The sequence below is a fragment of the Labeo rohita genome, chromosome 8 (genome assembly GCF_022985175.1).
Source record: "Labeo rohita strain BAU-BD-2019 chromosome 8, IGBB_LRoh.1.0, whole genome shotgun sequence".
In the NCBI taxonomy this organism is placed as follows: domain Eukaryota; kingdom Metazoa; phylum Chordata; class Actinopteri; order Cypriniformes; family Cyprinidae; genus Labeo; species Labeo rohita.
The window spans coordinates 30,237,649-30,381,827 of record NC_066876.1 but is presented as its reverse complement, the minus strand read 5'-3'; the positions used below and the strand labels follow the sequence as shown (position 1 = coordinate 30,381,827).

At 33.8% G+C, this 144,179-nt stretch overlaps 4 protein-coding genes and 1 long non-coding RNA gene across 6 annotated transcripts in view; 3 read left to right on the top strand and 2 right to left on the bottom strand.

The window, feature by feature from the left end:
- slc35a2 (solute carrier family 35 member 2) overlaps window positions 1–1,687 on the top strand; it is a 15,778-nt gene extending 14,091 nt beyond the window's left edge. Inside the window, exon 5 of the mRNA XM_051116288.1 lies at window positions 24–1,687. Within this exon, the coding sequence (XP_050972245.1) occupies window positions 24–57 (34 nt within the window). The 3' untranslated portion in view covers window positions 58–1,687. The remainder of the gene's footprint in view (window positions 1–23) is intronic.
- A 354-nt stretch (window positions 1,688–2,041) lies between these two features.
- On the top strand, window positions 2,042–31,890 carry bcap31 (B cell receptor associated protein 31). The gene is made up of 8 exons (XM_051116299.1): window positions 2,042–2,176; window positions 3,051–3,159; window positions 4,096–4,196; window positions 4,741–4,885; window positions 15,156–15,291; window positions 23,856–23,985; window positions 25,599–25,699; window positions 29,660–31,890. The coding sequence occupies exons 2-8, from the start codon at window positions 3,068–3,070 to the stop codon at window positions 29,696–29,698; spliced, it is 744 nt and encodes a 247-aa protein (XP_050972256.1). The 5' UTR covers window positions 2,042–2,176; window positions 3,051–3,067; the 3' UTR covers window positions 29,699–31,890.
- An 8,903-nt stretch (window positions 31,891–40,793) lies between these two features.
- slc6a8 (solute carrier family 6 member 8) lies at window positions 40,794–83,855 on the bottom strand. 2 transcript variants are annotated; one of them, XM_051116278.1, is made up of 13 exons: window positions 82,920–83,855; window positions 67,565–67,696; window positions 65,707–65,971; window positions 65,441–65,573; window positions 58,666–58,800; window positions 58,272–58,375; window positions 56,312–56,436; window positions 48,195–48,307; window positions 46,525–46,662; window positions 45,504–45,606; window positions 45,209–45,309; window positions 43,598–43,768; window positions 40,794–41,544 (listed from the first exon to the last, which is right to left on the bottom strand). In XM_051116278.1, exons 1-13 carry the CDS (start codon window positions 83,209–83,211, stop codon window positions 41,404–41,406), a joined length of 1,953 nt encoding a protein of 650 aa, XP_050972235.1. In that variant the 5' UTR covers window positions 83,212–83,855; the 3' UTR covers window positions 40,794–41,403. The 2 variants fall into 2 exon arrangements, with proteins under 2 accessions (XP_050972235.1, XP_050972236.1); XM_051116279.1 differs by lacking the exon at window positions 40,794–41,544 and adding an exon at window positions 42,673–43,322.
- A 14,045-nt stretch (window positions 83,856–97,900) lies between these two features.
- Window positions 97,901–111,960, top strand: pnck (pregnancy up-regulated nonubiquitous CaM kinase). Its single transcript, XM_051116298.1, has 12 exons — window positions 97,901–98,314; window positions 98,782–98,877; window positions 99,136–99,267; window positions 99,395–99,469; window positions 101,137–101,275; window positions 101,464–101,587; window positions 103,033–103,108; window positions 103,195–103,307; window positions 104,640–104,718; window positions 107,263–107,350; window positions 107,903–107,993; window positions 108,664–111,960. The coding sequence occupies exons 2-12, from the start codon at window positions 98,804–98,806 to the stop codon at window positions 108,672–108,674; spliced, it is 1,002 nt and encodes a 333-aa protein (XP_050972255.1). The 5' UTR covers window positions 97,901–98,314; window positions 98,782–98,803; the 3' UTR covers window positions 108,675–111,960.
- LOC127169141 (uncharacterized) lies at window positions 98,819–107,455 on the bottom strand. Its single transcript, XR_007828206.1, has 4 exons — window positions 107,372–107,455; window positions 104,900–104,916; window positions 104,664–104,792; window positions 98,819–98,857 (listed from the first exon to the last, which is right to left on the bottom strand). It is a non-coding gene; the product is annotated as an uncharacterized LOC127169141 (long non-coding RNA).
- Window positions 111,961–144,179: the final 32,219 nt, after the last annotated feature.

Sequence of the window (144,179 nt, the reverse complement as noted above, 5' to 3'; positions counted from 1 at the left end):
TCCATCTCTTCTGTTACTTTTAGTCCCAAGGCTCCAGGAAAGAAGAAAGGAAATTGAAGAAACATGATAAATATGAAAAGATGATGAGAACACATTGTGCCTACAGGTCCTACACTCCTGCCCTGTTTCCAAAGGAAAAGATGAGGGTTGTATTTCAAGTGCCTTATTATGCTCACAATATTGAACTCAGTTATGAAAGATGGTACGTCTAAACTAAACTGTGCTGACTTGCTTTATGGAACCTCATATTTATGCTGATACCTCACTGTTGTTATGCATCTGATATTGCGATCAACTGAATTTATAATACTAATGTAGACTGATTGTGTTTGTTTTGTATGTTGGAACTGGAAAAGCCTCATCACACTTGGAATTCAACAGGTCCTGCTTTATAAGGAAATAATTTCTAGGTTTCTTAGTATAGTATTGCTTTTTTACTAAATAAGTGTTTTGACATACAGTGTGTTAATTAATGCTTTTTGTAATAGTGCCTTATACATTTCAACTGTTTTATGTGTGAAAGAGTATCACATACACTACCAGTCAAGTTTTTGAACAGTAAGATTTTTAATGTTTTTAAAGAAGTCTCTTCTGCTCAACAAGCCTGCATTTATTTGATCCACAGTAAAAACAGTAGTATTGTGAAATATTTGTACTATTTAAAATAATTGTTTTCTATTTGAATATTTATTAAAATGTAATTTATTCCTGTGATCAAAACCAAAATTTTTAGCATTATTACTCCAGTCTTGTGTCACATGATCCTTCAAAAATATGCTGACTTGCTGTTCAAGAAACATTATTATTTATTTATTATTATTATTATTTTATTATCAATATTTCAAACAGTTGTATAATTATAGAAATTAATACTTTTACTTCACAAGGATGCTTTAGATTAATCATGATAATAAAGTCATTTACAATGTTACTAAAGATTTCTATTTTACATAAATACTGTTCTTCTGAACTTTCTATTCATCAAAGAAACCTAAAAATAATAAAAATCTACTTAGCTGTTTTAACATAATAATAATTATAATAAATGTTTTTTTTTTTTTTTTTTGAGCAGCAATCAGAATATTAGAATGATTTCTGAAGGATTCTGTGACTGGAGTAATGATACTAAAATTCAGCTTTGAAATCACAGAAATAAATTACGTTTTAAAATATATTCAAATAGAAAACAGTTATTTTAAATAGTACAAAATATTTCAATATCATAAATAGTGAATTTTTTTCAAAATTTTACTGGTTTTGCTGTACTTTGTATCAAATAAATGCAGGCTTGTGTGAGCAAAAAACATTAAAAAAAACCTTACTGTTCAACAACTGGTAGTGTATAGATATAAAAATCAAGCAAATTTTAATTTCTCCAAAGTGAACTTTCAGACTTAAACTCTATTTTTATGCTATATATATATATATATATATATATATATATATATATATCAATAAACCTTAGCCCACCTCAATTTCTGACCTAAACGCATTGTATATGCAGTCACTGTGTTCTTTTTATACAAGTTTTGTTAATATATCAATATTTTTACTGGCTGAGCAATAATGAAATGTGAAAAGCGGTGGGCTCTTGAACATATAATTGCCTTGTCATTTCACTATTTAAGTGAGCTGATCTAAAACAAAACTAAATGTTTGATCTTTTCAGAAGATTAATAATTATAATGGTTGTGTTTGGAATAAACATTGTTTTGAATGTGATTTGCCTAGTTGATGTTATTACAAAATTATGTCATCATAATGATTTATGAGATTAACCGTAAAATTGTTATACATATTTATTTTTATTCATATTTCACATGATATGGTCTTTGCATCTGACATGAATTTCTCAATAGAAAAATTAATGGAAAACGAAAGGAATTATTGACAAAAAAAATCGAACCGCCCCGTCTTTCTTTCTTTTTAACTTTGTTATTTATTTTACTTTAATTGTTAATGGCTATTTAATTCAATTTTATTTTATTTTATTTTATTAAACAGGGACTTTTACGCTAGCATTTCCCGGTTTCGACGCGGGAAGTTGTCATGTGTAGAATGAGTTGGCACACATACCGGAAGTAGATTAATGTGGAGTGTGTTCAGGGTGCAGCAGAAGTTTTGACACATTCCTGCAGGCTTTTCTGTGAATACTTCTGCTTTTACTTCAAATTGTGTAAGTTCTAATACAGCTACTTATTTACCTACAATTCAGTCATAAGCAGATCTTTTATGAATGCGGTTATTATATGCGTACCTCAGATAACAAAGCGAATGTACACATATGTTGTGCTGGTCTGACAGAGACATGTTTATGTATGTGGGTTTGTTTACATATGTATTCTCATTATTTATACGTATATTTACAGATATATATTTCTATTATCATCTAGTAATTTAGAATCTTATGTTGCTCTTATTTGCAGCCAGTCTAAGCAGATGTATTTGCTGGAATACATTTATAAATAATTCATTCGTATGTTATATTTGATGAGGTCTATCAACAAATGCTTATTCATTTCCTGATTATCAAACATTAAGATGTGAAATAATCACTTTCTGCCTTTCATTTCTCATCTAGTATGAATTATTTGATGAATACATCTGCTCTTGTCAAATTTCGTCTCTTTAATGAGCAAACTTGCTCTCTGTGAGTTGGTTTTGACAATTAGTGTGATTTACTACGAAACCAAGTGGTTTATCTTTGTATTTGATATGAATTGGTTATTGAACGTGTTTTATCATTTCTAAAGGCCTCAGAGATGATTTCATCTTGTGACTGGGGCTTTTCTGTAGTAGACATAAGATGGTGCTGTTGCATCAGGTTTGATTTTAATCAGCATCACCAGAGGACTTGAGTGTCTGCATTTCTTACATTGCCGTAAATGAAAGAAACGAGTGTGGTTTGCCCCAGGGCTTTTGTTCAGACTTTTTTTGTTCAGTATATATTTTTTCTCAAACCTTCTGCATGTCATATATTAAATGCTATTTAATGTTTACAGGGTGTGGTTAGTGATGTGCATGTAATCACTGCTTATATGTTCTTATAGACTTACAGGTAGCCGCCATGAGTCTTCAATGGACGGCCGTGGCTACGTTTCTGTATGCCGAGGTGTTTGCGGTACTACTGTTATGTGTCCCCTTCATCTCTCCAAAACGGTGAGTTTCAGATGCTGTTGAAGCATGTTAAATTAATAATTAATGCAAAGAGAAAGAAAATTTGCTGAAAATAACCCTCAGGCCATCCAAGATGCTGATAAATTTGTTTCTTCACCAGAACAGTTTTTGAGAAATTTAGCATTGCATTTAGCATTACATACACACTAATAGATCCTCTGCAGTAAATGGGTGTCGTCAGAACGAGAGTCTAAACAGCTGATAAAAACATCACAATTATCCACAAGTAATCCACACCACTCCAGTCCATCAATAAATGTCTTAATTTGATAGTTTGATCATTTTCTTCGAATCTGTTCTAATGAAGGAACAAACTCATCTACATTTTGGCTGGCCTGAGAGTCTGAAGTCCACGCTATCTCTGATAGTCATTAGGTTGTGAAATTTCACTTCTGATCCATTTCATTCACTCTCACCAGTTTTCTCTTTCCAGGAAAGATTCCAAAGTGTTGCCAGTACTGAAATCTGTCCGTTTGTGGCGAAATATTGTTGATGTGTTAAAGTCCTAAATCATGACTCACTTTGAATATTTAGTTAAGTTAAGCTGAGTTGGATGTTTTGATTCCGGTTTTTATTCTGTAAAAAAGATTTGTGAATACAAGTCTTGTGAGGGAGCTATTTCTTAATTTGAGAGCATTCACATGACCTTCCAGCCAATGTAAAAGGTTGCAAGGTTGGGACACTTGGACTTGGTAAACAATATTTTCTTAGAATCACACAGAAACACTGAGAATTGGTGTGTTTGCACAGACCCTCAGAAAATGCTTCTCAAAGACATCTGTATGTGCTCCTTTTTCAGTAGGAGAATTGCAAACCTTAATGATAAGGTTGTTGTATTTGTTGAGAAGGATTAATGTTATCTTATGTGCTCTTTGCCCACTGTTTATAAAGGTATTATCTCTGTTGTTGCCTTTGTAGATGGAGCAAAATTTTCAAGTCTAGACTGGTCGCTTTGATCACAACGTATGGAAACACTGCCTTCATCGTCATCATTTGTATTCTTGTCTTTCTGCTCGTAGGTGAGCTTGAAAACACCTCACTGCATTGTTCTCATCAGTCTAGTTCGCTGCATAAATCTACATATACCAACACATGACAATTAAGTCAGTATGATGTTAAAGAGGATGTCATTATAAGCATTCAGCTGTAAAAAAAAAAAAGGTAAAATAGTAAAAATAGAAAACAGTTTTAAATAGTAAAAATATTTCAAAATGTTACTGTTTTTGCTCTAACTTTTAATCAGGTAAATGCAGCTTTGGTGAGCATAAGAGGCTAATTAACTAAAATAAAATAAAATGCTCCAAAGGTGTAGAATATGACCTCTTTAAGGTCAAAAGAAAGATAAATTAAACAAAATATATTACGTGCTATGTATGTTTTGGTATTTGTATGACTGCCTATATGCAATAATTAAAGTAAAAACATATTTAACTGTTAATACATTCTTTTAAACATCCCTACAAACATTTAAACGAAGTAGTTTCTCTTTAAGAGTTTTACGTTGATTAAACTAGATTTATGAATGAAAATGAGAAACTAACATTTTTATTTCTGCCTCTACAGATGCATTTAGAGAAGTGAGAAAATACAGTGTGACAGAGAAAGTGGATCTGAGCAACAATCCCGTGGCCATTGAGCACATCCACATGAAGCTCTTCAGAGCCCAGAGAAATGAATACATCGCCGGCTTCGCTCTGCTCCTGTGTTTGTGAGTGTGTTTTTTTTTTTTTTTTACCTCTATGTCTCTCTTATTTTCTATGCCACTCGCTCCCACAGGTCTCTCTCATTTCTGCATTTTGCCCACCTTTTGGTTTTCAGAACGCGATCAGTTACACGACTCGGGCTGACTACATTTTAGTTGATGGGTCCCAGCAGATTTTCTGGACCATGCTTGTAAACAGAACTTCACCCGGACTCTTATAACAGGGTTGTTGGGTTCTGCATGCTCTGTTTCTGAGGAGTGTGTTTATAAGAAGATGCACAAGTTGTTTCATGTAACCGTGTGTTATATCCAAGTACCCACTAAAATTACCAGCCAACTGGCAAATAACTTATTTACTCACTAAGACTTGTTGTACTCTCATTAAGTGCTTGCCGAGTGTACACTGAATACACATTGGTGTACAACTACAAATTGTTTCTACTAATTGTTATCTTTCCATAACACTCAACTGTCACTGAAGCCTATTACAGCCCAGTGCTACAGACCTCATCTGTCAATCAAATCAGACCGCCCGCCCACTCAAGGGTAGTCAGGACAGATAGGCTATTTGTTTCATAACTAAAAATGTCCCACTAAAATTTTTATCAGTGATGTTTAATTCAGATATTATCATAGTTATTGATATATGATATTACAGAGTGTAGTGTTATGTTATGATAAGATCTCAGAAACATTTGATTCCATCACAAAGTCAGTGATTTTTGATGATTTTTTTTTATTCTTAACACAAGATCAATAAATTTTCACATTTTATGCTATGACATAAAATATCAGCAATGCCCCATCAGCAATAAAAAATCAGCAATACCACGTGATTTTAAGGCGATTGCTAACAAACAGGACTACAGAGGTTGTCAGGGACATTAAATGCCATCACAGCCAGCTGGTTTCACAGCCTGTATTTATACTTCAGTCTTGCAAACTATTTGTACTTTACTACTTGTAGATTTTTAATAAAGACTGAAGAGCATGAAAAATCCGTTTGGGACCCTGCACCACAAAACTAGTCATAAGTAGCACAGGTATATTTGTAGCAAGAGCCAACAACACATTGTATGGGTCAAAATTATGGATTTTTCTTTTATGCCAAAAATCATTAGGATATTAAGTAAATCATGTTCCATGAAGATATTTTGTACATTTCCTACCATAAATACATCAACTTAATTTTTGATTAGTAATATGCGTTGCTAAGAACTTCATTTTGACAATGATTTTATTTTATTTTATGTTTGCACCATCAGATTCCAGATTTTCAAATAGTTGTATTTCGGCAAGAAATTGTCCCATCATAACATGCATCAATGGAAAGCTTATTTATTTTAGTTTTCAGATTATGTATGACTGGTTTTGTGGTCCAGGATCACAATTGGATTTTTGTCGAGGGAATCAGGGTAATGCAGTAGTTAGTTTCTTTTATTTTGTTAGCATGCTTAATCTTTTTTTTTTTTTCTTTTTTTTTTTATAAGATGAAATGCCCATAAAATGCCACTGAATAGGATTGCAAGTTATATCTAAAATTAGTTGCTATTGCGAGAGCCAAGGTGATATAAAGTCATAAAAATGAAATATAAACATTCTCGAATATTATTTTCTATGTTTTCTGAAATTGTGGTAGTTCAAAAGTCAAAATGGTTAAATGCACCAAAAATCATTTAAGGGTGTAGTTTCCTCTCCTTAAAGAGAGAGTTCACCCAAAAATGAAAGTTCTGTAATTAATTTCTCACCCTCATATCGTTCCAATCCTGTAGCCTTTGTGCATCTTCAGAACACATATTAAGATGTTTTTGATTAAAGTGATTGTCAAATGTAACTGAATGAATTCAAGGTGCACTTTTTCCATTATACAAAATGTAGGTTATAAGCATCTTGGGTTTCTTCTCACAATACTCTTAGCTACCTTTAGTATTACCTTTGAACAAAATAACAAATATACAGACATGCTAGAAAACCATTAAACTTAGCACACAGAACAAAGCACACTGAGCCACCTATTGTGCCATCACTCCAATGTGTGGTTTCTTGGCCTCTACAAAGTATGCATTAAGGAGAGCTAAGTTTAAATACTTTTTTTACAGTACCAGTCTATTTTATAAACCGTTGAAATTTGGCAAATTTTATGCCATCAGTTCATTTGGTGTCATGGTCTCTATGCCGCCATGTGTCATATTGGACATTAGGCCTTGATATTAGAGGTGCTACCATAAAAAAAGCCAAATTTTGAGCAAGTAGATCGCTGTTAGTTCATGTGCATCCATGCTTTTATTTTATTCATAGTAAGATGGCAGTGATGCACAAAGGAAATTATGCAAATCTAGAAATTGTAATCGGTAAGCATGCAAAAATTTCCGATGTGCATGTGAGCTTCTCGAGGGCACAAAAACATTTATTTATTTATTTATTTTTTTAATTATTATTATTTTTCATTTTAGGGGCTTTGTATGTTGTCACTTCGAGAAAATCAGTGGAAAAATATGTACAGCGGTTAAAAATAACTGCAAATGTGTGCAAATATGTACATATGACTGTACTTTATACCAAATGTAAAGCTGAAAATAATTCTCTATGAACTATTTATGTTAAATTTGGTCTTTTGGAAAAGTATGGAGTTTTGAAATGGAAAATGTGTAGGAACCCTGAAATTAGTGCGTGTGACATCAGAGGTTCAACAGTAATTTTATGAAACTACGAGAATACTTTTAATGTGCAAAGAAAACAAGAGCAACGACTTCTCTTCCCTTTCAGTCCAGACTATTTTAACTGTGTCCTTACCTTTCTGGGCCTTAAACGTTTCAGTTGCATTGCTGTCTATGAAGGGTCAGAAAGCTTTTGGATTTCAAAAATATCTTAATTTGTGATCTGAAGATGAGCGAAGATCGACATGAGGGTGAGTAATTAATAACAGATTTTTCATTTTTGGGTGAATTATCCCTTTAATGTTCTGTTTGTATAAATTACTTGCCTGTCATGCCAGTTAGTTCCCTAATTTGTCTCGCACAGATTTATCTCACATCCCCAGCTTATTGGAGACCGTGTCTTTATTTATAGTCATGGAAGGTGAATGAGTTGTGTACGTGTGGGGCAGACAGAGAGCAGAATATGTCGTTATATTACAGTAGACATGGAAAGAATCTAATGTTGAGCCGGTTGGGGGTCCCCCACAATGTTTCCATTCACAAACCTCATCCCTGGGTACTTAACGTCTCGCATCGCCATTGGCCGGTATGCTGTTGTGCTCTATACGTAACATCTGAGAGTCTCCCAGCTCTGCATAGTTTTTCCTTACAGGGGTTTCACCATATTTTCTCTGAATGGCAGGTTATTTATATCCTGCCGGATGACTACTACATCCATTAGCGATAGTACTTCCCTTGACTGCCGGGCTTGAGTGTCGTTTTCGTAATCACGCGGACAGCTGCAGGACATGTGATCAAGCAACTGGTGAAGGGTATTATATTTAGCATGTGTTCATGGCATTCTCACTGAACGAAAGGCCATGACTCTTGTTACAAAATGGACCTGTTCCGCCTTGCCAGCAAACGCACAGATGCCACAAAGGTGACTGAAGCAGCACATGACGGTTTGACATGTGCTACAGGCGTGTTAGCATGCAGTAGCTGTGTGGGCATTTCCAATGTATAGTTCAGTGATTAATGCAAGACAATGGCAAACATTGCAAAAAATAACTTGTTTTTAGAGAATATATATTGAATCAAGTCTGTTTGTCTTTGTCTACTGGCACCTGACAATATTTAGTTAGATTTAAAAAAAAAAAAAAAAAAAAAAAAAAAAACATTTATTTCAAGATATATTGTCTGATGTCTTCTAAAGTTTTTTTTTTTTTTTTCTCTCTCTCTCTCTCTCTCTCTCTCTCTCTCTCTCTCTCTCTTTCCAACATTTTATACACACGCATCTGATATTATAATTATTTTGGTTTATTTTCTTTCCTTTTTCTTCTCTGGGTTTATTGATTCTAATATTATCTACGTTGACATCATTGGAAAAACTGTAATAATCAGCACTTGAATATCAACACAAATTCATGAAACACGTTTTTTATTGCAAAATAATCTAATTTTTTTTTTTAATTTCATACATTATATTAAGAAAAGTCATATTTCACCACCAAAAAATTATTAGAGTTTGCCTGCTGAAAGTGAAGCCTATTTTTAGGACCATGAATTTTGTAGCATTGTTTTCATGGCAATAAAAATGTTTTTTTTTTTTTTTTTTTTTTTTTTTTGTGAAGTATTCATTCACAATTAATATATGCAGTATTTGTTGTATTGCATTTAATTTTTGAATGGATTTTTTTTTTTTTTATTGCAGTGAAAAATACCATTTTTTAAATTATTATTGTTTTGTTTTTATTTGAGTTAACATGTCTGTACTATATAAGGACTTGCACCAAGAAAAAACAACTTAAATCTCATATTTGGCAGGTTTAAAGTTCAGGATAGGTTAAAGTGAATCTGCTGTAGGTCACCTCAGATCACCTTGTCCCATACAGATCATTTGACCAAAGTGTGGGCTTCTCTTGCATTTATGCAAGTTGTGGCTGCCCATTGTTAAAACCATCTGCATTCCGTCTTTGGTCACAACAGCCTTTATGAAATTTTGAACCCTTTGACCCATGTGGACACTGACATGAAGGTGATGCCTTTCCGGTGATGCAAACCGCCAGTGAGCATTCAAGCTCACTGTTCAGATATCCTCGGCCTGCTTCTTTCAGCTCTTCTGGCTCTATGAAATTGTAGAAGACAGGCTGTGTAAAATGAGAAGAGTAGCTTAAAGCTGTACTCTGACTTTAGGCTGACAAAAACCATGTGATATTTGCTTATGGTTGAGCGGTAGTTACTCATTTGTTTATGCAGATTTTTGTTGTGCTGTCTTCTGATGGTGATTAATGCACACAGCGTTTCCTAGAAGTGTTACGCATGCTTCTTAAGTGATGTTAAGTAACCCAATCTCAGATCATTTAGAGAGATGATATTCCTGCAGTCCAATTTATAAATATCATAAAGGCGTGTATGCTCAGATTTGACTCCTCCCTTTCGGATTTGCATGTGAAAATATATGTGGCAATGTGCTCATATTCTGAACTTCATGATTATATCAGGGATGTGATTTTTCCGGATTAATCCGGAATTCCGGATTTTTCGACCTGAAAATGTGACCTATGTGAATCATGCAGATCTGTTAAAAAAAAAAAAAAAAAAAAAAAAAAAAAAAAAAGGGGGGGGGATCTCACAGCCGTCACCATGGTAACCCGGGACGGAACCACAATCGCCGTCCCCGAGCAATAGGGCCACACCGGGCGACACGTCAGATGGCAAAGAGATGCATTTTTCCTTCCTTTCCAAGTATCAACAAGGACGTATTTGCGACCGTTCGCAAATGGCGGATGGCGAAGTATGATTGGTCAGATCACCTGTCAATCAAGCTCCCTGCTGCGCAGTGTAAGTTACCTCAGTCGCTCATTTCGGTTAATTTTCCCAGCCGACAACCGCAAATCATTGTCCGATTATTAACCGTTAACTGATAAGATGGTAAGTTAACACTTTTCAATAAGGTTCATTCAGCGCTGCCGCTCCCACCACGCGCATCACGCACTGTGCGTAGGGTACCGAGTGCTGAGGGGGCACCAAAAAATAGTCTAATGAAAAATCAATAATTATATTTTAATTATTATATTAAATATATAGCTCACTGAATCTGATGGCCGCAAATAGTTTCTCCCGGAATCTAGAGCGAGGGAGTGAGTGCGCCCGCGAGACAGAGACTGTGCTCCAAACCGCGTAGCGCGTGCATGACGAGAGAGAGCAAGAGACCGCGCGTGTGTGCCTCATGAAGCACATGTAAGACAAACTCTACATTATCCCGCTTATTACATGGCTACCTACAAAATAAATCAATAATTTGACACAAAATATTGATTCTAAAAGGAGTTTATTGATTTAAAAACGATTTATATTGCTTCCGCTAAAGAAAATAGTCCGTCTCACTTCTCGTTCTCAAGTAGAAGTACAGATACTTGTGTTAAAAAATACTCTGGTAAAAGTAGAAGTACTGATTTAACTTCTTTACTCAAGTAAAAGTAGCCATGCGAATGATAACCATTTTTTTTTATGCAAAGCTAACGTTTCCTGGACCACACAAATGCTAGAGTGCAAGCTGAGAAACCTAAGTGGATATGGAAAAAAGTTTCTTTATAAGCCATTGCCTACATTTTAAATGGATGTCTGCAAAATAGGCCTAAAACATCACATAGCCTATATGATTATTGTGACAGAGACTGGGACTCCAGGTTAATGAGATTCTGACTGAGTAGCAAGATATGAATTCAATCGTGAATTCAACTGTGATTCTGTGAGAATTGAATTCACAGACCCAGTTTCTCTTTTTTAATCTTCCCCTTAACATTTAAAGGAATCTACATGTAGACTATGTAGGCCTAATGATTTTTCCGCGAATGAATGCTGCCGAATCTGTCGAGTCGTCTTGTAGTGATAGGTCAAGTGCAACGTATATTCCCATTCAATATTTTATTATATTATGCGTCGCTTGTCGGACATAGCAACAGTAACTAAAGGGAACGAAAGGGAATGGTTTTCTATAGCCGCTAAAGAAAATACTGTTGTACCAGTACTGTAGTTACTACCCACAGAGTGTACAAAAATAAGTTAAAATATGTGTACAAAAATAAGTTAAAATTTATTTGTTGTTATAGAGAGAGGTGGTGATGGAGGGGGTGGGGGGGGGGTTGGTTGTCTTAGTATATTTTCCTGCTTTTTTGTCCTTAGCCAATCACATGCCTGATATATTTAAACACACTGCCGTTAAGAAGTTCAGGATTAGTAAGCTTTTTAATGTTTTTTTTTTTTTTTTTTTTAAGAAGTTTCTTGTGCTCATTAAGGCTGTGATCAAAATTTGTTAAAGAATACAGAAAAAAACGGTAATATTGTGAAATACTATTACAATTTAAAACTAGATTAAAAAGTTTGTCAAGACAAACTTTAAGTTGGCTTGAAAAAGCTGGACCAGAAAGTTTTAAAAAGTTTGAAAAGTTTAAAACGTTTAAGAAGTTTTAAAAAGTTTTAAGTTTAATGGTTTTCAGTCAGAAGTAGTTTGAAGTTTAAAGTTTTAATAGGTTAGAGTTTGAATGTTTTGAAGGCAATACAGTTCAATTCAGTTTAAATTTATTTGTATAGGGCTTTTTACAATACATATCGTTGCAAAGCAACTTTACACCAAATTAACGTTTTTACAATATATGTAGTAGTAGCTCACTAGTGGTGACTATGTCAACTTGATGTACATATTAAAGATAAATTAATGATGTAATCAAACAGACAAAGCAGAATTCGGTAGTGCTGTATGTTGTTTCAGGGTTGGCATCATCTGAAGTCCTCTGTGGGTTTGGCATCATCTCTTCTTAAGTGTTCTGGATCCAGACTGGAGCTTATGAATTCCTAGTTACCACGGAATGTCAATCCCATGGCAGAAACAGAACAAATAGGAACATAATTAGCATAGCTGCTGTCCAAACCAAGCAAAGAAAGATTTGTTCAACCGGAGCTAAAAGATTAATAATGAACATTTGATCAGATATAACTGCAGGAAAAGTTTATAAGATGCATTATTTGAATGCTTGGCTAAAAAGATGTCTTTAATCTAGATTTAAACAGAGAGTGTGTCTGAACCCCCGAACGTTGGAAGGCTGTTCCAGAGTTTGGGAGCCAAATGCGAAAAAGCTCTGCCTCCTTTAGTGGACTTTGCTATCCTAGGTACTACCAACAGTCCAGAGTTTTGCGACCTTAGGGAGCGTGATGGATTGTAGCGTGGTAGAAGACTAGTTAGGTACGCAGGAGCTAAACCGTTAAGTGCCTTATAGGTAAAAAGTACTATTTTATAGCTGATGTGAAACCTAATAGGTAGTCAGTGCAGAGACTTTAAAATTGGGGTAATATGATCATATTTTCTCGTTGTGGTAAGGACTCTAGCAGCTGCATTTTGGACTATCTGTAGCTTGCTTATTGAAGATGCAGGACAACCACCTAGTAGTGCATTACAATAGTCCAGTCTAGAGGTCATGAATGCATGAACTAGCTTTTCTGCATCAGAAACAGGTAACATGTTTCGTAGCTTGGCAATGTTTCTAAGATGGAAGAATGCTGTTTTTGTAACGAGAAATATGATTTTCAAAAGACAAGTTGCTGTCTAATATAACACCCAGGCTTTTGACTGTAGTGGAAGTAACAGTACATCCGTCTAGTTGTAGATTGTAAGTCAAGAGATTCTGTCAGAGATAGATTAGCATGATTAGCAAGTTACTAGCATGATTCTGGTTGCTAGGCATAGATAGATAGATAGATAGATAGATAGATGAGTTTGAATGAGTTTAAATGGATTAGAAATACAGTACATAGAAGGGAAGCTTGATTGAGTCTCAAGGGAGGAGATACAGTCAGAAATTTTAGTCTCAGAAGAAGAAGAAGAGGAAGAATAATAATAAGTTTAAGTAGCATTTCAGTAAGTTGGCTTTCTCAAGCCAACTTTATAATCATTGATTTATTGTCAATGTAGGAAACAGTTGTGCTTAATATTTTGAGGTACCGGTTACATTTTTCAGGATTCTTTAATGAATAAAAAGTTTAAAAGAACAGCATTTATTTAAAATAGAATTTTCTTTGTAACATTATGCACTGCTTTTCAAAAGTTTGGTGTCAGTAATTTTCTTTTGATTTTTTTTTTTTTCTTTTTTTTTTTTTTAAATGAATACTTTAATTCAGCAAGGATGTGTTAAATTTATATAAAGTGATAGTAAATGTATATATTATTAGAAAAGATTTCTATTTTGAATAAATTCTTTTTTTTATTTTTATTAATCAAAGAATCCTGAAAAAAGTATCACAGCTTTAAAAAAATATTTGGTTTAAAAAAAAATGTTTCCAACATTTATAATAAATGAACATATTCACATGATTTCTGAAGTATCATGTCACACTGATGACTGGAAAATTCAGCTTTACATCACAGAAATAAATTATATTTTAGAGTATATTAAAATAGAAAACCATTATTTTAAATTATAATAATAATTCATAATATTACAGTTTTTTTCTATATTTTTAATCAAATAAATGCAGCCTTGAAAAGTATTAAAGTTTAACACGTTTAAATTCACTGTAAAGAAAATGTGTTGTGCTTTTTTTTTTTAATATAAAATAAATATTTTACAAAATAGTTTTTAATCCAAAATTACTATAAAGTTAAAGCCTCCTTTAATGTTAATCTATTACTGTTCCTACATAATTTGTAACCAAAAAAAAAACAGTAGTAAAATATCTATTTAGGAGTATTAGACCTTACCAACGATATATAGTTTGTCATGATTAGATTAGGATTTAATTGTAATATAGTGAAGGCGACCCGGTGACAGTTAAGGGGTTAAAAAAACGTAAAATAAGTGTTAAAATTATTTAATATTTACTTGTTTTGTTTGTTTAATAACATCATAAAGCAGTACAGGTAGGTTTGCTACAGTATGTGGTCAAAAGGGACCCTAAATCTGTATCCACCTTATTTTTCGCATAAGAGTGGGTGCAGCCATTTGTACATTTTTTTTTTTGTGTCTGGCTTCCGGTCTCGTCCACTTGCACAATAAACTCGTTTTGCTGCTTGATATTGCAGACTGGTGTGTCTTACGATGCTATTTTAATATATTATCTTAATTATGAACACACTGGTTCGTAGTGCAAACTGTTTTGCCGTTTACTGCACTTCGATATTCTTCTCGTTATTTCCCTAGGGCGGTTTAGGAACCAGACGTCTAACACATTACCAGAAAACGGCTTACTTCCACACTGAAAAATAAGGTGTATATGATATTCTGGTTTGTAGTTATGGGCCATATCTCCACCCCCCCGTTTGTTTTGTCAGAAAGTGTAGAAAAGTAACAGCACATCTTCTAAACAAGCCACACGATTTGAGGTATCATTCATGTCTGGAGAACAAATGTGTGGGACGAGTTACGCAATGATGTTCAGTGTTTAGATTTAGGGGTTTGTTCAGATAATAGTAGCAGAGATTGCTGCCTTTGCAAGCACCACTGATTATGCCAAAATCTGTTGGTACAATGCAGAATCACAGCGTAGGCTGCTGCGGTGAGCCGTAATGATCAGATACACACTGACTGTTTAGTAAATGCACTCGTGTCTGATGAGTTCTTGTTGTTTTGTTTTTTTTCCTCCAGGCTGTTGAGACGTCTGGCCACACTGCTGTCTCAGCAGGCAACACTGATGGCCTCTAATGAAGCCTTTAAAAAGCAGGCGGAGGGAGCAAATGATGCTGCGAAGAAATACATGGAGGAAAATGAGAAACTGCAGGAGGTGAGAGAGTCATGCATGAAAATGTCCGTCTACAAGTAACGCCTTTTCATGACAATACAGGTTTCTAAGGAGGGGTAACTTTTCCTTGGTACCTGGTTAATGACCAGTGCTGTAACTGCAGGAACGTGCGGGTGGGACAGTTTCACTGGAGACTGTGATGAATGTGCTGTACTTAGAAACTGTTCACCTAAAAATTAATATTCTCTCATTGTTTGCTCACCCTCATGTGAATGTGAATGTGTAAGACTAACACAAAAGAGGAAGTTGGTAAGCTGCTCAAGTGACCTAATTCAAATCAATAAATTATCGTGTTGGAAAGACATGAGAATGACTAAATGAGGACAGAATTGTCATTTTTAGATTATTTATTCTTGAATGATTGCTGGCATGTTTGTGATTTAGTTGTGATCCTACATGCACTTCTTTAGTAATTGTTTAACATCACGTGAGTCATTCTGGTTTGGTACGTGTTCTCAGTCCTCAGAGAAACATTGTCTATCAGTATCATAGTGCTGCAGACTTCACACTTCACCTCTAGAGGGCAGAGTTTCACCTTATTTCTAGCTCTAGACTTAAGTGTCCAAAAGTAGCACTTGATATTCTCCTTAGTGTTACTCGAAATGTTACGTAACCAGCCAGGTGCTTAGTGACTTTTTTTGTGGTAAATGTAGAAAAACATTGCCATTGTAGAAAAAGGCAAAGCTTTTGGACCCAAGGACCTAAAATGAAATATATATTACTATTTGAGATATATATATATATATATATATATATATATATATTATTATTATTATTATTATTATTATTATTATTATTATTATTATATTTTTTTATTATATATTATTATATTATTTTTTTGGATTTAGTTTTTTTGTTTGAGTTTGGTAAGATTTTAAAATGTTTTTGAAAGAAGTCTGTCATGCCCACCAAGGCTGCATTTTATTTGATCAAAAATACGGTAAAAACAGTAATATTGTGAAATAGTACTACAGTTTAAATTAATATCTATTAAAATGATTACTTTCCATATTCTAGAAGTGTTTTTTTTATTAATGTTGAAAACATTGTAAAATTTAGTCTATCCATGATGAATAAAAGTTTTCAAAGTATTAAAAAATAAAGAAAGAAATAAAATAAAATAAAATAAAATAAAATAAAAGCATATGAATATATGTAAATATGTGCAGGTTTATAATGAGAATATTTTTATCATTTTTTGATTAATACATTTCTCTTTGATCTGCATTTATTTGATCAAAAACACAGTAAATACAGTAATATTAGGAAATATTACAATTGAACATAATTACAATTTAAATAAAATAAACACTGACCCCAAACATTTCAACATATGTGCTTATGTGCTTTATTTGATCGAAAATACAGTGAAAAAAGTAATACTATGAAATATTACTACAATTTAACATAATTACTTTCCATACTTAAACATTTTTATTATAAATAAATAAATAAATAAGTGACTCAAATAAAAACTGACCCCAAACAAAATATATGTACAGATATTTTTAATATTTAAATATTTTTAAATTAATACATTTCTATTTGATCTTCATTTATTTGACAAAAATACAGTAAAGACAGTAATATTATGAAATATTACCATTTAAAATAATAACTTTCCATACTCAAGAAACATTTATTTATTATCAGAAAACATTGTTAAATTGAGTGTGTCCATAATGAATAAAAGAATTCAAAGTATTCATAATTAAAAAGTAAATAAATAAATATATGCATACATACAAATCTGGCCCAAAACACTTGAACGGTGGACATATACATATTTATGATGAGAATAGTTTTTATATATAAAATTTTATATATAAAATAAATAAATTTGTATTTGATCTGCATTTATTTAATCAAAAATACAGTACGAACAGTAATATTATGAAATATTGCCATTTAGAATAATTACTTCCCATACTCAAGAAACATTTTTTTATAATTAATTTTGAAAACAATGTAAAATTTAATTTGCCCATGATGAATAAAAGTAGTAAAAAAAAAAAAATAATAAAAATGCTTACCCCAAAACATTTGAACAGTAGGTATTAGGGCTGCACTATTATGACAGAAATCATAGTTGTCGATTATTCCCTTGAAATTGTAATTGCGATTATTAATAACAATTATCACAATTTACATTTAATGATGTTTTGAATAGCTTTATACCATTGTTTGAAGCACTGCATGCCACCTTTTTATATATAGTTTCCTCTTTAAACTTAAACATTTAAAACAATAAAGAAAAAAAAACCTTAAGATAACCTGTCGGAAAAACACACCCACCTCCACAGCTTAAGCAAGCAGATTTGTTTTTGTAATTGTGCCTTTGAACGATTGCATAATTGTGGCATCTGTAATTGTAATTGCGATTAGAAAATTGATTATTGTGCAAACCTAGTAGGTATATTTAGGAAATTGGGAATATAAATAGTCAAATATTTTGACTGTTCTAGACGTTATAGTATTCTCATTAGTGGTTGATAACTGAAACTGTATAGGTGGTGATGAGCTTTCATCATTGTGCTCTTGAGACGCTTAAACCCATTTGCATCCAGCGGACTTCCAGGGAAATTCAAGGGAATTGCCAGCTACTTTGTATAATTAACATCTGTTAAATAACTGACAAACAAAGTGGAGCGGAACCTGTGAAAACCAGTGAAAGGAGAAAGTAAAGTGCTAGTTCTTGCCGTTAGAGTGGAATTCATACAGTGACGCTCCGATGACACGTGTCTGCTCGTGGCAGCCTTGACATCAACTCATTTATGGCTGTGTCAATGATTAGTTATTATTACAGCACTGTATGGATGTTTCTCAAACATTCTGGCTAGGGTTTGTTCTAAACCTCTAACCCTGAGTATTAAGCTTCTGCTGGTAATTCAGACTGAACTGGTTAACAATAAGACTCATTTCAAGCTTAGTATGATATATACTTGTAGTCTTGCATGTTCTGTTGTTAGTTTGCAAGCATTATACTTGCTTGCAAATTTCCCACTGCCCTTCATGGCATGTTCAACACAGCATTATTATAGTTTGGATTTTTTTGGATAATTTAATTCTTATGTCTGTTTAATTTCAAGTTTAATGTTTCAGCTTCATTTCAGCAATCATTTTTATTATTTTATTTTATTATTATGATGATTTTATATATATGTATATATATATATATATATATATATATATATATATATATATAATAATAATAATAATATATATTATTATTATTATTATTATTGTTATTATTATTAGTATTAGTATTATTGGTATTATTATTATTATATATAAAATATTATTATTATTATTATTATTATTATTTTTTTTTTAACTAGTATTACTCTCAGCTCAGTCTAGTTATTATCATCTAGTGGCATTTTTCTATATTTAATGCAGATGAGCATTTTTAGTAGTATTGCTTATATCCTAAAAAGTATTTATTAATATTTATAGCCTATATTATATTAATATTTATAATTCCAGTTTTATCTTTTGATTGTAGTATATTTTAGTAATTTTGTTATGTGCTTTTGTCATTTTAAATTATATATAGCTTTAATTTTTGTTTTAATTTTAGACATTTTAGTACTTCGGCTTTATTTCCATTAGCTGTCAAGGCTGTTTTGTTTTGTTTTTTGTTTTTTTTGTTTTTTTGTTTTTTGGAGTTAAAGTTTTTCTTGTGGTATTTATTATTACACTTAATATTAAGATATTCTATTTCTCAATATCTTAATATTTTGAGTTTATTATTTCAGCTTAAACAATCATTTTTTCATTTTTATTTTATTTTATTTTATTGTATTATTCAGTTTATATGTACTGAGTTATAAAGTTTTAGGTCTTCCAAAGTAATGCGCTAACTAGTATAATTTAACTAGCATTACTCTCAGCACAGTCTAGTTATCGATATCGTTATTTATAGCCTATACTATATTACATTTTATAATTGCAGTTTTATTTTTAATATTAGTTTAAGTTTTATGTGCTTTTGTCATTTTAAATTCTATATTGCTTTAAAAAAAAAAAAATTAAGAATTTTTAGTACTTTAGCTAAAACTTTATAGAAATATTTATAAAATATTTCTATTTTTCTTTTAATGTGTGTCTGTGTTTTTTTTTGTTTTTTGTTTTTTGAGTTAAAGTTGTTGTGGTATTTATTGATAGTACTCTTAATATTAAGATATTCTGTTTTTCAATATCTCAATATTAATTTTTTTCAGCTTATTATTTTGTATTTTATTATATATATATATATATATATATATTTTTTTTTTTTTTTATTCAGTTGATTTTAGTTTTAGTTTTCATTTTATTTTGTAATGTTAGGTATTGTGCTAACTAGTAGAATTTAACTAGCATTATTCTTAGCTCAGTCTAGTTATTATCTAGTGGCGTTTTTTAATATTTAATGCAGATGAGCATTATTAGTAATATTGTTTATAATCTAAAAAAGTATTTATTAATATTTAGAATTATTTAGAATTATTAATATTTATGTATTTTTGCCATTTTAAATTCTATATACCTTTAATTTTAGTTTTAATTTTAGAGTTTTTAGTACTTCAGCTTAAACTTTTTCCGTATATAATAATATTTTTATATTAATATTTCTAATTTTCTTGTTTGTTTGTTTGTTTTTTTCCAAAAGGTTTTAATTTTTTTGTGGTATTTATAAATATTACCCTTATATATTTGCACCTAATATTTGCATAACAAATTGTAATTGGTCTTCTGTTTTACACTTATTGACACACTGTCAATGATCTGGTGTTCCTTGCGTGTATATATATATATATATATATAGCTGCTTTTACACTTCACCATATCTATGCCCATGATTCTTGTAGTCAAGAAAAAAAGTGCATGCACCAACTATAATGACATTGGCGAAACGTCTCGCATAGAGTATGACATTCGCAAAGACTGTTATTTCTTTGCACATCTAGTTAGTTATTAAAAGCCCTGAAAATGGCTATCACATGCTGTGTTATTGCCTTTAGCCTATGTAGTATGAGCATGGACAATGCTGGGATAGATCAGCACTGCGTGGCTCAATTACAGTGCTGACGTGCAGTAAGTCACTGCATTGATCTTTGCATGCTGTCACCCCATGCAGAAGCACGCCACACGTGGGTTATATCACACACACACACACACACACACACACACACTGCCATAATTCATGTCACGTCTGTCAAATGTTGTAACACCACAGAGAGAGCCATAAACAAGACCACAAGCCATACTGAATGACAGATGGTGGAATATTTCAATTTAGTAAATGAAGTTTGACACTGTAAATCTCCCGCACACAGCGTTTTGCAGCTCTGTTCTTAAAGCGTCTGTACAGGACGTGTGTCCTTGAACAGAATGAGATGACCTGACCGGCTGGAGTTATTATTGAAAGACGTGAGCGCATGATCCATGTGTAGATGCTAACGGGGTCGTACTGTGAGGGGACGAGGTGAGAACAGGACAAGACCCCCTAACGGGCCTGTGTTGATGTCTGATCTCTGTTCACGTTCTCTCTCACGTTTAATCAAGTGTGAATGAGATTATGAATTTTGCAAAGTTGTGCTTCATAAAAGTTAGTTATGTGAAATTGTTTTTTAATAATTTATAACGCAGTTAGCCAAGATGGATCTTTCGGTAATAAAGCAGTGATAGTTTTTATGTTTTACACTTAGTAAAGCAGTGATAGTTTTTGTGAGGATTTGGTGGTTGGAATGGGTCGTTTTCCATTTTTTGAGTATTTTACTTTTTAGCAGTTCCACTTATAATGATAATCAAGGTTTTATTTTAATTCATTTTAACAATTTTCCACCTTTTCTGAGGGAATTTAGCTGGTTTTTACTATTGTACCGTTAAGGTTTTACTGTGTCGATGAATGACCTTCATTATGACTGACTAACCTCCACGTATTGTAATGTCATGTGCTTTTGATTGTGGCGTCATAAATGTGGAAATTTCTGAATGACTTACTATTGCAGATTAGTTCCCATAAATGATCTAGATAAACTTGAGAGGGAGGTTCGCATTGTGAAAGTTACAGTATGCCTGCATAGTGCATGCATTCATTAATTTATTTATTGTTAATAAATTAATAATAATAATAAAATAATGATTTAATAAATAAACATTAATTAATAATAGCTGTTATAATAATAAGTTATGATTAATAAATTGAGGTTTTGTAAATTTTAATAATAATAATAATAATAATAATAATAATAATAATAATAATTCTTAATAGTGATAATGATGATGGTGCTAATTCCTCTATTATTAATTCTGTTATTGAGTCAATATTGTGCCTTGGCACAATATTTTCTATTTTTGTCTGTTATCAATGAAAATGAGAAGAAAGCATCTGTAACATACATCTATAGAAATATGACTATCATGCCAAGGGCTAAATTGAATAAATAAATAAAATAAATTATTTCAGTTATTAAAAATAGTAATGCACTGTGCCATTTCAAAAGTTTTTTTTTTTTTTTTTTTTTTCTGTGCATTCTTCACATTTTAGTATTTATTTAATTATTTATTTATTTGAAATATAAGTAAATGTACACTGCCATTCAAAAGTTTGGAATCAGTAAGATTTTTAATGTGTTTGAAAGAAGTCTCTTATACTCATCAAAGTTCCATTTATTTGATCAAAAATACAGAAAAAAAATTATGAAATATTGTTGCAATTTAAAATAACTGTTTTCTGTTTTAATCTACCTTAAAATATAATTTATTCCTGTGATGCAATGCTGAATTTTCAGCATCATTAATCCAGTCTTCAGTGTCACACAATCCTTCAGAAATCATTCTAATATGCTGATTATTTATCAATGTTGGAAACAGTTGTGCTGCTTAATATTTTTTTTTTTTTTTTTTGGAACCTGATACTTTTTTTTTTTTTTTTCATTGATGAATAAAAAGTTTAAAAGAACAGTGTTCATTCAAAATAGAAATCTTTTTTTTAACAATATAAGTCTTTACTATCACTTTTTATCAATTTTACACATCCTTGCTGAATAAAACTATTAATTTCTTTCAAACAAAGAAAGAACAAAAAAAATGTACTGACCCCAAACTTTTAAATAGTAGTGTATATTGTTGTGTATAAAAAAAAAAAAAAATATAAATATATATATATATATATATATATATAAATTTATATAATTTATTATGAATTTGTTTATGACTTTCATCTCTCATTCACTGGAAGCTGCATATGATTTACTCTTGCTTCTAAATATAAAGTTTGAGGATTTAAAAAAAAAAAAAACTCTGCAGTTTCCTAAATGAAGGGGTCGACACAGCTTGCATCTTCACTGTCTTCTACGTTCCATTTAAGAAAAGCCTTTTCTAATACTTCAGAAATACTAATACTTCAGTTGTACTTTAACTCTCTTTTAATATATCTGCAGGAAACATCATCCGAAACATCTGACCCAGATCTAGTTGATCCCCAGGGCCAGAAAACATCTTGCCTTTGTTTGACATGAACTAAAACACTCCCCTGTATTTGTTCCCATGTCCAGGTCGCTTTGAAAGGGCTCATTTAAGACTGTCCGTGTGCCTCGGGCTGCATACCTTGAGTGGTTTAGCATTAAAATATTCACTTAGTCAGGTTTTAACGATTTATGGAACATGCACAGGAACTCCTTTCACGTACGAGAGACTTCCATGACCCTTGGCAGCCTTACCACAGTGCTCCTCGTGCTGTTATGTGTTAATTTGTAAGCAGAACAACGAGTACAGAATGTCTACAAGCAGACCGTTGAGTTAGCGATGACTTTTACTGATGTTTCAGACCGTTATCGCTCATTAATGACTCCGTGAATTCAGTTTTATTGTGATTAGTCATAGTACATTTTAGCAGATAACACTTCTCAGGACTTGATTTTTTTTGACAAAATGTACATTTAGTAGATAAATAAGCAGCTTTTGAATAGTGGAATCAATAATTTTTTTTCTGTTAAAGGGATGCATATGTTGTTGATCACAACAGTTATTCTTTAGTGGGTGGGTCAGATGTGAGCGGCTACAGTTGATGGTTACTCACTAACTGGATCTTCTAAGATGGAGATCATTGATCAACCTGATTTTACCATCATTTTACCAATCCCTGGAAAACAGAGGACTTGTTTTTTGTTTTTTGCAACCAATTATGTTAATAATTTGCTTGTAAAACTGTGAAGAGTTTGTTCTTATGTGATAGTGGTTAAAGTTTTCGGTAAAATTTTTTGCAAGTCTTCCAACACCATCCTTGTTTTAAAAACATCCTGTTTGCAACCCGTTTCACCCCTGAAACTTGATGAACTGGAAATATTTGAAAAAGCAGGATGGAACTTGATTTTAGTTATTGGGAATTGATTAAGTCAAGAAAGAATCATGCTCTTACATGTATTACAAAAATAAAAGTAATGACGATGTTGACACAAAGTGTTTTATCATATATCTCACAACCTCTTGATACCCTGTGGGAAGAAATATCTGATTAGCTCATGATATGACTAACAAAAACACTTACTGTTTTTCATCAGAAACTGCGTGAAGCGGGCGTTGAAGTGCCTGAAGTGGGTGGGAAGGCCAAGGGTGGTGTGGAGGAGGATAAGAAAAATCTGACAGAAGAGGTCAGGAAACTGAAGGATGAACTCGACGCAACAAAGAAAGGTACTGAATGACTCTGAAACACTCATACACTGAACCACTCCCTGGTAATGTATTTCACAAAAAAAAGAAAACACACAGCTGCTGTATGCACGTCTGATGATTTTTACCAAAGGTTTTTACTATACCGATAGCACAGATTTTCAGGCTTGTCACATCCATAACAGTACATATTCCTCATAAATAGACGCATCAAAATTAAAATAAAAAAAACAATTATATGTTCTGTGAAGAGTCATCGCTTCTCTATTTGTTGGGTATTATTTCGTCTGGTTTGTGCGTTTTAATTTGCAGAAATCCTACAATGATTATTTCCCTTTATAACATAGGAAACTTGTGCATTGACTGATATTTTACTGATGTTTAGACTCCATCAACAAGGGTTTATTAACATCTTAACAGATGGTTTGGTATATTGGTCACTCTAAGCATTTATCTGTCACATCCGTAACACAAAATGTCACATCCATAACGCTGGATTTGCCCTGCAGTCTTAGTGTCACATGATCCTTTAGAAAGCAGTGCTGTTTAGTATTTTTGTGGAAACTGTGATATATTTTTTTCAGGATTCTTTGATAAATAGAATGTTCAAAAGAACAGCATTTAAAAAAAAAAAAAAATTACCATTGTGATTGTCTTTACTGTAACTTTTGATCAGTTTAATGCATCCTTGGTTTATTTAATGTTGTCAGACCTGGGTTCAGAGTCCAAAAATAATTGACCTACAGTGAGCAACAAAAGATGACCTCAGCAGAACTAGGCTACTTGCAAAAGAATGAGCTTAGTCAGATCGATTCCCACGCCTCCTTTCACATGTACACTCTGTTTAGACAGTGCTAAGGGGTTTGTGACCCTTTGATGACCCCTAAACTGAAGTCTCCATTGGGTCATCTTGTACCAAAGCACATTTTAAGCGTAGTGCACAAAACAATAAGTGAGCTTGGAGTTATTATTTTAATAAGAGTTTTCAGTCCATTTAAATGTCATGTAAATAATTATACACTTTCTTTCAGCAGATTGGGTTCAGTAAGATTTTTTTTTTTAACCATTACTTTTATTACCCTGTTAGTTTTATTACCCTGCCCACAGTACACTGCATGTTTAAGCAAATTTTACAGGAAAGGGGTGGATCAAGAATGCATTAAAATAAAAGCTGTTCTTTTGAACTTTCTATTCATCAAAAAATGTATCATGGTTTTCACAAAAACATTAAGCAGCACAGCTTAATAATTATGTGTCTCGAGCAGCAAATCAGCATATTGGAATGATTTCTGAACAATCACGTGACACTGAAGACTAAAGTAGTGATGCTGGAAATTCAGCTTTGGTCATGGAATAAATTACAATTTATCAATTGTAAATTGTAATACTATTTAGGTTTTATATACATATATACATTAAAAAAAAATCTTAACAACCCCAATTTATTAATTGGTAGTGTATGTCAATCCCTTGGCCTCTTCTGGTCTAAGTGGACAGTATTTGGAAAACTATGCTGCAAAGTGGACCAGACTTTCCAGTAAAATTCAAAAGTCTGGAAAGTCTGGAAAATTTGTAGACCTGCAGAAAAGATCTAGATCTCTGACTCTTGTATTGACTCTTGATTGTGTGTGCAGCTCTTCAGAAGTCAGACAGCGATGTGAAGGCCATGAAGAAGCAGGCTGAGAACCTCACAGCAGAGTACGACCGTCTGCTGGAGGAACACAGCAGACTGCAGGTCAGAGCTCACTAGTGTCACACCGCTAACATCTTTCACATCCTAGCTGTCCTCCAGACCTTAATGCGCTGCCTTGCTGTCTACAAAGACTGCTGCTTTCTAACTTAATGAGTTCAGAAAGATTAATGAGTTCAGTAGCATCTCAAGTATGTGGGTCTCTGGTTAAACATTTATTCTATTTCTTATTCTAAACCTCATATGCATAAATACCAATTGAGTTGAAGTCTTATTCATTCAGCGAATTCGTTCTTTTCAATGAATCATTTCACTGGTTTGCTTACATCTTCACTCAAAAGTGTACATAGAAGTCCCAGCATGGCATTTTACATTAATGTGAAGGTATTCATATAGGTATATACTGTAGGTACGTATATACTGTATAAAGTTTGATAATAGTATTATATTTAAAGTAAATAAATAAATAAAAAATAATAAAAATGAAAAATGATTATTAAAAAAAAAGTACACTTAATTTATACTACACTTAAAAAGTATAATGCTAATATTTACATTTTCATATTTTAAATTATATTTTTTATGTATGTGGATTTTCAGCATTTTTACATTAAAAAAAAAAAAAAAAAAAAAAAAAAGCAAGCTTTTATTTTGGCGGGTTGCCGGCAAGTGGTTTTAGCACTGCCTGAAAGACAGAAAAAAAAATTTTTATAAAAAAATTAATTAATATATATATATATAATAAAAATCTTAAGAAGCAGAGCTCTTTTCATCATTGCACCACTTATGTGCACACCTGATTATAAATGATTCTTCCATGATTTTCAAAGTGTTCAGTTGTTCTTCTAAACATTTTAATTTAATTTACTCCACAACAACTGCCATTTTTTTCAAATTATATTTAATTATGAAATCTCTTTTTTAAACTAGCTTAAAATATTGAAAATATTTTTTGTTTTGCCTGACCGTATTGATTTTATTAAAAAAATGTTGGTATTATTAACTATTAATATAAATTAATAATTAATATAAATATATAACTTTTTTTTTTAAACATTCTTAAATTAATATTTCATTCAATTGGTTATGACAGCTAATGGTTGTAATGCCTAAAATGGTGCCCAGATAGATAGTTCATTATGTTTTGAAACTGAGGTCATTTTCTCAGAAGTCATCAAACCAATATATCAAATTTATCAAATTTTCCTTTAGCTCATGTATCATTTCTGTGGCTCGAAGGCATGGGCATGGGTTCACTTCCCATAAAACACATAAATCAATACCTAAAAAAAAAAAAACAATCAATACATCAAATGCACATTTATTGGTTAAAAACATCTGAGAAATTAATAAATGTTACCTTCTCAAACCACATTTAAATGTTTTGCATTTCAGTTTTCAATCTGCCCTGATGACAGCTGTTCCACTCAGCATGGTGCTTTTTTTTTTTTTTTTTTTTTTTTTTTTTTTTTTTTTTTTTGCTGAAAGCAAATGTTATAATGCCGCTGGTGAACACTAAGGCTACTGTGGCATCTGTTTTAAGAGGGCTTAAAGGTATAACAGTGTTATACTGTTAGAACTCCAGAAAAATATTACAGACTGAATCATATAGAGTTCACATACAGTACTATCTGTCTTATATATTGTGCAAGATGCATTCACAGTAACGATTCAGTGGAAATAAGTTATGCTCTGCTGTATGAGTACAGTCATTTTATAAACTCACACTTGCTTTATATGAGTGTGAGATCCATAGTGTTGGTAAAAGCAAAAAAATCCAGCAAATGTCACATCTCAAAGATATTTTTGGTGTCACAAACAGAATTGAGAGCGAGTGTATATTGGCACCATTGGCACGCGTCCAGTTGGCATCTGTAGCGTGTTGAGTGTGAACGTTATAAGGAAATGTGTTTAAAAGAAACAGAGGCTTTCCTGGAGTGTCTGATGTCAATATACCAAGTAAAGTTAGTAATTACAGACATGACCTCATCAGTCTGTTGCTAAGGTTACATGCTGAGAGTCAGTTTTCAAATATCATAAACACCATATCAAGAAGACGCCAATATCTGACACACAATGTTTTACTAAATGCACACAAAAAGAAGTTTAATGTTTTTATTTGCATTTATACGGACCATTGTATCAATACCATAATGAAGAGGCATATTTCCTTTCAAATATATTTTACTTTAAGTAAGATGACACACATGATCGACTCTCTGTGGCTAGATGATGATACTAGCAGAGATTCCCGTGCTCACTCTTTATTCAGTTGACTGAGAGCAATGTTTTGTTTTATGTGTACTTTTATTTCCCCGAAGTCTTTGCACCTGTCAGTCGTCTTTCTCTGAAACCATTAATGTTATGACCGGTGGGCTTCTCAAGTGTGTGTAAGTGAGACAGAGAGTGTAGGAGTCAGATAGACAGGCTTCTCTTATTTACATATAAATAAGCAGCTCATAAGAGACTGTGACTAATGAACGTGCAGCAGTTATTACATGTTACACGCTTAGCACACAGCAACAACGTCAACAAGGTGCTTACTGCTTTCTGCTTTGGATTGGTGCAAACTGCTGTCCCACAACCACAAAAACACATTTAAAAAGCATTTAAGTATTCAAAACCTAGATGTTTACTAACATCCTTCTCGTATCTATTGAAACCTATAATAATATTTAAAATATCAGTAAGCTTAATATATATAAAAAGTCTGTGTGTACTTTTTTTGCTACATTGTAGGGACCAAATGTCCCCACAAGGATAGTAAAACCTGAAATTTTTGGCATTGTGGGGACCGCAGGATAAATGATGTTTATCTGAAAGTGTAACGATGCAAAGATGTTTTCTGTGAGGGCTAGGTTTAGGGTTAGGGTTGGGTTAGGGGATAGACAATATCGTTTGGTCAGTATAAAATCTATAGAAGTCTATGGAAAGTCCCCACAATTCACAAAAACAAACGTGTGTGTGTGTGTGTGTTTTCTTTATGTAAAAAAATGTGTGCATGTTTTAGTCCATTGGCTGAGACTGACTTTAACTACACCCCTACATTTATGATCAGGAAATATTTATGTGGTGTGAATAGATAGGCCCCATCCTTTTGAGGTAAATGTGTAAAAAATCTGTGTAACTTTATGGAACATCACTACCAAACATCTTTTTTTTCTGCAATTAAGCGCACTTTTCTGGAAGTTATTCCATAACATTTAGTTTTGATGTATGTACAACTGTTTAGAACTGTGCTAGATAACCATGTGCTGATTAGCATCTTTGAGCTAGAATCCATTAGTTTGAAATCAGTACGATCAGCTTTTACGAAGAATTTGTATCCAAAGATTGGATTCAAAATACAACAAATCTCATAAATCACACTTGAAATATTGTTAAAATTGTAATTGTTTTTTACCTCTGAAAACTAATAAAATAGCAAACAAGGTAGATGTAAGCAAAATCTTAATGGGTCAATATAACCCTTCTTATTAAATTATATATTACTGTTTGGTGAAATTTGGTGAAAGGAAAAATATTCTAAAATTTTTTTGAAAACACAACAACTGCATAATTACTACAAATGCCTTTGATTTTATGCAGTTTGCATACATACAAAATTTGTGGGAAAAGACACATTTTTTGCAAGGTTTCCAACTCTGCACCAAGGAATAGTCTATATATAGATTTGTGAAGAAAATGTACTTAATTTATGTACTGAGAATAGGATTTTCACAGTTTTTAACCACTACTTTTTTTTTTTTTTGCCTTCTTTAGCTTTCATTTTCATATTCTGTGTAGTCCCTCAGTTGATATAAGCTTGTTCCAGCTGCATGCATAATGATTATACAAGATGATAAAAATATTGTCTTAAAATAAAGCATGCAGGACACTGCTAAGATTTACTGACGTCATGTCAGCCACCCAGAATCACTTGCCAAATCTTACAGGATTGTGCAAATCTCTGTCAGTTGGTGATGTTGAAAATTTCACTTCTTTTTGCTCTGTCTCTGAACGCAGGCCAAATGTGACGCTCAACAAGACAAGAAGTCAGACTGAATGAACATCATCATGCACCTGCTCTTTTTCCTGCATCCTCACTGGCTGATGGCAGCTCAGCTGGGCTGCGCATCACTCCCCTGGCTGTGTAAGAGCAGGGTTCTGTTCTTCATTCATGCGCTTTCACGTGATTTATTAAAGCCTCTGCAGGGTCTTCACACACTGTAATATGTTTTCTTTCTGTTTTTGCTGTGAACATCTGGTGTTTAATTTTGATTTCAAGCATTTTGGTTATCAGTTTAGAAGTGAATATCCACTGACATGAGTATTATGTTTCTTGATGTGTCAGTTTGTATGTCAGATACATTAAGCCTCGTCCATGAAACACAAACAGAGTGAATTTATATTGTCAGATAGTTCACCAAAAAATGAATTTTTGCTTAAAATGTGCACACCCTCAGGCTATCCAAGATGTATTCATCAGAACAGATTTGGAGAAAGTTTAAAGTTTTACAAATGCTTCTTTTCACTTCCCAGGATGTTAATTGATGGAATGAAGTCATGTGGTTTACTTGTGATGTTTTTATCATTTGTTTGGACTTTCATTCTGACGGCACCCATTCACTGCTGAGGATCCTTTGGTGAGCAAGAGCAAACCTAAATTTCTCCAAATCTGTTCTGATGATGAAACAAACTCATCTACATCTTGGATGGCCTGAAGATGAAAATATTTTGATCATATTTTTATTTTTGGGTGAACTATTCATTTAAATATTCACATTAAATTGAATGCAACAATTTTACATAGGCATGATTTTACAAACATTCGTTCAGCTTGTGATTCATAATTGAGTCCCTTTGTTTATGGAAGGACCAAGAAAACTTTACAGGATATTCTAGATAAGATGTTTTTGATATGGTAATTGTTGAGTTCAGATTTCTTTTAATTAACTGCTTTAATTTTTTTTTTGCCTTATGGGAGAAACTTTAGATTTTCCTTATGAATATGAAGATTTGGTTGCAGTACCGATGCATGTGATGGTTAATTTTAGATCTTTGATTTACAGGGTACTTGACACTTTACATCCAATACGCACTTAAGAAAGAAAATCCCTCCGGTTTACGATCGGCGAGCTTGATTTGTCATTTTGGCTGTTGCACGTCATGCTACAGGAAGATGTTTTGTTTTATTTTGTCTTGGGTGTAGGATAGCTCAGTTTTTTTCAGGGCCGTTGTAGAGCAGAGTGAATAAACTGCTTCTTTCCAGTCCTATCTGGTTTGAGGCCACTGAGTCGGTATAATCTGATATGAGCTCGGCAGGGCTGTTACAGTGGGTAAGAACGCCGCTTTGGCAGGAACAGTAAAGCATCCACAGCTGATATTGTGTTTCAAAACACAGCACACTGTATCTCTCGTCATCTAGGTATTGAAATGATATTAACGGCATCTTTGAGGGCCACGCTGTAGTTTTGCATTTAACACGCAGATAATGTTTCTCGCTAAAGGTCACCAGGTTCACTTGCTGTTACTCTTACAGTTCAAGCGCCCCGGGTTTCTTCGCTTCTTGTCTGGCATGCATAAATAAATATCTTTGCAATCTTAGAGCAGCACAACCGGAATGACATCATAGTCATCAATGTTAGTGCTGTTTTGGGCTCTCAGGGGAAAGGGCATCGGGATTGCTGGCACAGTGTCGGATAATTCATAGTCAAGACCTCCTGGATGGTTACCAATGTAAGGAATGACATCTGCTACCATGACTCTAGTTTACTATTTCATGCGCTCAACGATTGGTTAGTTGAGTGAAACATTAACCAGAGCACCAGTTCAATGAAAATGTCAGGGTATACCTGAAGATGGAAATGGCAGAAGTTGGTAATTTGGCGATCAAACCCATAGTAGTACTGTTAAAGGGGCTCTTTCTTTATATGCAAATGTAGCTTGTTCTTTCTTATATCAGGTTTTTACTTTGTGTTTCTGCAAAAAAACAAAAAAAAACAAACATGCACTGATATGTTGGCAATGATGGAATACTTGGGCGTCATGGAACATTTTGTGATTACATAGTTGTGTGTAATGCACGGTTCTGATAGTGCTGTTATCTGCCTCGAATGTCTTCAGGAAAGTTTTGTTTGCATTAATGTCAGTCTGCGTTACTTCATTAGGAAATTTAAGTATTATGTGTTCTGGTGATGTGCTTTAGGTGGGATTTTGAAAAACCAAACCAATAAATTCTACTTCATTTATCTTAATTGAGTCTGCAGTGTATTTATTATATTTGATCAAACTATTTTTTTAAAATAATTTCAAAAACCCACCCTCCTTAGTTACTGTGTCCACTGTGTCCGACAAACAATGCCGCTCTCACGCTACACATCATGTTCTCACGCAGTGAAAAATACATCACAGAGCAAAGTGAAAACTGACAACACGCCGACAGGTTAAATAAGTATGAAACAAAGTCTTAGCTTTGTCATGATTCACTTAAATAAAGTAATTTCACCTGGCAGCCATCTTTGAAACGCCTCTCGGGCATGCAAGTGCAGCTCCTATTTCTTTGAATGGGGAAACATAAAATTCTCCAAAACTGTTCACCAAGCTTACGATTAAATTTCAGATTTTAAATCACCAAGGGAATCTGCCTCATAAATATTGTTCCTTATGCTCCAATAGCGTTTAAAAAGCTTCTTTTTCAGGCTAGATCAGTCAGTGCGCATGCGCAGTACTGAGTGCTTGTCTCAGAACACTGACTGTTTCTGTCGCAACCGGGACTTCTAACGGCAGCTGCAGTGACGCGCTGACTTTACTTATCAACTATTGGCTCTTTTCCCACAGGCTGTTAATCACTGTGGATCGTTGATTCAGTGAGTTGAACTCAAGAACCGAATCAAATTCGATTTGTGATCGAATCAGTCTGACCAATCCTCCCGACAGGTTATTTATATCACGCTTTATACAGTAATGATTGTTTCAAAGCAGCTTTACAAAAATAAACATAAATAACCGAATAAACGATGCAAACTTAAGACCAATTTTGTAAAGCAGCTCTAAAAAGATAATATTGTAATTATTCAGCTTAAGTTAGTTCAGTGTTGATTTAGTTAATCAATTATATTCGATTATATTAAACAAGTTCGATTCAGCTGTGATGTTTTCTGACGTTTCAAATGATTCAGAAAATTTGAATCGAAAGAACGATTCATCATTCATTCATGAATATGGCATCGTTACTGTCGGAAGTCAAGGATTATCAGTGAATAGCAATTTATTTCGGTCCTTTAGCAGAAATACACTGTGTGCATAATTATTAGGCATGTTGATAATCTGGTCATATTTTTTTTACCAAGCACATTTTACCAATTCCAAACCACAATCATCATTTGTAAGTGATATATAACTGTCCGTGAAGGCTGGAAGTGAAAAACTTATATTCAGGTGTGCATAATTATTAGGCATGTTTTCTTTTACAGATAAAATGAGGCAAAAAAGATATTTAACCCAGACTGAAAAGTCCAAATTATTAAATGCCCATGAGAAGAATGCAATACTAATGCATTACAAGAATTTGCAAAGTTAAGGCTTGACCACTGGACAGAGAAATGCTTGTTGAGTCTGCATGGTCAGAAAAAACAGGTGGAGAAGAAAAGATGCATGTTAACTGCAAAAGAATTAGGAATTAAGGTGAAGAATTAGGTGTGACACCATCAGGAACCGTTTAGTCTCCAGCGCCACCATTTTCCAGAACTGCAACCTACCTGGATTCTTAAGAAGTACAATGTGTCAGGTTCTCAGAGACTTTGCTTGGTAAAAAATCCTAAAAAATGCCCCTGACTTAATAAGAATAACAAGCTGACGTGTTGTGAAATACATGAAGACAGTTTTTTTTTTTTTTTTTATAGGCTTTATAGACAGATAAGTTGAGAGTGACTCTTGAAGGACAAGCATCACATCCTCTTGTACCTCTGATTCAAGAATTTATCTTCCAAAATCTGACAGTACATTTTGGGAGTTCATGTTTAGTCTCCTATCCTGAAAAGTCTGACTTGCAGAGATGGACTAAAATGAACTCCCAAAACTCCCAAAACATGCATCTTTTCTTCTACACCTGTTTTTTCTGACCATGCAGACTCAACAAGCATTTCGCTGTCCAATGGTCAAGCCTTAACTTTGCAAATTCTTGTAACGCATTAGTATTGCATTCTTCTCATGGGCATTTAATAATTTGGACTTTTCAGTCTGGGTTAAATATCTTTTTTGGCTCATTTTATCTGTAAAAGAAAACATGCCTAATAATTATGCACACCTGAATATAAGGAGTTTTTCACTTCCAGCCTTCACGGACAGTTATATATCACTTACAAATGATTAAATACAAAATTAATAGTTGTTATTAAGATTGTTGTGTTTTGGAATTGGTAAAATGTGCTTGGTAAAAAAAATATGACCAGATTATCAACATGCCTAATAATTATGCACACAGTGTATGACCTAAAAGACTCAAAAATACTAGAAACATTTACAGTTTGTGGAGTTTTGTGTTAAACACAAAAAGTCTTTATTCGTTGTAATCAAACTGAAAACAAACGACCAGTCGCAATTTTAAAATCATCTCTGCTCTCTAATGCAATAACGTTAGGCCACGTGTTTGAAACGACTTGGGTAAGTAAAAGACATTTTCACTATTTTTGCGAAAAACTGTTTACATCTCATTCAAACCCGACATTAAAAATAGCATCTGTGTTGAATGAAAACGATTTAATCGTTTCTTTCCGTATAAGGTTTGATGGGCTTTGCTTCCTCATGTATAAAGAAAGCCTGCTCTAGTCTGATGTGTTGATTTAAGCTGCTGTCAGATGCCTGTACTGTGCTGAGGTGAACTCGTGCTGTGACACTAACTAACCTACGGGTTCAAGTGAGTTCGAACACATGATACTCTTTGGCGTTACTGTAAATGTGCGTCAAGTATACACAGAGAGCTGCATTCATCAATTAACAATGTATGCAAGCCAAAATTATTTTGCTCAGTCAACAGAATTATTAAAGAGAAGTGTTTCATTGTCATGCATTTAAATTATTTCTAAACACTATTGGATAGTACAACAAGAATTCTTAATATACTTGTTCATATAGTATAGTTGTTAAATGATTAATTGGTCTTTGCTAAATGATTCACAACATTGAGTTTGGATTGAATGTGTTTGCAAGCATCTAGTCCATCCCTGCAGGATTTTCCTCAGTACTGTCCTGCTTAATTATGAACAGTATTCTGTGGGTAATTATTTTAGTTGTTGATATTAAGCAGATGACTGCTTGGTCTTTTTCTGTCTACATGCCGTGAGTCTGGGCCAAAGTCATGAAGAGTCATGAACTACATGCTACAGACCAAGTGACGAGGAGAAAGACTTGATAGCCCACCATATTTGCAAAATTTACACAAATAACGTGTTATGTTTTAGACATGTTTACTAAATGAGCTTAGTATACAGTGGATGAAAAAATGAAATAAAGCCATTTTGGATTTATATACTTTTTTCTTGCAAATGTAAGGTTGTATCTAGCATTTCTGACTTTTTTCTCATATAAACTCTCAATTCTGAGTTTTCTTGCAATTGTGAGTTATAAAGTCCAATTTCAAGAACTGATATGTTCCTAGATTTGCAAGTTTATATCTCACAACTGCATGTTAAAAAGTCAGAATTGCGAGATATAAACTCGCAACTTTGAGAAAAAAACTAAAAAAAAAGTTTACAGTATATCTTGCAATTCTGACTTTAATTGTTAATGTTTAATTGTTTAATTGTAATTTTATACCATATATATATATTATAACCAAAAGTTGCAATTACCTTATTTTCATTATTATTATTTTTTTCCAGTGGCTGAAACAGGCTTCCATACTATTCCTAATTGCACAAAAGTGATTTTTCAAACATTTAAGCTGTAAATAAAACATTGAAGTACATTTTACAAGGAAATACTATTTAAGTGTTTCTACAAAAACAAAACAAAAAACATGCTTAATTTAAAGTGTTGGAAGCTGGACTTAAATAAATGGTAATAGCGACTTTTTCCTTGCATATTTTATATCTTACTATTCACAGTTTTTTTTCATGGAATTGTGAGTTTGTCTCGGAATACTAAAAATATAAAGTCAGAATGTGTCTTTTGTCTTATGTCTCAGAATTGAGGTAAAAATGAGTGCTGCCAAACGATTAATCACGATAAATCACATCCAAAATAAAAGGTTTTGTTTACGTAATATGTGTGTATACTAAGTATATTTATTGTGTATTTATAAATACACACACATACACTATGTATTTTGAAAGTGTTTACATTTATTTACATGTATATCTTTATATTCATATATATATATATATATATATATATATATATATATATATATTTAAAGTGCATCAAAACCTTCCATCAAAGATGTCCTAAAACCAAAACAGTACCCATTCTTGCCTCAGGACAATTTTGATGAACTTTTTTGATCCACTTCAAATGTTGACTACTGTATACATAAACATGTTTATTTATATATACATAATAAATATACACAGCACACACACATGTATTATGTAAACAAATTTCTGGATGCAATTAATCGTTTGACAGCACTAGTAAAAAGTTGGAATCACATTTTTTATTTGGTGACTTAAACAGGCTTTCATAGTTACTTGCCCATGATTTTTTTTTATTATTTGTGGAAGTTACTATCAATTTCTGAGTGTTTTTTTTTCTACACCATTTTTTTCTTACCAGTGTAGAGTACTATAGGCCTCCTGGGGTAATGCTAAAGTTAGTATTCACCCCAGTTCTACTGTGCAAACTGCTTCCAGCTGTAATCCATCATTGTTTTTGAATGTAAAACTCATTTGTCACCACAATTTACTTGCTTATGTAAACGTGAGTGGGAGCTGATTTCAGCTTTTGTGCTTCAGGACTAAACGCCCATCTGTTTCAGGCTCTGGGCAGAAATAGAGCAAAGTAGCTCAGCTAAACATAGTCAACAAACTTCTGCCAGCCACAGCCCGGCTTAATATGGCAGCTGCGCGCTCCTGACAAACTAGCATTTGTCTTTAAAAACCAGTCTGAACCGCATAGCCATCATGACTGGCCTTCCTGAACAGGTCTGAAACAGACAACAACTCTGCTGCCAGGAAAAATTGTGTGGTTTGAAGATTTCACTCAAACAGCCCATATAAATATGCACTGCAGTGCGGTGGCTATTATAGTGTCCATCAAATACCACTGCTGTAAAGCCACTGTAAATTAATATGGAACTACTTTGGACTCTTTAACCTTGTAAAGTCTGACATATGAAATCATAATCCATTTTTTTTTCCTTGGTTAGTGTTTGTGCAAGAATGAAATGCATTGTTTAAATAGCATAATTGAGACTTGTAGGGTTTTGCAAATAACTTTGAGACAACAACAACAAAAATAAAAATAGCAATGAGACATTTTTTCATGGAGTTAGTTTATTGCCATTTGTTGCTTTGACTTGGGCAGGTGGATCAGCACAAGATCACAGTAGTGGAACATGAAGCCCTTCTTACATGAGAGGGATCCTGTTAGATAGATGGGACACTAACATACACAGTACAGTTACCTTAGCTTTACTACTGTTAGAGTTAAAAATGGACAACCATGGTTACATCACAGTGTGTTACAAACCACAAGAATGAAAGACGTCAATGAGCTTATTACCAGGTCGACTGTGGAGTTTCAAGACAGTATCGTCACCCAAAGCTTTGGACTCTCTCTCATTAATGTGCCTCTCATTTGGTTCAACTGAATCGGTAACCAAGTCTTTGGAATCATTAAACAGAGGCTGATTGAGTTCATAAATGAACATACTGTAATCTGAGATTGATTTAGCTGTGATTCTGCTGTGCTGTTCACCATTCCCTTTAAGGACATTGTATATTTTTTGCTCTCTACATCTCGACAAACATTCAGCAAACCTTCAGTGCAAAGATACTGTCGAGAACATTTGGCAGAGCACAAGAAATGACATAAAACAGTTTTTCTTATTTTGTTAACATGTATTTTTTTTTCTAGATAAACATTTCTACATGTAATCACTATTTAATAATTGATCTGCTGACCAACACAGGCTCTTTTTGGATGTTTCTCAAAATTGGTTTGATTTGATTAATTGATTGATTGTTTGCAGTTTGGCTTGTTCAAAGGCTCAATGGCTTAAACTCATTGGACTAAATGGTTCAAGAGTAAGGCCTTTGGTAAACCAGTATCTCTAAATATGAGTGGTGAGGAGGTTAACTTAGTCCTCAGATGTCTGAGGGGCACTTAGATAATGTCTTTCTCACTACAGACAGGTATAAAGGCAGGTTCAACTCTATGGGAATGAATGGATGCGTGTACATATATGTGACCCGGGACCAAAAAAACAGTTTTTTGAATCTGAGATTTATACATCATATAAATAAGCTTAATAAAGAAGCTTTCCATTGATGTATGGTTTGTTAGGACAAGACAATATTTGGCTGAGATACAACTATTTGAAAATCTGGAATCTGAGTGTGCAAAAAAACCCAAAAAACTAAATATTGAGAAAGTCACCTTTAAAGTTGTCCAAATGAAGTTCTTAGCAATGGATATTAGTAATCAAAAATTAAGTTTTTAAATATTTATGGTAGAAAATTGACAAAATATCTTCATGGAACATGGTCTTAATATCCTAAAGATTTTTGGCATAAAAGAAAAATCGATAATTTTCACCCATACAATGTATTTTTGGCTAAATAAATAAACTGAAGAATATGTTTTCTTGAAATGGATGTTTAACGAAAACAAAAATCGAGCTGGATTCTGGTTGGTCAGCAGAAAATACTGGAGTTTTACACACACAATCTAAAACATTTAACAACTGCAGCACTTGATATTTCAAATAAAACAATTTTTGTGTGCTATCTGTCTCGTATGCCTCCCGGCGACTGCGTTTCACAAAGAACTCCCACTCCATGTTATCATCTTTATCAAAAGTACATACAGCATCAAACGTTAAAGTATAACACACAAATATCAATATGTATTTATATTTATATGCATATAAGCAAAATAATAGCCTTCACAAAATAAATCTCTGATTTATTTTACAGTATGTAAATCACAAGAAAAAGAAAGAAAAACAAAACGCTTTCTAACACGATTAAAAAGTGCTAGCAGATTATTTTACAACAATGTGCAAATGTATTCTGAAGCCTTACATTATGTCTAATTTGTACATTCTGATTACATCTAAAATGTCACAATGATTTAGCGTCTGAGTCGATTCTCCTACAGGGCAGAATTCCCACAGGCCGGAATGAGGCCGGTGTGTCTTGGTTTAATCTTGGCTATTTGTCTATGGGTGCTCAACTTAAGACAAATAAAGGCAGAGTTTGGCAACTACGTGTCTATAGTTCATCTGACATTGGCAAAATTAAAAAAACAAAAAAACAAAAATGCTGGTTCTGGTGGAAAACATTTCAAATTGGTAGGGATGCAACAGTATTATCAATATTGTGATAGTCTCGATATCATCGTGGTCACATGATGATATGAAACGACAGGTCTTCCAGGCAAAAAAAGTGTAGTTTTTAAAATATATTTAAACTTCTTATTCTAACGTAAAAGGACGTTAAAGTTGTGTTTTGGGCCATTATGTTTTGGCACAGTATCTGTCAAAAGCGTGCACTTCATCCAGGCGATCAGCTAATGATCCGGTATTTTCTGCACCTCAGAACGTCTCCATTCACAGTGAATGCAGTGAACTTGTTTATTGCATGTGCTGTGAGTTTAGCACGTATTTGGAAATGCAACGGCCACCAGTTATGCTTTATTTTCACGGCAGATGATTACAGCATTTAACTAGATTTGTAGAGAGACGCGTTTTGTAAGCCTGTTTTCACCAAAGCTGGAGTTTCTGTCAAAATAAAATCTCTACTGCCATTTCCGTCAAAATAAAACTTAAAAGTGCAGTATGAATTGCTAACAGCGACCGGTTTAAATGGTTAACGTGGGTGCAGTCCAAATTCGAAATATCTCCTTCAAGTGTAGAAATTAGGAAAGAAGTATTGTAATTTTCCTACTGTAGTGTAGAGTAAAAATAATATACCTATGAAATATTCACTTTCATTTATTTTACAGTGCATTTGTTTTACAATATATGGCTATTACTGTCGCAACAATAATATAAAATTGCTGTTATTATTATTATATTCTAATTGTTTGGCTGAGACAGTATACCACAAATAAAAAGTGGGTTGAGTCCCCTTTAAAGTTCAGGTACAAGTCAATTCACTGACCTTTTTCTTAGTTAAGCACATGGTTTCGAGCTCTTAATTTTGAACTCAAACTGAAAGTGCATTTAACAGAAGAATTTAACTTTAAAATGTACAAAATGTTCTGTTTTTTTTCACAAGTCTTTATTTGTCTTCACAATAAATATATTGTGGACTGCGAATCCAGACATCATCATATCGTGAGATTTTTGGTATTGTTACACTCCTACAAATTACAAATGTCCCACTATGACAACCTGCTTTCAATCTGTAGAATATTAAATTGTTAGTTAAAGCCATAGAAATCTTCATGATAAAATGCATTTTTGTAAAACTTTAGAATGTTTTATTTGCACTTTTTTTCAAAGTTCTTGTTTCCATTACGATTTTAAATCATAAATTAAAAATATCAGCGAACACATTAATACTGGCACTCAAAATGTAGAACTGAAACCAGAAATGTAAACTTCTAATTAAAATCAGCAAGAAATGTTTGTGCTTCAGGACTGTGTTATTCAGAGTGAAACCGGACAAGTTTATGATCGCATTGTAAAAAAGAACTTTACCAATTCAATAATTTATAAAATGCAACTTTTGGCTCTCAAGCACCTTGGAAAAGTGCCACTGCTTTAGTCGAAATCCTGCCTGTGTCTGATAAAAACACTCTAGATCTTACCCAAACATGCCATCTTTTGACGTGTTTGACAAATTGAGCACATAGTACATTTCAGATGAACTAGGAAGATACTGATTTTATTTATGGCAACCAAAACCATCTCCTTACAAATCTGAGCAGAGATGGGAAGTCACACTCTGTTTGGCACATAGAGTAAACGCTGTGATATCGTGCAGGAATTGAGGTCACCTGTCTCAGATGAAGACACATCGAACAAATGATTTTTTTTTTTTTTCAATCATTTGGCATCTATATGTGGCCTTGTTGACATGAAATCTGCAAAGACGCATTTAGTTTGATTCTTAGATCTGTATCTGTTTTGCTCATCACTGATTATTTTACGTATGCATGATATTTTATGAATTTGAGAAAGTTAATTACTCCAATTTAAGATGCATTTGTCAACTGTTTTGATACTTTTGATTTTGTGTCAGTGCAAAGAGACCCATATCACGAAAGTGGCCTGTGGGAATTCTGCCGCTCAAATAATGTTATAAGCTACTCTATACTGTCCCCTCCAAAGACATGCTGATTTCACCCTGCAAGTTTCGTATCTGCATTAAACTTCATTTTTTACAAATCATGTCATATAGTTTGCCGTTTTAATGGGTGGAAGAGAAAGAGTGTCTGGTAATGTGCATGCTAGAGGATCTGTGGTATGAAACAAAATGTAACTGTCAATTTCCATAAGCTTTTTTAAGACTGTAAGATGATGCAGAATTCCATCAAATAAATACTGATTTCTTCTTCAACCAGCTTGCCTTAGGAGGGCTGTCGTAGGATTTCCCTTTGATCTACATAACACTTTCAAAAATGATCACCTTGTTCTCCTCCGTTCCAGGAGACAGAGAGGCCAGGCTTTTAATGTCAGTGTCAGGGGCCATGTATTCGAGGTGATGGGCTCCCCACACTGGTTTGGTCAGATTTTCCCAACGCTGTATGAAAAACAAAGCACATAATGAATTTATGTATGCACATTATGAATAAAATCAAGCTAGTTTAGACAAGACAACTACAAGTCATTTACTGTAGCTGTGAGAATTACAATTCATGTCAACCAACCTAAGCTTCGTGTCAACAAATCTGAGTGTCAGTAGGTGTTCCCACGTTACGCCACATTTTTTCTAGGACTGACAAAGTTACTTTCTAGGACTTTGAAATAACATGTTAACACATGCAAATGATGCATTACAGGAAATTTATTTTAGAAATCAGAACCAGATTTAGTTCGTTCTTTTGCATTGCTTTCATTAATTGAAATAAAGCAGAAATAAAATATAAATATTAGATAAAAAAAAAAGTTTTGTGAAACCTTTCCTTGCTAACTAACTGAAACAAAGTTAAATTATTAAAACACAGAGACCACAAATGACATGAAAAAAATAGCTTAAAAAATTCTTAATTCATTCCTGTGATTTATTAAATTGTTCCTTCATTTTAGGTAAATTAAATCTAGAATTAAAACATGGGAATGAAGTCGTACAATGTGGCTAAATTAAAATGAATTAAAATGAGGCAACAAATTAACAGAGAGAAATGAATCTCCTCATGTCATTTCTGGAACGGCAAACTAAAATTATGAAAAAAATAAAATAATAAAAAAGATTAAATAAAGCTAAAAAGAAATAGAAAATAACTTACTAAAACTTAAACTAAAATTAAATCAGAAAATATAAAAAAGCTCATTTTAAAACAGTAATAAATACTATAATAGTATAAATAACACTGAAATAACACAACAAAGCTCAACAAGTAAAATATCAGCAGAGTTGATATACTGTAAATATTTATAATAACCTTGCCTTGGTAACTAACCTAAAGTCAAAATTATTTTAAGTTGAATTAATAAAATATAGAGACCACAAATGACATAAAAAAGAAATAAACAACTAAAAATTACTTCTAAAAATTCTTAATTTGTAGATTTATTAAATTGTTCCTTCATTTTAGGTAAATTAAGACTAGAATTAAAACAAGGGAATGAAATAGTACAACGTGGCTGAATTAAAATGAGGGAACAAATTAAATTAAATTAAACAAATTCAAACCCCAAGTCATGTCTGGAACACCAAACTAATAAATTAAAAAAAAAAAAAAATTTAATAATAATTATTTAATAATAATTAATAAAATATTTAAATAATATTTAATAAAATAAAAGAATAATAATAAAGATAAAATGAAGCTACAACAAATATAGAAAAAAACATTACTAAAACTTAACTAAAATAAAAATTAAATCATAAAATATATAAAAAAAGCACATTTTAAAATATTAATAAATACTGTGATAGTACAAATGATACTAAAACAACACAACAAAGCTCAACAAATGAAATATGAGCAGAGATGCATTAACTTCCATATTTGCTGCAGTGCAGTTTGAGAGATAATGATCGTATTGTTTTTAGTCTGAGTGAGCACATTTCCCTCTGGCCAGTATCTTTATATAGAAATCAGCATATTTTCCTAGTGTCATCCTTACAAACTGCTAAACGTTTAGTTTTCTTTCCTTAAAAAGTAACAGAATTCTTTACCGCACTATAAAAACACAAGATTAATCACGATTACCTATTTGATTTGACTGGCAGCCCTATTATTATCATCCATTTCCTCCTGTATCCTCTACTAGTTTTCCTACACATCCATGCCGTAACCCTCAGTATTCAATGTGCGTTTGCAAACATTCAGGGGGTGAAGCATTGTGGTCTATCTGCAGAGGAATGACAACCATTAGCCTACTTACTATAAATAAACACATCGCTTTCTCATGAGTAATTCTGATGCTTTTGAGTGAGGTAACTGACCCATAGTCCAACTCTAATTGCACCGACAGCTAACAAACTGCTGTTTTTGGACTGTTTGCACTAAGTGTTGTTTGTGTGGTCGATACTTAGAACTTGGATCGTGCACATAAACAAAGCTACTCTTTCAGTGCTCTCCACATCGTCACATGTACTGGTTTGAATAGGATGAAATGATGCAAACCTCTCTGAATGTTCCCTTGGCTCCAGAGAGCTTGTACACAAGGCTAACTGGGATACAGAGCATGGAGGAGAGAGCCAGACCCCATCCGATCACCTCTCCCCACCACGGGTACACATACACATTGTTGTAGGTCAGAGGCTTGTAGTTCAGCAGGTGAAATAGGAAGATACCCTGATGACATAAAGAACAACAGCATCCATTTCAGAGTCAGCAGTCTGATTGAGTAATACAGGAACAGCCGCCTAACATGTCTTGTTATATAATTTTTAACCCTCAGTTTGGCTTGTATTTGATTGTCAAACTGCCTTTATTTCTTTTTGTCAATTTGAAAGTAGTTCTCATTATGCAGTTTTAATACACACAGACATGTTTTGGAAAGACTGCACAAATTCCTCCATTAGTTTCCATGCAATTTGCCAAAAAAATCAACACTTATAAAAACAGGCAAATGAAAACTGAAAATATGTATTGTAGCTTGTTAGAGACCTAAACACAAAATACAAAAGAATTTATTCAATTGAAGCGTCATCTTCAGAATTATCTAAAAACAATTTACTTTCCAAAAAATCTGTCAAAGGCTATTTTGTAGTGTTTTTTCTTTGGATCTCTATTACTAGATGGTTGAGGCACCAACAAAAAAAAAAAAAAACTGAGAAACCCATTTTAAGCAATTTTTGTTACTTTAAATAAAAAAAACTTAAACTGATTTTATTTCAGCTGATTGTCAAAGCAACATTTTCTAATGTTTAATTAGTCTATTTTGATGTACTAAACATCTAAAAATAAAAACAAATTTAAAATAAATAAATAATATAAAACGACAAAAACACAACAAAATTACTAAAAGTTGAACTAAAATTGAAATGAAAAATTTTATTGTATCATATCATCATTGTGCACTTTCATTGTTTTGCTAAGCCACACTTTTATTTACTTATTTTTATTCTTATTTTAATTAACTAATTATTATTATTATTATTATTATTATTATATCTATTGTGTTAGGTTGATCTTGTCTTTTGTTCTGCTTTGTTTTCTTCTTTGTAATATTGTCCTAAAATGTATAAATAAACTAAACTAAATTAAATTAAATTAAAATGAAAACAGAAAAATGTTATATATAGTATTTAAAGTAAAATAAATAAATATTCTGCTTTGTTTTCTTCTTTGTGATATTATCCTTAAACTCATACATAAAACAAAAAATAAATAAAATGAAAAATGAAAACAGAAAAATATAAAGAATTTACATATATAAATTAAAGTAAAATTAAAATGAACATTTTTATTGTATCCTACCGACTGTGCACTTTCATTGTTTTGCTAAGCCACACTTTTATTTACTTATTTACTTATATATATATATATGTGGGTCAAATTGACCCCTAACACATAATAAATGGGAATTATTGAAATGTATTAAAATATTTTAGATTTAGATTTATAATATATAAATATGATTTTTTCTTTTACAAGCTTTTCAGAGGTTTTGTGTTTTTACATGAATCTTTATTGTTTTTCATAGTATCAGTTTTTGGCAAATTGTATGAAAACCAGACGTAACCATTTTTTCAAATGCATGAACAGGTAGGAGTGTTTTCCAGAACTCACCATGCAAACACATGGAGTTATAAAGGACCAGCACCACTTCATCCACGGGAATGGCCGGTAACCGATCATACGGGCAATATCGTCCATGAACCTGTCAGCACCTGCACACAACACATGAACTCAGCGCTCTTTTGGGTGTGTATTAGATTACAGTAGTGATACTGTCAACACAGTGTCTTACATGCTATTCTTATCACTTAATGCTGCAAACACTGGAAAAGAGATGCCTACAGCACACGTAATAAACTGATGAGATAAGAGAAAGGGGAAAACAGCCGCATGAAGAAATTCTCACCATAAACCCATGCGACAACCACGCATTCCCAGAATGCTTGCCACAGTAGGGTCATTCCACTGGCTGAGTAGTAGTCAAAAAGCTGGAAGACGTACATCCCTCCCTGTAAACGCAAATAGATATGAAATCAAAATAGTTGTTTTCCAAAGGAAAAAGAGCTAGCCAAGGATGCATTTATATTGCAGTAATATTTTAAATATTATTACTATTAAAAAAAATGTTTTCTGTTTAACTATATTTTAAAATAAAATTTATTCCTGTGATGCAATGCTGAATTTTTAGAATTATTACTTCAGTCTTCAGTGTCACATGATCCTTCACAAATCATTCTAATATGCTGATTTGCTGCTCAAGAAACACTTCTTATCATTATCAATGTTAAAAACTATGATATATGTATTTTTTCAAATGAACAGGTTTTATTTAGAAATTTAAAACGAAATAGTATATGAGCATTTTAATTTAATATTCATAATTTATGAGATATGCATTAGCATATTGTACAAAACAAAAATGTGCCATAATGGATAAGGGTAAATATGTTGCAAGTACCAACATTTCTAATTATTGATAAAAATTTTCACATATCCGTATTCTGTCTTCACATATTCTAATATTTACCAATTGATCACTCATCAAATCCCTAGATCCACCCTACATTATTATTCGGTTGCACCCTGAAATAAGTTATATGTCTCATGAATGTTGTTTCATGTTGTCTTCACACAACAATTTGTCAATGTCATCTTTGTTTGAGAAACAAAGTATCACAAATGCTACTTGTCAGGTTGATATTTTCATTGTGACTCTTTGAAGTATTCTTGTGTAAACTTTGGAATCTCTGAGCTTTATGAGTCACGTCGCTCCCACATATGGCATCAACTTTCACTGAAGAAAAATCTGCCTCTGTATGAGAATTGATGATCTAATACCCAATGAAAGGACTTTTATATTCTTACGTGGCTAATGGAGTGTAACAGGACTGATGCTGCTGAAGGGCTGTTTCATTAAGGGGACTCACCTGTGTAACCATGGAGAGATCTATAATGAAGCATAATAAACAGCAGATCGCCACGGCGATTTCGCGCTGATAGCGCATGTAATACTTTCCAGGGAAAAGATCAAGAATGCCAGTTACGAAACCTTCCACACCAACAAACTGAAAAAAGAAAACAACAACAACAACAATGTATGAGTCAGATATGCTATTAATGGATGTGCTTCAAAATCAAAATATGCACAGCTGCATGGTGATACGCACCCTGACAAAAGTCTTGTCACCTATCCAAGTTGTAGGAACAACAAATAATAACTTGACTTCTAGTTGATCATTTGGAATCAGAAGTGGCTGATATGAAAGGCAAAGGCATTTCATATAAGCCACATGTATATTATTCAAAAACACGCAAGGGCGATACTCTGCTAAATGAAAAGAAAAAAATCCTTGGGCATACGATAAAAGATTTTATTATTATGATTATTTATTATAGTATTATTTTATAGGTATTATACATATTAATTTAGAAATAAAAAAGTCAGTGATTAAATTTTCTTTGATTTGACAGCATTAAACTAGCATTAAATTAGTTTATAGATAAATATTTGTTATAAATAAAATATGAATTTATTTTCTGTTTATGTTGATATATCATTATTTTGTAAATAAATATTTTGTAAACAATAAAACAAATTATTATTGATGATATTATAAAATTGGTTTGTGAATACATATTTAAGTACATAAAGAATAAAAGTCTGGTTACATTTGTCTTGTTGTGATGGTAATAAAACTATAATAATTATTATTATTATTATGATCATTATCATTTAGGATTATATAGTAAAATTGGTTTGTAAATACATCTTTTTGTAAATAATAAAATATTTACAAATAATAAAAAGTCTGGTTACATTTGTCTTGATCTGATGGTATTAAAACTATAATAGCAGTAGTTATTATAATTTGTTATTATTATTATTATTATTATTGTTTATGATATTATAAAACTGGTTTGTCAGTACATATTTTTGTAAATAATAAAATATTTACACAATAAATAAAGTTTTTTATTTGATGGCACTAAAACTATAGTAATAATAATAATAATAATAATAATAATAATAACAATGATATTACAATATTAGTTTGTAAATAAATATTTTTGTAAATAATATTTACAAAAAATAAAAAGTCTGGTTATGTTTGTCTTGATTTGATGGCATTAAAACTAATAATAATAATAATAATAATAATACATATTTTTGTAAATAAAATATTTACACAAAATTAAAAGTATGTGGTTACATTTTTCTTGATTTGATGGAATTAAAATAATAATAATAAAATTATTATTATTTATGGTGATATTACAATATTAGTTTGTAAATAAATATTTTTGTAATTAAAATATTTACAAAGAATAACAAGTCTGGTTACATTTTTCTTGATTTGATGGCATTAAAACTATAATATTAACTATAATAATAATAATAATAAATATTTTTGTTTTGTTTTTTTGTTTTGTTTTTTATTTCACGGTCGTAATCTTAAAAGTATCAATCAAGTTTCCAACTGTCTGATAACAATGTTAGACTTTACTGAAGAATTTAACAAATTTCTATGGGTGGCATTTCACACTTTGGCTCTTAGTTTCATATAAAAAGCACACACACATCTAGATGTGAACTGACCTGACTGTCCAGTCCCAGCAGTAGCAGCATGATGAAGAATAGAGCAGCCCACACCGGAGCCACGGGCATCAGAGAAACGGCTTTAGGGTACGCTATGAACGCCAAACCGGGGCCTGCGGGGAGAAGAGGAACATGAGAGACGTGTCACCATGGGCTACAGGCCGCCCGCATCTCAGACACACATACGCACGTACAGCACCAACGGGACAGAGAGAGATAGAACTCAATCAAAGAGAAAGAGAGAAAGAGAGAGAGAGAGAGAGAATGAGAGATAGAAGCACCTGGATGAGGTGAAACGAAGTGAGAGCTTGTGGAAAAAAGGGGCGCGGGAGTTTGTTTTTCCTACTTGTTTGCTGTTTTTATTGCTCCTCTATAGCAAAGGCAGGTCTGAATTAGCCATTTAGTCGTTAAAATATTCAATCATTTCCTTCTAAGGCTTTTTACAGATGAAGCGTAATGTTGTGTAGGCAGCGTCTCGTTAGAGGTGTGTAAGTGCATGCTAACATCAGGGGCGTCTAAATCTATTAGTGTCATTAGTCATCTGCCATAATACTGGTAAGTATCACAGCACACAAAACCACAAATTTACAATGCTGTTACTTTACGGCAGATTTTACACTTCTTTAGTTTGTCATCTGAAACATTTTGTAACATGATTTGTGTCCTAAGATAGAAAGAGACACAAAAAAGCTTCTGCTAAATGAAGAAATGTGAACTGAACTTTGATTGAGTTGGCTGATAATTGTGCATTTCAGTTTAAAAAGCTGCATAATTAACACTTAAAGGGGTCATGTCACATTTTTAATTTATTCCACTGATGCTGTTTGTGAAGTTCCTCACAGCAAAATAGTTATGGTTTAGTTCATTATTATCATGATAAATGGGGTTTTTGCCTTTATGACTTGAATGAGATGAACCCTCTGTTTTTGCATACTGTATGAAATGAGAAGCGAAGCTTAGCTGCACTCACTCGCATTGTTTCTACTATGTTTTTTTAGCTGCTCCATCCATCAATCAGTCTGAATTACGCTGTGATAGATTTATAAAGCATTCTGTACTGAAATAAGCTGCTCAGATATCAGGGATCTGGTTAAAAATTAAAGTCTGAAGTTGAGATTCTTCTGCTACACACAACAGGATCAGCACATGGTTTAATGTTTTATCTAGACATTTCAGTCTGGTTAGTGCTTCAAGTAATGATATATATCATACTTTGCCATCTGGTCACAGTAACGTAATATTGACAATGTTATAGGTGTCTAATGATGCTTAAAATATTATAGTTAATATAATACTTATTATGAATATAATATACCATTTTTATTATAGTAATATTAAACCATTAGTTCATTAACGAACATTATTATAAATAAAATTTTGATTAAAAATATCTTGATCTGCATTAAAAAAAAAAATAGATACATATTTCGTAATCTTAATTACGAAAAAATTTGAAACTCCTTATTCTTTTATACATAATGATATAAAGTTATAAGTATTTTTCATAGTCTTGAAATCAGTAATCAAAGACATTTCCATCAATGTTCTCATAATAATTTCAGATTTTATTTTCATTTTAGATTTCACTAAATAACTTAACAAATTTCTATGTCTGCCATTTCAAACTTTGGCAATTAACATAATATAAAAACCTCACATATTGTTTTCATGTCAGGACTATTAAAATATACGTTGCTGATTTCTTATGTTGAGATTCTCTTGCTACAGAGATTCTTCAGGAACAGTACATGCGTTAACATATTTAATATATCATACATAATTGACTCTAGTTAGCTCTTCGGGTGTGTAGGAATAATAGTATATATACATATTATATATATATATATATATATATATATATACACACACACACACACACACACACACACACACACACACACACACACATATATATATATATATATATATTTTTTTTTTTTTTAATTATTTTTTTTTTCAATGCCGCAATCTCAAATACATCTCTATCAATGTTCTGACAATAACTTCAGATTTTATTTTATTTTATATTTTACTGAATCATTTTACAAGTTTCTATGTGTGGCATTACAAACTTTGGTAATTAATATACAAACCTCACATATGATCTTTAATATGTTTTCATGTTGACGTCATGTGCTTAAATATTGGTAGTAATTATTGGTAATATTATAGTATTAGTTTATAGATACATTTTTAAAAAATTAAAATAATAAAATGTGAACAAAAATATTAACAAGTCAGTAGTAAAAATTTTGTTCTTGATCTGATGGCATTTAAAATACATATAAACATTTTTTTTAGCATTTTAATGACGCAATCTTGAAAGCAGTTATCAGATACATCTCCGTCAATGTTCTGATAATAACTTTATAATTCTCTGATTTTATTTTTATTTTATATTTTACTGAATAATTTAACAAATTTCTATGTGTAGCACTTAATATAATATAAAAACCTCACATATTATCCTTAAAGGGGTCATCGGATGCCCATTTTCCACAAGTTGATATGATTCTTCAGGGTCTTAATGAAAAGTCTATAACACACTTTGGTTAAAAATTCTCAATGGTAGTGTAAAACAACACCCTTTTTGCCTTGCCAAAATCAGCTCTGCAAAAATCATCTCATTCTGGTCGAGGTTGCTTTAAATGCAAATTAGCTCTGCTCGCCCCCCCTCTCTTCTCTCTGTGGAGAGACGAGCCAGTTTACTTTAGCCGCATTTAGCCGTGTTTAGCCGCTAAACTTGCTAACTAGCACATTATTAGGAAACGTGATCGCAAAGATTCATAAAAATCCCTTATACTCACTTCTGCTGTAAGTGAAGCTGGATCACGAATGATTCGCGTGAACATAGATGGATATATGTAGATCGGGAGGCGCATTCCCTTCACAAACAAACGTAATCCACTGCATCTTCAGTGGCTCAGATGTCGGGAGTAAATGACGACCACTATGTTCATGATTACATCCAGCAACACAATCGGAGATATTCTTGTTTAACTTACATCCCTGCTCCAGCATCGAAACAATGGAGGTCGGACTGTTACAGCTGATCTGAGGTAAAACACTCATGTCAATCAACTATCGTGGGAGTGGCCTCTGTGGGTGTGACACCACACCAACAGGCATCTGAGAAATGCTCGATTTAAAAAAGGGGATATTATTTTTACAGATTAATTAAAAACCACTGCATGGATTTTTATCATTATAGGATAGATGTGTACATACACTGACAACACACATTAATGTTTAAACAACATGTAAAAGTGAACTTAGCATCCGATGACCCCTTTAATATGTTTTCATGTTGATGTCACGTGTTTAAATATTGTTATTAATGGTATTATTATATTACTAGTTTAATTAGTTTTATAATAAAATGTGAATAAAAATATTAACAAGTTACCAGTTATTTTTTGTCTTGATCTGATGAAATTAAACCATTTTATTTTATTTTATTTTATATTATAGTATTAGTTTATAGATAAACTTTTTTTATACAAATAAAAGGTTAATAAAAATATTTAGTCAGTGGTTAGGATTTTCTTTGTTCTTGATATGATACGAAAAAAATATGGAAAGACATTTTTTTTTAGTAGTTTTTCAATGTTGAAAGCAGTTATCAAATACATCTCCATCAATGTTTTGATAATATTTTTTTTATCTGCATAACTGAACAAATTTCTATGGGAGGCAATTTGAACCTCCAATTATTATAAAATCAAACACATTATCCTTAAAAAGTTTTCATGTGAAAACTATTAAAATAAGCTTCAGTCGCTGATTTCTGACATAGAGATTCTTCTGCTAGACACAACAGGATCAGCATATTTTAACATATTTTTCTATATATTTTACACTAGTTAGCTCTTGGTGTTTAGGATTTCTTTTTGTTTCAGTTCATCATTATTCTAGTATTGTGACGGGACAGGCCAAGTTACAGGCTTGTGTTTATATTCAGAAAGAGCCATTTTGACAGCTTTAGTTTCAGTAAATGTTTGGACTGTGTTGTAAAATTTAATTTCTTTATATGACCCCTTTAAGGAACTGTGGAGGTGTGGTATTCTTGTATTACCAGTGGATACTGCCAACGATACTGACTTTTAAGCAACAACTTGGCCTATTACTTTTTTAAATATGATTTTTGACAAACGTAGCAAGATGCAGGCAAATTGAAAGGAAATACACGGTGAAGAGCCAGAAGAAAGATGTGCCTTAGATTAATGTCAAGCGACTGTTTGGCGAGAAGTGGAAAAGGTTAGTGCTAGACATTAGCGCTTTTTAATGGTGTTGGGGTTAAAGCAGACTGAGTGCCGGTGGTGTACAGTTTTTCCACATTTTGGCTTTGTCTCTGAAGATGGATGACCCTAATTGTGGAATGAGGCTAGGCTACGCTGTGCGTGTCGGGCCTGCCCTGCCTGTGTCGGCAGACGAACGTAGGTGCTGATTTTAGGGCTGGGCTGTAGTAGAGGTGTAAATGCTAACATTAGATATCAGAGGTTTACCTGCGTTGCCAGACTGCTCCAGGACCCCTCTTGAAATCGAGATGTGCACATCTCAAGAGGCAAAGTTCCTGGTTAAATAATCCTTAAATTAATACTTAAATAAAGCCAAAATATAGATATAGAGATATAAATAAATAGATATGAATCACAAGATATATATATATAGAACGGGACTGAAGACAATCAAGGAAAACGAATCAAAGCATCAAATTTATGATGGGGAATCTGGTTCGCTTTCTAACTGTAACTGTCATCCGATTGTGTGCTGCAGGAAAATGAAAAATAAGAAAAAGCCACAAACAATGTGTCAATGGTGTCCTTCTCAAAGTCGTCTTTAAGTACAGCACATCACATCGCAACCCACTCGGACATCACGTCACAAGCACACAGACACAGAAAACCTAATTTGGACCTAGAGATCTGTTTCTAAACATAATACTGACAGACAACACACTAGAAGACAAAGACCAACACACACGCAGATGAGATTCACACTCACTCCAACACACATACATTTAAAACATGTTTGTGTGTGTGTGTGTATATGTGCGTTCTTGATGGTTTCTTAAAGGGGCCATATCATATTTTTTTTCCCCTGAGGTCTGTTTATAGAGCTTTTGCACCAAAAACATCATATTTTAGTTTTTCCATTTGTTTTCGTCATTTTGTTTTTTCTAATACTTGAAATTCAAAGTTTCTAAATTTAAAAAAGCTATCTGAAGTATAACTGAAATACAATTATAGTTGTATTAATATTCTGATTTAGTTTTTATTTCACATTTTCTGTTTTCATTTTAATTATAGTTTTTGTCATTTTTGTTCGGTATCTACTGTATTTTTATTTATTTATTTATTTATTTCAGTTTTACTATTTTAGCTCAAAACCAGCATTTAAACCAGCAATATTTTTATATTCCTGAGATACTATTACATTTTTTATTAATATTTTGAATTCATTTTTTTCTGTATTCATGTTAATTATAAAATTCTGCTGCTGTGTATTATACTGAAACAAAAACAAAAATATGAACATGAAATAGACCCTTGAATACAGTATTTACTTCCAAAATCAGAAGCAAAGGTTACTTAATTGAGAAATAATTGCAATCTACACTTAATTTAATGTGTTAATATTTAAATTAATATTAAACTTAATTTAGCATCATGAAAAGCCTACTGAATAGTGCAAGGACATGTTTTTCCTCATGATCTGACCCCTATAAAGCATGCAGTACACTGGCGTGTTAACCCTAACATATAAGCAGCGATCCGATTCAAATTCATTAATTTCAAGGACGTGAGGGTCACTCTGTATGAAGTCCTTGGCATCCTGCCAGGTCATTTAAAAATATTATCACTTCAAACTCATTTAGTCTTGCCGTCTACCGCATATTCTCTCCTTCAGGCCAAGAACATGCTGTCCTTTACTGAGCCTCAACAAACCAGTGCACTGCATCTGTGCCGCAAGCTGAACTCATTCTGAAATGACAGTACTAATTTACCATGTAGAAGAGTAAAATACCTTAGCACTAAATGGTGTTCAGCTTAAGTACAGACTTAAGTAGCACTGGTATATTGGTAGCAATATCCAACAATACATTGTATGGATCAAAATTCTCGAATTTTATTTTATGCCAAAAATCATTAGGATATTAAGATCATGTACCATGAAGATATTTTGTGTTTCCTACCATAAATATATCAAAACTTAATTTCTGATTAGTAATATGCACTACTAAGAACTTCATTTGGACAACATTAAAGGTGATTTTTTTTTTTTTTTTTTTTTTTTTTCAGATTTCAGATTTTCAAATAGCTATAAGTCAGCCAAATATTGTCCTATTCTAACAAACCATATATCAACAGAAAGCTTATTTATCAGCTTCCAGATGATGTATAAATCTCAATTATGACTGGTTTTGTGGTCCAGGGTAACATTTATCTATCCAAGGTTTCTTCATACCTAATTCATAAGCTTAGGAGATTAAATTGCATTTAATTACCATTTCTGGTAATTCTAACTTTGGTTTGAATTTAAATTTTAGGCAAAAATTATGATATAGATCAATCATTTCACTAATTAAAAATGCACTTGCATGCAGATGATGGCTTGATGAGTCAGAAAATATGAAAGTTTCAATAAAATGTTGTCCTTAGTTGAAAATATAACATGATGTTCACACATTTTAATGTGAAATTAATGTGAAATTTAATAGTGAGTAAAAATTTGCAAGTAACACATTGAATTAAACATGAAGTAGTTTGAATTTTGAAGTAGAAATATTTTTCTATAGATTCTTTGTTTTTGGGTTTTTTTTTTTAACTCCAAAAAAGGCCTTGTTTTTTTTACAGTGCATGAAGAAGCTGAGTGTAAAACATTTTACTACCCATCCAGATTTTTTGTCACTGTTCTTGATGAAAACAATACAGAAGATTTGTGGATTTGGTTTCATAACATTTGTAGTGTGCTCATTTTTCTTTATGCAACAGCCTTTAGCAAGATATTTATGCAAAAAGACATGAATTTAGTGTCAATCTTATAGGAAGGACATGTTATGTACAGATTATTAGTGACAGCTTCCCAAAAATCTCAGCGACAGAAAGCCTACGTCTGGTGTTCACACTATAAATGTGAAACATGTAGGCCTATGTGTTATGAACTAACACGTCTACATGCGTGAGCATCACACAAGAACATGTGGGGCGTTAAATTCATGCTGCATACTATTAGTCTATTAGTTTAGTCTGTCATGCTTATTTATTTCCATCATGAATGATCAGGACTTCACTATAAGTATTATTAACAAACAAATTTAGAATTCAATTGTGATCAATGTCTTTGCGTTTGTGTATGTAATGAAGGCATTGCATTCTGTGAATTATTTTGTCTTCAGTGTTTCAGGACACAGCAAATGGGAAGATTGTACTAACTGTACAGAAACTCACAAACATGCACAAACACCTGCATTCAGAACAGGCACACACACACACACACAATCTCACCATATACACACAAATAATGAGTGACATAGTTGTTAATTCATGAACCATTATCTGTTATTTACCATTATAAACTCACACACACAAACAAGTATGCATACATACGCACACACACACACACACACACACACACGTAAAACAAACTGCTAATTGTCTGGTCCCCGTCACAGTAATATGACTAAGAGCAAAACATTATATATAAACGTTTTGTTTTCAATTATATTGTTAAACCAACAAATAACATTTACAGTAATGTACAATACAAGCCACATGTCACACTGCATTGTATTTATTTACTGTATAATCATCATCATCACCACCATCATCATCATATATTCATGAGTCAATGCATGTTTCAATCATTTTCAGCAGATCGTTCTGACATTAAATTTTGATTCCATAAATTATTTACTAGAACCAGCCCCAGGTCAGAGATGCATTCACTTATGTGCGCTAAAAACAAGTGAAAGTGAATTATTAAACACCTGCATTAAGATGTCAGGGCTGGCGCACACGTAAATATGCTTTATAAATATACATTTGTTTGTCTCACCATCCAATACATTACATAATCTGTCACCCGTAATGAAGTAAACAACTGTAGGCTCTTACCTGATTCAGCCACTTTAGAGATGTCCACACCTTGCTCGGACGCCATGAAACCTAAGATGGAGAAGACCACGAAACCAGCAAAGAAACTGGTGCCACTATTAATAAGAGCCAGAACAAAAGCATCCCTGAAAAGAGAACACAGAAAACAGACATTAATTGTTGTGGCATTTATATTCTAATGCAATCAGATGAAGCCACATTTAATGAAGCCTATGTAGAGTATATAATGCATTATAAATGTCATAATTTTATTTCAATGAAAAGGCATATGTGACCCTGGACCACAAAATCAGTTGTAAGTAGCATGGGTTTTTTTGTTGCAATATCATTGTGTGGGTCAAAATGATCTATTTTTCTTTAGGTTATTAAGTAAAATCTTGTTTTTGTACATTTTCTACCTTAAATATATAAAAACTTAAATTTTGATTAGTACACTTGCTAAGAACTTCATTTGGACAACTTTAAAGGCAATCTTCTCAGTATTTTGATTTCTTTGCACCCTCAGATTCTAGGTTTTCAAATAGTTTAATCTCGGCCAAATATTGTCCTACCTTAACAAACCTAACTTAACAAACATAAATGGGAAGCTTATTTATGATGGTTCAGGGTCACATATAATAATGTCACCTTATTGTCAGTTGTATATTCTTGAGAATAATTAAATCTACTGCTACAATACATTCAATTACTTATCTACTCAAAGTTATACATTAAAAAAATATAATGTATTAAATAATTATTATGAGAGATATCATGTGTTATTTTAAAGTGTATATCCATTAATTGGTACAACTGTATCAGTACTTGTGGTTACAATTATTTGTTAAATTTAACAATAATAAAATGTAAATGTATAATCAATTCCAAGTAAAACATAATGCAATTAAAATAACACTATTATTTTGTAAATATTTATTATCAATTATTTAATGAATTAATTATCTAATACATTAAATTAAAATAAACATAATTATTAATTAAAATAGTCCAAATATTGATTGAGGCATTAAGTATATTAAGGCATTTTTATAGTAATTTAGTAATATTCACTTCTAATTTATTACACATTTTTAACATGACCACTGGAGTGAAATTTTACAAATGAGCATATTTGTTTACAATGTCCTATTAACCCATCTGATTCCATCTCCTTTGTTTAAAATAAATATAAATAATTAATAAAATAATACAATTACTGATTTAGGCATTAACTATATTAATTATATAATTAAGGTATTTTTGTAGTAATTTAGTGATAATATTCATTTCTAATGTAATACACATTTTTAAACTGTGACCCTGCACTACAAAACCAATCATAATGGTAAATTCATGGAACATGATTTTTACTTAACATCCTAATGATTTTTTGGCATAAAAATCTATTATTTTGACCAATGTATTTTTGGCTATTGCTACAAATATACCTGTGCTACTTAAGACTGGTTTTGTGGTCCAGGGTCACAAATTACAAGTAAAGTGAAAAGCTGGATTTAAAAAATGTGCATGCATTTCAACACTTAATAGTGGCCCATTTGATTACTTCTCCTTTTGATTATTTGATTAATAATCTAAAAGTGCAATCTAAAGTGCAGATCTGCATCAATCAAAATTCTTAATTTTATGATAAATCTTCTATTTCCTGTTTTAAATTAAATCATCCCACATTGCCAATGTATGTATAACCAGCCAAAGAGATTTGTACATTCAAGTCAAAGCAAAGAACTGCTGATGCAGTGCATCGGGTTGCTAATTTAGTATTAAAGTGAGAGGCCATTTGCTCTTTGCTAGCCACATCACTCAAATCCAGCTTCATATAAGACAAGGTCAGGATTCTCTGATTGGGTGAACAGACCAGACACAACGTCTTTCAAACAGAAAACACACTGGTTCAGAAAGTGCACAAGACGTCATAACAAAAATGTGTCCTTGTCTCTTCAAGGCTGTGATGGAGGCTTACTTATAGCAGTCGTTGTTGAATCGGTTATAGCTGCCGAGGGCTGTGAGCGCTCCGAGTCCGATAGCGTAGGAGAAAAATATTTGAGTACCAGCATCGATCCAGACCTGAGACAGACAGAAAGAGTAACGACAGTCAGACAAACGGATCCACCTCTGAAACGATTATTGAGCTCAAAGTGGCTCCAGGTACTCTGGAGAGAGCCATAAAAGTCAAGTTTAAAACTTTCAACATTTTTAGAAACACTAAACTGAAATGGTTTTAAAATATTGTGTATCAGACATACAGTAGAGAGAGAAAAGTAAATAAACTGAGGTGTATTGAATTACATTTACATCTATTCATATGGATAAAAGCATATAATTTCATACAAAACTGACAGAACTAAAAGTCTCACCTGTGCCTCTCCTAGCTTAGACCAATCCGGCTTCACATAGTACATGATCCCATCATAAGCGCCGGGAAGAGTGACGCCCCTCACCAGGAGAATAATCAGGACGACATATGGGAACGTGGCAGTGAAATACACAATCTGTCACAGACAAAAATAAAGACAGACAGTCAAGTCAACTGTTTTCATCATCTATAACACACTGCTGAAAGAAACTGCACTGCTGAAAGAAACGCTTGAAAATCTGCAAAAAATTTCCAACATGTAGACGAGTTATTTCCTTCAGATCTGGACCCTAGTGAAAAAGTAATAGATTTAAAATGCATTTATTTTATACTGAGTATAATTCAAGTCAGTTAACATATTTACTGACATATCCCTCAAGACGTACTGATATAAAAATTGTAATTCAACTTTATTTGGAGTACTACTTGTGCACAATGCACATTTCTTAATATTAAGCCTAAAATATGTTTTAATTAATGTCACTATTGATGAGGATTGTATGATCTTTAAATAACATCTGTTTTTAAATGCAAAATATTTAAAGTGTACTTGCAATAGTTCCACTTTAGCACAATCAAATATACTTCAGTATATCTTTAGTTGGATTTCAGCACAATTAAAGTGCATTATCTACAAAATTAGTTGTTCCAATTTAGCAGACTTTAAATATACCAGTTTAGTATACTAAAAGTACAATTGCATTTGGTATTTTTATTAAGTGCATAATAAATGTATTTGTAGTATACTTAGCATGAAATAAATGTATTTTAAATACATTTTAGTATATCTATTTTTCACTAGGGGAGTGAATGTAAGTGAATGGGTGCCGTCAAAATAAGAGTCCAAACAGCTGATGAAAACATCACAATAATACACAAGCAATCCACACCACTCCAGTCCATCAATTAATGTTTAATGTAAAAGTGAAAAGCTGCTTGTTTGTATGAAACAAATTCATCATTTAGGTGCTTTAACTTTAAACTTTTAGTTCTGGACAAAATGCCAGTCCATAATCTATACTAACAAAAGTCCAACCCTGTTGGCTTCTCGCATCAAAATCCACCAATATACTCTACTTGCTTGGAACTGTTTTCACTTGTAAACAGTGCTTGATCTGTGCATATTTCTCTCCTGATTCAGACAACATTACTTTTTTCTAATGGAGAAAGCAATATTATGGATAGTGGAGTCATATTTTAGCTGGTAGCAAATATTTAAAGTTAATAACATCTTAACAAAGGACTTTTTAGAAACTTTACAAGGTTTTTACCCCCAATAAGATGTTAACAGATTGACTGGATTGGTATGGATTGCTTGTGGATTATTGTGATGTTTTTAATGAGCTGTTTGAACTCTCATTCTGACGGCACCCATTCACTGCAGAGGATCTATTGGTGAGCATTATCCACGGGTAATGATAAATCTCTCTAAATCTGTTCCAATTAAGAAAAAAGCTCATTTTGGATGGCCTGAGGTAACTGTTCAGCAAATTTTCATTTTTTGGGTGAACTGTTGAAGACGTTTATATTTACTGCTAATATTGCTTGTACTGTAGTTGGGTGTTTGAAGTATAAACATTAAACTCTGACACAAAACCGTATGTGCAGCAGCCATGACTGATATCTTAAATCATGTTTGTTAAGCAGAGATGTGTTATTATTTCTCAACAAGATTAGACTTAGTAAAACACCCTAGCACTGACCTTGCAACGTCCTTGTGACCATTCACAACATGAGTTTGCATGAGAAAGTACCACTCATATTTTCTGCAGAAGATTTGACAAAATGTTATTTTCACATTCCAGGATTTTTCTCCATATAGTGGACTTCAGTGGGAGCCAACAGCTTGAAGGTCCAAAATGCAATTTCAATGCATCTTCAAAGTGCTCTACATGACGAATAAGGGTCTTATCCATAGAAACAATCTGTAATTTTCGAAAAGAAATGAAAATGTATATACTTTTTAAACAAATGCTCATCTTGCACTAGCTCTGCAATGCAATTATGTAATCATGTTGGAAAGGTCTTGTGTGGTTACCTCTTTGTCTGTGTACTTCAAAATCCAACTTCAAACATCACCCAACATCGTTGTTTAACCTTTTTTTGTAAAGGGCATTTGACTTTCTTTGCACGTTCGCTTTGTAAACACTGGGTCGGTACTACTGCCTATGTCACTTGTGACCTTTCCAAGGTGATTATGTAATGTATGAGGTCAAGCTAGTGCAAGACGAGCATTCGTGGTTAAAAAGTATATACATTTTTATTGTTTTAAGAAAATGACCGATGGTTTTGCAAGATAAAGCTGGAATCATGTAGAGCCCTTTGAAGCTGCACTAAAACTGTATTTTGGACCTTCAACCCGCTGGCTGAAGTCCTCTATATGGAGAAAAATCCTGTAATGTTTTCCTCCAAAACCTTGGATCACATGGGGGTGAGTAAATTATCAGGAATTTTTTGTTCTGGAAGTGAACTTCTCTGTTAAGAGCATTTGCTAGATTGATCGTAAAAAGCCAAATATAATCCATGTAACAATCTAGTTCAAGCCAATATTATCAACAGATTTTTTTTTTTTTTTAATCAGAGAATGAGCTGCATTGCATCTCTAAAATACATTTTATCTTTCTCGGGTTCTCAGGAAAGGTGGTGTTAGTCACATGCTGAGCATTGTATCATGTGAACGAAGTTGAGAAGCATGTATTGCACATCTCTCTGCCTTCTGTTATCAGATCCTCATTGGTGTTTTCAGCAAGAAGAGGTTTATTGATTCAGCGGCGGAGTCCAAATGCTCTGCACTTTGAACTCTGATTATACGAGGCAGATTGTTATCAGGGAGCATTTACATGGGACTTGCTCATTCCAAGTCTTGCTGGTTTATAGACTTGGCTCACATGTCAGGTATAGTCTTACAAGCCTGGCAGCCTTTTGATATTGCTCCATATAGACACATAAAAGTAGGACAGCCATTCTAGATCAAGCCTATTGCATTGAAAGCCGCTCAGCCGCAGGTCTTCACAGACCTTTAACTGTTCCAGCAAACCCCGTCTACTGAATTCCCTCAGGAAGACAAGCTCAAATCCAAAAGTACAACGCTGCCCAGTTACAACACAAACACGGTCACAGTTTAGGATGTGCAGTGCATAGTGAAAGCTTTCTGAATTCTCCACGTCATTCTGTGACTTATTTATTTGTCCACAGTCCAGAGCCATGTCATCTCTAGTAGTTCTGACCTTACGAACAATAATTAATCCTGATGCTTCAAAAAAAAAAAAAAGGTCAAATTATGTCAATGATGGGTGAAGTGAGAAAATGTACTAGTCATATACACTACCAGTCAAAAGTTTTTGATTTTTAATGTTAGTTACTTCTGCTCACCAAACCTGCATTTATTCGATGCAAAGTACAGCAAAAACAGTAAAATTCTGAAATATTTTCACTATTTAATATAACTTCTTTCTATTTGAATATATTTTAAAATGTAATTTATTCCTGTGATTTCAAAGCTGAATTTTTACCATCATTACTCCAGTCACATGATCCTTTAGAAATCATTCTAATATTCTGATTTTCCGCTCAAAAAACATTTATTATTATTATTATTATTATTATTATTATTATTATTATGTTAAAAACAGCTGAAAATAGAATCTGAAATAGAAAATCTTTCGATCAATTTAAAGCATCCTTGCTAAATAAAATTATTAATTTCTATAATTTCTTTCCCAAAAAAAAGGAAGGATCATGTGACACTGAAGACTGGAGTAATGATACTGAAAATTCAGATTTGATCACATGAATAAATTACATTTTAAAATAGTTTTAAATAGAAAGCAGTTATTTTAAATAGTAAAAATATTTCACAACATTACTGCTTTTGCTGTATTTTGTGTATTTCTGTATTTTATTTTACTGGCAAAGAAATAAATTTTCTTATTCAGCAGGGATGCATTAAATTGATCAAAAGTGCTGGTAAAGACATTTAATTTAAAATATTTAATGCATGCTGTTCTTTTCAACTTTTTATTCATCAAATAATCTTGAAATAAATGCATCATGGTTTTCACAAAAATATGAAGTGGCACAACTGTTCTCAACATTGATAATAAATATTTCTTCAGCAGCAAATCAGCCTTTTAAAATGACTTCTGACAGATCATGTGACACTAAAGACTGGAGTAATGATTTAATAATAGACTTCATAGCATTAGTTGTCTGATGCATGGTAGTTTAAATCAAATACATCTACTGTACCATAACCTTTGCTATCAGATCAGACTTTAAGATTCAATCCATACCACTTTCAAGTGACTACAAAGATGCAGAAATAAACCTGAACTAAAAATACTGTCAGTAAACAAACTCTGTTCTAATTCCCATGAGGTCTGTGAATCTGGGGTAATCTGCATCTTAGTATTTGTAGCTCGTAATAATTAATCAGATTCTGAAATAGCCAATTAGCTCACTGTAACACTGGCTTATTGTGCGAGTGTGTGTGTGTGTGTGTGTGTGCGTCAGTCTTCTGAATGAGCTTGACTCAATGCTTACTCACAGTGTCCTTTCCATCAACGAAAAACTATGAAGGAAAAACACAAGCTGGAGTTCAAATAACCTACTTATAACCTACTTTCCACTATTTACCTTCTTTAACTGTTTACTACAATAATAAAGTTCTGCTTTGAGTTCACAGGAGTAACTTAGTGCAGGAGAACTGTGTTCGTAGAACAAGGATGACTTTCTATACAGTAATAAGCAGCAGAAATAAAATGAAGTTATTATATTACTACGGATTCATATGAACCTCGTCTCCAAGGGAGAGAATTTGCCTGTCAGCCATTTGTACAAGCACCTTATCACGTCCCACTGCAGACACATGCTCGTGACCAGCCAATCTCACAGTCACTTCCTGACAGGGCACTTTGTCATATTTCCCGCCACACCCCCATTGCAAATAATGTTGCTATGGTTACCTTTCCGTCTCACTCCTGCGCTACTGTGACAAAGCAGCAGTGGGCGGAGCTATGCGAATCAAGGTTACACAAGAAAGTCACACTGCACTTGAGAGCACAAGCTACACTAGGAAAATGCAATGAAGCACATTCTTTGACAAGCATCTTTTTATTTATTAATTTATGTGCGGCATAAAAGCACAATTACATATGAAATGACCTACATACTAACTGTTAAAATCTCAAAGTTTCAGATGAGATAAAGCTGGATTCAGTTGGCTTCATTTGGACAACTTTAAAGGTGATATTTTGATTTTTTTGCACTCTCAGTAGTATCTCGACCATAATGTCCTATCCTAACAAACCGTACATCAATGGAAAGCTTATTTATTCAGCTTTCAGGTGATGTATAAATCTCAATTTCAAAAAATGTACACATATAACTGGTTTTGTGGTCCAGGGTCACATATATATATATATATATATATATATAAAAAAAAAAAAAAAAAAAATACAAATAAACATTACAGTGTTTAAAACTAATATAAACCGGTATGCTAGTTTTTAGTTTTATTTAGAGTAAATCTGTCTTAAAACTGTGAAGTTTCTGTAAAAGTACTTCTTTCAGATACTCCCATTGTTTTTGTGCCTGAGAAAAAAGGCTCAATTAAATTATATATTATACAATCTTACAGATACACACTTCTGTTCAAAAGTTTGGGATCGGTATGTTTTTTTAAAAAATGTTTTTGAAGTCTGTTATACTCAAGGTTGTGCTTTTTGATTAAAAAATATAGCAAAAACAGTAATAACTTTACAATTCAAAATAACCGTTTTCTATTTGAATATATTTTAAAACTTTACTTATTCCCAATATGCAAAGCTGAATTTTTAGAATCATTACTCCAGTCTTCAGTGTCTCACGATTCTTCAGAAATCATTCTAATATGCTGATTTGATGCTCCAGAAACATTTTTTATTATTATCAATGTTGAAGTTATTACCAATATTCCAAAAAAAAAAAAACAATATTCTAGTTTTTAATTGCATTTAGTTTAAATCTGTCTTAAAACAGTAAAGTTTCTGTAAAAAAAATAACTTTCAGACACTCTCATTGTGTCTGCTTTAATTAAATTATGTATTATACAATCTTACAGTTTGTAAGATTTTTTAAAATGTTTTTGTAGTATCTTATGCTCACAGAGACTGCATTTGTTTGATTAAAACATATAGTAAAAACAGTCATATTTTTACAATTCAAAATAACCATTTTCTATTTGAATATATTTTAAAATGCAATTTATTCCTGATATGCAAATTTGAATTTTCAGCATCATTACTCTAGTCGTCAGTATCACATGATCTTTCAGAAATCATTCTAATATGCTGATTTGCTGCTTTTTATTATTATCAATGTTGAAAACGGTTAATATTTTTTGTGGAAAATATCTTTCAGGAATAGTAGATTAACAGAAAGTTCAAAACAACAGCATTTATTTGAAATAAAAATCTTCTGTAACATTATAAACATCTTTACTGTCACTTTTGATCAATTTAAAGCATTTTAATAATAATTAAAAACATATTACTGACCCCAAATGTTTGAAAGTCAGTGTATATCTTCTTTTTGTAAGAAGCTTGTAATGTACAGTAGCTTGACTGTAGTTTAACTAGTGGTTAATAGCTTTCCCAATACTTGTAACCACTGTTACATAACCAAGCTTAAGTTGTAGTGCAGGTATTTGATTCTCTGATGTCCATGTGACTGTCTTTACCCCACACAGAGTTCACACATGTAATGAGAAGCACTAAAGAAAGAAAGCAGGTCCTCACCTTTCCTGTTGACTTCACCCCTTTCCACACGCAGAAGTAAACCATCACCCACACGGCCATAAGACACAGCATCAGTTCCCAGTTTATGACGCCTGGTTCATCCAGTCCATCAGAAATGTTCAGAACCTTGTTCCTGAGATGGAGAAAAACATTCATGAATAAAAGCACTGTATTACACTCACAAGTTTTTTATTTTAATCTATAAACTGAAATGAACAGAAATTAATTTTATTAAAAAAAAAAAAAAAAACAAAACAATCACTCACTCCCAGAATTCAATAATAGGGGAACGTCCATCGGCAAGCTCCTCACACGTCAGGTTGCCGAATGTGGAGTTGCCAACGGTGCCGTTTTGGCAGTCGTCGTGGCGGAAGATCTCGATGCAGTTTTTGGTGTTCCACGGGTTGTCGCAGGTGGACCAGGGCAGCGTGGAATTGAAGGACTTTATGAAGTAGTAGAAACCCCAGGCGAGTACCATGATGTAGTACGTGTTACAGAAGAACACAATCACCATGGAGGCATAGCCAAGTCCTAAAACAAACCAGTAAAAGACCATTGAAAATAAACCAATTCAGGTAAACTCTTATGTAACGTGCTGATGAATCATGCAACTCAGGCAGTAGATAGAGTCAAATTAGATTTTATGTTGTCTTTGAACTTCACAATAAAGCAAGGACATAGGGCATTGAAGGGCATTATACATAAAGACATACTGTCTTAATACTGTATTTGTACCATTTTTTGTCATAAAATATGCATGTATGTTTTGTATGTTAAACGGTTTTTTTCAGTTTAACATGTTAAAAATATTTAACTCAATTAATGCAGCATCCATTTTTTCCCCTGCATACTATATGAATATGCTATTAAGCACAATAAGACGCGAAAAGAAAATCAGATGTGTGTCACATCTGTCGTGTATCCGGTTTTAAAAAGACAGCGTGGGTTATAAACTGAAACCTGCTGCAGTTTGTGTTAATGATGTGAATCAAAGAACAAAAGAAACAGAAATCACTCAATGTTCTGCTTACTAATAAAATTTTGTAGCTTGAATAAAGCTATTTTCCTATTTAACGCTGTAAAGCTGCTTTGACACAATCTATATTGTTAAAAGTGCTATATTATATAAAGGTGACTTGACATTAATAGTGTATGTATATACATTTTATAATTTATGTGAAGATTGTTTTAAGTTCATTTAAAATTAATAGTTATATTTACAAAGCCTATTAAATATTAAAAAATAATGGCTTTCAATCATACTGCAACGCTGAATGGCAATAATCAATAGGTAAAATTAAGGGAAAATGCATTTAGTAGAGATAATAGTAGAAGTATTGGTATCAATGATACTGGTCTTCATTAATAAGAAGCTACTCGGTAAAAAGATAGCGATAAAGTTATATTTAAATTGGGACTGCCAACCGATTAATAATGATTAATCACATCCAAAATAAGAGTTTGTGTTTACATAATATATGTGTGTACTTGTTTCTTATGTATATATAAATACAAAAAAATACAAAAAAAAAACATACATTAAAATATTTCAATGTGAAATAATGAAAAATATAAATATATTATATGAATATGCGATTAATCGCAATTAATTTTACTTTTTTTTATTGAATCACAACACTAATACACAAATATTTTATATTTCGTATTTTTATGTATAAATATTAAATATTTCCTAAATATGTACAAACATGTGTATGTGTATTTATATATGCATAATAAATATACACAGTACACACACATATATTATGTAAACATAAACTTCTATTCTAGATGCGATTAATGGTTTGACAGCCCTAATTTAAAATGTACCATATTTATGTTTAATTTATGTTTCTACATTCATTTGAAGATTCAAAGTGAAATAATGAAAAATATAAGTACATTATATGAATTTGTGATTATTTGTGAGTAATTATAAAAATGTGCACTTTAATCGACAGCACTAATACAATCACACACAAATATGTGTTACATTACAATATTTTAAAGTATTCATTTATTAAAAATATAATATAATGAATGCATATACAATGTTTAAAGGGACAACATAAAATAGCATCACAGCTTAAAAAGTAATGCAATGCATAAAGATGGAGAGCAAACCTTTAAAAAGAGGTGCAATGTTCCACACATTGATGCTTCCAGCCTTCATAAACTGACCCAGTGCAATCTCCAGGAAGAATATCGGAATGCCTCCCAGAAATATGAACAACACATAAGGAATGAGGAATACTCCTGTCAAACACAGCAACAGAGAAAAACATTGAGTGATGTTAAACACAACATGTAATGATATTCACAAGCCATGTTAAGTGTGATGCATTTCAAGAGTTTAATTTTGATGAAAGATTACAAATAACTGTTGGAATGAGATGCATTGACGAATCAATCAGTTTTAAAGTAAACAGGCTCAATTTTGAAGGTCAAACATGGAAATAATTACATTTTCTCTTCATTCTAGTCACAAGGTCTCATAAAGAACCAATAAAACAATAACTAGAAACATAAACTGAAGTCTCATGATGTATATAATGCCAATTAACCCCAAAAAACACAGAATATTGGATTTTACACATCTTTAAAGTTGATTTTAAGGAAATGATCTGTTATTTGTGCACAACGTGTTCACACGTTGGCACGCCACTTAGGATTTGACTGCCACTGACCGCATTAGCATTCATCATGTGGTCTGTGCGGCAGCACACCGACGCGTCGGCAGCAATAAACCTTCGCTCGACTGATCTGAGATTGACAGCCACAGCAGCAGCTTAGAGAGGGGGTTGGTCGTCGGTGTGATGCAGATTATGCACTGAAAACCGTGCTGGCGTGCTCAATGAAAGTCTTGATGATGTCACCTGTCACTCATGGGCTGCGGGGGAGGATGGCCGCGTGCAACAGCGAAAAAAGAGAGATACAATGGAAAAAAAGGCAGAGTGGAAAACCGGCATGCCGTTATTCAAAGTGACACGCTTACGTAATGCTATCTCTGCAGGCTAGCCGGCTAAAGCCTATGCAAGCGAGGTACTCTAAGAAAAATACAACCAAAACAACCCCTGCTGTTAATATAAAAACACTGATATGAATGAAGTGTCTTATTTGGGAGCATTGCCCGCTCTCCATTCAGAAAACAACAGCTTTTGTTGGACTCGTGACTCAGAAAGAATCCTTTTGATGAACTGCCTACAGAAGGAAGTGCCGAACACAATGTGCTGCACTGACCGTTCTGCGAAGCAATAACAAATAGCTGCTACGTGAGGCTATTCCTCTGCGAAAAAGGCAAATATGCATATGTGGGCTTGTGACGGGCTGATTTGCAAACAAAAAAGGATACCACAGCAATGCTCTGCGAGCAGATGATGCATGAGAATGTGACTGCGGGTCAATGCGAGAGCACGTACACACTCTAGAGCGGAATAAGAACAAGAATGACTCACACACACAGGCTTGAGCGTACTGCAGTGGCTGACGTCGTGAGCGTGGAGCATTTGACTTTGTATCAGCAGGCGCTCATTATAGACTTTCAGAAAAGTGAGGAATCTTTTCAGCTCTTTCTGTTCCTGTGTATAAGAGCTGGAGTTTCATAGCTAATGGTATCTACTGATAGAATTCAAAAAGGAAGTATGTACAGCAGAGATACACAGTGGTTTATCTTTCCAGATGTTGCGTTTGACATCTTCCTGAAATGTAATTCTAACACGTAGCCATTTTAATGTAGCATTTTCATCTGGAAGATGTTATTTTTATAGGGCCCTATGATGTCCGCGATGCGGAAAACACGGATAGAATGGCAGAATCCAGTCATAAAAACAGAATTTACTGTGTAACATGGAATATCATGGAATTTGCCAAATTTGTAAATCAAAAGTAGGTCAGTACACCAAAAGCAAATATGCACTAGTGTCTGTGATGTTGCAAAAGACTATAATATGAATCCTGCATGTTCTGCATGTCTGTGTGAATGAATGGCGCAGACACGCGTTTTCTTTAACTAGACACATACTGAAGCACACGTGACGCTCGCAATGTTTTCAGCCTTGGCCGTCTTACTATATGACTATGTGAACACATGAACATAATCTCTAGAACTGCTCTGAGCCACTTCATGAGCATTTGTGAATTTGAAGAAGCTGTGACAAGGTTATTACTCAATATAACGACAATATTACTACTAATAATAATTCTATAAAAAATTCTATAAAAACCATTATATTTACCAGAAAAAAAAAAATACTAGAATTTATTTAGTAGAAAAATGTAAATGCATTCAACACAGTATTTGTAAAATTAAATAAAATAAATAAAATTGTATATATATATATATATATATATATATATATATTCTTTAATTAGAGATGCTTTTGATTATTACAATTTAATGAAACCATTAAAGTAGGATCTGGAAAATTAATGGAAAACACAGTATTGGTGTATGTGTGTGTATGTATATATATATATATATATATATATATTTATGTTTGGTGGTAATCGTTCGAGTTTCATGAGTTCAATTAATTAGACATGCTTTTTGGATTAAAATTGTGTTTTAACCATTAAAACAGAGTCTAGAAAAATTTAATTGGAAAGAATGGAATTTGGAAAAAAATTAAATAGAATTTGGGAAGAAATAAAACCGATTTCATAGGGCCTATTTTTTTTTTTTTGCTTGTTCACTCAACTGCAAAATGTTACTAATATGTTTTTGTTATGATTTTTTCTTTAATAAAAATACAGTAAAAACAGCAATATTGTTAAATATTAATACAATTTAAAAGTATTTGTTTTCTATTTTAATATATTTTTAAATGTAATTTATTCTTGTGATGTAATAAAAAACAGTAGTATATTTTTTACAATTCAAAATAACATATATATATATATATATATATATTTTTTTTTTTTTTAAATGCAATTTATTATATTATGTGAATATAAAGTTCAAATGAAAAAACATTTGAAAAACATTTATTTAAAACAGAAAACTTTTGTAACAAATTTCTTTACTGTCACTTTTGATCAATTCAATGCATCTCTGCTGAATAAAAGTATTCATTTCTTTTTTAAAATAATAAAATAATCATATTCAAAGCAATACGTATCATAAAACTAGTCTGCTGTCAAACTAATGTATTGTTTTCTATGGAAATTTCTATGATTCTGATTGGTCAGTCATAACATTCAGTGTCTAGATATGTCTGATATAATGACCGTTGCCCATAGCAATGCTATAAATGTGACTGCCTACTTATGTTTCTAACATAGCTGTGCTGTCCAGTCTCTTTGCAGCCTCGTAGCAGCTAATAAAATAATATTTCATATCCATTTATTTATTTATTTGCTAAGCAGACACATAATTCTCAACAATGTTCAGTCAGCTGCTCGTTATCACAAAATAAACCCCAGAGTTTATTTTGCGATAATGACTGTACACTGACCGCACATTATCCCATTAACATTAACCAGCTCATGACTAGACAGCCACCTCAGGTGTGGTGAAAATATGCTAAGCTTTCTATTCTGGATGGGCTAAAAGTGCAATGGGAGTTAGCGATCGCTTGAACCCTTTTTGGCGAGTGCGCAGCGTGAAGCCCAGCTGAGCAGTTCACGTTTTCCTGTGAAGCACAAACGAGAAGCTCTTTCATTAAAACACAGGCAGAGCTGATTGGGTTCTTGGGTGATGAGGGGAGGCTATAAATATAGATTCCCACACCTCCCCCTTACACAACAGATGGATATGGACGCTCTGTCAACACATATGGCTTAGTCTGTTCAGAAGCCAAAGACATTGTTTTCATGTATCACCAAGAGAAAATTAACTTGTCGCCAACATAAGTATGTGCACGCACTGCATGCATTCAAAAAGCAAAACTGTAATAGTATTACGAATTGAACAAACATAACCTTCTTTCTCTTGCACTTTCAAGGTGTGGACATGATTAATGTCTCAAAACCACAATTGCGCAAAACATTTTCTATAAGATGAGCCACACCTTGCATTTTTATTATTTGTCACCTGCTAGAACAAACCTAATTGGTTCAGAATTGCAAAATCGTTATCATGGTATCTTCAGGGTAAATACATTTCCTGATTTACATAACCATGTGAGAAAATCTATAAATAACAAAGATCTCTACTGTTTTTCTACTTCACAATTTCACGTTCAAGTCAGTGTTACCTGCCGTTTTTCGTAATTGCCTATGAAATTCACTAGCAATTTCTGAGTGATTTTTTTTGTACACTAACTGTTTTCAGTGCACTAGACCATTTCAATTCCAAAGCAACAACATTTCCACTGAAACCACACAAAGATACATTTATGGAGAATATGAATACACATTGACTGAACCCTAAAGCACCCACGGTTAGGCCTCAGTCAGAAAAAGGGGATTAAAAGATTAACAGACGCTCTTCTTAATCGCCCGTCCACGTGGAGCGAGGAACTGATGTCAGTCAGGCAAGACGCCAACATGTCCTGCTACACTGGCACCACTGGCCTTCTCATGCCTTCCCATTGAGAAGCAGACACATTAAAACAGTGATCATTTTAAAATCCAACTTGAATATGGGAATTTAAACTAATCCATTATGTAGGGTTATTAATGTCAGAAATTAACTTTAAACAAAATATGGCCATGCTGATGTGCCTCATAGAAATACACATGCAACTGGATAAAAAGCAAATAATTTTCATCCTAAAATTATATATACATAAGTTTCTTGACTTATTTATATTTATATATTTCTGTATACATATACTGTACATATATTCATATATGAAAGCAAATAAGGAAAACTTGTTTGCATATGCATTGAAAAATAATTATTTAATATATTTTTGTACTTCTTGACTCATTTATATGGTGTGTATGTATACATATAAATGAGAAAAATATATAAAAATAAATATAGAATTTCTTGACTCAATTATGCACTATACACACACACACACATACATATATAGGTACATACATACATATATAGGTACATGTTTAACGTATTATCTAACTTACTAGGCTATGTGTGTGTGTATATATATATATGAAAAACGATTCTTTCTAATTTAACATTTTATATATGCATATTTTTTTTGGATATACTGTATATACATATATATATATTTTTTTTTTTTATTAAATATAATTTTCTGTATGCATATGCTGTAAATGCAACATGATATCACGTTTCTTAAAACGTGACATTACTTGGATGATAAAACAATCTGCTTGCTTCACACAAAAATACCAGATTGTTATTAAAATGTGTCACAGTGCTAATACTAGAGTACGGGGATATTTCAGCACAGCTGTGATACTGTACTGCAGATCCAGCACTCAAGGACAGGTAGAGGGCTTTACTGCCGAGATCGTAAATCTACCGACTATGTGGCCACCGTTCTGTTCAGCTTGGCCTCTCTTAACTCTGATGCACCACTACACAATGCTGCAAAAACAGCCAGTAACCTGGCAACAGAAAGTCTGGACTGTTACTGCGTCTCACAATACATCCTGTATATGTGTTAGTGACGGCACAGCGTCAATCCCAGCAGCTCAGTGAAAGATCTGTGACCTCAGATAGCGCAGAGTGAACAGCTCGCTAAACTGAAAACAGTGCTGTATTAAGAAACAGATAAGGCAGCTAATGTGACCTCTGCCAAATGACATCTACCATAAAGTCCTACAGTAGAGGCTGAGAGTTATCAAGTAACATGCTCTAAATTAATGCACTGTAACGGTACGCAGAAGTTTAATAGCTATTGTTAGGGGTTCGTTCGATGCCCTTACTACCTTTCTGGGCCTTGAACGTAGAACCATTGCTGTCTACACAGGGTCAGAAAGCTCTCAGATTTTATCAAAAATATCTTCATTTGTGTTCCAAAGATTATGGGTCTCAGGGTGAGTAATTATTGACAGAATTTTCATTTTTGGGTGAACTGACCCTTTAAGTATAGTATAGTTTTCAGTGATACAGTTTAACACAACAAGGGTCTCTTAACTTTAATTAGTTCACATCAAGAACTTTTGACTGTTTTAATAGAATCTGAATTCTCTAAAGGGAATTAGGGAAATTAGCAAATCTTCAGTGCAGATGTGAAGAAGCCTCTTGTGAGGTCTATAGGAAATCAATTAGCTCACGAGTGATTCGGCCAAGAACGATTTAGCTACATTGTATAAAAACTGCAGAAGTCTCCTAATACAAACACCTTGAGTTAATAGAGGGACGCAGAGAAGCACTTTCCTGTAGCAATTACTGCAATATATTAAATGACTGCAATGGAAATGCAGTATTTAATAACCCTCGAGTCATTAAATCATTAAGTCATAAAGTCATTAAGTCATTGTTTTTAACTTAGATAAAAACAAACTTAAAAAAATGTTTTTTAAAGAACAGAAATGTTGCCTTGACAACAAACTAAAATAACTGCTAAAAAAAAATTAAAACTAAATAGAAATATTAAAAAGTCATAAAAATGACAAAAGCACATACAATTTTAAATATTAAATTAAAATGACAGTGAAAACAAAGTGAAATCTAAAAATGAAAGCTAATTCAAAATATTAATGCTATAACAGCATACAAACAATATTAAATAACACTGAAAAAAACATAAGTAGTACATACAACGTATTCACTCTGTTTTAAGTTCTACTGAAGTTACACTATAAAAAATGATTTGTTGACACAACTTGACTTAGTCAAGTCATTTTGTTGCATTGACTTAAGTTAAGTTTAGCAAACACTAGGTGTTAAGTTCACTCAACTTACATGTAGTTGTTGAAATAACTTGCAGTAAATTGAGCCAAGGTACTGTATCAATTAAAGAGCATGTTGTAGCCAATCAGAACTCATCCATGCCTCCCATCATGCATTGCGGCATGAATAAATTATGAGCTGAACTGTCTTTGTCATTTCTTTTATTCTTACTATTTTCTTTTGTTTTTGTTGTTTTTATGTGACTTTTTAGTAGCCTGTTTTGTGATGTTCAGAGTTGATCTGTTTATCTGAATATGCCGTTTGTCACCATTGTTGAGATTCATAGGCTGATTCTTGATGTCTGTGTGCACCTAAACAAAGAGACTTTTACAGAAAGTTTTTTTTTTTTTTAAATCACAACAGCTTGTAAGAAATTCTGCTAAAAACGCATAAAAAAACAGCATCTTTTGTTGTGGAATCACAAGGCTGACATTAATTATTCAAGATAATCTTTATTTGACTTCAATCACTGAATTTGTTAAGAGTCTAAAGTTACATTTGCAAGTAAGAAAATGTAACTCAGAGATTAAACTCTAAATGAGCTCAATGATTCAGGTCAAAAAAATTATTATGTGAAAACATAATCATCACCACCTGATGACTTGTGCTCTTGGCTTGTCTGCCTGTTTTAACACAGTCACAGTAGCCAAAAAAAATCTGAAGTTAAAAATGTAAGTGTCAAGAGCCCAACTAGAGCAAATACTGACCACTATAATGGTTACTTGAAAATTGTGATTTTCTCCTTTGGTGATTCTGCTTGTTAACATCAGTTGGCTTCAATAATGGTCAATTATCACTTAATTAATCACTAATTATCTGCGTCTGTCTCAACTTCGTTAAAAAAATATGTCATCATGACGTAAAGTATCTGGCACATGTGCATTACACAGAAAGTTGATAGAACCTATGTTTTGTTGTTATATGAACATGTTATTTTAAGTTTTCAATTTCTATTTAAGTTGGGGTTGTTCCAACTTGTCCTATTGTGTAGTGAGACACTGCAAGTTGACAGGACATGATTTAACTTGTCCACCTGACTGAAATTTAGAATCATTTTTTACAGTGTATATTTTTGTGTGAGGATGGACTAAAATGTAAAATCTTTCCTTTCACTTTCACTTTACGAGCAACCAGTAATACAGGTTTTTTTAACACATAAACATGAATATACACACCCTGACAAAAGTCTTGTAGGAACAACAAATAATAACTTGACTTCTAGTTGATCATTTGGAGTCAGAAGTGGCTTATATGAAAGGCAAAGGCCTCTAGATTATGCTTATTTTACCAAAATAAAATCTTATCATGCCTTGATTTTTAATTATTTAATTAGGACAGAAAGTTCAGACTTTGCTTAGACAAAAGTCTTGTCACTTAACAGAAATAATGTACAGTACAGAACACAAAGTCATGGTGCAGTGGAAAAAGAATTAATATTGTGTATGACTCCCATGAGCTTGGAGGACTGCATCCATATGTCTCAGCAATGACTCAAATAACTTATTAATAAAGTCATCTGGAATGGCAAAGAAAGCATTCTTGCAGGACTCCCAGAGTTCATCAAGATTCTTTGGTTTCATCTTCAATGCCTCCTCCTTCATCTTACCCCAGACATGCTTAATAATGTTCATGTCTGGTGACTGGGCTGGCCAATCCTGGAGCACCTTGACCTTCTTTGCTTTCAGGAACTTTGAGGTGGAGGCTGAAGTATGAGAAGGAGCGCCATCCTGCTGAAGAATTTGCCCTCTCCTGTGGTTTGGAATGTAATGGGCAGCAAGAATGTCTTGATACCTCAGGCTGTTGATGTTGCCATCCACTCTGCAGATCTCTTGCACGCCCCCATACTGAATGTAACCCCAAACCATGATTTTTCCTCCACCGAACTTGACTCTTTTCTGTGTGAATCTTGGGTCCATGCAGGTTCCAATAGGTCTTTTGCAGTATTTGCGACGATTGGGATGCAGTTCAATAGATGATTCATCGGAAAAATCAACCTTCTGCCACTTTTCCACAGTCCATCCTTCCTGCAAGCTGTGGGCCTTGGCAAATGCAACACGATTTTTTAGTTGTCTTCTGTTTAATGCTGGTTTCTGAGCACTAATTCGGCCATTGAGACCACTGTGTGAGAGAATTCAGACAGACTGTTCTTGTAGATACAGGGGTTTCTGGTGACCAGTTGTTATGTAGCTCTGCTGCAGTTGAAAAAGGGCCGGCCCTGGACTGTCGAACCAACAAATGGTCCTCTCGAACAGTTGTCTTAGGGGGTCTGCCTGGCCTGGGCCTGTCATGAACTTCACCAGTTTCCTCAAATCTTTTTCTTATCCTCTCCACTTGATGTTTAGATACATTAAAGATGTCTGCCACCTCAGCAGGAGGCTTGGTCTTCAGGCTCTTGATGGTCAGCACTTTGGTCTGTGGTTGAATCTTTGACATGCTGTCAGGTCAGGATGCATTTCAAATGAAGGTTGGGTGTGCTGGGGTTCTTCTTCTACACACCTGGGAATGTGTTAATTACAGTATTTACCAGAGGTGACGCTCTAATCTGTGATTGGTTGAAGCCTTTGAAGATGTCCTAATTAAATAATTAAAAATCACGGCATGATAAGATTTTATTTTGGTAAAATAAGCGTAATCTAGATGCCTTACAATAATCTATAAGCCACTTCTGATTCCAAATGATCAACTAGAAGTCAAATTTGTTTTTCCTACAACTTGGATAGGCGACAAGACTTTTGTCAGGGTGTGTATATATTTTTTTTTTTTTTATGTGAACTGTTCCTTTTAATAAAGACAAAACCCACAAAAAATTCCACAGGTTTAAATTTGACCATTTGACCTGGCTAAATTTGTCTTCTCAGAGTACGGAAAGTAAATATCACAAGTATCTCACAGACTTCACCTATGAACACAGAAAAAGTCAACAATGTGTGACTTGATCCGTATTTACTCTCCTCCTGCCAGCAGGACCTTTTAGGCGTCAGGCCTGATTTGATTTGGCCAGACAATTCAGGAGCCTATCAGTATTGCACACAAAGACGACACGCTGAGTTTGGCGACCTGCACCGGGACGCTGTAAATCGGTTACCTTAGAGCTCCTTGTTGGGGGTAGAGTAACTATTTGAGCAAGAAGAGCTCCAAGAGTCAGCCAATTCTCACTGGACACTCATGCATCTCATGTTTCTTGAGCTGCCACGTCTTATTTGAATCGCTTATTGTTTTCGGAGGAATTGATGGTCTTCGTGAAATGTTCCCAGCGGTCGTTTCCATGACCTTTCCCCCTCTTTACCACAGGTGGTTGAGACTTTAGATCCAAAACACACTGACATCTTTTCTGTCTAAATAACCAGATGAGAATGAAATCAAATAATCTGTCAAGACAGAAAGGAATTGCAACCCAAGTGCTAACACAACATTGATCAAGTCTTGACATTTCTCTCTGCAGGAATCCAAAGACAAACACCGCTTTTAGAAGAGATATAATGATCACTACTACAATTCACACATTCAGTGTAACGTTATACATCTTGAGGAGATGTTTTTCGGTCTATAATTGAATAAGACAGGAAAACAATATTGGAATTTTCCCAAGGATAGTGGGAGATGGCCAAAAATTGGGATAATTAAGATCTTTGACAAAAAAAAGAAGAAAATATTGTGAAAAATTGTCAATATTATTACAATTTAAATTGATAAGTTTCTATTTGAATATATTTTAAAATATAATTTATTCCTTTGACACAAAGCTGAATTTTCAACATCATTACTCCAGTCTTCAGTGTCACATGAGCCATCGGAAATCATTCTAATATGCTGATTTGCTGCTCAAGAAACATTTCTAATTATCAATTTTGAAAAAACTTTTTGCTGTTTAATATTTTGCGAAATCTGTAATACACCAGCATTCAAAAGTAAGTGAGTAGGCAAGTCCATTTAAAAAAAAAGAAAGGAAAGAAATGAATACCTTCATTCAGCAAGGGTGCATTAAATCAGAGCTGGCGCCAGGGCACATAAATCTGGGAGGCAGTGGCTGCCGAAATCACATTGAGCGGGGTAGATTTGGGAATGTGCAATCGCTGACGCTCACGAAAGCATTCATGTTGCTTTCATATGCGTGCTGGCTTTTTACTTTCACTTTCACTTTCACCCCCTTTTGGCACCGAACCTCCTGCATTATATTGATAAAAGGAAAGGACGTGACATGTGGCCAAGTATGGTGACCCATACTCAGAATTTGTGCTCTGAATTTAACCCATCCAAAGGTACACACACAGTAGTGAGTAGTGAACATACACGCACACACAGTGGGCAGCCATATTGCTATCGCTGCGGCACCCGGGGAGCAGTTGGGGGTTCGGTGCCTTGCTCAAGGGACTCACCTCAGTCGTGGTATGGAGGACGGAGAGAGCGCTGGTTATTCACTCTCCCCACCTTCAATCCCTGCCGGACCTGGGACTCAAACCTGCAACCTTTCAGTTACAAGCTTGACTCCTTAACCATTAGGTCACGTGAGACATTTATAATATTAAAAATATATATATTTAAAATACATGATGTTAATTTAACTTTACATTCATCAAAGAATCCTATAAAAATGCATGGAGGTTTGTACATAATATTAAGTAGCATTATTAATAATTAAGCACCAATATTAATTGAACAGCAAATGATTTCTGAAGGATCATGTGACATTGAAGACTGGAGTAATGATGATATAAATTCAGTTTTTTTTTTTTTTTTTTCCTTTTCATGCTTTTTCCAGTGACAGGACAGTGGAGACGGACAGGAAAGTGTTTGGTGGAAAGGGGGAGCGGGCTCGGCAAAGGTCCCCGGGTCACGATTCGAACCCGGAAGCGCAGTTGCTCTATATGTCAATGCGTTGCGCTATATGTTTGTGATCAACTGAATGCAGGCTTGGTGAGTTAAAGAAACTGGCAGTGTAAGATCCACAGAGGGTTCTGCTATTACATAAATTATTATGTAATATAAATTTCAACAGTCCCATAGGTGTCCTGTACTCTAATACATCTACTCTAACATTGCCTGGATAATCATCATCTATTTCATGTTTTATATAACGTACATTCTATCATATCCCACTAGTTCATCCCCATACATCAGGACAAAAACTCTCTAACATACTGCCTTGCTGCTAACGTATGGCTATTCATTCAGCAAACGCTGGATGGCATCCAGGGCACCGGGGACACGGGGAGACAGCTTCGTCATTCAGGCAAACACAATGGCTCTCTTTCTAATGCGGGTCCTAAAGTGTTACGCAGACTTGGCCTTCTCATTCTATAGTCATCAGAAGATGACTCATAGAGCAAAAGAGAGAGAATCAGTGAAGTTAATGAGGAGAGACGCACCATGACTACAAATGCCACTCGAAAACCTAATGAGACAAATACTTAGCATTTCAGCCACTTTTTTGTTGGCAAATTAAAATAATTGCCAAATTTTACATATACATTTATATATACATATATGTTTTTAAACAGTACTTTTTTTTCAACAAAATAAAAAAAGAAAGAAAGAAATATTTTGACTATTTAAAATAACTGTTTTCTATTTGAATATATTTTAAAGGGGTGCTATTATGCTTTTTCACTTTTTGAATTTTAGTCAGTATGTGGTGTGTATCTTTGGGCATAAAAAAGATCTACAAAGTTACAAATCTCCAAAGGGAGATATTTCGTTTTTAAAAAATCTCTTTCCAAGAACTACTACGAACAGCTCCTTTGGACTACAGTGTTTGTTTTCTGCATGCAATGATGTCACAACGTGGTCCATTAGAATATCATTAAAATAAATCCCGCCTACGGAAATTCGAATTGTTGGGGGGTGTTTAGGTACGAGATGGGCGATTAGCCATACTTTAGCGATGCAGCATGGAGAGCCGCTTCAACGAACTGCAGCGCGGCATTGACTAGAGTGGCTGCTTCAGAGCAGTAACGCGCCACAGACGTGTGCAGTACAGGGGGTCGAAACACATGCCGAAGCCGCGATCTACTCCGGTTGTGCGTTGGAGCCGTAGCGTGCCGCAGACTTGTGCAGTGTGGTAAGAGATTTATTCATCATACAGTGTAGATAGCTTCACTTATAACGCGAGTGTTTTTTGCATAAACTTGCACTGGAATAGTCTAGGCTGATCAGTGATGATGTTTTTTGATAATGTTAGGCTGCTTTTAGCCTTATGCTGGAGCTGGTTTCGGGCAATGAAACTAAGTATGTAAATAATTAAATACATTAGCACGATATTATCATGTATCTGCAATGTCGCAGACTGAGGATGGGACTCAACACTACTGTAGCATATTATTTACTCACCCTCCATGCATCCTAGGTGTATATAACTTCCTTCTTTCAGACGAATGCAATCACAGTCTAATAAAGTCTAATAAAGTGCATCCATCCATAATAAAAAGTGCCTCACATGGCTCCCGGGGGTCTCCTGTAGCGATATTTTTCTTTGTAAGAAAAATATCCATATTTAAAACGTAAGATTCACTATTAATCTAGCTTGCGCTAACTGCTTTGACAGGGGGCGTGGCAGTACTGAAACACCATCTAAGCTGTTCGCCAATCGCAACGCACTGGGATAGCTAACCAATCATAACACATTTCCTTTTTTTTGGAAGGCTGGCCTTCATTAAACCCGGAACTAATCAAGCTGTTTGTGCCAGGCTGGGAGAAAGGTATTGTAATAATGTAAATTATGTGAAAAATAATGCGTTTTTCGAACCACCAAGCATGAGAGCATGTTCTAGTACACCCCCAAAACAAAATCAAGACTTTAAAAAAGGGCATAATAGGACCCCTTTAAAATGTAATTTATTTCTGTGATTTCAAAGCTGAATTTTTAGCATCATTACTAAAGTCACATAACCCCTTTGAAATCATTCTAATATTCTGATTTCCTGCTCAAAAAAACATTTATTATTATTATTATGTCAAAAACAACACAAGTCAATTTTTTCAGGTTTCTTTGATGAACAGAAAGTTCAGAAGAACAGCATTTATCTAAAATATAAATCTTTTGTAACATTATATTACATTATATACTATTATATTTAACATATAACAATTATTACGTATTTGAATCATCACTTTTGATCAATTTAAAGCATTGCTGCATAAAACTATTACTTTCTATAATTTCTTAAAATTTAAAAAACAAACAAACAAACAAACAATTATACTGACTTTGGATATTTCTATTCATTAAGGAATCCTGAAAAAATGTACTCAAATGTTTTAAATATTAAAAATAATAATAATTAAAATGTTTCTTAAGCAGCAAATCAGCATAATAGAATGATTTATATTATTTTTAATTAATATTTTTTTTTCTCTAAAAAAAAATAATAAATTTTTTTTTTACAATATTTTCACTTTTTTTTTCAAGACAAAACCTTCAATTTTCCCTTTAAGCTATTTTTGTAGGGGCATGTGTGACCTCTAATGGTTGTGTAGAAATGTGTGACCTTGTCTGCTTTCTTTTATGCATTGCATTCAGCACAATAAGGCTCAAACTAGTCTTTCATATTCTATATAGCTTGTTTTCTCCTTCAATATCCATTTATAGCTGCATTCAGTGCTGTGAAGCACAAGTGTGAAGGGTGATGCGCAATGTCAGTGTGCAGCAGTAGATGAGTGTTGATTTAAGACACACCCCCTAGCTTGAAGGAAAAAAAACCCAAAGAAGTGGATCATCTTACAAACCTGTGATCCTGCACGTACAGTATGCACTTTTATTGTCTATGGCAATGTCATGGGAAACTTATGTAATGATAGATTTGATGAACACAGCAGCTTAATAATAATTATTAACAAATGTAAACAGTGTTTAACAGGTCATTAGAGCCTATTCAAACAGATAATTTAATTCATAGACTGTATAATCACACAGTGGCCACTAAGTAGTATTTTGATACTTCTTTGGATAAGAACACTTAAGTGATACTTATAAACGGCACATCACTGTTTTAAAAAACAAAAAATCTAATTCATTGACATCTGATTGAAACAATAAAGGTTTTCTCACAACTGAGTTCACTTTACTAAGTCTATTCATCTCCACTTTTAACAGTATCTACAGCTATAGCATTTAAAAACAACTACTCACATTTAAAACTAAAACTTTGCTTAAAATGCGTATACAAACACACATTTGTTATAAATAAACACCACTTGTTTGGATACTTAGTTTTGTTATCTAATGCAGTGACATTCAGATTTTTACAGATTCAGACCGATACCATATACCAATATTTATGTCTTAATCAATAATTGATTCTTTAATATCATGACTACCGTTGGCAGTATTGGCACAACAGCACTTATTACATCACTGGACTTTCAACAGGAAGTAACACTCTTCACAGCTGATACCTTACTATTTTAAGGTATTATCTGCATGTGCAATTTTTTTTCTGACCACTGATTATCTAAAAATCGGTACTACTAAGAGTCAAAATGCCGAAATAAAACAATTTGTGCAGACATATGCATAGTCTGAATCAGTATCGTTCATATATATATATTTTCAGTCAGTGAGCCAATGAATGAATGAATGAATGAGTCGGTCGAGACACACAGGAGGTGTCCTCCAACGTGCAGTGACGTCACGGGGAGAGCGCGTGAGGGAAGGGGGCGCACGTCATCTGAAGGGATCTGAATGCGTTGCAGAGAGTAATCAAGAGGTCTTACCTCCACCATTTTTGTAGCACAGGTAGGGGAAGCGCCAGACGTTCCCGAGTCCCACGGCGAAGCCCACGCAGGACATGATGAAGTCCATCTGTCTGGTCCACGTCTCTCGCTCGGGGAAGCCCTGCTTCTCCGCCACCGTTACGGCTCCGGTGGCCGCTGATATGGGCCCGCCGTTGAGGGTCCCATTGACGCCTTGATGCGCGTTTCCATTGGGAATGAGATGGCCCTTCTTCTCCTCCACCAGGACCATGTTCAGGGCGCAGCAGTCTGCGTCCAGAGAGGATTTCTCCATCTCTCGTGTAAACAAAGCAAACGAACCTCCTCACAAGACTCGAGAAGGGCTCAAATCAGCAATCAAAAGCAAATATTTGACCTCTTATTGTTTCTGGATGAAGTCAATTTATTTTATTCAAACCAAGAAGTCCCTTTTGTTCCTCTTCAGGTGCACAGGATCTGGTCCTTTATCCTTTTATTAAATCAAACCAGCAGTTTTATTCTTAACGAATGTATTTTTCCGTTTCCCCTCAATGTCAAACGGTTACAAGGGATGGCAGTTTGATTCTCTCGGCGAAACTGGCAACGGTATTATTGGTTCGTTTGATCAAAAAGCGCGTTTGGAAAATAAACAAGAGATCATAAAAGAAAAAAGACACCGATTTGAAACAGCACCTTCAAAAACAATCCACGAAACACTTAAAGGTGAGTCTGAAGAATCGCATGGGCACGTGAATCTCTCAGAGAGAAGGCGACTGAGGAGACGGCAAAAGCAAAGCGCGCTGATCAGATGAATGTAATGGAATTACATTCACGAATCGATCACCTAAATCTCTTCAGACCATCGTTCTCGTCGGTTTTTAACGCTCAGAATGCATAAATGAGACGCAATTCGGTATCTACGGGAGATGCGGCGGCTGCTGCTGTCGCTCTGTGCGTGCGGACGGACTGTCTGATGCGCGAAGCCGCTCGGTGTTTTAACGGACTCGGCAACGTCATTTGGAGCTCAACCCTCCCCCTCTGTCCCGCTTAAGGAAAACAGGGAATGGAACGCTCACGTACGCTCCACACTGCACACTGTATACTACATACTACGCGGCAAGTGCGATTCCAGCTCACTGGAAGAAATCAGATAGGAAAGATTTTCATCACAGTTTGAATGCGTTACGCAATTCATGCATAAATACTTACGTAAAACGTACCTGATCTATTTATTCATTATACAGTTAAGCTTTTAAATATATGTAATTACGTAAATGTATATATACATACATATGGGGAACAAATGTCCCCACAAGGATAGTAAAACACGAGATAGTAAAAACCTGTAAAATACAAAATGATGTGTATCTGAAAGTTTAACAACGGTAAATGGGTTTTCTTGTTTAGGGTTGGGTTAAGGGATAGAGCATTGTTTTGTCAGTATACAAACAATAGAAGTCTATGGAGAGTTCCCACAATTCACAGAAACACTGTGTGTGTGTGTGTTTATTTACATTATATTTAAAAAAAAAGAGTGGGCGATTTGTAAATTTAAAGGGTCTTGCTTCCTTGTATCATTTGCTTCAAACTATTTTTAGCTGTACAAAACAGGTAATTTTGCTTTAATCAGAGAATCGTGAAAACAAGTATCACAGGTTCCATAAAAAAAGGCATGAGCAGCACAACTGTTTCCAGCACTGATAATAAATCAGCATATCAGAATGATTTCTGAAGGAGCATGTGACACTGAAGACTGGAGAAATGATGCAAAAAATTCAGCTTTTTTAAGCTTTAATAAATTCGATTTTAAAGTATATTAAAATAGAAATAGGTTATTTTACATCGTAATAATATTTCACGATATTACATTTTATTTCTGCACTTTTGATCAAATAAATGCAGCCTTGATGAGCATCTTTAAAAACATTAAAATCTTACTGATTTTCAAAAAACTAAATAAATGAAAATAAATAAATTAACATTAATACAATTAATGAATAAATACAAGCTTTTTTACCATTCCTTTTCTCAAAAATGTTTATCCGTAGACATTTATATAAATATAATTTTATTTTTTAAATAAAAATATACATTTTAAAAATTAAACAGAATTTTTGGATTGTCAACTTTGAGACTAGAAAGACAGTTACTAGCAGTAGTAGTGTAAATGGATGTACAGCACATGCGTGAATGCTGTCTGTAGGTGTAGTATGGTATATAGTAAACATACCCCCAGATTATGTAGTGCCCTGAGGACTATTAGTCATGATGCACGTGATTCGCTTTTTTGCATTACAAAATACATAAACCTTCCTTTGACCACAGGAGATGCTGTTGTCCCGGTTTGGAAAATTACTAACTTACATGAGGTGGTGCTGAAGATTTTCCATTGATTTGAGACACTCTGGCAAGTGGTGAACTAGAAATAAAAAGAAATATTTATACACAGAAGGAGAATTACATTTCATACACACAGAACCACAGACATCATGATTAATTAGTAATTAGATTCTTAAAACGCTGTCTGAATGAGATCCATATTATTTTACGATGGATTAACAGTAGTAACAACACCTGTAGCAAACTACTCTGCTATTTTGGTGAAAACTGTCTACCATGGAAATTTTTGTAAAGACTAATTCTGCCAAGTCAACAGCAGGTATTGAGTGCAGTGGTAGTTTGTCTGTGTTTGTCCTTGTGGGACCGCAAAATTATACTGAGGTTAGATTTGTCCTATAATAACCCTAAAATTTTTACAAGCACTTTTTGGACAGATTTTAGGATTCTTGAAACCCGAATTCTTAGAAAACCACACATGTATACATGAAAAGTACTCACAGCTTCAGTGAGTCATACAATAAACATCTCTGGATCATATTAACCCTAAAACTGTTGCAAAATACAGTGGGACATTCTGCGAACTGTATATGGCTGTTCGAGGAACCCTGTGATGATTCAAGGAAACCCCACATCTTATCTCTACGATGAGTGAATTGTGGTCACAGGGGACTACAATTCACTATCCTATTTTTTTTTCCTCATAACTGAGCCAACAATTTGGCTCCAGGGCATATGGGTCATAGGGAAACATGCAGCTTTCTGTTCACGATGCAAAGCAAACATATGCTTCGTGTTTATATTCCTTTCCATGTTTTTTTGTTACAGATTTAACCGTGCATGAAGCCACCCGTCACATTTGTTGAAGTGCATTCATTGCGTCCCAAAGCTATTAACTCAACCTAGGCTCAGACAATTCAAGGAAATCACTAGGCAACCCATAATGTATAGATTTGTATTGGTGTTACACAAAATAACAGCTTGCAGCAACATGTCGGAAAGTAAAGAAATATAATCAAAGTGGCTGTACAGTATATTCCTTAAACAGCTTCTGCTTTAAGTGCTTTAATGTACTGCTAATTCACATGTCATCACTGTAAGCAACTAAACTAAACTAGTCTGGGACATAAAGAAATGGAGAAGTGAAATAAAGAAGCAATGATTATCAGTATAATTTACAGTTTTCATTTTGACTCACTTGTCGGGTCAAACACAAGCCCCATATGCATGAAAATTAGACCGCTTCGGTCTCTGTAAACTTTAAATTAGCTTCTTCCGCCATTGGTTCAAATATGTTTTACTGTACTAGGCTGTTCAGTTATTTGGGCACAATATTTAAGTACACTAACAAATTGCTGGCTGTACAGTATATGAAGCTTCCACTTTGATTAAGTACTTTTCTGTTCATCTAACAATTTCAAAACCCTCTCCTCTCTCAAAGAAAAAAGTCCCTTTAGGGGTCCAACAGCTGGGACAATTCTGTTAAAGGGATTGTACTCTTTTTAAACCTAAATGGTACACAGCAGGCACTAATATGCACCTTATAGGGATAAAAATAAATAAATAAAAAATAAATTAATGAACTATTATGTTCATCATAATAGTGCCATTAAGGGAACCACCCCAGTAACAAGCTACTGTTCCCTAAAGATACAATTTTTGCACAGTTTTCAATGTAGTTAATTAATTGACTCAGAACTGCGTTTAGGAACTGGCACACATCAAAAAGTATCTGTCAGTCATAATTTTCTACAAATCCTTTAGCACGTTCATCTGTTTATTAAAGATTTTGCTTTATTTGAGCCACAAATAAGACTCTCAACACAATTTACCATGGTTAAATGTAATCTGCAACTGAAGCATTCAGCATTTAACTGTTACACTGAACTGATAAATAAATAAACTGAACAAAATAAGTAAATAAATAAAACACAAACACAGCTGTGCAAAAGTTTAATATCAGTAAGATTTATTTATTTATTTATTATTATAGGCTGCATTTATTTGATTAAAAATACAGAAAAAACAGCAATATTGTGAAAGATTATTATGATTTAAAATAAAGTGTTTCTATTTAAATATACTTTCAAATTGAATTTATTTCTGTGATGCAAAGCAGAATTTTTTATTAGCCATTACTCCATTCTTCAGTGTCACATGCTCCTTTAGAAATCATTTAAAAAAAAATCTTTCTTTTTTTTTTTTTGGGAGACCTATAATACTTTTTTAGTATTCTTTAATGAATAAAAAGTTAAAAACAGGACAGCGTTTATTCAAAATGAAACTCTTTTTTAACAATGTAAGTCTTTTCTCTCATTTTTTATCAATTTAAAACATCCTTGCTGAATAAAATATTAATTTCCTTTAAAAACAGAAAAAAAAAAAAAAAAAAAAAAAAATGGCTGACCCCAAACTTTTAAACGGTAGTGTGTACAGTTACAAAACATTTCTATTTTCATATTAAAAGTTAATAATGTCCAGGCTTGCTCATGCAGTGCATTCAAAAGTTGGTGTACAGGCACAACTTTTACTCAGAAATTGTTAGTAAATTTCACAATTGAAAAGAAATGACGTGAGTAATTGAATAATTGAACATGAAAGTTTGAAGTAGAAAAACTGAGCGATTGGATTTATACCAGCTGAAAGTAAATGATCTGTTTAGCAGGCCTCCTTCTCAAGCAGATTCAACTTTCAATGCTGCAATACAGATCCAACAGAACTGTGCTTAACGTTCCCGCAAAAGCACTCGGATCTCTTTGAGAAAATGTTCTGCGTGGCAAAACATATGGCCTGCACATTGGACACCCTCTTTAGATTAAAAAAAAAAAAAAAAAGTGTGGAAGTCTTTGTTAAAGCTGAACAGAGTAAGCCAGCCTGATTTGGGGCCTCGGTGCACAGGCAAACACTACAACGACTGCACTTTCACGTTTCTATCGATCTAAGTTTAGTTTAGAATAGACCCCGTGACTTCAAGAGCAGCTGCCTTGCAAAGGTTATGGCCCTTTTTTATAGCGCCTTAGAAATAGCAGCTGCGTGGAGTCATAACCCGAGCATAACTATCACCCCCACACCCTTCAACCAGCTTAGACTTTGACACATTTGCTGATTAAACAGTGTAGAGCAGTATGATACGGCCAGAATAATGATCAAACAATTCAGACGTGACACGTTTTACCTTATGCACTACAATTCAAAAGTTTGGGGTCATTTTAATACTTAATAATTTAACATTTTAATACTTTAATTATTTAGGGATGCATTAATATGATCAAAAGTGACAGCGAAGATTTCTATTTCAAATAAAAGCTTAATTTTATACTTTGTATTAATCTAAAAATCCTAAAAATCAGCATATTAGAATGATTCTGAAGGATCATGTGACACATAAGACTGGAGTTTTGATGCTGAAAATTCAGCCTTGCATACTAGAAATAAATTCTATTTTAAAATATATTCAAATAGAAAATGGTTATTTTGATTTTTAATAATATTTCACAATTTTACAGTTTTTACTGTATTTTCTTGGTGGGCATAAGACACTTTCAAAAGATTAAAATACCAACCTCAAACTTTTAAATTGTAGTGTATATGGAGCAATGACCATATAGGACTTCTTCGTGTGACTAACTCTCAGGACATGTCTGGGAAAATCACATGTCACAACATGCCAGACAAGCAAAAATAGTGCCAGTGTAGATAGATTTGCTGACAATTCACATGTTCAGTCAGAGACAATGCAGGTCAAAGTTAATAAGGTTATCAAAACTCATATAACATCAGTCATATTTACTTCCAGTTGAGATTCATTTGCATATGGAGGTCATATCATTTTGCAATTGCTGTTCATGGCACACTTTATTGGCTGCGGTTCATCGTGTTCGTTTATAAATGTAAACAGGTGGGGGTACAACTGGCTCCTGTTTAGGTCACAAGTTTAGTATGCCACAGATAAGAACTGGCACAAAAATCAATACGACCATTCACAGCCGTAGCGTCACGCCCTCAATAGCACACAGAGGGTCATTTATCCTACAGCGTAAGATGTTGTTTACTAGCAGACTTTCACAAGAACGACTTTTCACTTCTCCTATAAGTTTCGATCTGACCTTTCCAAACATTTCTGTAATTACATTTCCTGTAAATAGTATCTCCTACCTCGAACTGGACTCATAACATTAGTTTCACTGAGTGTTTTCCGTATCTCTTAAATGTATTCTGACGTGTATTGATTTTCTGTCCAACTAGAAAAGCAAAAAAATGACATTTCAGACAGGTTTCCTGAACACTACTCCTGTCTGCCATTGGTCAAAAAAAACAGATAGTCCCTAAAAATATTGAAAACAAACTTCTGTCTGACATATTTGTTGACAGGATGCATGGTAGCAATATTAGAGCCTTGTTTGGTCATACAGCATTATTGCAGGTTGATTGATAACTGGCTAGGCCGTAGATGTGTGTATTTGTACATAATGAGAGGGCAAATATGATGACAGCTGGTTTGGCTGAGAAGAGAAAACCACCAGCAGATTCAGAAAGGATTGGGATAATATGGGATCCTGTAATAGAGGAGTTATTCTTTAATGCTAATTCCAGCTCAAACAATATGGTCTTCTGAGAAATCATTTATTAGGCTAATGTTATTAAAATTCACTTAAAATACTGAATTAAAAAAAAAAAGTTGGGACCAAAGCCAAATAATATAGACCTGAGGGTGAACTATTTTGATCCAGAACACCCTATTTTTACAAAAATATTAGGCAACACAGTTCAGTTTCACATTGATAATAATTAGAAATATTTCTTGAACCATAAATCAGCATATTAGAATGATTTCTGAAGGGTCATGTGACACTGAAGACTGGAGTAATGACGCTGAAAATTCAGCTTTGCATCCCAGGAATAAATCACATGTTAAAATACATTAAAACAGAAAAAAATATTTTAAATCACAATATTATTTCACAATATTAATGTTTTTTATTGTATTGAGACTCTCAAAAACAATTTAAAATTCTACTCCCCCTTAACTTTTGAAAATGTAATTTGTTTCTTGAAAATCTGAAGTAATTGATAAACTCTAGACCATTAACAGAATGAATGCATTTTCAAAATGAAATATGACTCTGTTATTTAAGACGTGATTTAAAATATATTTAATAGTGAAATATATTTATTAGTAATTATTAAACCCAATAAACCAACTAATAATAATAATAGTAATAATAATAATAAATAATAATAATATGTAAATAATATATAACATAACCCACCGCCCCCAAACACCAACTGAATAAGGCATATATATATATATATTTGTTTTTTAAAAAATATATTTTATTAAGGTAAATCTAGGCAAAGATTTTTTTTTTTTTTTTTCAGGTAAATCAAAAAAAATAAAAAAATAAAACAGGTTCTTGTGAACATTTTATTACGAACATACACAGTTGCCAGATTTAGAATCACTGTGTTAATATTCAAAAACATGTTTGTACAGTGACTGTTTGGGATCACGAACATCTTGTTCAGTAACAGACCAAAGCGATTCGAATGCCAGAGCTACTATTTTCTGTGGACTCTGGATGTAACGTTCAGTTCTAAAGTGAAGTTGCTTTAACACGGTGAAATCTACAAGAGTGATGACACAATGAGCATTACCAACTAAAGATTTAAGCATGTGTGACATTAAAGCGGGACATATAATAGGAAACAGGCCTTTCTTGCCGCCCTGGGGAACATTGTTTACTACGAAGGTACGCAGTGGTGCACCAATAAAAACAGATCAATTGCATGTAAAAATCTTAAAGGGACAACAGCAAAACAGCTTTTTTAATTTTAATGATCAGAAAGAGGGTAGAAAATGATTGGGCAAAAATAAACAATGACTGTATTTGGTGAAAAAACCTGGACTGACGATATAAAAGGATTTTAGGCAAATATTTTATGGTAGCAATGGCATTGGTATTTATTAGGCTAATATTATAATAGCCAAATAATATAGACCTGAGGGTGAACTCTTTTGATCCAGAACATACTATTTTTAAAATATTAGGCAACACAGTTTTACATAGATAATAATTAGAAATGTTTCTTAAACCATAAATCATGATTTAAAGCCATAAAAATGATTTCTGAAGGGTCATGTGACACTGAAGACTGGAGTAATGATGCTGAAAATTTAGCTTTGCATCACAGGAAAAAATCACGTTAAAATATATCAAAACAGAAAAAAATATTTTAAATCGCAATATTATTTCACAATATTAATGTTTTTATTGTATTGAGAATCTCAAAAACAATTTAAAATTCTACTCCCCCTTAACTTTTGAAAATGTAATTTTTTTTTGAAAATCTGAAGTGATTGATAAACTCTAGACCATTAACAGAATGAAATGCATTTTCAAAATGAAATATGACTCTGTTATTTAAGACGTGATTTAAAATGTATTTAATAGTGAAATATATTTATTAGTAATTACTAAACCCAATAAACCAACTAATAATAATAATAATAATAATAATAATAATAAGTCAGTGTGAAACTGAAAAATAAATAAATATATATATACAGTGGGTACGGAAAGTATTCAGACCCCCTTAAATTTTTCACTCTTTGTTATATTGCAGCCGTTTGCTAAAATCATTTAAGTTAATTTTTTTTTCCTCATTACACACAGCACCCCATATTGACAGAAAAACACAGAATTGTTGACATTTTTGCAGATTTATTAAAAAAGAAAAACTGAAATATCACATGGTCCTAAGTGTTCAGACCATTTGCTGTGACACTCATATATTTAACTCAGGTGCTGTCCATTTCTTCTGATCATCCTTGAGATGGTTCTATGCCTTCATTTGAGTCCAGCTGTGTTTGATTATACTGATTGGACTTGATTAGGAAAGCTACACACCTGTCTATATAAGACCTTACAGCTCACAGTGCATGTCAGAGCAAATGAGAATCATGAGGTCAAAGGAACTGCCTGAAGAGCTCAGAGACAGAATTGTGGCAAGGCACAGATCTGGCCAAGGTTACAAAAAAATTTCTGCTGCACTTAAGGTTCCTAAGAGCACAGTGGCCTCCATAATCCTTAAATGGAAGACGTTTGGGATGACCAGAACCCTTCCTAGAGCTGGCCGTCCGGCCAAACTGAGCTATCGGGGGAGAAGAGCCTTGGTGAGAGAGGTAAAGAAGAACCCAAAGATCACTGTGGCTGAGCTCCAGAGATACAGTCGGGAGAAAGTTGTAGAAAGTCAACCATCACTGCAGCCCTCCATCAGTCGGGGCTTTATGGCAGAGTGTCCCGACGGAAGCCTCTCCTCAGTGCAAGACACATGAAAGCCCGCATGGAGTTTGCTAAAAAAACCTGAAGGACTCCAAGATGGTGAGAAATAAGATTCTCTGGTCTGATGAGACCAAGATAGAACTTTTTGGCCTTAATTCTAAGCGGTATGTGTGGAGAAAACCAGGCACTGCTCATCACCTGTCCAATACAGTCCCAACAGTGAAGCATGGTGGTGGCAGCATCATGCTGTGGGGGTGTTTTTCAGCTGCAGGGACAGCATGACTGGTTGCAATCGAGGGAAAGATGAATGCGGCCAAGTACAGGGATATCCTGGACGAAAACCTTCTCCAGAGTGCTCAGACCTCAGCCTCAGACCTCAGACTGGGCCGAAGATTTACCTTCCAACAAGACAATGACCCTAAGCACACAGCTAAAATAACGAAGGAGTGGCTTCACAATAACTTCGTGACTGTTCTTGAATGGCCCAGCCAGAGCCCTGACTTAAACCCAACTGAGCATCTCTGGAGAGATCTAAAAATGGCTGTCCACCAACGTTTACCATCCAACCTGACAGAACTGGAGAGGATCTGCAGAGGATCCCCAAATCCAGGTGTGAAAAACTTGTTGCATCTTTCCTAAAAAGACTCATGGCTGTATTAGATCAAAAGGGTGCTTCTACTAAATACTGAGCGAAGGTTCTGAATACTTAGGACCATGTGATATTTCAGTTTTTCTTTTTTAATAAATCTGCAAAAATGTCAACAATTCTGTGTTTTTCTGTCAATATGGGGTGCTGTGTGTACATTAATGAGGAAAAAAAATGAACTTAAATGATTTTAGCAAATGGCTGCAATATAACAAGGAGTGAAAAATTTAAGGGGGTCTGAATACTTTCCGTATCCACTGTATATGTGTGTGTGTGTATGTATATATATATATATATCTTTGTTTTTTAAAAATGTTATTTTATTAAGGTAAATCTAGGCAAAGATTTTTTTTTTTTCAGGTGAATAAAAAACAAAACAGGTTTTTGAGAACATTTTATTACGTTCATACACAGTTGCCAGATTTAGCATCACTGTGTTAATATTCAAAAACATGTTTGTACAGTGACTGTTGGGGATCACGAACATCTTGTTCAGTATCATGCAAGACCAAAGCGATTCGAATGCCAGAGCTACTATTTCCTGTGGACTCCGGACGTAACGTTCAGTTCTAAAGTGAAGTTGCTTCAACGCGGTGAAACTAAAGATTTAAGCATGTGTGACATATGCGTGACATTTAAGCGGGACATATAATAGGAAACAGGCCTTTCTTGCCACCCTGGGGAACATTGTTCACTACGATGGTATGCAGTTCACTTAAAATACTGAATTAAAAAAAAAAAAATCATGAAGTTGCACATGAAAAAAGGGACCAAAGCCAAATAATACAGACCTGAGGGTGAACTCTTTTGATCCAGAACATCCTATTTTTACAAAAATATTAGGCAACACAGTTTTACATAGATAATAATTAGAAATGTTTTTTAAACCATAAATCAGCATATTAAAATTATTTCTGAAGGGTCATGTGACACTGAAGACTGGAGTAATGATGCTGAAAATTCAGCTTTGCATCACAGGAATAAATCAAGTTAAAATATATTAAAACAGAAAAAAAGTATTTTAAATTGCAATATTATTTCACAATATTAATGTTTTTTTTAATCATATTGAGACTCTCAAATACAATTTAAAATTCTACTCCCCCTTAACTTTTGAAAATTTGAAGTAACTGATAAACTCTAGACCATTATCAGTGCTGCAGTTTTGATTATTGAATGCATTTTCAAATGAAATATGTGAGTCTGTTATTTAAGACATGATTTAAAATATAATTAATAGTGAAATATATTTAATGGTAATTATTAAATCCAATAAGCCAACTAATAATAATAATAATATAATATGTAAATAATATATAATATACCCCCCCCCAAAAAAAAACAACTGATTAAGCCGAAATGTATTAAAAATGTGAAACTGAAAAATTAATTAATTAATCAATTAATCAATTATATATATATATATATATATATATACACACATACATACATACATATATATATAATTTTTTTTTTTTTCAGGCGAATAAAATACAAAAAATAAAACAGGTTCAGAACATTTTATTACGTTCTTACACCTGCCAGATTTAGCATCACTGTGTTAATATTCAAAAACATGTTTGTACAGCGATTGTTGGGGATCACGAACATCTTGTTCAGTAACAGACCAAAGCGATTCGAATGCCAGAGCTACTATTTCCTGTGGACTCCGGACGTAACGTTCAGTTCTAAAGTGAAGTTGCTTCAACGTGGTGAGATCTACAAGAGTGATGACACAATGAGCATTACCAACTAAAGATTTAAGCACGTGTGACATTAAAGCGGGACATATAATAGGAAACAGGCCTTTCCTGCCGCCCTGGGGAACAACACTGTGTAGCAATGGCATTGGTATGGTGGAAGTCATAATTTATTTCTGTGTGATCAAAAATATAGAACATTTTCTTTATAGAATAAAACGTGTTTACATTAAAAATATATACATATACCTTGGAGTTGTAGAGAATGTGTATGGTTCAATATGTTCAGTTATATTCATGTGGGAGATGTTGTTTCGACCCATGATCCTATTCTGTTCATGTTTTACTCCCCTCATCTTCACTCTCTGAAAAAAATCAATCAATCAGTCAAACAATCAAATCAACTTAAAACAAATATATGCAAATGCAACATGTAATAAAAATGAACAAAAAGTAAACAATAAATACATAATTATAAATAAATGTGATCTTTTATTAAAAACAACAAAAAATAATGTCCAAAAAATACAGGTATGTCTGTAATAAAGTCTGTAATAATAAATTACAATAATAAACTACACAAAATTACAATAAATTACAAATAAACTGCACAACATAATGTTTACAAAACACAACATAAAACATATATATATATATATATATATATATATACAAATATTTATTAAAAAATATTTTTATTAAAAACAATAAAAACAATGCACAAAAATAATAAATATATAAATCTAAAATTAATACATGTACAAAAATACATTTTTATTATATACACTACCGTTCAAAAGTTTGGGGTCAGTACATTTTTATTGTTTCTTTCTTTTTTTTTTTTTTTTTTTAAGAAATTAATACTTTTATTTACCAAGGATGTATTAAGTTAATAATTTAAAGTTTATTAAAAGTTAATAATAAATAATTTACATTGTTATAAAATATTTATATTTTGAATAAACACTGTACTTTTTAAACTTGTTATTCATGAAAGAATCCTGAAAAAAAAACCACAGGTTCCAAAAAATATTTGGCAGCACAACTGTTGATATTATCCAACATTGATCATTCTAATAATAAATCTGCATATTAGAATGATTTCTGAAGGATCATGTGACACTTAAGACTGGAGTAACAGCTGATAAAAATTCAGCTTTTCATCACAGGAATAAATTCTACTTTAAAGTATGTTAAAATAAAAAACATTATTTTTTATTGTAAAAACATTTAGCAATATTACTGTTTTTTTTCTATATTTTTAATCAAATAAATGCAGCCTTGATGAGCATAAGAGACTTATTTAAAGACTATTACAAGTCTTACTGACCCCAAACTTTTGAACGGTAGTGTATATAAAATGTTAAATAAATTATAAATTGCACAACAATGTTTACGAAACACTTAAAACAGATATATGCAAATGCATAATGTAATAAAAACAAAAACTAAATAGCAAATAATACTAAATAAATCTTAAATATAAACAAACCTTATTTTTATTAAAACAATCTCTCTATATAAAATGAATATATAAACACAAAAATGTTGTGGTGTTTTACATTTTATAAACTGTTTATAAAATATTTGAAATAAATTAATTAATAAATAAACCTTATTTTTTATTAAAAACAAAAAATGTACAAAATAAATCATGAATATAAAATTAATATATACACTATAAAATGTTATGTGTATTTTTGTACATTTTATAAAACGTTTGTAACAAATTGCACAAAGCAATGTTTACAAAAACACATAAAACATATATGCAAATGCAATATAACAATAGTAAATAATAATAAATATTAATTATAAATAATTCTTATCTTTTATTAAAAACAATAAAAAGAATGCACAAAATAAAAATAATAATAGTAAATAAATATTATAAATAAGTAGCTTTTATTAAAAACACTTTACATAAAACAGATATGTAAAGCAATATATAATAAAATTATATATTAATATAAAATAATAGTAAATAACAATAAATAAATATTAATTATAAATAAATCTTATATTTTATTATAATAGTGTACAAAAATCAAGGAATATAAAATGAAAATTATATAGAAAATATATAATCTGTCTATCTATACACACACTATAAAGTTATGCATTTTTTATTTATACATTTTATTAAATGTTTATAAAATGCTCGTAATAAATTAACTATAAATAAATAAATTGCACAAAATAATGTTTAGAAAACACTTTATAGAAAACATGCAAATGCAAGATCATGTATTAAATTCATTTACACACAATAAAAACATGACAACATAATAAAAAACATGAATCTTTTTTTACAGATAAACTCTTCCTATAGTTAAAATAAGATATATAAATTCAAATATATACCTTATATAAGATACATAGTATTTAAATAGTATTACAAAACACTAAACACAGAGACACTCCATTTTTCTAATAGCTGTTTTCTTTGTTTCAGAATGAAAGTTAAACAATGCTTCCCTCTAGTGGTCATTCTTTATTACAGTAACTGGTAGTGGTGAAAGAGAAATACAAATCTCTTTTCGGCAGTGTTAATCAGCAAGGTTATCAATGGTTTATAGCTTATAAAAAGTTAAAATGTAAAGTTTTACAGTTAATCACTTTACATAAAGTACTTTGATCAACATTGCCTAATAATGCAAAGTATATTGCGTTGATGATTTGCTGTTTTGTAAAGGCCTTACATGGCATCTCAGTATGTATGACTGGTGTCAAATCACAATCTTACACGTTTACCTTAAATACCTTGTTAGACAGCAGATAACATAAGGCCAAAATACACAGCAGGTGAGACAGTCAGCCTCATGTAGGGTTTATGAGTGTGTGTGTGTGTACAGTGCTCACAAGGCAGACGGGTGGAATGCTAATACTTGAGTGGAAAACCCCTGTGCCCCTACAAGGAGAGCTGCGAGAGCTCAGGATCTGTGGGAGCGCTACCAAAAACAGCCTCAATAATGTAAACAGAGACAGTGGCTTCTGGCGATCTCAAGGCATTTCGAAAACAAACGGTAGCGCCTTCAGTTCAGCAAAGCCTGACTGTTATGATGAAGAATGCTTATTTAATGTGCAACTGAGCAGATGGTATTAGATATGTCTTGGAGACAATGTTCATCTGTCCTTATCGTGCATTCGAGCGTTACATTTGAAGAAGTCTGAAGCAGTCTTAAGGGACCTGTTGTTGTTTGGCCAACCCTCTTTCTCTCTCTCCATCTCCATCACTCTGTTTTTCTTTATCACTTTCTCTCTCTGCTCTCCTGTTGTCCTTCATCTCTTTCAAAAGTCACTTTCCCTCTATAAAGCATGTGGGCGTTCAAGGTCATCGGTGTAAAATGAATGTGATTTTCGATTAAAGAGAGAGAGCAGAGAGGCTGTTGGGAGCTTGGTGACGTGAACAGAAACTGTTGCCTTCCAGATTTTCACAGCAGCAATCAGCAGGTAATTGAGCTTTTGCTTAGATCTCTTTTCTAAAGGGTGTTTTGGGGAGAATATCACTGATTATTGATTTCGTTTCAATGATGAATTTTCCTTCATGCGTGGATACGACAAGCACAACTGAACTGAATTGCACTAGTCGTTTTTTGGTAAAAACACGAAGTTGTGCTAATAGGGTTTTTTTTTTATTTGAAGGAAATCAAACATCAGGGAGTGCTTCTGAAACTGTTTTCCCACCAAAGCTTGTTTGGTGGAAAAGAAAATCTGTCAAAACTCATTGCTAGTCATTGAAATCTGCAAAAGGAATCGGAATTTGGCATTTGCATGTATTGAAAAGCATTTTCTTGAGTGCCTGTTGCTGTAGAGGGCATGCAAAATGTCTTGCTTCAGGCTCAAAATGAATGTGGAGTTGATTTTCATCACTGATTTGCATGCACATATTAGTGTGTGTTTGTGTTTCTAATACGCAGCTCACACTTACCCTGCGTTGCGATGCCTCTATTGAGAGATTTTCGGAAAAAAGATGACATCAATGCCGTTTATGAGCTGAAAGAAAAACTGGGAGAGTGAGTTTTCCTTCCTTTCGGACTACTATATTCAATATTTCTGAACACGTAATGACTTCAGAGTAGATTTTGACATTTTGGTTTAGCAAACAAATTTAAAGACTTGTCGACTAGAAGCAGAAAATATTATTAAGAAGAATCTGGAGACTGCTGTTTTTCACAATGCGCCCATGGCACTCAGACTTGTAATTAGCCATTAATTGAGAACAAAATTCATTACAAATGAATTATAAATAATATAAACGTATGATGTCTCAGGGGCTCGTTCTCGGAGGTTCGAGTGGCTCAGCACAGATGCACTCAGAAGCTTGTGGCTGTCAAGTGCATCCGCAAGAGAGCGCTGAAGGGAAAGGAATCCATGCTGGAGAATGAGATTGCTGTATTACGCAGGTCAGTGATTTAAAAAAAAAAACTTTCCCTTGATTATTATAGTACAGTTAAATTACAAAAATATTTTCTGATTTTATGATACAATATTCATCTTTTGTTTTTATTTGTCCTTGTGATTTCTTCACAGAATAAATCATGAAAATATCGTGTCTTTGGAGGAAACCTTTGAGACTCCTTCTAAACTGTATTTGGTAATGACACTGTGAGTGGATCTGAGAGAGAAAAATGAAAATATTGTATTTTGTATTTCATTGTGTTTATAGGATTAGACAGAATGATAGAGTGACAGACAGATTATTGCTAGGGACAATTTAGTAGTGGCTGGATAAATTCTACAACCTTGAAAATTCCCTATATTTAACCTCTTAAGGTGAATATAGAAAAGAAAAACATGGTTACTATTGTTAAACCATGGTAACCACAAACCATAGATTTGCTAACCATAGTTTAACCATGGTATTTGTAGTAAAACTGTGGTTATAAAAAATGAAGAAAAAAAAAATGTGGCTACTACACCTTTATTATAGCAAAAACCACGGTAAAATACGCTCTCCGAAAGTCCCGATCTGAATCAAAAGATTCACAAACACGCTTCTAAATTCCGATCTAAATCAAAATTTGCGATCTGTGCTCCGTCGTTGTGATCTGAATCAAAGGAGTTATGAACCCGCTCCAAAGTCCCAATCTAAAAGAAAATGATTCCTGATACACGCTCTGAAGTCCCAAACTAAATCAAATGATTTGTGATACGCACTCCCAATCTGAATCAATTAATTTGTGATCCGCACTCCGATGTTCCGATCTAAAGACCATCATTTTAGTTTGGGACCGTTCAATCATCATTCAATTTGAGAAATGATTCGCAAACCCGCTCCAAAGTTCCAATCTTAATCAAAAGATTTACAAACCTGCTCCAAAGCTTTAAATCAAGTGATTTGCGATACACGAAGTCTGGATCTAAATCAAATGATTCACACCTCTGATCTGAATCAAATGATACTCTATCTTCGCTCCGAAATTCCAATCTGAAACAAAATATTCACAAACCCACTCCAAAGTTCCGATCTGAATCAAATAATTCCTGAACCCACATTGAAGTCCCAATCTAAATTAAATGATACGCAATCTGCGCTCCAAAGTTCCAATCTGAAATAAAATATTCACAAACCCACTCCGAAGTTCTGATCTAATTCAAATGATTTGTGATATGTGCCTTGAAGTCACAATCAGAATCAAATGATTTGCTCTGCGTGATCCAATTGGAGCGCTTCGAAACAGTGAATCATTTTGCGACACAATGGTTTGATTCTAAGTTTTGAACAGCTTTGTTTCACCCATCACTATATTTGAATGGCTCTTTATCTGGTGTTTGCTAGTGAATCACTTGAACTGAATGATCGAAATTACGAGTTTTAATCAATTGGAGCAGACAGTTTGTAGCTTAGTTTGCTATATTTTAAATAGTTTGACCACTGCAGTTTATTTGGTGACAGTTCAGAAATTAATTGAAACCATTCAGTCATCTCATACAATTTAAGTGTTAAATGTTATCAGCGTATATTTTAATAAATATTTGAGAAATCTAATTGTATAAGTCTATATAGAGTGACAGTCAATGTAAAAAGGGCAAATGGGAGAAGCAGATGAACACAAAACAGCATAACAACAAAGTTAAAGAGGGTCAAATTTATCACTCAACTGAACTGAGCACGTATGTTTTAAACCATTCGGCTGCCTTATATGTTCTTAACTATGTGCGCCTTTGAAAGCGTGCAGTTTTCTATCGCATTTCTAACAGATAGAATGATAGACAGACAGACAGACAGACAGCTGTAGTGAGGTCAATGCTGATGACAATGTCTTGTTCAGGTTGACAGGAGGGGAGCTACTGGACAGGATTCTGGAGAGAGGCAGTTACACAGAGAAAGATGCCAGTCGTGTGATCTATCAGGTGCTGGAGGCGGTAAAGTATCTACACCAGCTGGGCGTTGTGCATCGCGATCTAAAGGTAGGCTACCTGAGAACAAAATCTATCACTTTAGTCTCTTTTTTACAGTTAAAGTTTCAGAGTACTCATGTTGAGGGGCTTTCAGGTGATATTTTATGAGCTTTCATTTTAATTTCAGCTTTTCACTGTGGGTGCTTTGCATGCAGCTAAGTGGATATTGCAATCACAATAAGTTTTCTCTCTATTAGCCAGAGAATTTACTCTATGAGACTCCACTGGAAGACTCCAAAATTGTCATTAGTGACTTTGGTCTGTCTAAAATGGAAGAGGAGGGCGCTCTTTCCACGGCCTGTGGGACACCTGCCTATGTCGGTAAGAGACAGTTTATGATCATGATTGTGATCATACAGATTCAAGCTTAGAAAATCATACATTTTAGAGCTTAAAAAACCCCAGCAACCAAATGCAGATCTGAACCTATAATACGAAAAAAAAAAATAAATAAATAAATAAAAACGTATAGCAACTTAAAGAGACAGTTTACCCAAAAATGAAAATTCTTATGTTGTTCTTAACCTGTATGAGTTTCTTTCTTCTGTTGAACATTAAAGAAGATTTTAAAGGAGAGCTCCACTTCCAGAACAGTAATGAACTTGCACATGATTCGTAGTAGTGATGGGAAGTTCGGATCATTTTACCAACTCGGACCTTTGAGTCTCGTTCAGCAAAATGAACAAACCTTTTTGAGTCATTTCGTTAATTTTAGCAAAATACAATTAAAATGTTACGTGTTACTTTCCTAACACATCTACTGCTTACACAAACAATCACACTACAAACAAGACAAAACTATAATGCTATAAGAAACAGAAAAGATTAATTCATTGTTTACATGGGTCTTTAGTCTATGATTAGCTCACCTCACCTCTTATCTGACAAGTTTCCGGGTTTGAGTCGTTCATTCATCACGTGACAGCCCCATAAGATGAACGAACAACTCGAAAAACCCGAAGACACAAAACAGGTGTCTAACTAACTCCATTACAGAACCTAATGGGATGTTGTGCATGCGCGACTGAACGAATCACTCCACAAGACGACTCGTTCTTCCTGAGTCACATTGAAGATTCGTTCAAAATGAAATGAAATCGTTCAAGAAAGACCCATTACTAATTCGTAGCATCGTGGATGCACATCCCAGAGCCTGTGCTACACAAGCTTTTGTGCTTAAAAAGTATACACATTTTTATTTTCGAACAAAACGACCGATCATTTCAATAAATAAGACCCTTCTTTTTCTCGGCTGGGATCGCTTAGAGCCCTTTGAAGCTGCATTTAAACTGCATTCTCATTATATGGAGAAAAATCCTAAAATGTTTTTCTCAAAAACCATAATTTCATAATTACGACTTAAGACAGAAAGACATGAAGGTCTTGGATGACAAAGGGGTGAGTAAATTCAATTCAATTCAATTTGTGAATTGTTGTTCTCAAAGTGAAGTTCTCCTTTAAGAAATGCAGGTAACAAAAACCTTAAATGAAAGTCAGTGGAAAACACCAACTGTTTGGTTCTTGGGTATTTCTTCAAAATATCTTTTCATGTTCAAGAAATTCCTAAAAGTTTGGAATAACTTGAAGGTGAGAAAATGATGACAATTTTCATTTTAGGTGAACTATTCCTTTAAGAGCTCTATATAACCAATAAATGTGCTTTTTTTTTAACCTAAAGTGCTGTAAAAAAACAAAAAAAAACTTAGTTTTAAGAGTGTAGTATTTTCCACTGACTGTAACTCATGATGGTCATTATGCGTTTGTAGCTCCTGAACTTCTACAGCAGAAAACATACGGCAAAGAGGTGGATATATGGGCCATTGGGGTGATTACATTCATTCTGTGAGTGATGGATTAATATTTTTCACTGTACATGAAAAAACTCCAGAACAAAGAGTCTGTTTCAGCATTTCTTGATTTTCTGGCAGACTTTGTGGCTATCCACCATTCTACGATGACAATGACACACAACTCTACAAGCTGATCATAAAGGCGGAATATGAATTTGATTCACCATACTGGGACGACATCTCTGACTCCGGTACGACCACAAAAATATCTCATCTCTCTTACTGTATTTTATGAAAGACCAAATCACATTCACAGCATCCTCAGTCCAAATGCCAATGTAATGATGCTCCATGCCTCCTAGACCAGGTCAGAAGTATGTACTGCTTTGTAATAACACATAATGACATATTTACACTACCAGTCAAAAGTTTTATTTATTTTTTTTAAGTCTCTTCTGCTCACCCAGCCTGCATTTATTTGATCCAAAGTACTAAAGTACCAAAGTTACTATTTAAAATAATTGTTTTCTATTTGAATAAATTTTAAAATGTAATTTATTCCTGTGATCAAATCTACTTTTTCAGCATCATTACTCCAGTCTTCAGTGTCACATGATCTTTCAGAAAACATTCTAATATGCTGATTTGCTGTTCAAGAAACATTTTTCAGGATGCTTTGATGAATAGAAAGATCCAAAGATCAGCATTTATCTAAAATAAAAAGCTTTTGTAACATTATACACTATACCGTTCAAAAGCCTGAAGTCAATATAATTTAGTATATATTAGATTTCCATTTTTCATTATGTAAAGCTAATGTTATGAAATCTTAAAATGAATGACATTTATTTTTCATACAAAATGTAGTGAAATTTTGGACTGAGGAGAATGAGTTATGAATGCACCAAATGTGTCCCCAAAATATTTGAACATATTAATTTCCATAAAAATGAATAATAATAATAATAATAATAATAATAATAATAATAATTGTACAATCCCTTTTGCATGTAAAATCATTTTTGGGCCACTGTTTGCTTTGATTTAAAACCTACTTTTTGTGAGATGTTGTGCTTGAAAAGTGCTGTTTTTTTATGTTTATATAATGCATCATGCATATATTATGCAGTTACATAATTCACACTCAAAGGGATTGTTCACCCCAAAATAAAAATTAGATCGTCACTATACACCCTCATGTTGTTTCAAACCTTCATAACTTTGTTTCATTCTAAACAGAGATATTTTGAAGTATATTTCAATTGTTTTAGTCTATGCAATTAAATCCAGTGAGGTCTAAACCAACACTGGACCCAACTGCCTTTTTTATACATTTATACTGATGCATTATGATCCATTTCGATTATAACCAATATTTTTGTATTCTGCAATAGCTTAGAAAATAATTGCATGAGATACAGAATTAAAGCATTAATGCTTTCATGAGTGGTTTTGAAAACTTCTCCCTTTGTATTAATGCAGAATGTTTTATAATACAGCCCTAAACATGCCAAATGCTGGCCACATTAAGTGGTATTGATCTTCTTGTGTTCTCTGCCTCTTCCTGCCCACTAATGCTTCAGCGAAAGACTTCATAGTTCACTTACTCCAGAAGGATCCAGCGAAGAGGTTCAATTGTGACCAGGCCTTGCAGCATCCTTGGTGAGTCCATAAATAGCAGGAAAGAGGCGGACGGGGAGCTGAAGTGTTGATCAGCGGTGAAAAGAGAGGCTGACCTTGAAGAACAGATGAAGAGTTGGGTCACATCTGTGCAGCGGCGTGGGAGGGCGTGCGCAGACAGGAAGAGGATTATGAAATGTAGAATAAACAGATGTCTCTTCACCTGCAGCACTCGGAGATCTTTAAGAAGCACAAAACAATTATGATTTTCATTGCTGAAATGAAATGGAACAGAGTGCTCAAAGAAGCATTTCATTCAGAGAAATACATATAATTGAGGCATTGGATTTTTTTTTTTTTTTACTTGAATAACATGCATTATAGTTTCCCAGAAAAAAGTTTTAAATGCTCAGATGTAGTTCAGAAGAGTCCTTTGAGTTTCCAATTATGCTTCATTTTCTGACCATCATCTTTGACTGAGATGTTTCCCTTAAAATTCCTTAGGAGACATAGAGAAATTGTTGTAAGAATATAGAGCTATTAAATGAATGTGGATAGCGGCTCAATCAAACTGGTATGGAAGCCCGTTTCTGCCACGAGAAAAAAGATAACTGCGAATTTCAATTTCTTTTGCTCAGAATATAAACACAGAATCTTATGAAAGCCCATTTCCGACACTGAATAAAATTTTTTAAAAAGGTACTTGCGACTTTTTCTCTCACAATTCTGACTTTTTCTCAGAATTCCATGATATAAATTCACAAGTGCCAGTTATAAAATCGGAACAGTGGGACATAAACTCACAATTGCGAGAAATAAAAATCTTGTATCTTGTATCTTGCAATTCAGACTTTTTTCCCTCACAATTGTGACTCTCCCAATTCAGACTTTTTTTTTCTTGCAATTATGACTTTTTTCCAAGAATTGTGACATATAAACTCACAATCGTGAATTATAAAGTCAGAATAGCGGGATATAATCTTGCAATTGCAAGTTATAAAGTTAAGATTTGCAAGATAAAATTGCAATTGTGACTTTTTTTTTCTTGCAAATGCGAGTTATCTCATCTCATAATTCAGATTTTTTTTTCCTGCAATTGCAAGTTGAAAAGTCAGAATAGTGGGATATAAACTCACATTTGCACGTTATAAAGGGCGAGTTTTTAATGTACAATTCTGACTTTGTAATTTTTGAGTTTATATCATGCAATTCCGAGAAAAAAAAAAGTAAGAATTGTGAGCTTATATCTCGCAAAATTTTTCGCTGACTTTTTTTTCAGAATTGTGAGATATAAACTTGCATTTGTGAGTTATAAAGTCAGAATAGCGGGATATAAACTTGCAATTGCAAGTTATGAAGTTAGAACTGTGAGATAAAAAGCAATTGGGCTTTTTTTTCTTGCAAATGTGAGTTATCTCGCAATTCAGCCTTTTTTCCAATTGCGAATTAAAAAGTCAGAATAGTGGGATATAAAGTCACTATTCTGACTTTGTAACTCACAATTGTGAGTTTATATCACGCAACTATTCTGACTTTATAACTCAAAATTGTGAGTTTATATCACGCAATTCAGAGAAAAAAAAAGTAAGAATTGTGAACTTATATACCGCTAATTTTCAGACCATTTTCTAGTTTATATCACACAACTCACTTGCAATTTAGTTTATATCATGCAATTCTGAGGAAAAAAGTCTGAATTGAGATAAAAAAAAAAAGTCTGAATCACGAGATACAAACTTGCATTTGTGAAAAAAAAAAAAATTGCGAATTTTTGCAAATGCGAGTTTGTATCTCGCAAATCAGACTTTTGTTCTTGCAATTCTGACTTTTTTTTTCAGAATTGTGAGATATAAACTTACAATTGTGAGTTATAAAGTCAGAATAGTGGGATATAAACTTGCAATTGCAAGTTATATAGTTAGAATTGCGAGATAAAAACTCGCAATTGCATTTTAATTATGTAGTCTAGAATAAACAGCTGAGATATAATAGAGACATCATTACAGACTTCTTCTCTCATGGACACAGATTATTGGAAGATATAATTTATATATTATATTATGAATTATGTTTTATTGCAGGAACATACACTACCACTCAAAAGTTATTTAATCATTTATTGGAGTTATTTAATCATTTATTCAATCAAAAATACAGTAAAAGTAGTAATTATTTTAGTAAATATTAAACTTTAATAGACCTGTTTTTAATTTAAACACATTTTAAAATGTAATTTATTTCTGAGATCAAAGCTAATTTTTCAGTTTCATTACTCCAGTTTTGAGTGTCACATTATCCTTCAGAAATCATTCTAATATCCTATTTGCTGAAAACTTCATTATCAATGTTGAAACAATTCTGCTACTTAATATATTTGTGGAAATCATTAAACTTTTTTTTCCAGAATTCTTCGATGAACATAAGGTTCAAAAGAACAGCATTTATTTGAAACTAATCATTTGTAACATTAAAAATGTCTCAACTGTCACTTTTGATTAATTCAATGCATCCTTGCTGCATAATAGTATTGCACTTTCTTATCAAACCTTTTAACGGTAGTGTACATGTACTGTTTTGTAACGGCAGGATATCAGGAGGTGCGGCTCTAGACAAGAACATCCATGGCTCAGTGTCAGCACAGATTCAGAAAAACTTTGCCAAGAGTCACTGGAAGGTAAGAGTGATGAAAACAAACCTGAGCCAACATCACAGTCTCAGCCTCATTCGGCCACAGAATTTACCACTTGTCGTCTGACGGGTTGACTGAGTTCAAATCCGGGTCCTGAAACAAACCAGTTGAGAACCACTGCATTAGTTGCGTGTAAGTGGGCTATTTTTGAGTAAGATCTACTAAGGCACAAGACTCCCATCTTGCATGTGTAATATGTAAAATAGCTCTATATGACCCGTGTCTGTGACCTCTGAGGCTGATACAGCACTTTGCATTTGTAAATGTATGGCTAGAGTTACTTTAGCGGCATATGGAGGCTTTGTTATTATTTGCCGCCAGTCGTCTGTTGCTCTACTCCTGATTGTCTGCCCTGCCATGCAATTACAGCTTGTACCTTTAAAAGGGCAAACGCTGTAATTGCTGTAACTATCAGGCTTTTAGTTTTAGTGCAATAAATGCCTCCAAACATTAAACTGACTCTTCTGCTCTTACTGTGTGCCATTTAAAGATATTTGCTGAAGTTCACTAGACTGTGCTGTCTTCTGTGTGTTCCAGAGAGCCTTTAATGCCACCATCATCGTGCGTCATTTAACAAAGAAAACCCACCCTGAGGAAGATGATGAAGGGAATCACTCCGCAAGTATAGGTGAGGAGACGTCCCATGACTGTGATTACCTGTAGATGATATTCTGGACCAAAATGATATTGCTTTTATAATATAAGGCAGGAGTGCTCAACCCTGTTTCTGGAGGTCTACCTTCCTGCAGAGTTTAGCTCCAATCCTGATCAAACACAACTGAGCCAACTAATTAGGATCTGAAGGAGCACTTGATCATTATAGACAGGTGTGTTTCATCAGGGTTGGAACTAAAATCTGCAGAAAGGTAGATCTCCAGGAACAGGGCTGGGCATCCCTGATTTAAGGTAACTAGAATTTTAGATTAAATATGAACATAACAAATATTTTTTTCTCCACGACTTGGCCAATCAGATTAATGACTGAAACAAACTGTTGCATAATTAGACCAAAAGTACATGCACAAAGCTTGTAAACAACTTGTTCACTTTAACATTTTAATAGCTGAAAATGGTTTATGAGTCAGTGGTTTGCATTCCGTTTTGGTGAATGAAATTGCAAAAATTTTGACAAGGGTCACATTAAGTTCAGTTTATTGCAATGTTTAATCCATGTAGATTTCTCATAATTTATGTTAAAATTCATTTGAATTTCATTCTAAAATGGGCTTTGGTTCAATCTAATGTTTTCCTATTTTTCTGAGAGTCAGTGAAAACAAATTATTTTACTTTTTCCACAGGGACCATCTGACAATCTACCGGCAGTAAACCGAGGCTCTGTTAAAGGAATAGCTCGCCAAACATGAAAACTGTGTCATTTACTCACGCTCATGTTGTTCTAAACCCCTGTGACTTTCTTTCACGACCCTCATTTTGTGATCAATGAAAGAAGCAGTGAACAGGTTCTGTGAAGATCCAAAAAGCAAACAAAACATTATAAAAACAATTCATACATCTGTATTTGCATATTTAAATTTGGCATGTGCCAACTGGTTATGAGACATGTGAGAAACAATAGCGTTTAGCATTGCTTACAATAAACTTTGTCATGCACATATTTAACTACATGCAAAAATGAGTATTCAGGTTTGAGAATTGCAGTGGAGTTAAAGTTGGCATGAAATGGAAATTAATCTATTTTCTAAATGCAGCTCAAACATAAGGCAAATGATTCATCCATGCAAATGCTTTATTTTTACATTTTTGACTTTTTAAATCAACATGTCTCAATTTTCTATTGAAATGACATTTAAAAAAAAAAATGACTTTTTCTGATAACGTGTCCCAGACTTTTCCAATCATTTAATCCACTTAAACCTGTTCTGTGCTACACTTTCTAAAGCTTTTTTCAGAGATTGACATCAGGGTTATTGTTAACTAAAATGAAAAATAAAGCCATTTAAAAAAAACACTGGAACACTTTAAACACCGGAAAAAAACATTAACATTTAATTTCAGCTACATTTCTCATTTTTTCAATTTAACATGCAGTGCTAAAATGACTAGAACTAAAAGTAAATGCAAAAAAAAAAAACATAAAAATTAATCATAAAAAAAAGTTAAAAAATAAGAGTTAAAACAGAAAAATGAACATTATTGTTTAATTCAAAATATTAACAAAAACTATAACAGTATGTCAGTGATACTAAAATACCACTGATTGACAATCCCTATCATTGTGTGCTTGAGAAAAGAGCATTTTGCTAAACCACTTCTTTTGTGAAAGAAAAATCACACAGGTTTGGAACAACATTACCATGACCAGTGTTGGGGAGTAACTAGTTACATGTAACAGTGTTACATAAATGTCTATTAATGACAAAATAAGGTAACAGTTTATTTTAAGGTTTCCTTGTAAGATGTTACATGTACATACTATTACAATAACAAATAATTATGCATAATTACATGCAAGTAACCCTAACCCAAACCCTAAACTTAACCCAAACCAATGTTGCCAGGGTCGCGGTTTTCCGCACAATTGGGCAATTTTAAAAATGAAGTCGCAGAAAAAAATACAGAGCCGCAAGTTGTGGTTTTTGGACTACTTTCATAATGTTCCGTGGCCGCCCAAAGTATAGACAAATAAAAATTAAAATGGATCCATTGACTAATGGCAACTTAAGAATGGAGACGATGTCACATTACAACCTATTATGTGAGTTTCACCCAGAGCATAGATGTTTTGGTTTTTTTTACACAGCAGAAATAAACATGACAATAGCCAGTCAAAGCATGTCACTTGTAAGTCTGTGTGTTCTGCGTGTCTCTGTTTGAAAAGCATAGTTTTGACTACTACACATACTCTCACACATGAAGCTCACTGTGATTTTAGTGTTTACATCGCACTTTATGAACATCATCTCCAGAGCCCCTCCAAAAGAGCTTTTCACCGTATCATAAAAAAAAACCTCACGACAAACATGAAGAAATTTTAACAGAAACATATTACTATGATAAATGTACTTCTCAAAATGATAGGCCAATACTATTACTAATTACTGAATATCAAACACAGGCCTACAGTTATGTCGTGCATCATCTTATTTGACAAAAATAAAAATGCAATGTTTTTGTTGTAAATTAACTGTTATGTATTGTTTTATAGATTGATTGATATAGATTGATTAAATTGTTAAAGTTTTATTTGCCAATTTCATTAGACAGACAGATTACATTAGGCATTTGTATTAAATCATGAAACACAAAATAAATAAAAAATATAACAGAATTTATGAAAAAAAAAAAAAAAAAAAAAAAAAAAGTTAAGTTTACATGCATTCTCAGAGCATTTCCTTCCATAATAATGGTAAATGAATATTGTGATAAATAATGATATGATATGGAAAAACAATATTGTCATAATATTTCTGGTCATATCACCCAGCCCTAATATTCATTTTTATCATGAAAAGTGCTGAAAATTAAAATGAAACAAAGGGTAAAAGCAAGAAAGGAAATACATATATAAAATTCAGGTTAATTAATTTTATATGATTATATATAATTCTACATATAAACAAGTCTTACTAAGATTCAAAGCGTAGAATAAATAAAATCTAAATATTTATTTTAAAAGACATCAATGGACTTAACCAGCTGTCAGCTGTGATTGGACAGGGCAAAAATTGGGCTAGTTTTTATTAAGTAAGTTTTGGGCTGGAAATTTTTCTGGGACCTGGCAACCTTGACCTTAACCATATAGTAAGTACATGTATTAAATAATATTACTCAGTACTTGAATGTATAATTACACTGTAACAAGGACACCTTAAAATAAAGTGTAACCCAAAACCAATGTACCTGTAATCTGTTACAGAAAAAATGTGTAATTAAATTAGCTATTTATGAAAATGTTAACAATTACAAAGGGAGTTACATCCGAATGCTTCTTGTATTAATATACTATTTCTGGTTATGATTTTAAATCTGTATTTAAACTCAGAATGATGTCAAAGTAAAATGAGATGCTAAAGTCTGTTTTTGTCAATTCAAGTGATGAAGTCTGACAGTAATCTATGTTGAGTACTACTGTAAGGTTAACCTTGCCTGCTTTAGATGTTTGAAAATGACTGAACAGTCAGTTACACATTTAGTAATGTAACCTTCCCAACACAATGACATAACTTTCATTTTGGGGTCTGACCGCAAAGATCAACACAGTCTCTGAAACACACCTATGTTTTAAATGTGCCGCTGTCAGTGAGCCTTCTGCCAAAGCTACTGCTGCTACACTTCAGTGGGCCGCCACTGTAAAAATACCCTCAGTGGAGAGCAGCTCCTTCACAACTCGTGTTTTCATAAGTGTTCAACTCCCCGTCTACTTGTATTTGACGCATAACAGCATGCCGCTATTTGACAGAACGGAATATTTAGTCATGTAGTACTGTCTGTCAGCTGTAAGTACTGTCACTTGACGCTGTATCAGTGGCGCTACCAGAACAAATACGCCGTAGAATAGGATATTACAATGGATAAATGGAGTAAATAGTAATTGCTGCCTTGTATCTGTGCTCTCATTACACCGCCGAATAAATAAAGCGATCTGCATGTTGTGTTGTGAATCTGTCACAGGGATGATATACGAAGAAAAGGACACAGCCAAAAGAAAAGATTTCGTTTTTGAACGCTCGCCATCAATTGTCTTCCCCTTTATAAGCAATCGCACAAAAGCACACAGCCCATAAATTAAGAACAACAACAGAGTATCTCCAGCACTGACTGTAATGATAGGCTGATAAGACAGATACGCTGCCCCCTCTAATTCATGGAAAGAGCTCTGCATGCACGGACCAGCCGTCAACTTAATGAAATCTGGCCCAAACTGATAATTCAATCAATTCCGTTAAAAAAAAAAAAAAAAAAAAGACATGAATGGGCAAGATACGTGAGCTCATGATCTGAATATCACTGAGGATGGTTGTGATTCTGGATAAAAGAAAACAACAAAGACATGTATATTTATAGAATTTTTATAGATATTTATATTTATGTTTATAGAAAAAAGCAGTCCGAATCAAGTTGCTTTGTTTCATCTGAGAGCTTTCTGTAATAAAAAAAAAAAAGACTGAAGTTCAGGCTATTCACTAATACCGTCACTAATACATTCCTGTAGCTCAAACTTTAGAGCATTGTGCTAGCAACACTAAAGTCATTGGTTCCATTCCAACATTGCTGAACAAATGTTTAGCCGAATCTTCTGGGTAGTTTTATTTAACTCAACTGTTGTTTGAAACTTACTATACTGCTGGCTTAAATGAACCCAGAATATGTTGTAAATTAAGATCAGACACATAATTACTAGGAGGCATCAGCAATGCTGAGAATTTATTACAAATGTTTTTTTTAACTCAACTTATTAATTAATGTTCATTTTTGAACATATCAGTAAATTTTAATTTCCCACCTATTTTGGGTTCACTTTAAGCAAGAAACAGTGGTTTTTAAGCAATAGTTGAGTTAAATAAAACTACCCAGAATGTTGGGTTAAACATCTTACGCTGGGCTTGGCCATATTTAACCCAGCATTTTTTAGAGTGAAAAGAATAAATAAATAAATAGTCACTTTTGGTGAAAGATGCTTTGGTTAAATCTTCTGGTCATATTTACAACAAAACTGTTTTAATGGAATACAAATTATAAAATTGAAATAAATGTATTTTAATTTCACACACACGCACCTAACCCAACTGCTGAGTCAAAAACAACCCAGTCGTTGGGTTTGTCCCTATTTAACCCCACATTTTTTTTGAGTGAATAAAATAAAATAAAATAAAATAAAATAGTCACTTTAAGTAAAAGTTGCTTTGGATAAATCTTATGTCCATATTTACAAAAACAATTAAATATAATGCAAATCATAAAATTAATTTATTTCAATTAATCCATTTCACACACCACACACACACAAAGCCATTCAATTTATATTTTAAATGTAACTGTGTATATATTTAAATGTTTTATCATTTTGATACATTTATTAAGCATCTACTATCTCCTACTGTATATGTTTTGCAATACGTGAACAAGCAGTTGTAATTAAATCCAGTAGGGGGCACTTTAGGTCTCTTTTTAAGAGTTATGCAAGACCAATTTTTAAACATCAGTAATTGCACCTTTTTCAGTGATCATTATTTATAAGAATTATTATTATTTAAATAAGTAACCTAATTATACAATCTAGGTAGCTGATTTCTTCATAAACATTTGTTGCCAAATATTTTAAAAAGAAAAATAGCCATGGCTATTTCTTTTTCTATAAAAAATAACTTCATGTGTGTAATGTTTTGTTTAATTCTAGATTTATTTCTATGCTTTTAAGCACAACAGATATGTGTATGCAGTAATCGCAGTCACCGCATTATTGGCCGGTGTCTATGTAATGATATTGCCATTTGGCAAAGAAGCTTAAGCCTGGCCTAATTATCAGATGAATGGAGAGTGATTAATGATTAATGTTTTATTGATGTTAAATAAGATCATCCTCTCAGCATGATTTACTACACAGACACCAAAACAACCAGATCACACAGTAAGAATATGAAACGATCAACCTCGATAGTCCAAAGCGGTGTAGGGGAGGAAACAGAAGGCCGTTTGCGCTAAGAGTTATCCATCCTTATCCTAAACTAATGAGACAGCTTCCTGAAAGCTTTTTACTGTACATAAAACCCAGGAAAAAAATGTCCCAGTAACCTGGAGACTTTTAGCAGCTGTAGTCTGAGTCCAAGGGGAGTACAAAAATATGTTTGATCACACTTTTTTTTGATATAGTGCAAATGACTTTCATGAAATGAAAGCATTTAGAACAACAACAACAACAACAACATTCTGCTGTTATCAAAAGACAGCAGCTTTAATAAAACAGCTCTTGGTAGAACATTAAATATCCTGAAGTATTGTGGTTGCGAAGGAACCATGAGGAAGCAATTTACAGCACCGCAGGCAATTACATATTAAACAATCTCAAAATGGTCTGCCAGTTAAGACGTGTTGTCAGGATGTTCCAAGGCAGAGAATGCGAGCGAGCTCTCTGATTGGCTGAGGGAAATGTTCTCCTGGCTAATTAGAATGCAGCACCCTCAGAAGCGTGATTTGAAAGTGCATGCATACCACCAGAACAGCCACAGCTAATGCAGTGAATAAATATCTAATGGAGAGGTTTTTAATCAGATACGGAATGGCACGCCTCAAGTAATGCACAGCGTGACCTGGATTACCACTAACAGCTCCAGACACCTGAACTGTCTAGTCCACTTAACTGCGGTGGAAAGGTCATTGTCTGCTTTCCTAGGAAGCCTGCATGCGGTTCATGCCTGTGAATCACACATCTTGGGGTGTTTTCCCAAATCTAAAAGAACTTGAAAAATGAAAAATGATTAATTAAATTTTAGCCTCATTTTTGGGAAAGTACTGTCTTTGTAAAAATCAAAGCAGGCATTGTTAAAGTCTGGACAAGGTGGTGGAAACTTTAATTTTAACGCATTTATTTTATTTAGCCTTTTATATTAGAAATGAAGGTTGAAGGCCTATGTACATGCATGTCTGTTTTATTTAGTCATGAGCTATATGAGTCAAAGTCAAAAACATCACATGACCAGCTGAGAACTACATGTTTTTAAATAATTAAAATCACGGCAGACCACCATTCATGAATCTACAATGGCATAGGCAACTGAATTTTTTTTTTTTTTTGCTTTTGCATGGTGCTACATCTATCCATCTATCTATCTGTCTGTCTGTCCATCTATCCATCTGTCTATCCATCTAATTGATTAATCACATCCAGAGCTCTTTCTTTCTTTCTTTCGTCAAATCGATTGTGATTAATCGCATCCAAAATAAAAGTTCTATTCATCCATCCATTGTTCTATCTATCTATCTATCTATATCAATTAATCACATCTAAAAAATAAAAGTTATATCTATCCATCTATCCATTAGTTCTGTCAAATCGATTGATCAATAAAATGTTCTATCTATCCATCCATTTATCTATCACTATCAATCAATCAATTTGATTAATCGTGATTAATTCCCTGATTGTGATTAACCACATCCAAAATAAAAGTTATCTATCTATCTATATATATATATTCTGTCAAATCAATTAATTGTGATTAATCACACCCAAAATAAAAGTCTGTTTACATAACCTGTTTTTAATATTGATAAATAGAAATCCATCCATCTGTTGTCAAATCGATTAATCGTGATTAATCACATCCAAAATAAGTTAGTTATCTATCTATCTATCTATCTATCTATCTATCTATCTATCTATCTATCTATCTCTATCTATCTATCTATCTATCTCTATTCTGTCAAATCGATTAATTGTGATTAATCGCATCCAAAATAAAAGTCTGTACATAACCTGTTTTTAATATTTATAAATAGAAATTACTATGCTATATATATACTAATTTCTTGCTTTACTTTATTATTAAAATTACTTTTTAAGGACACTTATGAGTATATTTAACATCAGAGTTCACTTGAAATGGTGGTTCACGTTTACTGCAGTTATCGTTATGAATGTAATCCAGTCAAACGAGAAGAGAAATGGATTACTACTGATGATGGAAAACTTCAATGGATTTGTCATGCTGCCTGTCATCACAGAAAATATGCTGTATTACTGACGTGTATAGATTATCATATTTTATATTATACATGCACTTTTTAATACAAAGCTCATATTGACAAAAAATTGCACTTTCATGGTTTGCACTTAAGTCCAAACCACATGGTGCCAGACACTTAACCCAAAGCTGAGGTTTTAAAATGCCCGTCACACCCTATTTCGGGTAGGAGCGCATGAGTGCGCGTTAGTTGAAGAATATTCCGTCTTGTTAACAGAGCGGTGTTTACTGCCTACTTGGCTTATTTCCATACCACAATCTGCTACCCATCTGGCATAACTCATTTTAATTAAGACGGTGATTTTCCTAAAAAAAAAATAAATAAATAAATAAAAAAAAAAAGAGCAAAAAGAAAGAAAAGTTTGTATGGGGGGTTCTCAGTCACATAAATTTTCCATTTCTGGTCGTGCGATGACAATGGAAACTGCAATTATGCTGAGGTGTATTTGAGAACACCTGCCACTGTCCATCTCCATGACTGGTTCCAGCAGGCCACGGCACACCGCTAGTCGACTCTGACAGCCTGCCGTAGCTACTATAATGCTTCACTGCCCAGCAATAGAGCCAGATGTTTCTAACATGACAGAGGCGATGGAAAAATCCATTAATGCTCGAAACAATAGCTTGGTCTGTCCTCCGCTGTCGCTGAAATCGCAGATCAGAGGGTCTCCGAGATGGTGCTCAGGTAATCTTGCTGGAGTGGCCACTTTTGCTCACTTTTGTGGATAACAATCCTCAATCCACTTATTCTAGAGCTGGGGAGAGTGTGAAAACACACTTTGACTTGACCGAATGCACCTGCGTCTTGCTCAAATACAGACTCATCTGATGCAACAGCAAATTGTGAAATCTTTTCCAAGATGTTCTTAATCACCGAAGAAAGCAGATGAAAGCCTTACAAACGTTTTCAAAGGGGTCACAAATGACTCAGGAAATCCTTCTGTCTTGAATAAAACAACAGAAAATTACTAAATCTTTTTTAGGACACTGTTGTGTGAGTTCATTCAGTGTCCTTTTGTCCTCTTGATGACGAAAAACTTCAATGCATTTCTCATTGCTGCTTGTCACCACAGAAATTGCCTTTAGCGAGTCGTTCATGTTCATTACATCTCCTGCAATACATCCACAGGAAGGCAGACACCAGCTGAATTTTAGAATAGCACACTTGCATATATACTAGTGTACATGTCGAAAAGAGATCACTACACTTATTTGTGTGATATATATGAGGTAATATGAACATTTCATGCATGCTGCCAGATCAAAAAGAAATTGATTTTAACACAGAAATCTGCAGTTGAATTTGCAATAGCTTACTAGCATACTCTTACACTGAAAAAAAGTAATGCGAAATCCAGGTTGAAACAATTATCACTTAGAAATCATTAGCAAATTTTACAATTACAAAAACCGTTTTATTATCAATATTATCATCATTTAAAAGAACTGTTTTCTTTTTTAATATATTTCAAAACATAATTTATACTTGTGATGCAAAGCTGAATTTTAAGCATCATCAGTGTCACATGATTCTTCAGAAATCAGTCTAACATGCTGATTAGATGCTCAAGAAACATGATTATTAATGTTGAAAATAGTCGTGCTGCTTAATATTTTTTGAGATACTTTTTTTTTTTTTTTTTTTTTTTTCCAATTCTTCTTTAGAATTCTTCAAAAGAACAGTATTTATCTTTTATATCTTTTATCTCTAACATTAATTTATTTATTGTCACCTTTGGTTAATTTCCTACTGTAGTTAATGTCTTATCTTTTAAAACCTTACTGACCACATGACGTGCAAATCAATGTTGTGATGAAACAGCTAAAAAGTGTTGAGGGACCAGCCAATCTGAAAACCAGCCAATCAGAAACACTCTCTGCCTGTAGAAATGGCATATGGTTGAAGCTATCAAAATGGTTTACATTACTTATAGCGCCTTAGGGTTTGGGAAACAGCGAGTAAAACACTGAACCTGGAAAAATCACTGCACATAGCATATGAATTCAAATATTCAAATATGTGACCCTGGACCACAAAATCAGTCATAAGGGTCAATTTTTTTGAAACTGAGATTTATACATCATCTTAAAGCTAAATAAATAAGCTTTCCATTGATGTATGGTTAAAGGATAGGACAGTATGTGGCCGAGATGCAAAAATCAAAAAAAACAAAAACAAACAATAAAAAAATTCTTTAAAGTTGCCCAAATGAAGTTCTTAGCAATGCAATATTACCTTCATGGAACATGATCTTTATTTAACATTTTTTGGCATAAAAGAAAAATCGTTAATTTTGACCCATACAATATATAATTGGCTATTGCTGCAAATATACTCGTGCTATTTATGACTGCTTTTGTGGTCCAGGGTCACATATACTCGGGTACTCATGCAAATGTGGCACTGATGTCTCTCTTGGATAAACATACATTTGGTATATATAAAAAAAAAAAAAAAAAAAAAAAATTGCATTTGTCCAATGTATTGTGAACATAAATGTAATTTTCACAATGTGAAGAAACCTGAGATGAAAGGGAGCAATCAAGGCCAGTGTGAAACTTTTTTTTTTTCATGCAGAGAGTAAGAAAAACAACATGAAGCTAAAGACTCAACAACTTTATCAAATTCAACGAACTGAAAACATTAGCAAAACGCAATAAGAGCTCAGCGTGTTAGTCTGATATTCTGACAGAGCACGTTCTGCGGCGCTCAAGGCGAGCAGCATGTGTTCTGTGTTTAATGCTGGAGATCTAAAGATTTAACACTAAAATAGAGAAACTACACCGCCTGACTCATTCAGAACAACAGAGGAAACCGTAAAAAGCACATCTAGCCGGGATGACAGAAAACAGGCTGTTTTGATTTTCAGTCGCACCTCGACACAAGCCGCACGATTTGAATTAATACAATGAAATGAAACCGTGCCGCCCCGTTCACAAAATAAATGCGGGAATGAATAATAAAATGAAGTCTGAGAAAAGAAAAACAGCCCTTCTTACAGGAGCTGTAATAATAAGTGGGCTAGCGTTCAGCAGAGTAGAGTTTTCACCGCTTCCCACCGTCGCTGTCCTGCCAAAACCTCTTATCTGCCCAAAACAGCCCCTTCGCTCTGGCAAAGCTTTAGCAGTTCAAATCGGGGCTAATGTCTTCCTTTTTGTATGCGAGTCCGATCACATCGCACGGATGAAGTGATTATGGAAATGTCGGGGAGGTGCTGGAAACAGCTTTTGGGGGAGAAGTGAAGAGAGCTGACATTGAGTCGCCAGCGTGGAGAGAGGAGAGCGGGGCCATTGTGTCGTCGAGTTAGGATGATAAAGGCTGTTTTGTGTGTGTGGACTGTTTTCATATAGAGGGAGACGTACTACTGCGATTCCCCATTGTGAGGCGAGACAGGGAAAAGGAACTGGATCTTTCTCTACCCATTTATTGATCAGGTCCATTCAAAGCCCTATGTCCATCAAACAGCGTGCCTGTATGTTTCCTTTTTGCAACGCACAATCGATGCACTTATGTAGCCAAGCATGTGATTGACATTTGCAAATGGCAGTTTAGCAATATGAACAAATATACTGACGGCTTTAATCAACCAGCATGATCATCTAGTAATTTCAAGGAATAGACCTGATGAAAGTTCATTATTTGTCATCACCCTTCATGTCACTTCAAACCTGTATGACCGATTTCCTTCCATGAAACACAAAAACAAACGAAAACACAAATAAGCATTAACATTACGGAGTTATTTTAGCAGACATTTTTATCCATGCATCATTAATGCTTGTGCTCTATATTTCAAGTCTTCTGAAGACCAATTTGGAAACGTAATACAGTACATGACATATATCGCCCTACATTAAGAGTGATATTGCCATCTGTGTTGCCATTTGTGATATATATAATTTCCACACATGTACATTCCGTGGGTAAATGAAAATGCATATTTATAAGATACATAAAATCCCCATATATCAATATAATGATTTTATATGGTATTATAGGTAGCAACATTTTATTTATATTTGTAACTTTATTAAAACACCATACAAAAGTCATCAATTTGGAAATGTAACATGCGGAATTCTGGGAATGTCAATTTACGGCTATTCACTGTAAATTTTACCTTACGAAAATGGTATACTACCATAAAATGTCCAATCATTTTTTTCACTGTATATAGTAGGTTACCATTTACCAGGTTTTTACTGTAGCATTTTTACAGTCTTTTACTGTTAAATTCACTGTCATTTTTTTACTGCGTATGTTTTGTAATTTTTTAATACATGTCTATCTTTTTATAGTTAGTTAAATAATATACATGCATGTCCAAAAAATGCATTACACATACATAAACATGCTCAAATTTCTAAGTTTCTAGGTTTAATATATGTTTTTGCTGCATTTAACAAATTATCCAGTAGTAAGTAGCACGGGTATATTTGTAGCAATAGCCAATGCATTGTATGGTTCAAAATGATAGATTTTTCTTTTATACCAAAAATCATTAGTACATGTTCCATGACAATATTTTGTAAATATCCTACCTGTAAATATATAAAGACTTAATTTTTGATTAGTAATATGCATTGCTAAGAACTTAATTTGGACAACTTTTGAGGCAATTTTCTCAATATTTGGATTTTTTTGCACCATCAGATTCCAGATTTTCAAAGATGTTCAGGCCATAACTGAATATATGCATACCCTATTTTGCATATATTATTATTATTATTATTATTATTATTATTATTTATTTATTTTTTTTACATATATTAAAAATCTGAGGTGAAGATTTTTAATCTTTCAGTCAAGAAATTTCACTATGTTCCTCATACAAACCTATAGTACAGCATCAGAAGACCTGAAATATAGCACATACAGACTGCCAGATGGCCCTTGATAATTCTCAATGAAAATATAATGACAGAATTTTCATTTTTTGATGAAATATGCCTTGAAATGAGTTTATAAACATGGCAAATGGATTTTTGAATAATTGAACATGATAGGACTTGCTAAAATCACATTTCTGTTTCTGACATGCTAAGACGATGCATTTCTGATTCTGACCATCAGGACCTACCTTCAAAGCAGATGTGATAGATAACACTGACGAAACACACAGAGATGCAGTTTGAAATGAGCTTTTCATGAATAATCAGCGTCATTATTTCACATTTCGCAGTAAGATATTCAGGCTGAAAATGATGATAAATTTGCTCGATGTTATCCTAATTGCTTGCGGTTTTGGGGGAATGGCTTTCGAAATGAAGGATTAGGAAAATGCAATTTCAGAAAGCACACCAGTGTGACACATGATGTAGGAGGGCTGCGGAGATAAATGAATCACATGGGTGACGTGGAACAACAGCACGAAGCAGCTGGTCTAGTTCTGAGTCTTGGTTTATTCACAATATGACCCATATTTAATCCCAGTGTAAAAGGTCAGTGCTGAGCATATGTTGGAAATGCTTACAGAAGGGACAATCGTTTGGGTCATACAGTAACAAACAATGAATATGTTGCTATTTTGTAAAGTGCATTACTCATTTGATTTGCTTAAAGGGATTGTTAACCCAGAAACGAAGATTCTGTCATCATTTACTTACCCTCAAGTCATTGCAAACCCACACGACTTTCCTTCAACTGTGGAACAAACAGATTTCAGGTAAGATGAGAAAAAATAAATCATATGAAGAAGATGACTGAAGATTGTGTGCTAGATTTCAAAACTTCTAAGTCAGCTATGCATATGACAGGTTTTGCGAGGAAGAGACTGACATTGAAGTAATTCACTGAAAATCTTCCCTGCTGCTGCAGCTTTCATATATGCAATGATGCCATAAAATGATCAAAAGTGACAGTAAAGAAATGGGTAATGTTTCAAAAGATTTGTATTTCAAATAAATGCTCATTAAAGAACCAGAAAAAATGCATGGTTTTCAAAAAAAACATTAAGCAACACATCTGTTTTCAATGTTGATAAATGTTTCTTGAGCAGCAAATCAGCATATTAGAATGATTTCTAAAGTAATATGTGGCACTGAAGACGCTGACGCTGAATGACACTGACAATTTCAGCTTTGCATCACAGGAATAAATTACATATAAAAAATACACACAATAGAAAAGAGTTATATTAAATTTTACAATATTACTGCTTTTACTGTATTCAAATAAATGTGGACTTGGTGAGCATGAAACAAGAAACTTTTAAACACAGTAAAACATCCTGACCACAAACTTTTAATTAGTATTGTAAAAAAAAAATTAACCTAATTTTCGTCTCTTCCTTAACACAAAGCAGTTTTATGGCTCAGAAGATTTGTATAATAGTGCATTAGTCATATGGACTATTTTTGTGTTACTTTAATGGTGCTTTTCCCCCATCCTCATTCACTTTCGTTATACAGAAAATAACAGCATAAACATTCTCCTTAAAGGGTTAGTTCACCCAAAAATGACAATTCTGTCAATAATTACTCACCCTCATGTCATTCCAAACTCGTAAGACCTTCATTCATCTTCAAAACACAAATTCCTTAAATTCTTTGTGACTGAAGAAAAAGAGACATGAATATCTTGGATGACCTGGGGGTGAGTGAATTATCAGGAAATGTTTATTCTGAAAGTAGTGTAATCCTTTAAATATTGCTCTCTCATGTACCTCGTAGAATGCAAAATACGTATTTAGTTGTGCGTGTTGTGTTCGCTCTGCGCAGCTTGTAGGTCTCTGGCTAACCAGTTAACAGCAATATCTGTTCGCTCGCAATTGTCTAGAAATGTGTATATGAATAGGGGATGTTTGTCGTTGTTATTACTTGGAGTTATGCTAAAGAATAGAGCAATACATTGGTGTTCAAACTGCAGTGCTTTATCAGTACGTTTCTGCATTGGGCTAATGCATATACCATGGTTGCTTGGGTGTTTACCACCAAGCTGTGAGCTAGAGTAATGGTGATGGGTGTTAGTAGACCAATCACAACAGACTGGGTCATTGGACCAATCACTGCAGATTAGTGTCAAGCAAAGAAGCGGTTTGGACAAATGATTTGTTGGGTGAATAAGGTAAAAATAAATGCATATTATAAGACAATAAAAATGTTTTTTGACCTTGCATGCATGTCAACCGGTTGTTGAAAACTCCCAAAACCAAAATGTTAACCTTTCATAATCCATAATAGGGGCACTTTAAAATAGTCCATGTGACATCAGTGGTTCGACTGTGTTAAGAAGCTATGAGAATATTTTTTGTGCGTAAAGAAAACAAAAATACTGGCTTTATTCAGTAACCTCTTGTCTTCCGTGTCAGTCTCTGGCCCCATTCACAAAAAGAAAAAATCGTTAAAAAAAAATAGTTGTTATTTTTGTTTTTGGGACTTAAACCCAAAAACAAAAAGTTGCGTTGCTGTCTATGCAGGGTCAGAAAGCTCTCGGATTTCATCAAAAATATCTTAATTTGCGTTCTGAAGATGAACAAAGGCCTTACGGGTTTGGAACGACATGAAGGTGAGTAATTGATATCAGAGTGAAACATTCCTTTAATAGGTATTTTTGTGTTTTGAAATAAATCATGCAATGCATTTTCATTGATGTTCACATCTGAAGAAACCATATCATTTTCCCATTCCCTACAGAAAACTAACCGAAAAGATTCATCTCAACTAAAGATTCTTTGCATTAAAGATCTTCTTAAAGCACAAACTGGTTTGAAATTAATCCACGCCAAAGACTTTACAAATCGATGCACTCTGGACACAAGAGAATTAGAGTTATATAATGAAAAACTGACAATGATTGACGCATGTCGTCATAGCCCAGTATAAGCCGGCTGAGATCAAACAGGAGGATTGTGCCTGTCAAAGCACATTTCAGTCGTTATGTTATTAATCATGCAAAATTTTCCAATCACAAAAGACGTTCAGTAGACAGTGCCGTCTTCCTCTCTCCCCGACAAATCCAGAGAGTATTAATGCTTTTAAGGGAACAAAAATGGATTGCGCTCTCAAATCAATGTTCAAGTGACAAATGAAACCCCAGAAAATATGAAAAGCGGAATAGGGGGGGGGGGGGGAGAAAAAGCAGAGAGGGGGAGCGAGTGAAAAACTGTAGCTGGGAAGAACTGTGAAACCGTGACCTATTCAAAGGGATAATTTGCAAAGATCTGTCATGTCTTGATGGAAAAGCTAAGCACATTAATTTAAGACGCCCCTATTTTTTTCCTTGCTGTGGTTTAAGGAGAGAGAGGGTGAGATGGAGAGCGAGACGTAGAGTAGGGGATTTGCCATAGTCAGGGATTACGTGCGAGAGCCTTTGATGGTTTCAATTATTACCCAGAGTTTGCACACTCAGAGGAGGGCGACATCAAAGGGTGTGGGCGATTAGCACACTCTGAACTTCGAGGCGGACGGGTGCTAATCTTTAAGGTGACACCAAACATATTGTTGGAAGTCCGATCCAGATTCAGACGTGTCAGGGCGCAGCTACTGGGTTAATTAGACCTGCGACCTTTGGCGGCGGTGACCGGCACGCTGAAGTGGTCTCGGCAGACACACCTTGATCCAGAGTCTCATGCAGCTGACGCTGTTATGTAAACACTCATGAGCTGCAGCTGGAAACGTAAGGGGATTTTGCACACACAAAGTCAGGTCGGGCCAGAGAAGGTGCTGGCCAATAAAAACGGCATAAAATGGAAATACAGATGAAACAGCAGCCTGGATTTTTCTGTTTCGTCACATGCAATAACGCCGACTGTCTTGACGTCAACCGTAACATGACAATGGAGAATTTAAATGGCCACATTTGAATAGAGCTGTTCAGTTACAACATCAGTTTGTAGGCTATTTCATTTCACAAGTTTCATTTATAACATAAATGACTCAGTGAAATGCAAATTTTGAAACTTATATTGCTACATAATGGCTGTCTGATTTATTAAGCACATTAAAACCCAAATCCTTGTGGTAATTGCAGTCCTTATTTAGAAACTTGTTAGCAACTGTTTCAAAGTCCTTGTTTGAAGTGTGACTATGTGTAATTTATTCCAAAAAACTATTAAAAATGTCTGAAGGAAATCAGAAAGTTGAAAGAGCTCATTCTTTTCTGGATTTTTGTACTATGAGTCACAGAAATATTACACAGCATATCATTTTTTCCTATTCATATATGACCCAGGACCACAAAACCAGTCATAAGTATCACATGTATATTTGTAGCAATAGCTAACAATACATTGTATGGGTCAAAATTATTGATTTTTCTTTTATGCCATTAGGAAATCATTAGGATACTGAATAAAGATCATGTTCCACTAAGATATTCTTTAAATTCACCACCATAAATTATCAAAACTTTTTGATTAGTAAAATGCATTGCTAAGAAATTTGGACAACTTACAACTTTTTTAAATAGCTGTATCTCAGCCAAATATTGTCCCATCCTAACAAACCACATGAACTGAAATGTATAAATCTCAATAAAAAAAACTGAACCTTTTGACTGGTTTTGTGGTCCAGGATCACATGTGGAATAAATGCAATAAATAATGACAGTTTCGACTTAATTACTCACCCTCTTGAACTTCCAAACTAAATTTCTTTCTTCATGATATGTTAGGCAGAAGGTCCAAGCTGGTTTCCATGTAATGAAATATGATGGTGATTCATGCTGCCAAAGTCTACATGGGACAAAAAACAGCACAGTAGTATCATCAAAACAATTTAACAATTTGAATTTACTGACGTGACATCAACATAGCAAACTGTATGAAATGGTTATAAAATAAAGAACACTTTTAGGTAATATTCAGTGTATACTGCACAGCAAGCAGTATGGAGTATTCCTTTCCGAACACCGCCATAATTAGCACTCATTAATCAGACACTTTTATACTAACAGTACATTTACTGCAGGGACAACCCCCCTGGAGTAACCTGACATTAAGTGCCTCGCACAACAGCGAAGGCTCATGAGTCTTGCAGGGTTTTAACGACTTCACCACACCAGCCTGAAAAGCAGCGCTATCAAAGCTTCTGATATTGCAATAACACCAATTAAGCCATTTATAAAGTGGCTTAAAAATGATCAGCCAACCACAAGCAGCCAGCAGGAAATATCACCGCATCTCCAACTCCAAACACAGTAAGTACAACACAATTCATCAAACTGGAGGACATTTGGTGGATAGGCCAATTATACCCTTACCCTCTGATAAATGGTTTTATTTTCCTGCGTCATTTAAAGACCGCGTGTGCTAATGTTTTATACCATCCTACGGTTATATTCTGCCCTTTTCCTTATTACGCTGAAGGCCGAGCGAGGGACTGGACACTTACTGGAAGGTACATTAACTAAGTGCGCAGAGATAATGATTTTTTCCTACTGCCCTACAAGAAGACATTAATTGATAAATGAGAGCTATCTCTTTAGCAATTTTATGCTTTCAGCACTGAGCTTATTGGAGCACAAATATACTCCATGATATTTATCATTTAGTATTAAAACGACAAAATAATTAATCACTGAACCTCATTACAGAAATGGGAAAAACATGAAACAGTAGGATGAAATCCTGATGACCATGTTTGCCAGGGTCGAAAATTACAAAAATTGCATTGTAGAGAGCATACAATGGGACTTTATTTAAAAAAACAGTTTGCAAAACCATTCTTATGTAAATTGTCGCATTAATTTCAATGCCACGATTTACATAAGAATAGATTTATTAAGAATCTTCACAGAAATTCTACTCGTGTTTTCTGAATAACTTCCATCGCAACCCTGCAGCGAAGGACAAACAAAGAAAAAAAATTATTTTCAGAGCCTCTGCACTTTGGCCAAGGTTTTACTTAACAGTAGTCCTCGCAGATAACCCGGTAAAATAAGACATGCACATAAATTTAGGCTTTAGCCAGAGTAAACTACCAGTCAAAAGTTTTTGAACAGTAAGATTTTTAATGTTTTTTTTTAAAAAGTCTCTTCTGCTCATCAAGCCTGCATTTACTTGATCCAAAATACAGCAAAAGCAGTAATATTGTGAAATGTTTTTACTATTTAAAATAACTGCTTTCTATTTGAACATATTTTAAAATGTAATTTATTCCTGTGATCAAAGCTACATTTTCAGCATCATTACTGCACTCTTCAGTGTCACATGACTGCTTTTAAAGAAACATTTTATTTATTTATTTATTTATTCATGGTTCTTTGATGAATAGAAAGATCCAAAGATCACCATTTATATATAATAGAAATGAATTCCTTTTTTAGCAGAGATGCTTTAAACTGATCAAAAGATAAAGATAAGACATTTATATTGTTACAAAAGATTTCAGATAAATGCTGTTTTTCTGAACTGTCTATTCATCAAAGAAACCTGAAAAAAATATTACTCAGCTGTCTTCAAAATAATATTAATAACAAAAAATGTTTTCTGAGCAGACAAATTAGAATATTACAATGATTTCTGAAGGACTGGAGTAATGATGCTAAAATTCAACTTTGAAATCACAGGAATAAATTACATTTTAAAATATATTCAAATAGAAAACAGTTATTTTAAATAGTACAAATATTTTTAAAAATATTACTGTCATGCAGTAGTGTAGGTACCATATTTCACAGAACAAGGAAGCTTCTACTGACAAAAGTTGAGTTCGCTCAATATGGGTTTCAAATTGTCAGTGGACGACATGCTAAAAATACACAATACATAAGTCCTTTTCAAGAATTTGCAGCATGCAAAAACCCAATCTTGCACCTAATTGCCTAGTACCAAAATTCTGCCAATTGATTCAGATTTTTTGGTTTTGTCCAAAATAGCTTCGAAGGCCGAAACCCGAAATGACACGCTTTGTGTCAGCATCTGTTCTGCATGCAAAATGCAGATAAGCTACAACCATTAAACATGTCAGCAGTGTGGACAAGTTTCACCAAAAATTATGCTGAAGTAGAAAATTACATAAATTGGATTGTAAAAAGCATACTGAAATTCTGCTTATATTTTCTGAATAACTTCCTTTGCAACCCTGCAGCAAAGGATATGCAAAAGAAAAACTATTTTCAGAGCCTCTGCACTTCTATCAGGTTTTACAGTAACTCGTTGCAGAACTGTGACTAGTTTATCATCTGTGAACATAAAACTTGAACAGCATACTGTGTTCAATGATCCAAATTTAATTATAATCTTTGGTAAAAAATAAACTTCTGTGCATCACTAACCACACAACATATTCTTATGTCATACTACACACTGTGCATGATACTATACAGTAAACTTGCTAGCCTGAAAAACATCCGACTCTGCAAAAGTCTGCATGAATTATCTTTAAATTCAAGCAGGGTTAGCTGGATCGTAGAGGCATTCACACTGATTTCAAGGTGCAACCTTCATTTATTTTGTGGCTGTGGGCCAGTGGATCTGCGGGGACAGTCGGGGTCCTTCAACAGCACCTGTAGTTGCGTTGATACTTAGCTTAAGGAGCACGCGGGGGAGAGATTTGGCAATGGCTTCTTTCAGGCTACGGTTCATTGACTCCACCATAGCAGAACTTGGAGGGCGATAAGAGTGTCAGAGTCCTGCAGGACCCCAGTGCTGCTCTCTCAACTGCATCCAGTGTTTAAGAAACCCTCATGCTCGCTTACTAATGCCAGGATTTAGAGGTCAAGGCACCATCGCTGTTGTTACTGTATTTAAAGCTAAGCGCTTGTTCTTAGTATCTGAAAATAATATGCATGCAGGGTCGCTTAGAACAAATGCCCAAGTGATGATGCATTTGCTTTTTAAAGACTAAACATTTGTTTGTCCTGTTGCAATAATCATTTAGTCAGGGGTGTAGAATCTATTTTAAAAGTTTGAGAAGCAGGTTAAGTATACTAACTATGGTTACTGGGGTAGAAACAGAGCTTTATAATCAAATTTTCAGACATGCACAAATAAAATTAATAGTGTACTGGCTTAATATTAATACTTAAAGGGATAGTTCACCCAAAAATGAAAATTAATTTCTCATTCTCATGTCGTTCCAAACCCATAAAACCTTAGTTCATCTTCAGAACAGAAATTGAGATATTTTTAATGAAATCCAAAAGCTTTCTGACCCTCCATAGACCGCAAGGGTACTACTACAGTCAAAGCACAGAAACATAATAAAGTTTGTTGTTAAAACAGTCCATGTGACATCAGTGGTTCAACCTTAATTTCATGAAGCTACGAGAATTTTTTGCACACAAAGAAAATATTTTAGCAGTGTCCGTACTACATTGCTGTACTTTGACCGTGGTAGTACTCTTGCTGTCTATGGAGGATCAGAAAGCTCAGAATTAATCAGAAATATCTTAACTTGTGTTACGAAGATGAATGAAGGTCTTATGGGTCTTAGCACGGGTATATTTGTAGAAATAGCCAAAAAAAAAAAAAAAAAAAAAAAAAATTGTATGGGTCAAAATTATTGATTTTTCTTTTATGCTAAAAAATTATTAGGATATTAATTAACAATCATGTTCCATTAAGATATTTTGTAAATTTCCTACCGTAAACATATCAAAACTTAATTTTTGATTAGTAATATGCATTTCTAAGAACTTCATTTGGACAACTTTAAAGGTGATTTTCTCAATACTTAGATTTTTTTTTGCACCCTCAGATTCCAAATTTTAAAAGTTGTATCTTGACAAAATAATGTCCGATCCTAACAAATTATACAACAATGGAATACTAATTTATCCAGATTTCAGATGATGTAGAAATCTCAGATTTCAGAAAATTGACCCTTATGACTGGTTTTTGGTCCATGGTCACATATAACAATATATTCAAACTCAAGGTTGACTGATATTGGATTTTGCTGATATGATAATAATGTGTTTAAAAAAGACAATAAATAGATTAATGTGTGGATACTAGTAAAATCCATATACTGAATGCGTTAATGTTCTTTCCCTTCTGTGACGACTTGGCCCAGATGGATGCTACAAGAAGTTTACAATGAATTAAATGGAATATCTAAGTTAGTTTATTGTGAAACCAAAACACTAATACTACCCAGAACGAAAATTTAAGAATAATACAGAAAATTAAGCCTGAATTACACCGAGACTCATATTTTGAAATGTCACTACTTTTACAGCTGCACATACAAAAAAATGAAGTAAATAAAACACGCACTCTTACAGCCATTTACAATACTTTACAATAATAAAAAAAAACACACATAAGCATAGTAAAGACCTCTTACAATGATAATTAAGACTTGTGTTATACAAGATATATACGACTTTTTATGGCCTTAAATTTTATCAAAATGAGTTTAAGACGTTTTTACTTACTTGTAACTTACCTCTACACACAGTTATCAACAAAAATGGCAAACCGCAATTTATAATCGAACTGACACGCTATAATTATCAGGATTTACAGCTATGCCGTGTTTGAACGGAACATAATAGACAACTAGCCGTGTGTCGCGTTTTAAAACGCACTGCGCAAGCGCCTTTCGTGTTTTCATGTGTGGTTTCGGTAACTTACCGGTTTCGGGAATAAACTGTCTGTTAGCTGGCGGTTTAGATCCAGTAACTGTCTTCCAACGGAGTCGTTTACGTAAGTTCAGTGACACTTTAAAGCTGCTGTCCGTTAACAGAAATTTAACGAAAGAACTCTGTGAGGGACTTTAAGCAGCAGCCAAGGATGGAACGGCAACGGCATTCCGACGTCATATTGCGCGTTCACGACTTTAACTGCCACTTCTTGACATTCTACTGTAACCGTCTACTACGGGAGAACAGCCGGTTTGCCGTAGTCTTTACAACGTCACAGATTAGGTAGATAAATGTTCCATTTTATAGTATATACCACTGTAATTCCATCAGTATACGATTCTACCATTAGTCTTTCATTTAATCTGTGTTAATATGTTTTAAACTTAAGCCAATTTTAACGATGTTTTCATTTGTACAAAGATATGTCTGCTGTTGGCATCAGCACCTAGTTGCTTAATGATTTTTACGTTCTCGGCTACTGCGGGGTTACAGCCTACTTCCGGTCTTCGTAGGCGTTCCGTTAGAAGCTGTTGCTTAAAGTCCCTAATAATTTTTTACCTCTCTGCACGGGTTACAGTGATATGCGTGAATATCGCGAGAATATAATATTGGCATCGACTTATTAGTTATTCCGTCATACTGTAGTGTATGCAGGGGCGTCGCTAGGGCTGATCGAATGTTTTTACTCCAGCCCCGAATGTTGATTTCCGCGGAATTTGTCAAAGTTTGAATGAATTAATCCAAAGTTGGTCATTACACTTAAATCAAGTCGCGATATGGACTAGTATCTGTAAATATTATGCCGCAAAAGACTATTTAAATATGAATCCTGCATGTTCTGCGTGTCTTTTATGAATGAACGGGGCGGACGCGCGGTTTCTTTACTGACGCGCGTGTGACGCTCGCAGTGATTTCAGCGTCTGCCGTTTCACTAAATGAGGACATAAATACATTAAGTCACTTCATGAGCATTTCACTGTTTCATTTGAGTAAAACAAGAGCCAAATATACACACAGAAATTTACAGGTATTCACGGCAACCCTTTAAAGTAAAAGTTCGGTTTAACTTTATTAACCATTCAGTATTATGTACGTGCCTACTACTACGACTACTACTATTAATTAATAAAAAAAATATACAAATTCCTCACACAATATTTCTTCCATGTTTTAAATTTGAATAGTAAATACCCTTTATCTGCCAAAAATAAAATATCATTTTCATTAGAAGATCAATTTAATTAATATTTTATACCTTCGTTTGATAACCAGAACAGTACACAACACAGAATTCCATAAGGCTATTGTAAAAATAAATAAAAGTTGTTTTATGCATTCAAATAAACAGACATGCTAAAACATATTTGGTAACAATAAAACGTAAAGTGCACAAAAAAAAAATAAAACATTTCATAGGGTCCTAAACATGTAATTTTTCTTAACTTTTGATTAATTGGCGGTAAATCGTATAAAATTCATGGTTTTAATTAATTACACATGATTAATTACATTTTGATTAACAAAATTAAATTTAACCATTAAAAAGAAGTCCAGAAAAATTAAAACAGACAAACAGGAAAAAAAAAAAAAAAAGAAATTTGGGAAAAAAACAGGGCCCTATTTTTTGCATGCAACTATATATTTGCTACAGTTATAAATACATCTTCAAATGTATTATTTTATTTGTCTAACATATTTTTGTAAAGTTATAATTTTGTTATAATACTTTGATATGTTTGCTGTTTGCAGTGATTACTATTTACTATTGTTCATAGTGTGACAAGGTCTTTAACCCCCAGTTTATTGCCCCTGGACCCCATCCAAGTTCAAACACCTGTGTCTAACAAAATCTTATGTGAGCATGATGTGAGCTCCCACCCAACACCACTAGCCCCTGATGTTTTGGCATCAGCCCCGGATGTTTTATAATCCTAGAAACACCCCTGAGTGTATGTACATTTTTTGAATGAACAGTACTTTTAGAATTACACCTAATAATAGATTGTTATTTGTAAACTTATTATTATTAGTGTTTTATTTGTTTGTTGTATTTTTATAGTTCCCGTTTAAACATACACTGAGGCAGGTTCATTTATATCTTTACAATTTTATAAAGTTCACATGTTCCTAAGGCCAGTTCACACCAAGAACCATAACCATAAAGGTAACTATAATACAGGCTATTAACGTCCACACCAACCTTAGTCAAAGTAGCACCATATTTATTGTTTGGCAGAAATTAAAACAAGCTGTGAGGAAAAGAAGTGTATTCATTGATTTGTACTGTATTTTTCCAAAAAGATCTTTCCAAAAAGAAACTTTCAGTAGACAAAAACTAGACAAAACAGATGACAATTCATATCCCTGGTGAAAAAAACAGCATATGTTGGTAAGTATGTTTTGATGCTGGTTAGGTAGGTTTTGATGCTGGTCTAAGCTGGTCCTTAGCTGGTCATGTTGTTGGTCAAGGACCAGCATAAACCAGCAAAGGACCAGCTTAAATCAGCACCAAAACCTACCAGCATTGTACGGTTAATGTACTACTGAATACGTTGTTCTGCTAATTTATGCTGTCTAAACCATGGGAAAAAATGTGTGGAAGCTGCTAAATCCTATAGAGAAGGACTTAGTAAGCAGGAAGGAGCGCAATATTTTGACAAACTAAAGTTACTTGGTGGTAAAAAATATGTATGAGCAGTATTAAGATGTTAGCCTAATATTTCACCACCTGACTGGAAATGATAAAAACAAACACAGATGTGAAATCCTGGTTCAGTGTGGCCAACCACAAACGCCTTTTGTTCCTCAGACAGTGTTTTGCACTTTTCTCCTTGATTTGTTATAACTTTTGGCAGTCTACAGTACTCCAAATGTTTTTTCCAGTCCAACCGATTAAGCACAGCCCAACACATGACAATAATTGATCATTTTCAGCAGCAATAATTAGCAAAATATGCAAGTTTCTTTCGGTTCAGTGGCATTGTTTACATTCAGTGCTGCCAATATGATGACAAGCCATGAAAACACTCTGTTGTTGCATAATAAAATAGTCTGGCAGAAAAGCATGCATGTAAAAACTAGGTGGACAAACAGAACTTAATTACTGTTAGGCCTACACAGTATGTCAGTGTTAAAGGAGAAGTCCACTTCCAAAACAAAGATTCACATATAATGTACCCCCCCCCCCCTTGTCATCCAAGATGTTCATGTCTTTCTTTCTTCAGTCGTAAAGAAATTATGTTTTTTGAGGAAAACATTTCAGCATTTTTTCTCCATATAATGGACTGATATAGTGCCCCAATTTTGAACTTCCAAAATGCAGTTTAAATGCAGCTTCAAACAATCCCAAATGCAGTTGTAAATGATCCCAGCCGAGGAAGAAGGATCTTTTCTAGCAAAACGATTGGTTATTTTCATAAAAATAATACAATTTATATACTTTTTATTCTCAAACGCTCGTCTTGCCTTGCTCTGCTTTAACTCTGTGTATTCTGGCTCAAGACAGTTCGGGTATGTCGAAATACTCAGATCGTATTTTCTCCCTCAACTTCAACAATCATTTCAAAATCATCCTAAATCGCTGTAGAAGTACCGACCGAGTCTTTGCAAAGTAAACATGCAAAGATCATCAAACACCCTTAACAAGAAAGGTATACAGGAGGATATAGGAGGATTTTGAAGTTAAGGGAGAACATGAAATGGGAGTTTTTCGACATACCCTAAATGTCATGAACTGGAAAAAAACAGTCCAGGCAGAGTAAGACAAGACGAGCGCTTGACATTAAAAAGTATATAAATTGTATTATTTTTATGAAAATAACCGATCGCAACGCTAGATAAGACACTTCTTCCTTGGCTGGGATCGTTTACAACCGCATTTGGGATCATTTGAGGCCGCATTTAAACTGCATTTTAGAAGTTCAAACTTTGTCCATTATATGGAGAAAAATGCTGAAATGTTTTTCTCAAAAAACATAACTTCTTTACAACTGAAGAAAGAAAGACATTAACATCTTGGATGACAAGGGGGTGAGTACATTATATGTGAATCTTTGCTGTGGAAATGGACTTCTCCTTCTCTATTTTTATGATTACTACACAGTGTTTGTATATTCAGTTACCTTCGCAACTAAAAAAAGCTTGATTGACTGTAGAGTTTGTGTGAGCAGTGGAATGCATGACCTGAATAGAAATATTTCACAGAGACATTCATGGCACTCACACAAAATGTCACTCTTTCATTTCCCCTTTATGCAATTTACAATAATTGTTTGTGAAGCTCATTTTATGAATTAGGCAGGAATGCCTTTGATGCCGGGCAGAACGCGCTGCTCTTATTAAGATTGAGCGAGAATACCTATGACAAGCGACTTTTTAAAATGCAATTACCTAATTGGATGCAACCGTCCTACTAATTGTAATATGAGTAGGCAAATCTGTCATCAGACATAATTTGTTGGCTGGACATCATTTTTGGACATCTGTTCTCCTCTTGCTGTTCATAAACAATGTTGGCGATGTTATTTTTAAAAGTAAAGAGGCATTCCTTGACAGAGATGTGTAGTGACCTGATATTCTGTATTCTGAACAAGAATTTTCAGTGTCATGAGTGTTGGCGATAGTTGTTAATGCATCCGAGTTGAGAATTGCTTTAATTTATACAAATGTATTCTCTTTCATATTTTCCGTTCTAAAAATCCTGTCATACCATTTAGCTTTGACAATATTCACCAATGTCTTGTTACCTGAAACGATAGAAGAAAGATTGGAGATGAATTTCATTTACAAATTAGGTAGGCAATGTGCTAGGGTGAAGGTCTGATTTTGAAATTGGTGGGCAGACAAAACTCTCCTCCAACTATCCCAACATTTCTGCATTTATGATAGACTTCTGACCACAGGTTCATGTCATCTGAAGTCTTTATTTAGGCTATAGTTATGGTAGCTACTCATTATTCATAAAAAGAGCTTTTTTATGTTAGCATATTCATCAGACAATAATTACATGATTGTGATTATGTAAAACCAACAATATTACAGCAGCAGTTTTTAGAGATGTTTGCTTTGGATTGTTTGACTGAGAATATAACAAATAACATAATTTGTGTTTCCTTCACATACAGTATCTCACAAAAGTGAGTACACCCCTCACATTTCAGCAATCATTTTAGTATATCTTCTCAAGGGACAATACTATAGAAATAAAACTTGGATATATTTTAGAGTAGTCAACGTTCAGCTTGTATAGCAGTGTATATTTACTGTCCCTTAAAAATAACTCAACGTACAGCCATTATTGTCAAAACAGTTGGAGTACACCCTAAGTGAACTTAAGAGGACTTAAGTCCTCTATAATGACATTGTTGTGCTGCTGGATGTTAGACACGTGGTGCTTCTCCACCTTCCGCTTGAGGATGCTCCATAGGTGCTCAATAGGGTTTAGGTCAGATCACCTTCACCTGCACCTTCCTCAGCAAGGCAATTGTCATTTTGGTGGTGTGTTTGGGGTCATTATCAAGTTGGAAAACTTCTGTTCGGCCCAGTTTCTGATGGAAAGACATCATGTTCTGCTTCAGAAATGTAGAGTACATAATGGAATCCATGTTTCCCTCAATGAACTGCAGCTCCCCAGTACCAGCAGCACTCATGCAGCCCCAGACCATGATGCTACCACCACCATGCTTGACTGTAGGAGAGACACAATATTCTTGGTACTCCTCACCAGGGCATCACCACACATGCTGGACACCATGTGAGCCAAACAAGTTTATCTTAGTCTCATCAGACCATAGGACATGGTTCCAGTAATTCATGCTCTTGGACAGGTTGTCTTCAGCAAACTGTTTGCAGGCTTTCTTGTAAGCCAGCTTTAGAAGAGACTTCCTTCTCGGATGATGCCTATGCAAACCGACTTGTTGCAGTGTGCAGGGTATGGTCTGAGCACTGACAAGCGGACCTTCTACTTCTGCAACCTCTAAAGCAATGCTGGCAGCACTCATGCATCTGTTTTTTGAAGCCAGGTTCTGCACCTGACGCACAGAACGAGCACTCAACTTTGTTGATCGACCCTTGTGAGGCCTATTCTGAATGGAACCCATCTTGGAAAACCTCTGTATGACCCTGGCCACAGTACTGTAACTCAGTTTCAGGTTGTTACTGAACCTCTTTTAGCCTAGGCCATCTTTGTGGAGAGCAACAATTCTAATTGTCAAATCTTCTGAGAGTTCTTTGCCATGAGGTGCCTTGTTGAACATCCAGTGGTCAGTATGAGAGAATTGTACTCAAAGCACCACATTTTATGGTCCTGTCAAGCAGACAAAAACATGTACATGATGAATAGGACATATGGCTTTGCATGGTTAAATGACATAGTGCTGTTATCACTTAGGGTGTACTCACGTTTGTTGCCAGCTATTTTGACAATAATGGCTGTATGTTGAGTTATTTTCAGAAGACAGTAAATATACACTGCTATACAAGCTGCACATGGACTACTCTAAAATATATCCAATCATTTCTATAGTATTGTTCCTTAAGAAAATATACTAAAAACATTGCTGAAATGTGCGGGGTGTACTCACTTTTGTGAGACACTGTACATAAACAAAAAGTTATGGCACTCTTTTATTTATTTAGTGTTGATCTAAGACATAAAAAAACATGGTTACTTACTACACTTTTACTATAGTAAAACCATGGTTACTTTTTAAGGGACTTGTATCTGTGTATTTTTACTTTGTTTTGTTTGTATAACTGTACTGCCTTAAAAATGTTTTGTATTGTTTAATAAGAAAAAAGAAAGGAAGAAATCAGTTAAAAAAAAAAAAAAAAGCTCAGCATCCACTCTCTTCCCTCTCCGAATACTCTTCTTCTGTGTTTGTTTACACTGGATTTCGAAACAGCGCCACCACTCTCATCCTTTTGTGCACCAGCAGCTGCTCCGGGCATGTGTAATGCTCAATTCTATTTGCACGGTGAAACTGAAAAGATTTGTATGACTAGTTTGAAAAAAAAAACATTTTCGGTGCGCAAATGATTCACGAACAAGCATCAAAGTCAAGACCTGAATCAAATGATTCACACACTCCGCGCTCCAAAGTTTCTGAATCAAATGATTTGTGATCCATGCTCCGAAGTTCTGATCTGAATCGAAAGATTCACAAACCCGCTCCGAAGTCTTGATCTAAATCAAATGGTTTGCGATACGCCCTCCAAAGTCACAATCTGAAAATGATGATTCGCAAAGTTCTGATTTTAATCAAATGATTCATGATACCTGCTTTGAAATCCTGATCTGAATCAAATGATGCATGGTATGCAATCCGATTGGAGCAATTTTGAAGTGAATCATTTTGTGATGCACTGATCTGATTCGGAGTTTTAAAAAACTCAGTTCACCCATCACTATATGTGCTTTTTAAAATCATTACAAGTGAGGTTGAAATTGGAAAATAAATGGCTCTTTTGATCTGGTGTTTGCTAGTGAATCACTTGAACTGAATGATCAAAGTTTTAATCAATCTGAGCAGTTGGCATTATGATTGAGTTTGTAGCATAATTAACTATATTTTACAGTAATAGTAATAGTTTGAGTAATAGTTTACTTTAAGTTCTGAGGAAATATTAATGGCTACATAAACATATTTAATTGTTTGATCAAAATTATTGCTTGGTACAATTTAGCAGACGCTGGATATGAAGAGTGGGGATGGATGCAAAAGCCTCTAAATCCATCTGACATATTTCTTTAAAATGAGCATTTCTTTCTGGCTACTTTGTACAGGTTTCTATGTAAATACTGGTACTTCTGATTGGGCTGAGGCTGGAATTTAGCGAGTTTGAAGTAAAAGTATTTGATGGATGTATAATATGTGTCAGGAGCATTCACTCAGTATCATTATCTCATTTTTGACCGAAATGGCTTTTAGCTGGTTTTGCATCTGAACTCTTCATATATTGGAAATGTGCATACTTTTAAATACGTCCACAGTGTTTCTTATATGTCATCTGTGATCCCTATTCAGTATGTCCAGTATATTCTACTAAGAATACCTTGTTAATAAAGTCACCACTCACCATATAGTATATGTTCCCCACAAAAAAAAAAAAAGCTTATGGTCAGCATAACTTGCACTACTTAAATACACACCTTTTTTCCCCAACAAGAGGTTTTCAGTTGTATTTTGACAATATAAATTTAAACCTCAAATTTAGCCATTTGAATATCATTTTGTAAATGTAAACATTTAATGGAAAATCTACTTAAAAACTTGTGTAACGTTGCTTGGATCATAAGGATGAACAATCATTAATCACAAAATCAATGGAGCACGAATCAGACGGGAGAGAGAGACATGGAGACAGGCAAAAGAAACTCAAGCTAAATCAATGAAATGCAAAATATTTGAAATGGCTCAGCAGCAAAAGGTTGGCCAAGAGATGTTACTGGAAGAGGGGCAGGCAGTTTTTAATTTTCCAAAGTGGTTCCAAAGCAGTGTCTGACGCCTCCGGATTGGGATTAAATTAGACGTCCGATGATGGAGTGCTATGGTGAAGAGTCTCTGACCCCTTCTATCCTGACAGGTCTGTACGGTTTGAAATCTCACTCTGAATAAATGGAGAGGACGCAAAGTGCAGAGGATCCATTTGAGATGTGCCCTTGGAAAAAGTCCACCCACCCGTCCTGAACGCACGGCGCACGAAAGCAGACATTTTTCTTGAGATGAACCTCTTCTGCTTTCAAGATTATAAATGGGGTCATGATTTCTCCTCTTGGTCACTTCGGCTGCTTCGATCACATCGTTGGGAGTGTTTTTTGAATAATTAATCAACATTATATCCAATTCTGTGAGCCCTGATGATGTGCTCTTCAACATTTAGACACAGAAGGTACTGCTCCTCTAATTTTGTTAGAATATTCACCTCAGTGAGAGCTAAATTGAATGTGTGATGACAGAGGATCAAACTGATTTGGCTATGCCATTCAAAAAGTTTCAAAAGTGACAGTAAAGACATTTATAATGCTACAAAAGATTTCTATTTAAAATAAAGAAAGAAGGAAAAAAACTGTTTTACAACACTAATCAACATTGCTACTCAATAATTCCTACTCATACAAACCCAATCGAAGGGTACAGTTCCCCTGATAAAATTCACATTCCAGGGGCTAAATATGAAGTTATTGGAGTCACTTCAAAAAGTATTTCAATTCCGCGTAAAAATAGCGGACATGGCAACACTGGGAGTAATGGCTGCTGAAAATTCATCTTTGCGTCACAAAAATAAATTCCATTTTAAAATAAATTCTAATAGAGAACAGTTTTTTAAATTTGTAATAATATTTCACAACATTACTGTTTTTAATCAAATAAATGCAGCATTGGTGAACATGAGAGACTTCAAAAACATAAAAAATCATAATGACCAGAAACTCAACATCTTTATTATTTTAGGAATCAGGCTCATAGGAAAGAAAAATCACAATGAGGTTTTTTTAGTATTTCAATTTGTAGCCTCCAATGAAGTCTCTAAATGTCACATAAAAACATGTCAAAAGCTCAGATTTGCCAAAATAAAGAGCTTGTTATAAAATTTCTCATCATATTTAATCATAACTACTCAATTAATTTTAGGCACATGGGTCATTTTTAACTGTTGACTGCGTTGATTATTTCTTTATATAAAACTGATAAGTAATGAAATTACATACTTTATGTGGTTAAAAATGAAAGAAATTTGTTTGGTCATTTTAATTATATTCTCAAATTTAATACTCTGCGTTAGAGGTTTATTCAAATCCCTAACCTTAATTATGAGGAATAACGTAATCATGCTTACCTTGGTAAACACTACTAACTACTGAAATGCCTCCATAATGAAGAATGTCAGTGCTTTGCTGCCTTCACGTCTTAAATACCGGCTGATTTGCACGCTGTAGGTATGTTTATGAGACAAAGTGTGTTATGTAGCAGTTGTGTAGTCATGCAATGCAGGAACACATTTCATGTCCCCTCAGAATTGAGAGAGCTGGGTTAATGAGCCCCCCCATCAGTATGCATTATTTATTTAGACGCTCTGCACCCCAGAGGCGGCCTGCCTTTTGCCTGTGCGCTTTTTCCCTCCTCTCTCTATTTCTGTAATCCTTCCTTTTTGTTCGCGGGAGCAGCTCTTCCGTTCAGCTCTCTCTCTGTTTATCCCCTTCAGATGTTGCACCTTCTCGCCGGCATAAATATTCTACTATTGCTGCTTTGTCTTTCCAAAATATCAGCCGGCTAAAGAAAACAAGGAGAGATGCCACTGATTTGCAAACAAACCATGGAACATGTTCACAGCAGATTGAACAGACAGATTGACGTCTTTCACAAACAGGGGACGACGCTGGTCATCGCACTGGTGGAATAATCGCTTGTAATTCCTGCTTCCAAGAACGAACGACATGTTCTGGCTAATTCATTCAAGCTGGAGTTGTACTGAAATTACTCATGAAATAACTTTACCGAGAGCTGTCATTAAGCCGCAAAGACCGCAGTTTAAGGCGCTACGGCAAAATACAGTAATTTGATGTTACTTTAAACAGCAGAAGCCTTGCGTTCTCTCTAAATGAGAGCGGTCAAAGACATCGAGAGTGCAGTTGAGTTCAGCTCAGCAAGATCCATCATAGTCAACTGATAAAAGTCAGGGTGTTTTATCTCTCCAGGGTTGGAGACTCTAGAAGTTAGCTTGACCCGGCTCGCAAAAATCCCAAAATAAGAGCTGGCTAAGCCAAGAAAATGTAAATTAGCGTATGAATATGTATGGAGTGTTACCTGTCATTTTGTAATTACCTCAGGACTTCAAGTCTCTGTCTGATCTGCTTCAGATCCTGCCCGGTGGCTAAACGACTTTGATCTAATCAGTCCTAATTAATGGAGACGCAAACAAGACAACTTTAACGCAAGTTCGTTAGCATGCATCGTGAAAGGTTACACGCCTATGTTCAGCCCTGCTGAAGGTACAGTGATTTGCCATTACAAAGTGACCAGGACCCGTATTTATCAAGCTTTTCAAAGTGCCATTTTAGTCTTAAAGGAGGAATCCACTTCCAGAACAACAATTTACAAATAATTTACTCACCCCCTTGTCATCCAAGATGTTCATGTCTTTCTGTCTTCAGTCATAAAGAAATTATGGTTTTTGAGGAAAGCATTTCAGGATTTTTCTCCATATAATGGACTTTATTGGTGCCCCGATTTTGAACTTCCAAAATGTAGTTTAAATGCAGCTTTAAAGGGCTCTCGAGGAAGAAGGGTCTTATCTAGCAAAACGATTGGTCTTTTTTTTTTTCGAAAAATAAAAATTTGTATACTTTTTAAGCACGAAAGCTCTTGTAGCACAGGCTCCGGGATGCGCATCCACGATGCTACGAATTAGTAATGGGTCATTCTTGAACGATTCTTTCATTTTGAACGAATCATTAATGTGACTCAGGAAGAACGAGTCGTCTCGGGGAGTGATTCGTTCAGTCGTGCATTCGCAGCATCCTATTAGGTTCTGTACTGGAATTAGTTCACCTGTTTCCAGTCTTCAGGTTTTTCAAGTCATTCGGTCATCTCATGGGGCTGTCACGTGATGAACGAAAACTTGTCAGATAAGAGGTGAGGTAAGTTTTCATAGACTAAAGACTCAGGTAAACAATGAATGAATCTTTTCTGTTTCTTATAGCATTATAGTTTTGTCTTGTTTGTAGTGTGATCAACGTTTGTATAAGCAGTAGATGTGTTAGGGAACTAACACGTAACATTTTAATTATATTTTGCTGAAATAACTCGAAAAAAGATTTGTTCATTTTGCTGAATGAGACTCAAATGTCCGAGTCGGTAAAATGATCCAAACTTCCCAATCACTACTACGAATCACGTCTAAGTTCATTGTCTGTGTACTGAGTATGGCAAAAAACTCCATCTTATTTTCTCCTACAACTTGAGAGGAGGACATCGTTGTACCTTTTTGTTTGTAAACAGCATTTACAAATTTACTTGACTTATTTACACTGCACACGTCAGCGGCGCGTTACAGCTCCGAAACGGACACTGCAGCTGATTGCAGCCACTCACGCAGCAAGTTTCTGAAGTGACTCTCTGTGCTGCATCAGTAAAGACAGGCGCAATTTTTGACGGATAATAATAATAAAAATGATAATCGTCTTGCTGTTGTCAAAGGCATCAACAACAGGCAATATCTCTGACTATCGTTGATACACAATACTATCGTCTGTCAGTACAACCCTAAATTGAAGGTTGTGATGACGCGTCGTTTCGTTGTCATAATGTATTCTCTTGAAAATTCTATATTGTCAAATATGTGTTGAATGTACACTCCTATAAGGAATTTAATCATTCAATGTGAATTTATCTGACAATATTCCTAAATAAGGAAATCCATTCAGTGATTGGTCCGTGTGTATTTCGTCATTCAAAATCCTGTTTATTGCACAGCAAAGTGTCGTGAATCCTCTCTAATGGTGTGTTCACACCAAACGCGAAGCAAATGTGCGCATCGTGTCACTCGCTCTATATTACTGGCAGGATGTTTTCTGCATCACTCGCGCGAATAATAAGGCGCGATCAACCATGACAGAGATAACTACGAACGTTGCTTTGTACCTGCGGTTGAAGTCCCAAATACGCTGGAAAGCCAAACGCCTGGCTTCACAACACCATCCAAAGGCGGATGAGTATTATTATTGTTATTATTATTTTAATTATTATTTTTATTTGATATCAGTAAGCATCATGCGAATTTTCCGCTCGAGTTGACCTTTTTGAACGTGTGTGGAAGACGCGTTTGAGGTGAATATCGCGCGTTCGCGGAAAACGCGCCGCGCATTTCGCATCATTCGCGTCGCTCAACGCGAACTCGCCTCAATTCGCGTCTTTGCATTGACTTTGCATGTAATCTACTCGCATGAATAATTAAATTCACGTTTGGTGTGAACACACCATAAGACTTACACTTAAGATTTAGTCCTACACTTAACTAAATCATATAGAGAAGAACTTAGTCGGCAGGAAAGGGCAATATTTTGACAAACTGAAGTTAATAGGTGGTAAAGATACGTATGAGCAGTAGTAATAAGATATTAGCCTAATATTTTACCTACTTGACTGGAAATGATGAGCACAAACACGAATGTTGTCAAGATTCTTGCCCTGGAAATCCTGGTTTAGTTTGGCCAACCACACACGTCTTTTGTTCCTCAAGGTTTTTTTGCACTCTTCTCCTTGATTTGTTATAACTTTTGGCAGTCTGTAGTACTTCAAATGTTTTTTTCCAGTTCAACCGATTAGCACAGCCCAAAACGTTCTGTGCCGCTAATATGGCCGATTGATGACACGTCCTTAAAACAATCTATAGACCTCAAATACTTAGGGAAAGTTGACATGTCATAATATTATTAATCATATATTAATTAAGAGACTACCTGGAATATGTTACCACACCGCAGGACCTTTTAAAATAAGCTAGTAAAGGATCACTCAGGATTTACACTCCTTTGCTTAATTTGTATAAATATTTAACCTAAAAACTTTGCATTTTATAT

Excerpts from the sequence above, each read along its gene's own strand:
- bcap31 (XM_051116299.1), top strand. The coding sequence starts at position 3,068 with ATGAGTCTTCAATGGACGGCCGTGGCTACGTTTCTGTATGCCGAGGTG. Across the intron at positions 15,292-23,855 it reads AAAATGAGAAACTGCAGGAG|AAACTGCGTGAAGCGGGCGT; the intron begins GTGAGAGAGTCA and ends GTTTTTCATCAG. Across the intron at positions 23,986-25,598 it reads ACTCGACGCAACAAAGAAAG|CTCTTCAGAAGTCAGACAGC; the intron begins GTACTGAATGAC and ends TTGTGTGTGCAG.
- slc6a8 (XM_051116278.1), bottom strand. The coding sequence starts at position 83,211 with ATGGAGAAATCCTCTCTGGACGCAGACTGCTGCGCCCTGAACATGGTC. Across the intron at positions 45,607-46,524 it reads ATCTCTCCATGGTTACACAG|GGAGGGATGTACGTCTTCCA; the intron begins GTGAGTCCCCTT and ends TTGCGTTTACAG. Across the intron at positions 45,310-45,503 it reads GGTTGTCGCATGGGTTTATG|GTGCTGACAGGTTCATGGAC; the intron begins GTGAGAATTTCT and ends TGTTGTGTGCAG.
- pnck (XM_051116298.1), top strand. The coding sequence starts at position 98,804 with ATGCCTCTATTGAGAGATTTTCGGAAAAAAGATGACATCAATGCCGTT. Across the intron at positions 101,588-103,032 it reads TGGGACACCTGCCTATGTCG|CTCCTGAACTTCTACAGCAG; the intron begins GTAAGAGACAGT and ends ATGCGTTTGTAG. Across the intron at positions 104,719-107,262 it reads CAGGCCTTGCAGCATCCTTG|GATATCAGGAGGTGCGGCTC; the intron begins GTGAGTCCATAA and ends TTGTAACGGCAG.